This window comes from Trichogramma pretiosum, unplaced genomic scaffold (assembly GCF_000599845.2).
Source record: "Trichogramma pretiosum strain Unisexual culture from Peru unplaced genomic scaffold, Tpre_2.0 scaffold40, whole genome shotgun sequence".
Lineage (NCBI taxonomy): Eukaryota > Metazoa > Arthropoda > Insecta > Hymenoptera > Trichogrammatidae > Trichogramma > Trichogramma pretiosum.
The window spans coordinates 942633-1086811 of record NW_019641657.1 but is presented as its reverse complement, the minus strand read 5'-3'; the positions used below and the strand labels follow the sequence as shown (position 1 = coordinate 1086811).

Here is a 144179-nt window from a genome sequence, read left to right as displayed (position 1 = left end):
TCGTAAGGATTGCCTGATGTGCTGCTCACCAACTCGTAGCTACCAAGTGTCAGCAGTTTACCGTCATTTTTGATAATGGAAGCGCGAGCGACGACTGAAGTCGAGTTCTTTGGATTGGAAGTCTCAATGAGTAGGTATCCAGCCATCGAATTCCCCAACGGTTCCACTATCATTTTGTCGTCCCGTTGGGGCTGGACGAACCAAACCACGGCATTGCCGATACGATCGCCTTCATAGTCGAAACGGATCTTACACCTCGGCACGTTGCGACCCGAGTCTGGCACGGCGCACGGACTATCTGGAGATTCACTGAAGACTACGACGGTAAATTCATTCTCGTGCACGACAAAGCTCACGGGTTGTAATTTCCAGCCGTGATCCATCGGGCTCTCGTGAAACCTGCAGCGCTTCAAGTCCATGACGCCGAGTCGCCAGCTGGTCTTATTGCTGTGCTCAAGCTGCACCTGCCAGCTCAGAATGGCCCTGTAGTCGCCAAAGCGAACCACCTGCATGGAGTCGGGCTGGAGGGGGTAGCGCCCCGTTCTCAGTCTGACGTGGCAAGCATTGGTCAACACGTCGCGTGGTTCCTTTTCGAGAACGAGATTCACCACACACCGGGTACGGTTTTGGTCAGGCAGATGTTCCGTGCATTTGACATCCACCCAACTCAAGTCTTTGTAGGACTGACGCCCAAAGAATAATATCGGTTCCGAGCTACTGGCCGATGCTTCAGCACCGAGGCTCACCACCAGGAGCAACGCAAGGATTTTCCCTGGGTGCGACATTGTCTGTACGACAAACAAAAAAGAAGAGAAAATCTCAGAATATCGAGATGATATACTACTCTGTTTGATGATAATTGAAATTGGTGCTAGGCTTACCTTTGTTTACGTGTGCTGTCAATAGCGTCGTAAGCAGTCGACTGATTCAAGCTAAAGTTAGCGTAACGATCAATATCGTTCCACGATAAACTGCCCATAGGGCTCTACCCCACTTTACTTCACTTTTGATTTTCTGGGTCAAATTGGCGATCAGAAAACTGCTGACAATACATTGGAAAATTGCTAGCTTCCTGATTACTCTAATTTTCATCCATAAATGGCAATTATCTTAAGACATTATCAAATTTCAAAATTATATAAATGATTAAATAAGATACAGTCCAAAAATTAAAAAAAAATACGATATTTCATCTGATGTACGTGTACCTTTAAAAATCGTCGATAAACCCCAAAGTTTTTAGTTTTAAATTACTTTTTTTTCTTACTCACTGAAGAAATATTTCCAAAAATCTCTTAGATCTTGAGAAAATCCGAAATTTCATTAATTTTTTAAAAATAGTTTCTTTTTTCTTGGGGTTTCTCGGGGTAAAATTATCTTTCCGCGTACTTGCCTATATTGTATGACCTTGTCTTATTCTATAAGCATTAATGTATAAAAATGAGAATAATCCTACTGTCTGTTAGGTGGTAGCCTTTTGCTAATGCGTTGGCAACATTTTTGATGTGTAAGGTCTTATGGCTCATTTTTCCTTTTTTTGCTTTTATACATTTTATTGATGTTTTACAACGATTGCGTGCCGATAATTTTTTGCGCGAACGTTTTGCTGTTCTTTGTGCGCGCGTGCCACGGCATACGCCGTACACAGCATCGGACAACAAAATTATTATCCAACTCCCTACACGTATGTGTGCGCGCACGCTTGTATGCGAAAGTCAAAAAATCGATGTCCTCGAGATCGTTACCGGCATCTCTCGCGAGTACCAGTACGAGTACAGTACGAGATATTTCGAATCTCGCAAGGATAATGCGCGCTTCATGCACGTGTGCAGCAGGCAGCACACAAGCTCGTATATTTTTATCTTACACTTTATTTCGATCCAAAGTATACGTACACATAATAAAGTTTTAAGCGCGCATTATAGCAATGCAGCTCAACAACAGCCACACACACACACACACATATGTATACGAAATTTCCCTGAAACCGACGGGCTTTCACTTCTCTCTCTCTCTTTCTCACTCGCGAGCTCTGTGGCTTATAAAGAATGCGAAGGCTATATGCACAGCCGCCGCCGCCGCCACTTGGCTCCGCTGATGCCAGTGCAACCAGTTGCTGCCGCCACCGCGCCGTCGCCACTCGCCTGCAAACTCGTCCCGCTACTTTTATAATACGTATATAAGTACACGCATATAAATACGCACATACACGCGCGCGAGTAGGTAGCACCTTTACGCGTACATATGCCATTTTCGCGTATGTATGTGCTCGCGCGGATTCATGCGCGAATCCTGAAACTTTGACGAACGTCGCGTCGCCGCGAATCAATCCTTAAGGCATCGCGAGCCGTGTATCATAGCTTTTGACGAGTCATACTCCGTATTTTTTTCCTTCCGATTAAACGAGCCGTTCTAATTAAAGTTTCGTACGAATTCGCGCGGTCAAAATGACCGGTGGCAAACGCGACGTATCATACATCATGTGAAACAGCAGACTCCGCGCGTTATTACATATGTATCACTGAATCAATCACACTCGGCCGCCGAGCTTCCGTAATCATTCAATTTTTATCGTTGAATAAATTGTAATTTTTAAACTCGAACTGTCATGTACAAATCGGATAATTATATCGTTGCTCCATGAGTCTGCATTGTCTGGACAAAACATACCTACGTATTTTTTTTTGGTCGTCAGCGAATTCATCGGAGTTTCTTAATTATTAATTTATAATTTATAATCATTTTTATAGAAAAAAAAAGCGACGAAAGCTCGCATTCGTTTTTATATTTTGGATTGAACGACGTAACGAGTGTGTGCACACACGTCGCGTCTCGGGTTGTTTATTGATAGCCCGAAGGAGCTATTTTATGCATACACACATGTACGCGATGATCGTAAAATACCATCATCGCATTTACGCTTGTATTATTATACTCACACGCATAGCGCGCTAGAGTTAAATGTCGTTTTAATGAATTTTTGCGCGCGCGCCATGCAATCGCGTTTTCGGGAGTGTCCGCGTACACACGAGCACGCACGCATACACTTGCGGCGCACGCTGTTTATATACACACGTTTAAAAATTATGAAAGGTTAATTTTAATAAGTGTTCGGTGGATAATTACGCGACGGTTACACATGTACGCTTGCATGATAATTTATCAAAGTTGACGCTCCGTATGTGGAAAAGAAAAACAAAAATTTTCGTAATCGCGGTAATGAAAATATGTATTGATATGTTTTCTCACACGTTTTACTCCTGGTAGATATTCTAAACGTTAATTACGACCCGATAATCAAAACATGTCCTTTTAAAAGGATCTGAAATGACAATTGAATTGTTTCGATAAATTCATATCGACTACTTAGTTTTCAACCACTTTGAAATACTATAAAACCACTCTGAGGTACCACCACTAGATGGCGAGTCTCTTTTGTCAGTAAATCTGCAATTGAAAAAGTAATAATAATTCTTTAAGTACTAACGATTTTACATGAAAGTATTGACTGGATTTGGGTATAGACATAAAACGATAAACTTTTTCCTCGTAATATGTACAATTCTAATGTACAATTACCGAGTGTCCTTTTACAAACGGGGCACGTCACGCATCGAACTCTCTCTCTCTCTCTCTTTCTCTCTCTCACTGCAGCCCGCAATTTTTGGATTGGTTCTAATTGAACAAATTACTCGTCATGTAAACGTCGAGGAGTTCGAAGGAAAACAAGTCAAACAAAAAAGTTGAAAAAAGGGAAGCTTTTCTCCTTTGTATACGAAACGGACAAGGTGTGTGTATCCGAGGTACACTCGAGCATTCAACGCTCGGGATATAATTCGCCTTCTTTCAGGCGTCCCGAAGCACGAGTAATTGCCCACAGATTACGCAAATACTTGGTAAATGCTTGGAAAAAGCTTGTTAAACAGCTGTTTTCTCATTCGTATAATATACATTCGTATACGATATGTTTGTATATATAAATGTATGCAGCTCGAGGTCCGCGCGATGTGCACTTACACACACATCGGCCCCGCGAGCTCATTGCATAATTACTTTTATATAGAAACTCTTCATTAACGTACACGCGTACACATCTGTTGATACGCGTTACGTTATAAAGCTCATAATGCGTCTTATTCTTGCCTATAGGCCCCGCACGCGCATACACGTGCACACTATTACATGTATTCTCGCTCACACACGCGTGTAGAGTACTGTCAATGTACGAGAGAGGATGAAATCGCTCGCAAAATCTTTTACAGGCTTATGGTAAGTGCTAATCCCGGCGTGTGTCGATGGGTATCGACAATCTATCCTTCGTCGTCGAGGGAGCTTAAGCTAATTGTTATTACCAGCGTGTAAAATGTATACGATTTTTACCTTGGCTTAATTCCTACCTGATTTTTTTTTGGCAAATCGGCACGAGGCAGCTCATTAACTTATGTAAATCTATCGAATGAGCCCACGTCAATTTCTATTGTATCGCGAATTATTAGGGGATGAAGTTGCAGTTCGCGTGTAATTGCGTGACTCGACGTCTACACTAAACTGGATTCCTCGGGGCGCCTATAAAATTCCGACGACTTTTTTCTCACGTTTGAAAATTCCGATTCTATTCGACCGCGCGACTAATTTGGCATATAATGAAGCTTTTAAATGAAAAATCGTCCATTACGGTAAAGGTTCAATTAAGCGAAACAATTTGAGGCATTATACCTATAAATAAATACGGCAGGAGGATCGATGACATAAGGTATAAAGCTCAACGCGCGAAAGATAATAAAAAGTCATGGGAATCGAGAGGTGCCATGACGAATAGCAAAAACAAATGAATCCTTTCTCGCTGATCGGTCGATTCGCTTCTTTTTTTTTTAAGTCATGCTTTATAAATACACACAATATTATGGCGCGCGCGCGTCTGGACAGGTCAACGAATGAGAGTCCGAATTATGATTTTGCAATGCCTATCGGCCCCTTTATGTCACTCTTACCCACGCAATATTTGTTATTATATTCCGGCTTTCACTTTTAATCTATCGATACCATTGTGTGACTGTAAGAGCTCGACGCTCGCGCGCGACTTCGCACTCTTACACACGCTTACACACACACAAGCTCACACGGACGCGAAATCAAACGCGCGACAATGAAAGCCGATTAAAAAAAAAAAGAGAAGAAACTAACGGATGGAAATTCTTTGCAATGACTAACGAGACGTAACAACGTCTCTCCGGTGCTATATAGCTGGGTGACAACCCCGCTCGAAGGAAAGTGTATACAACCGTATAACCGTACATGCTATACGCTCGTGCCCTTGCAGAAAGCGCGGCGACACGCAAAAAGAAAAGCAAATCAAATTCTAAACACGAGCTACCGCCGCTGTTCTATACGGCTATAGAGCTACCCATGCCTCATATCCTCGAGTCAGTGTGCGGTCGATGCCCACTTAGTACCAATTAATCATTCTCACGCTTCGGACAAAATAGCTACCGCTGCTGCTGCTGATGTTGCGGCTCGCAGCTCTGTATATACCCATACGAGCACCAGAAAACTTTTCTCACACTATAAAGAGTGTAACGTGCAACAAAAAAATAAAGGAGAAAAAAATTCTCAGCGCCGCTGCGCAAGCTCCACGCGGTTAATTAGATTAAGCAAGGCTCTTCCTCGCTCGCTCGTACGTACTTACGTATGTGTTTGTATATAAAAGGCAAATTAACTCAAAGAAACATTCGACTCGTTTTGTGATTAGGCATCAAGCCTAAACAGACATACTTTACAGTCCTTCCAAAGTTGCATTTAGGATGATTCTTATTACATATGCACGCATGTCCCGTCGTATGTATGATACACGATGCAGCTCGTTTTTACGGCTGGTGGCGATCGAGCACATCCAAACGAGACGTGATTGATTGTTTATAAGTATCGTATGCATGTGCGACGTGTATTTATATAAACATTGAAATACGTTGGCATATGTGAGTTTCAAGTAGTTAGTCGCTGAGGTCCATATATAAACTACACAAAATAAGCGAAACGGCAAATTACACGCACACGTTTGGGCACTTGCGCAAGCTTGAAAAAAATTCAAGCTGGTAATCAAATGCAAAATAGGATATTCACGATGACATGCGCCTAATACTACGTATATTAGGGATGCGTATGAGTTTCAACTTTTGTGATGTCGCATATTTGCATTCGCTGCGTTTCGATCGTGACGAGGAAAAGCGCGACGTTGACGAACGCGTCTGCGAGTATATTGCGCGCGACGCGATGCGACTTTCATCGGTGCGATCATCGGCTTTGTGCGCGCTGCGAATCTCTAGGAAGTAAACCTCTGTATAGGAAGTAATATGTATTTTATAATAATGCCTATAGATACGCAGTGATGCGTTTTCTTTATTACTCTTGATATATAATATTGTACACTCAAGAGCGGGGAAAGTATTTTGATGCTTCGAGAGCTATGCGAATTTTTTTCATAAAACCGATATCATGGATATATGGCTAATACTGAGAAACTTATCTAACGATCGAAATGATACAAAGTGTAATTTTAAATTAACTTAATGTATATATACATTAGAATATTATATACAAACATCTTATCACGCGTGCCACGGACTGATAGAGTTCACGGTAGAGCTAACTAAAAAAGATTAAGACATACAGGCCTCGCCTCGGCGCGTCAGGTTGGATCGTTCACGACGCTTTGGCAGCTTCAGTTTCGTTTTGACGTCTAAATGCGAGACACTTATTACGGGCGTTTGATAGATTACGTTGCGCCAGCGAGATGTACAAGATGCATATTTTGCAGGGAATACCACTCATAATCTTCGTAATGATCAAATTTGTGCAATCGGTGGATGTGTGCAACAAATTCAAAGGTAAATGTGAATATCTGTGTGTATGTAAAACGACGATTTCCAAGTAAACGAATTCCAGTGCGCCACGGGAGCATAAAAATGTGTATCGGAGCTACAGGTAGAAAGTTTTCAATTGCGCGTAAATATTTATTAAGACTTTTCTTTCAAATTGTTCGTAAAAGCTTTGGCGTAAATACGAATTTATTTTCAAATTGAAGCGCGCGCGCGCAGATCGTCGGACTTTCATCTAATCTTGGCGAACGTCGTGTACTTGTGTCGCGCGTGCAATTTTCTGCGTTGAAGTATAAAGCGCAAAATTAGACTAAAATGTCAAATAAATTATTTAAGCATTACAATTTTCCGTGGAAAATGAGTTTCTTTTTTGTCGTTGTAATGACTGCAATTGGATTATAAATTCCACCGCGTCTCTCTGTCTCGGCTAATTTCATACTCTTATGGCTTTGGGAGACTCTTTCAGCATTGATTTATAAGTGTTTCTCAATAACTCGAATAAATCATTTTAATTTATTAATTGCAATATCTCGGCAGAAAGTATACAACTATACGTATAAGTATAAACTGTCTAGCAATCAAAACAACCTGTACGCACAAACGTGAGTGGCTTGCTTAAATCGTTGGCACATTGCAAATTCGATCGTTTACGACGAAAAATATGACAATTAACGCGACTTGCTCATTTCTCTCGATTAATTCGTTTTTTTTTCACGCATTGTTTTTTTCAGTCGAAGGTCGCAACGTCAACATGGAGATGTATTTTACGGCACACGATGTTAATGGTTACGGCGCCGTCTGTCACGTGCGATCCGTCACCGATTACAAATACGAGATCAAGCAAATCGTCACTCTACGCCACCAAGAAATCGGTTTCGATATAATTCACGTTCCTAGCGAAAAGAAGCTGTTTTATGTCACCATGGATAACTCAAGTGGTCCATATATAGGATACCTTTATGAGAAGTCAACGGAGGACGTTAACTCGAAACCCAAAATTGTTTTGTACCTCAATGAATCCGTCGTCCACTTCACAGCCTACGATCACATCAAACATAAGTTTTACATCAATTTGACGCCAAGCGGCCAAAATAATTGTTCTTTGCTTTACTATTTCGACACGGAAAATTCCGAAACTCCGTATAAACTCAACTATTTGCGAAATTTTGTTGAACGTCTGGTCGAAATGGCGGTATTTTTTCCAAAACGAGGCCAACTGTACGCGCGTTACTTGGAATGTGACCAAAAAGGGCGCTGCGATGGTATTCGGCCAAATTTCGGCGTCCTGATGATCGACACACGTGAACCGACGAGATCTAAGGACTTAGTTCGTGCTGGTACCCTCAATACATACTCAATGTCAGCTTTGGCTGTCAACGAACACAACTACAGGATCTACTGGAGTAAGATTAACGACACTCTTTATCAGAATGAGCTGATGAGCTCGACGCTCGACGGATCTGATATAAAGAAAGAGTTCAACATAGATCTCTTCCCGCATCACATGATGATAAGCAACAATAGCCTTTACGCAAATTTGAGGTTCTATGGAACAGATGGGGTTTACGATAAACCATGTGCAATAAACTCTCGCTTGTCGAGAATATGTCTCGAAAAGAAAGATTGTGAAGATACGTATTTTGAATTGAACGCCGGTAATGACGTATGTATCGAACGTATTGATGTCGTAGAGAACGTTGCAATTAAAAACGCTTATGGCTGGTGGAGACTTTTTTACTGTTTCATCGGTTTCGCGTTTCTGGTAGCGTTAGGATTCGTCGCTTACAAAATTCGAAAATATTACAAGCGAAGAAGAAATGGTCACGACGAGGAAGTTGTGCATTTTCATCGTCACTTTCAACCGCCACCACCGATCGTGCACGATAGCCCTGTTATAACTGTAATAACATCAGTTACAACTAGTGTAGTTTCGTAAAAGTGTTTTACATCATTTGATCCGAGAGATCTGATTGATTGAATGAAAAATTTTATTAGGCCATACGGCGAACTCAATCGATCCAGATTATAATAATATAGAAAAATTACGGAGCAAAGATAGATGAAATTAATAAAATTAATAATAATATAAATATAAAATTTTATGCGTCAGTTTTAACAAAATAGTTAAGTATAAATAATAATAAACTAGAAACAAATGGTAATGTTAATGAGATGTACAATGAGTTGCAAGATGTGTGGTATAATGGTGAGCAAAAAGTTTAAGGAATGAAAGATATTGAGTTAGAGAAAGAAATGTTTTAAAAGGGAGAGAGAAATAGAGAGAGAAAGAGAGAGAGAGAGAGAGAGATAATATTAAATTAAGCTTTAATTATACTGAAATGAATATAGTCACTAGTTCAGTATTGATATTATTTTTTACTTTGATTATATGATAAAATTAGAATAAGAACATTAGGATATTGAAACATAATTTCACATTTTTGGTATAATTTTTTTAATCGTAATTAGCATATCTTAAAAAAAGTTGATCACTTTTCCTACAGATCGAAGCCAGAATATATCTTAAAAATTGTACACGTTACTGCCTCGGAAAAAATAAAATAAAATACATTTTTAGTTATAATACAATTGTACTGTATTCGATGAATTTTTTTTCCTTAAAAAATAGTCTGAGAATCTGATTGACTTCTTAGCTACGTTTATTATCCTGGATGATTAATAAAAAAGTGAATAATTCCTAACATCATCGAAACTATCTTAAGCTGTCGATATTTCAAATAACGAAGCAGTTATATGGTTAAAAAAAATGAATTAGCATACAGTGCAAAGAGTCACTTGGTTATTGCTCATTAATCATTGGTTAGAAGAAGATTCTGTTTCTGTTTTATTTTAGATCAATTGATACTTATTTACTGATGTAGAGATCAAATTGCGATAATTGCATCATGAAGAAGCAATGACAACGTGTAATATGCCCTTATAACATAATTTGAAGAAAGTTTAACTAAAATGTCTGCGGTTAAACATATTAATCAGCTCTGCATTATATTTTTTTTTTTTTGAAAAAAATCATCATTTTGCACTTTAAACACGATGATTTATGCACAAATTAAAAACTTGTTAACGTAGCTATAGAGTGACGCGCTATTTACCGTCCTCCCGTCGCACACTCTCGGTATAAACGTGAAAGTTTGTTCACCATGCACGGACTGCAACTTCTTTACAGCAATCCCTTGCGCAATACCCCCCTCGCGTTTTCTCAATCAAAAATTATTATTGAATTTATAGCCGGAATTTTCTGGGTTACGGGTATGAGTACTGTTCAGATATTGTACAGGCAAATGTGTATAATTTTCGTGTGACTCGTGCTTTTCGAAATTTGATTTTCCATACAAAAACACACACGCTCACACGTGTGCTCAAATTTGCGTCTGGAATTTCTACGTGGTATCCACGAAACTACAAATCGCTGCGCCTGCCTATAATCAAAATCAGCCAAGGCCTTGTTCGTCGTAAATTACAATATATAATAACTTTTGCATATACGAGCAATGTAGCGGCGGCGGCGGCCGCGGCAGCAGCCTCCCACATTCGTTTGAACCGGAAGCCAATTTTCTCGCGCGAGAGGTTCTTTCGAGTATAATAATGGTCACTTTTCAGGTGATCTGCGCTCGCGCCTACTACGTAGCTCCAAGTTCGGTCGTACTTATAAGGGAAAATCGACGAACTGCGGCGAACGAGCGATCGATCGGTGCAAGCAAAAAACAGGTTCGTTGCGGCGGCTGCTGCCGCTGTTGCACTTATGTGATATAATGTCGCAAGAATTTTTCGCTGTATGAAATTGCACGAGAAAGTGTATATAATACAAGTACATATACATGCACTCGCATACATTCTTCTCTATTGCTCATACATAAGTGCGTGTGCATGTGTGTCTGTGTGCACCCGTAGAGAAACTGGTTCTCACATTTCTTCCATTATTATTAGCCCGCGCGCGCGCGCGTTGATGCACATACAACTCGGCGGCTGGCATTATTTGCTTATTTTTCTGCCTGGCTTAGTACATTCTAATTTGGCTCATAAGTGTAACGCGTACACACATACATCCATACACACACACCGGCTCAATTTACCCTGACGAATCTCTTCTGCACCAGAACGCGCGCAGGATCTTAATGTGCTCAAAATCGAATGCATTGCTGCTCACTTGCACAACCGAAATTCGAACGAGATTCTCGGATTTTTCGTCTTAATGCCATCTAGGTGAGACGTCGCGAGAAGCAAGAAAAAATGAATTAAGATTTCGTGCGATTTTTCGCCTCGCGACGCGAGACCGCTAATTAATCATTCGCGGCATTTCTGCCCCGCCGTTCCGCCGATCCGCGAGAATCAAGTCGTACGTATAATATAACATTGCGAATCGTTCCCAAGAATGTCACAATTAATACATCAAGTCGCGGAGTTGAAAAGGAGCATGGGGAACGAAATATATATGAGTACAGAGCATTGGTACAGAACGTATAATGTATGTGCTACGCGCAAAACGATAATACATTATAAAGGCTGCGCGTCGAGTTACTTTAATTAATCCTCACCTCTTAACAAGCCAATCTTGTGTGCCCACCTCGAGCGTGTGTATGCGTGTGTGTCTGTATATTTAAAATTTATACAGCGCAAACGGCATAATAGGCTAAATAGGCAGAGAAATCGAATTTTTACCAGTCTCGCGTCGTAGACTACAATAATAAACATCTCGCAGTCACGGATCGTTATCAAAAGCTACATCTGCGAATAAAAAATCTCGTCTCTCTCTCTCTCGCAAGTGGCATGAATCTGTATATGCATAGTCAAAGCCTGCCAAGCCAGAGATATATGTGTATATGCGCCATGCCTAGACACACAGCGAGCTGCACGCTTAACCGAGTAACCCATAGGGCTCGTACGGAATGCGCCGCCGCCGCCGCCACCACCACCGATGCCTGCCTGTCTTTATTATTTCTTTTCGCAGCTCGTGAGCCAGGGTACATAATACGTGTGTATGTGTGTAGCAGTATGTACGTCTTCGCCTTTCTCTTTATTAATCTCCTATTCTTCACTTATCTTTTATTTTTCGCCTCGCACCGCTCAAGGATCTCGAGTTGGCGTTTGATTTTACGTTATAACGATTTACGCGTCGCGCTCCATGCTGCTGCTGATTTGTTAACTTTTGTCCTTCTGTATAAAAAACGACGGAATACAAATCTTGGATCGTCAATGAGAATGAAACTGCAGGTATGTATTATAATAGGTTCGTGAAAGAGCGTGTTTGGGGAGCTCCGTGATTTTTCAGACTTGTCAGCTGTACGACGAAGCGGTGAGGCAAGATCAAAATCATGGATAAAGGCCCTTGATTAGCTTGAGATATATATTATGTAGCTTGTTAGATCGCGTTGCCGAATGTGTAATCTTTGTAAATCAACACTTTTCGCATTTAATTACTTGCCTTGGATCTTTTTTCTGTTCATCCATCATTAGTTTTTTTTTCATTACCATGAAGTGTGTGTGTGTGTGTGTGTATAAGATTAGATATGTCTAGTCGGCACTTATTAAAGCTGTGAATTATGCGAATCACAGGTATAAGGTAGGGGGACTATATCGACGATGGCTTTTTTTTAGCGATTCGGGCAATATCAGTCACGCGCGCGAAAGACGAATATATAATAATGAAAAAAATATTTATATGTATTCTGCTCTCTGCGTGTAACAAACATATCTCTCGGACATTTTCCGTTTCTCTCTCTCTCTCTCTCTCGCTCTCCACAGTGATAAATTACACGTCGGACATTCGCACCGAGAGTAGTATATACGCACGCACAAATAAACGATTTTCATTTCCCACATGTAGGCTCTTGCTCACACACACACGCACGCTTACACAAATACACACGTACACACGTACACCCGCGTGTGCATATAAATGTATGCAAGAAAGAGAAAGAAAGAGAGAGAGACGGAATACAAGCGCATCCCGCTTCATTACAACGGCGTGAAAATTTTTTTCCCTTCTCGCTTCACTCCGTTTCGAGACTCCTCGCGCGCCCGTGCAATGATAAACAAAAATCATGATTCATACCGAGGCATTATAAGTTATATATATCAAAGTTGTAGGTGATGCCTAACGAAAATTAACATATATTTATACGTTATACATAGAGAGAGAGGGAGAGAACGAGTGCATGGCTTATTATCATCGCAGCTTCAGAGCCTTATGTGAATGTCGAAGAGCAAACGAAAGAGAGAGAGAGAGAGATATGTGAGCCGTGCACAACCGCGTGACGTGTGAACATCACCCAATGAGAGATGCAGAGGGAGTTTGCATATGCACAAATACGTATCTGCTGCTACAGCACGTATTATATATAGAGGCGAATCGCCTCGGGGCGGCAATGAAACGCGATGAAAAATGAGCGGCCTGGCGTTGTTAAAAACTTTCTTTTCTTGCTCCGCGTAACATCTATCACTTATTATCGGCAGAAATCGATAACTTTATACATGTGTATTTTCGCTATATTTTAGGCAACGTACGTCGCGCGCCCGATGCAAACGACCAAACGACGTATTTATATTCGTGAAATAAACGTGAATCCTTCATGATATTAAAAGTAAAAGTTTCGCAGCTCTCGTGGCTCCCTCGGCCCAGTCGAGAGAAATATTTTATCCAAAATTGTAGAGAGAAAAAAAAGAATCTTAAAGATGAAGAAAAACAAAACAACTCGACCTCTCCGACTCCCGACAACGATGTGCAAATAAACGTTCATCGACCCTCTTACTGTCTATATACGCGCATGCAATTTCTCTGAAAGGATCCAATTGAAATTGCACCCACGAAATTTCACGTTAAAGCCTTCTCTTTCTCTCTCTCTCTCTGTCTTTAGGCGCGCAAATCAATACTCATCGTCTTAGAAAGACATTTTCATTGTATAGACTTTTATATCACGAACGAAGAAAGAGAGAGAGAAAGAGAGACTGTGCAGTGGCGTCGATCACATGGTGTATAGCGTGCCGCGCATCCTGCATGACGAACGTCGCCGTCGTCGTGTCGTAAATCGCCACCGCACACACGTACACGTAGACCCTGCAGCATCGATGTGTGTTCGAAGCGCATAGCTTTGTTGTATTTATACGCGGGCGCGCGCCTACGAGCGCATGCAAGATTTTATTATTGAGTATATTGTCTTTTTCAGATGACGATCAATAAAAAAATCGAAACTAATTTTTTAAATTCATTTATTTACATAATATGAAAAAATGCATCATTAAAAAATACTGAAAATATGGTTATCACTATCACGAGTTCCAGCCTGCAGCTGCCAAGCAAATATGATAATCTTATGTTTAATTAGCTGCTGGATAATCGATTCACAGCACTCAATCGGCAGTCGTTTGTATTGTGTATATCATCTCCAAAAAATAAAAATCCAGTAGGTACCCAGGCCCGAAAAAATCTTTTCGATAGTTTCTCGCACAGGTGCCCAGCACATGCCTCACTAAGCTTGTAGGGGAGATATCTCAATTTATATGAGCACGCAATATTCGAACATGTAAGTTTCTGCCTTTTCGAGGCGTAACTACTTCGCTGGGTTTACGCTTTACCATCATTACCAAATTAAACGGCGACAACTGAATGCATGTAGTTTTTTCAAGACTCGCATACAAATACATTATGTGTCAAAAGTAAAGTAGCTCCTCAAAAGCTGTCATGTTTTGGTATAATTATATTATAAATTTAGCCGAAAATTCGCTATTTCCTCGATGTGGTTTGATACTTTCGTAAAATACTTTCATTATTATATTTGTCCGCACCCGTGCACGTAAAATATCAAGCTATGCGTGGGTTAATTTTTTTTACATAAGATCTATTATTAGTATGATTCACTCATATTATTCTTTCTTCATCTGACAAAGCTCTCCGTGATGATGTTTTTTTTCATGCTCAAGCTTTTTGACACACTCGAATTTATCAATAATTCTTTTGCATTTTTCCCAAACTCCTCGCCATCGTACCTGTATTTTTGAAGATCCACCATTTCTTGAATAATTCGTATTTACAAAGATTAATTTTTTACACCAGAGTTGACGAGCGAAAAAAAGGAACACACACATGTATGTATATGATATATCTCGAGGATCGATGTAATAATTCACACCCAGGAGTATCCGAAAGAAGGAGAAGAAAATGAGACCAAAAAGAAGAGATGATTAATTGCAAGTAGAAAGCGAAGTTTTTTTCAAAAATAGCGAATATAAATGAAAGACCTTGTTAAATATTCGAAAAATCTTATCTCCGTACATTAATAACTCAGTATTTATAAGGATGCAAGCTGTCCTGAAGCTAAAAATTGAAAAAACTTCAAAACGAGGGAAATAAAAACGCGTGATAATGACAGAAATACGTCTTACGTTGCTTTCCCAAATCCTTCTTTTCGTTCAAAATGTAGTTCATAAAAAAAGATCTCTGTTGCCGTAACTCAGAAATTGAAATTTATAAATGTTCGATGCATTAATCATTTCTTTTTTTGGAAATTAAATGAAAAAAAAGTTTGACGCGAGTTACGCAACAAACGTTTCGTAATGATTTTTTCAAAAAGGTCTAAGATAAATTATAATGAATGGTCTCGCATACAGTTAAAACATTTATTGAACAAGGCAATATACCGCAGCCAATTTAGTTATCATCGCATGCGGTCGGACGTAAGAAATATTTATGATAAACATGAGAATATATTTTCGATACCACCCAAAAATCGCATATTAGCATCGTACAGTCTTTTGCATGTTTAGTTGAAAATTATTGCTACAAATGACGGAGAGAGAGAAAGAGAAAGACAGAGATAGCTAAGTATCTGGTTTAAAAAGGTATATCAATGAGTAAAAAGAAAACACAAGAATACCGTAGAAAGCAAAGCAACAAGTTAACCACCCATTCAAGCCCTTCCCTTCGTGTCGGAATGCGTACTTGGCAGTGATTTAACAGAGACAGCTCAATATAACAAAGACGTTTTTTTTCTTTGCATGTTTCTTCTTTTTTTTCCGCGAATCTTACTTAAGTGCTCCTACATTAAATGAGACAAGATTGTAACCATGAACATAATTGATTGAAAATCGATTATGCTTTTGATCGATAATTCAATTTATACGAGATAGCTAAAAAAAAATTACGCGATCGAAATTTTAAGTTTTCAGAAGCCACTCAACTATTATAAGAAACTCGTTCCTTATGATCCGGTCCGAGATAGATAAGGCGAAAATATTGGAAGGGGCTGACTTGAATCTCGAGTATCGATCTAATTAAATTTTTCAATCGAATCAAAATTTTATCAGCTCATTTTAACGTTATAAGATCAGAAGCCGAGAGAGCGCGGCATCGTCACACAGAAAGAGAGAGAGAGAGAGAATTAATTATATATACGTTTTATTCGCGAGGCTTAAGAGTCGCTCTTATATACACGTAGAGACTGCAGCTGTGGCCCTTTGAGCCGAGACGCAAAAATGCATTAATTACTTTGCAGCGCGAGACATTGATTGAAGTCACAAGGCCCTTTACATACATACATAGGCTGCAGTCCTAGCAAGAGCTCATTAATAGCCGGGGCGACGTTAAGAGCCGCCGGACGAAGCCGCGACGCGCGTCCACTTGCACTCATATCGTCTTCTCTCTCGGTCTCTTGCTCGTTCTGTCTCGGGTGTATAACGCGAGACTAGTGAGCCGCGTGCATGTGTACCGTGGTCACGACCATACGGTATATAAGCTCTCTCCCTCTCTTTCTGTATATATGTGCGATGACTACGAATGTCAAGCTGGAAAAATTCACATTGTCGCAAAAGGCGCCTGATTTATTTCGCTCGTGCTATTACATACGAGAGCCGCCGACGACGCCGCCACGCACGTAACGAGAGAAAGAGAGAGAAAGAGAGACCAGACACAGGGAGAGTGAGAGAGAGGAAAACGTCACCTTGTTGTAGGCGTCTACGCTTAGGTCAATGAAATGTGCAGTGCCAAGCAGCTGGTACGGAAAAATACGATAGCGACTCGTTCATTATAAAGTCGAAAATTTACCACCACCGCCGCCGCCCGACCCGAGGGAATTTCAATGAAATATCTGTGCTAAGTGCAGTAATTTATTTACGGATCTTGGAGGAGATTTCTCACTTCTTTGTAAATGGAGCAGTGCCCATACTCGTGTGCGTGCAGTGCAAGTGTGTGTTTGCTGCTGCTGAGCTACATATGAGTTTAGAAAGTCCAGTTGCATTTAAAAAGGAAAAAAAATCATAATAGCGATGAGATTTTTTTTCAATCTCACGAAATATAATCGCGTAATTCAATTACCAACCCCTCCTCTGCTGTATAATACACATAATTGTATCTTAATCACCCGTAATGAAACGTTGGGCCACAGATTAGATATTTCTCCACAATTATTGCAATATTGTTATTCTTAAAGTCGAACGTGTTATCTCGCTTCTAATATACGTATAATACGCTCTGTCTCTATACGCGAGCGAACGGGGAACGGGTACACATTTTGTGTCGTAATAAAATAGATAAGCGATTCCAAATTTTTTGTTCTCCGTTGCAACCTGTCGATTAACTGCATTACCTCTTTTATACGTGTGCACACTTTAAGCGACTCTTAAAACCTGGATAAATAATGACATTTAGGTTTAACCTATTATGTATCAAGTAAGAAGCGAAGCGGTTACATATGGTCGATTCTCTGTGAAATCGAATGAACCGAATAAAATTTTTCTGCTGACATGAAAAACTTGTTTTTAATGTCACACATACAGACGACAATTTTCAAAAACGTAACAATCATAACAAAAGCGCTTTGACTTATACAATTATATTTCCTTTGACACTTGCAGATTTAAATATGAAGATACTCGCCATCTAGTGATAAAAACTTGAACTGATATTATCGTATTTAAAGTGACTGAAAGCAGGTCTAAATTTAAAAAAAAATCAAAATATTATTTTTAGGTCATTCAAGGTGGCTCATCAGTAAAACGGGTCGACAACAGATGTTTATGAAACTTTGCAGAAATGTCATTTAAAATCCTCAATTTGAAGCTTGTTTTACAGTTTGTTTCAACAACTGTTTTCATCGACAAGATAAATCGAAATTAATGTTAAATTTTTAAAACAAACAATGGACCAAGCATTTATTCCTTATATATTTTTCAGTTTTCTTCGTTGATAGGTTATCACAACAAAAAGTTACCGCAAGTGTTCCTATTTGGCGGATTTGCCCATATAACGAAGCGCATTACTCGTAAAAAGAGCAGACAGACACTTTAAATTGTGCGCGGAGTAGTCTGTACATCGATACTCCCTGTGTCCCGTTGTATATATATATACACACGCGTGTATCGATTGCCAATGTACGAGAGTACTACCTAGAAATAAACTACCGATACCAACTACCGATTTATGTAACCTGTACTTATGTGTGTTATACGATTGGCCGTATACATATACGTTGCTCTTATGTGTTGTACTTACGTATGTATAAGCTACAAACGAACGCATATACACGCCAATAACTGCCAATTTTGCAGACATCTCCTTTATTCTTACGATCTGAATTATTTTCACGCGTGAGCCGAGCTCGTGACCGAAATCGACCACGAAAAAGAGTTCAAAAATCAAATCTCAACGTACTCTATTGAATTGTACATAATTCCATAGTAACAATAACATTACTCTTCAGTCCACAGACTGCCCTTGTGCCTGTTATACTGTAAAAATTGTGCGTTGCATCGCGTAAATATATAATCTGCTATTTCTTTAGCCGGGCGTCAAATCAAATCATCGCTTGTCACGCGAAAGGATGATGCTCGTAACGCGAACCGCACGAAGAAACGAGAAAAAACAAATATTTGCACCTTCGAATTCTCGGCTCACAAGTGCCAATATAAAAATACATATTAAAGAGTACGCGAATGCACTCCGTGCGTAAATGAGTACGTACAATTTAATCGGCTCACGAATGTATGTATATGAGAAGGTCTCGTCCGTAGTATAACGTCTTTGCGCGCGTTTCACTCGATGGCGCGCACGCAACGTTCGCACGCGCGCCACAGCCGCCGCCATGCAGCCGAGCGCGTGCACCTATAATACAGCATATAGTGTATAGTGTTATATACATAAGCAGCCGCTGCGAGAACGGGAAAGTCTGTCTGCAAGTGTGTATATAGCTGGATGAATGCACGCCGGTGCACATATATTCGTACGTGCTGTATACCTATATTTGTACGTCCGAAACCTCGACGTGCCCAGCGTGTATAAACACACACGTACGTACGCGTATATGGCTGTATGGCATACGTGCACGCAGCGCGGGGCTATCATTGTCGGTGCATACACACACAGACACACGCACACATACAAACATTCACGTATGAGACTATAAGGAATCACTTTTCCTCGCCCAAAATATAGATATACGTTGTATACGATGTATGCATGAAAAGGACGCACCTGTTGCAGACGTTTACTTCTTTCTTGCTTTTCTGCAGAAACTCGCCGGCTTGTTTAGCTCTCCTGCTCTCTCGCAGCTTCACACTTTAATATCGCGTGCCTTTTATCTCACGATTCGTTGGGAAAAAAGCTCTGGATGATAACGACGATGACTGCAGTTGTTTAGCTCCTGATGCACTCGATGAGCCGGGAATAGAGACGAAGTAATCTCGATAAACGAGAACAATTAATTTAATCGACGATTGTAATCGAAGTATCGATCGAATATAGTATAGCAATGTACACACAACAACACACGGGGTAACACAGAGATCTTTTCTAGCACTGACGGTCCATGCGGCTCGCCACTATCATCCTATTAGTATATTATTATGTATCGGACGCGCACTGAATAAATCGTCGATAGATGTGCTACATAAGCTTTATCGTACACTGTCATCGATCGAGCACTTTTTTTTTTTATAAATATAATACGTATGCACTCGTAGACTCGATATGGAAAAGGATATCGCACCGATACGATCACAATTACAGAATGTAATATGCACAAATTACCATGGGCAATTATACGCCCCCACGAGCTGTATATTATTGCTGCTGACGAAGCTACTGAAAATTATATTATCGCACTTCGATGCTATTCGTATTATTTCATTGACGTTCTTCGAGGCACCGGGAAAGGGGTTAAGGCGCGCTGTACCCAAAAACAAAATAGCTGCTATACTAGGCGCTAAATGCAGCAGAAGACAAAGTCGATGTAAACACGCAGTCAGGCGGAGGGAAAAAAAGTTCGTTTACGTTCGTGTCCGACGACCTCGGTGTTATAGGGACGATATAGGTCCGTAACTGCCGACGTTAAAAGGCAAACTGAGCTGTTGCTTTTACTGTATATATATAGCTGGTACCTGCGGCTTCGGGGACAGCGGCAACAGGCTGCAGCGTATATACACCATACATACATGCATGCACTCGAGCCTGTGCTGCATAATACACGCGCGCTGCATCGAGTGCAGGAGGGAAAGAGAGAAAGAGAGAGAAAGAGATTTCAACTGGAGGTGGCAGAGAGCTCGAGCTGTGTATAGTACTGCATCGGTTCAGCAGCAGCAGCAGCTTCAAAAGAAAGAGAGAGAAAGAAGAAGTAAGTAGTTGGAGAACGACTTGCAGCCTTGTAACTACTCTCTGGATTCGCGAGCTCGGCGCATGGACTGTATATATACGCCATGATGGTGAACGTGCCGCGATGCGAGCACACGTTGCGAGCGAGACTCCTATATGTAATATCGAGTACATGTGCACCCGAATACGTATACGCTATAGGGCGTTCGATTGTGCAATAGTTCAAAATTTTGAATCAGTAAAATAGGCACCAATAACAAAACGTGGATGCACGTTTTTAGTTGTGGAAGAATTGAACCACCTTCTAGTTAATACAAGAGCAGATCTATAAAAATGTAGTTAAAAATTCGAGGCGAAAATAATGATTGTAATTATTATTGTATTCCTGTTGACCAAAAATCGCATTTTCCCGTATATTGACTGACTCTACTCGCGTTTGACCAATCCGAAATCATTTGAAACTTTTCTCTGACTTTCTTTTTTTAAACATCGAGTAAAAAAATAAAAATCCCTTATAGTTCAAAAAATATATTTTCAAATGGTACAGTTTTTGGTGTGTGCGTTAAACTATAATGAGAAAAATACCGTAGAAAAATTTACTACATTCATAGTAACCATGAGTTATTACAGCCAAATATTCCATTTCATTAAATTGATGTACTGAATAGCTTAAATAATTTTGCAATGATTCAATTCAAATAGAAGAAAGTTATAAAACGGCACTTGCAACATATATCACATTAATATCAACTTCACGTGTTTAACAATTTATAGATTGACAATAAATAGTGTGCTTCATTTTCCGCCAAACATTTATTGATTTTCTTTAAATTTAAACATTGTAGCTACGTAATGAGATAACATTGGAGGAACTCATGATATCAATGAAAAACGTTAAATTTTTCTTTTGAACAATTACGATACAATCGAGCTATGATACAACCCTTAGTGCATCTTACAGGTGTGCATTATATCAATGAGAGTTCTAGAACAAATTTTAGGAGAAAATATGTTTTCATGTATATACTATCCATGATTTCACAATAAACCGAAATGAAGTTTTTCTTGAGATCACTCTTCGGTGAAGATTTTTTTCCAAATGTATTTCATCTATAAGTGGTGTATAAGTGGTGCATCGTATCTGTAAGTATTCAGATTACCTTTGTGTGAAAATGTTTTTCCGCAAATATCACATGCATGTGTGATATCCTTGTGCACCCTAACCACGTGAACCTTGAGATAACAATTCGTTGGAAGTTTCACTCACGTGAGTAATTCCATTATGAACTGATTGAACGTGCCTATTCAGCTGACACTTCCGATTAAAAGTCTTCCCACATTTATCACATGTATGTGTGACACCCATGTGCGCTACATCAATGTGGACCTTGAGATACTGTTTCGTTGAAAATTTCTTTCCGCAAATATCGCACACGTATGTGACACCTCTATGTAACGTATCAATGTGAGTTTTCAAATTAGATTTTTGGGAAAATTTTTTTCCGCAAATATTACATGCATGTGCGACACCCATATGCGCTACATCAATGTGGACCTTGAGATAGTGCTTCGTTGAAAATTTCTTTCCACAAAACTCACACAAGTAAGTGACACCTCTATGTAACGTATTGATGTGGATTTGGAGACTACTTTTATTTGAAAATTTCTTTCCACAAGTATCACATGCATGTGTGACACCCATGTGCGCCACATCAATGTGGGCCTTGAGATTCCTCCTCGTTGAACATTTCTTTTCGCAAATATTACATGTATGAGTGATACCATTATGAACTGATTGAACGTGGCTATTTAGATCATACTTCCGCGTAAACGTCTTTTCACATTTATCACATACAAGTGCGAAACCTCTATGCACTGTATCGATGTGAGTTTTGAGATTACTTCTTTGTGAAAATGTCTTGCCGCATATATCACATGCACGTGTGACACCCTTGTGCCTTGTTTCAATGTGCATTTTAAGACTACTCTTATTTGCGAATATTTTTTCACAAATATTGCATGTATGAGTGATACCCATGTGCACCCCATCAATGTGGGACTTAAAATAAAACTTCGTTGAAAATTTCTTTCCGCAAATATCACATACATGTCTGACACCTCTATGCAATATATCGATGTGGACTTTGAGACTATGCTTTTTTGTGAATTTTTTCCCGCAAATATCACATGCAACAGTGATACCATTATGAACTGATCGAACGTGCGTATTCAAATTACTCTTTTGTTTAAAAGTCTTTGTGCAAATATTGCATGCATGGGTATTAATCCTATTCACTGTATCGATATGTGATTTGAGGTTATGTTCGTTGTTAAACTTTTTTTTACTTCTTTTTTTATTTTTTTCCACAAGTTTACGATCAAAATTCAAATTTGATTTTTCTAAATCGTCACCAAAAACTTCGTTTTTCACTTCACCCATGGGTTCTGTTTTGATTATGTTTTGAGTTTTATAAACATCACTGTCTCTTAGATTTCGCAAAAGATTTGGAGAATCATCTTCAATTTTAATACATGTTAATGAATTAAAGTTTGGCTTGACGTCTTCACATTCAACAACTATTTCCACATCGTCATCAAATTTACTGTTATGATTCAAGTTAAATTTTCGAAGGTTATGTTTCTGTAGAAATATCAAAGCCATGTTAGAAATTTCATAAAAAAACAACTAAAATACGAATCACATTTATCAAAACTTACTGAATTTTCTTGTAAAATTGGTAAAAGTTGGAAGTTTTTAAGATCAGGTATCTCGTCAGCCATATTACAATTATTTTCAATAAGCGACATATCATTGGGTTCCTCTTTTACTCTAAAATAACTCCAATGAGATCAAGTATTTTGTTCCAATATTTTTATCATTTCATTTTCAAAAACTAAAATTTACCTGATATCCTTGTTAAATAAACCACTACATTCCATATTTCTCGTTAACTATTAATCTTTCCACGGTGATTTTACGTATCGAACTAATTTCACTTTGAAAGACTGTCGAAGAGAGCTGTGTTATGCTCGCTATATTTTGAAAAACTGCGTTTATATGAAAAATGCCTGCATGTGTTCGGCGAGCTGCGCACAGTCCCTGTGTAGCGTAGACCTATATGGCATGAGCGGCAAAATACCGTGAGCCAGGCAACACGCGGAGGTCATGCATGAAACGCACGACGTAAACAACCGAACGAATTCAGTTCTATGCTCCATCTTTGCTGGGCTTTCCGTGTTTTGTCAATGTGAACTTTGTAAATTTAAGTCATTATAATTACGTCATTTAAGGAAGCTGTAGCGATGCAAGGTGGATCTGTATTAAAACGCTATGTGCGCAAGGCTATATGCGTTACGCAGCGCACAGCGTCAGCATGGCAGAACATAAAGGAAATGTTTTTGACTATCTTTGTAATATCTTTTTTATTTGCCTGGAAACACCCATTTATAATTATATCATTTGAAAGCTAATGAAATTTCCTATAACATATTTTAATTTCATTAACTTGTAAAGTGATTTGAGCTCACAGTACACTAAAAACTGCCGCTTCCCATTTGATTCAATGTTAAAAAGACAAAACTTTGAATTTCATTATTTCCCAAATTTGCATGGAAACCCCAAATTGTTTTGTACCAAAAATCTTGTAATTTCATAAACTATCGATGGTTAAAATTTCACTTCGATTTAAAGTTTTTTTCATTTTCGCTACAGCCTCCTTAAGGAGGTTCGGGAGTCTCAGAGGGGGACGAAGCGGGACGCGAGGGGCTCCTATACTTCCAATGTTAAATTTTCAGCGCTCCTAACTTCGAAATAACACGAAATTGTAGGTTTTTTCAATGAGCTGGCACACAATTATAGCTATTATTAATAATTCAATCATTTTGATGAGTTTTTTTCGATGTTTTAGGCTTAAAACAATACTCTATTTGTCATTAGAGTCGAATGAGCACATATTTTTGTTGTTCTAGCTCATTTGTTGGTTAGGGTACGCGCAAATGACCCACGAATTTTTACACATAACAATTTATTTCTCGATAACTAAACGGTCGATGAACTTCTTTTTACAGTCAAATTATTCCTTATTAAATTTCCTACATGTACGTATTTTTTTCTATTTAGTTTTTGTTTTTTTACATTATGTTTATGCTCATTGAAAGCGAAAATTCATGATTTCTCGTAAGAAACCATGTTAAATGGTCAAAAAATTTTTTCATCATTTTAACAAAATTTTGCGGTGAAAAGTTGTATTTTGATATTAACATTCATATTATAAAGTTTCAAAGCAATTAAACGTGTTTTAAAAATTTGGCTGCATTTCGCTGAGACTCCCGAACCTCCTTAAGAAATGAAATCATGTATCTCATGTAAGGGACAAATTTTTGAAGTATAATATTCGAGTATATTCCTCAACTACTATGAAAACATTAATTTTTTCCAAGGCACTTTTCTCAGTGATGTACGTTAATTCAATAATAGAATACGTAACAAATAATAGAATTCAATTGTCAACAGTCATCAATTTCATGGAATAATTGTAGGCATGAAACGAGTTTAAAAGCGTTTAAAAAGTAAGTGAAAATTTTATAAAAATGTTTTCAATCATTATGGATTATTGAAAATCTGATGCAATTCTTATTATATATTCGATATCCTAAAATCAAAAAAAAGGGTCACAGAAAAGTTTTGAATTATTTCGGTACGGTCAAACGTAAATAGTAAACGTACGGTGAAATAAGATTGTTTACCCCTTGTCACAGTATTAACGAGCTATACATATATCGTTGAGGGCCGCTTTATTTTATCAGCCAAATAGGCGTGATTATGGTTTTTATACTTGCCACGTCGACGAACATTTGTTACACAATTATACGTTGCACTCGAGCATTCGATATTCGATTTTGCGGACATATCAGGCCGACGCGTTAACGATCCATATGGGATTGACGAGACAACGCGTATCATATGGACGTAATGAAAGTGCGCGGGTGGATATACTCATCTTTCCTCTCGCTATCTCACTCATATATAGCCTATAGCAACTATGCGTATATAGCCGCGGTTCGTATTGCAGCCGTAGGAGCTGTGTTGGCAAAGGCTCGTGTTTTCGGTCGTGTGCAGTCTGCATGACGTCAGAAATAGGACAAGGAGCTCCGTGGCCTTTGAGGCGTGGATGTACACCTAAAAGATGTTAGAGACTATAACGCCAACACGCACGCACACACGTACTGCACGTACCTACACACGAACGTGCATATAGTGGTATGCCACGAGGCTCAGCTCGATACGTCACTGCTTGAGTGCACGCGCGAGCGCGGATGAAAGGGAAAATGCGCGCGAGTGGAAAAAAAATTTCGCGATATGTATGCAAAAATGTATCTGTGAAAACAAGTGAACGATCCTTTTTGTTTTGTTTTTGTTATGTTTTTTTTGCTATTACTTGCACCTCGATGACGATATTTTGGCCTGTATAGCACCGTAAAAGGATTTGGCAAATACTTTTTGTCGAACAGTATACGTAGATCGTTTTGATATTACGGCACAGAGATGAAGACGTTTTTCCCTTCTCTCTCTCTCTCTCTCTTCGAATCCCAGAAATAGGCGCATCGCAACCGAGACATACTCACACGAAGCGCTGACATTTTTATCGCTGCTTGATCGAAAGGAATGGGGAGAGAGAGAAAAAAAAGTGAGAGATAGATGAAGTGGGGATAGGTAAAACGAATCTGCATATTTTCACTATTTGCATTTGCATAGAATGAAAAAGTTAAAGACACTTTTTTTACTTCTTCGTCTTCTTCACTCGCCGGGTTCTGAAATTATTTATAATTGTATGAAAAATCTGCGCTATGCGCTCGCACGTGCCTATCTCTATGCATTTCTCTCTGATTGTCTGCCGCGCGTATGCACGAAGGTATACGAATACCTTTTTTTTTCATTTTACATTACTGCATTTCACTTTTTTCTTCTTTTTTTCGGCGCGAACTTATCGCAAAACCGGTTTACGCGAGTGCGCTCGATAATTAACATCGCGCGTACCGTGATACCTGAAAATTCATTGTTGATAAATCGAAGAAACAGAATCTGTTGTTATTAAATCTGTAAGACATTCACGCACGTGGTTAAGATTTAATTTTAAGCCAAAACTATGTATCAAAACTCGCAAAAAATATTAACATCATTAAGGTAATTTTTATTAAACTGAAGGTACGATAAAAACGTTCGAATTTTATAATAGACATTGAATAAGCACGCGTGAACTCATATTTTACGACATAAGTCGAGTCTCTCATACACGAATGCAATGTGCGGTAATTGGCGGTGAAAAAAAAAAAAAAATAAATAAAAGAGTTGAACACGTAAGCAGAAACAGTAGCAAGAGGCAAAAGGATTAAAGAGGGTGGATGTGTATACCATTCAGTTTACACATAGTAGTATAAGAAGTAGCAGAACCAAGCGAAAAAAAAACGAGCAAGGGTAAAAAAACCTGCGCGCGAGCGATCGAAGATACATACGCTGAAAAGCAAAGATTAAATGGATCTTATAATATGGATACAGGAGCCGAGGGAGAGAACCGAACAAAATTCAACGACAGGAGAATCCTCGCGTATGCGAACTAACCGACAAAAAAAGTCAACTGCGGCCAATGGCACCGTCACATGTTTCATGAATTTTACGCGGCATTAGCTTCTTTTAGTAATATAGAATTTCGATGCAGCTGAAATAATAACAGCACACCTTTTTATTGCAATAAAAATAAGTATAAAAAAATTTGCATCTAAAATAAATAAATTTTTTAAAAGATTAACTGTAAGTTAAATATTTCTGTAACTAGTGTTATACATTTGAAATAATAAAAAATTGTTTGTTAAACTTTATTAGAAAATGATTGGGTACATTCATTCCTAATTGATCAATCGGTAATTATGATGAGAATAATAAAAATCGGCTCAAGATCTCTTACAAACTCTTCAGACCGATCGTAAAATAACGAATATGCACCGAAGGACACACTGGGCAAGCAGTGAAAGTTCAATGTTTTTGAGACTTTTCCAAATCCAAATTGCGTGGAATGAAAAAAAATTTTGTGAATTCTCAGACGCAATCACATACGCATACGATGAGCTGCATTCGCCAACGCATTGCATGGGTATTCGAATAATTTCATGGTCGTCGAGGATTTTTCTTACGCGAATACTCATGATGATAATGGTCATGGTTGTTATGACAAATCAGTCGACGTAATGGATAATTATTGCAAAACGCGATTATGCTCGCCGTTACGTATTCGGCTTGAAAAAAAATTTAAATTAAACTGAAAAATATATTTAAAAAAAAAGATAATTGTATTATACCAAAGTGTGATTGTTAATTGTTGAACCGACGTCAATGTGGCTAAATATTGTGAAGTTTGTTTTCTAGACTTCGTAAACATTTTCCTTTACTTACAATTCATAATTACTGGTAGAGGGATGATAAATTTAGGAAAATGAAGGATAGATGAATTATGATAAATGAATTTTTAGGACCATCGTTCACCCTTGTGAGTAATCCGAGTCCTGTAAGAAGCTTGCTACTGCAGAAATAAACATAAAACCCTAAATTTAATCACGTATATGATCTGAACCTCTATCTATATTTTAAAAGTTTACAGAGCATCATTGGAATGTTAACTACTAATTCCTAAAATTTTAAATTGTTATTTCGTGAGTTTTAATCAATTGCTTTTGTTTATTTACAAATGTGACAATGTGTAATGAATTTCATGTTTTTTATCGAATAATTAAATTATTACCTAAATTGTTTGATTGTCAGACTACGCGAATTGAACTTAAAATTTTTAAACCTGATAAAATAATACTTCGTAAGTTTATAACCATAAATAGCAATCAACAGTATGTGAAACTAGTATATGAGAAGTAATATAATAACCGCGCCTGCGAGTGAGCTATAGAATAGCTCGGCGTGTAAGCATCGTAAAAAGTCGCATCGCACGTAACGCCGCATATAGAAAGGATAAAAGGAAAAGAGAGCCTCCGCGAGTAATCTCAATATCTGACTTTTACTGGTTCAGCTCGCATATACATATATACATGCACACATACCGCACTGCGCTCAGCGATTGCATCCTCGAAATCATAATCGCGTAATAAGCATCCGATTGCCCAAGCGCGCGAATCTGTATGTGCCGCCGAGTTCGCAGTCGCAGAAGCTCCCCCGCGTCAAAATATTTGCGCTTCGTGTATCTGTATCTTATATACATATTGTGTGTACGCCTCTTGTGTCTGTCTGCGAGTGTATTTATATAGGTGCAAGGACGCGCCGCGCTGTACATCGCGGAGCGTCAGCGTGAAAGTGTTAAACATGCGCTGGCGCGGGTGACGCGCGCTCCTGCGATCCCAAAGTGCACGTATAATATGTATGCGCGTTTGTATACGCATACCTATACGTATAACATGCAATTCTGTACAACTATTATGCATTCCTGTGTATTATTGATTTGCAATTGTTTTCGACGAGCGTCGACGATTAATCTGCGCGGAGGTGAACATTTTTCTCAACTTCACATCTATATGAATACACATTTTTGCTAGCTGTAAAAATTATTAGCGTTATTAAAATCATCGCCATCCCATTGTTGCACGTGCTCAGATTTGAGCTGAAAAAAGGCAAATTATTATTCGGTTGCTTTTAATGGTACGACTTTATATTGTGTTCATGGAAAATAAGTTATTATCGTCCCAGACTAGCGTACCTGTGGCATTTCAGTCTCTTTTCTTGCAACGAACGAGTTGCAGAGTTTATCCTGCCTTATGATGTGATTTTTTGATTGAACATGATTGAAGTTTTGAAAGCAGTAACGTGTTTCGATCATGATGCATTTTTATAACGATTCAAGAGTTTTTTTGTGGAAAAAATGAATAAATAACTTTTTATAGTCTTTGTAGAATATTTCAACATTAAAATTTATTCACCTACGATGATGCTAGATTCATTACATACTCCGGGGTTTTGGGATCGAAAAAATTTTCTTACACTCTACTTTACGAAGATACGCTTTCATTTGTATGCGAATTATAAGTTTCACCAAAAATTTTCTTAATGGAAGCCCGTGGGTAAAATTTTTGGAACGATTTTTGAATTTCTGGCTTACCCCATTTTTTCAAAAATCCAAAAATCGTTCCAAAAATTTTGAAGAAATCAGGCGTGTTCTTTGATCAATTCGAAACACTTTTTATTCTACAACTTTTCCTCGTAAAGTTGATGGTTATAGAGTTAAAAATTGTCGAAATCATTGTACGACATACAGGTCTTCGGGAGTCATATTTATGATCGCCATATTGAATCTCATAATTATAACTATTTTACAATAAATTATACATGCCATTGACCAAATCTATATATGCGTGAGATGCGCGAGCGAACCTTCTTTCCGAGTCGAAATTTGAGTTAAACGAGATTTTTTTCTCGAAATTTCATGCTTTTTTTACAAAATTGTTTAGAACTTTTTATTAAATAAATTTTTGAAAATTCTGACCCCAGATTCGAAAAGTACATTAAATTAAATTTTACGCGAGAAATGATGTCTGAAAAGTTTTTTAAACAATTTTTAGTCTGTGTAATTCATCGCTATAAATTTTGTCCAAAAATGGTCATTTCAGGCGATACGCAGTTAATCAGACATGCTACAATATCAAAGTATCAAAATTCACTCTTACTAGTACCCTGATAAGTGGTTTGCCACTTGCAGGAGCTACTTTCTAAGGGTGCGCCATCTGGCGGTCGGTCTTGAAGTTTGAAATGGAGAGGGATAATAGCGAAAATTCGTGGGAATTTGCTTCTGTGTAATGCCGGGAGAAGAATGGTCACTGTGCTATGATAAGAGTTTGGGAGCTGCCAAAATGGCTCACATTTACAGCAATAATTAATTCAGTTATTGCCTTTCAACAAATCTGAAAAAATGGATATTCTACGTAGTAAGTTAAACTTTATCTTTCAAATTTCTCATCAATTTGCTATCTCCTATCTAACAATTCAAGTATCAAGTGCGGACTATTTCTCTTACCTTATATGCTAAGAAAAATTCTGATAAATTCAGTTTGTTAATAGCATGCAATAAATTAGAAATTTTGCTTATCCAATGTCCAAACTTTTTTCGAAATATTCTTGCGGTTTCAAATATCGGGTGAATCACTTATTTATTTTTGTACTTCTGATTTTTTATAAAATTTGTAAAAAATTTTCATTCAAATTTCTTGCCAAACTTCAACAAATCGAGCGAGCGTTAGTGAGCGTTATCTGTTACTCGTTATATAATATAAATTGATTCAATTGACATACATGAACAAAACATAAAACAAAACAAAAAACGAGAAATCTAGTCGAAAAAAAACACCGAAAATGTGCAATCAATTCAGAAACTCTATCTAGAAAATCCATCCGAAAAATCTGAAAGAACTTATATCCTTACTAAAAAGTTCATCTTACAATTTAGAGTGTAATCATTTGATTTTAGACGCAACATCTCGAACGTAACATTCCGTAATAATCAACAGGGCAATCTGCATTAAACAGTCTGCCGAGCGAAAGATCTGCTCGAGAGCGTACATCAGCAAACACCTTTCTGGGAGTCTCACCTTGAACATAATCGAGCTCAAACGATACGTATACCAGCAGTCTCTCTCTCGAGCCCCGAGATCTTCGCCCAAGTTTTTTAGGTCATCGAATTATATGTATACATACGACGTGCACACAGACAAAACACATACATACACGTACGTGCATCGCGAGTATCATCTCGCGCGCGCGTGAATTTTCTACAGCACGTTCACTTCGAGACCCTCGATATGAGCATTGACATCGCTTCCGAGGCATGCGAAAACAAATCGTTTGAATTATGGTCCACGAATTCGCACGCTCGTATCATTCATATACGCATAATAATAACGAGCACCCAAGATAATCTCACCCGTATGTAATAATGCACTGCATAATACTGACTTCATATACATTATACACATGATAAATATTATAACGCGCGACTTTGCCGAGTGCATATAATAATAATAATGCAGACTCGATGAGCAAAGCGAAAAAGATCTTTATTTCCGACGACCTAATTTTCGTTATATTAGTTGCGAAGAAAAGTGAGACAGACTCGACTGCGGCGCGGCGCATCCACCGCGCGTAGTGTACGTTGCGCTCCGCATCGACGCGCGTTGAAGCTCTTGATTTTCGGCCGGGGATTCTTGAGCTTGACACGGTTTGAATATATTTGAACATCGCGAGAGCTAGCTAGAGCTCGTGCGCCGTACTTACCGAGCGACTGCAACCGTACGCGCGCCCGATGATTTTCGAACGATTTATCGTTCGAATTTTTTGCTTATATTCGCGCGGCACGTATAACGTCTGCCCCGACGATTTATGTAATGACGCGCCTGACGACACACACAGCTTCGGGCTTACGGCATAAGTAGACGCGCCGAATATATAAAGAGTACGCGTGTTTAGTTTGCCACACGACTCAGCGCCGATGTCTATGTTTTGTTTGGAATCGGCTGAGATGAGATTCGAAAGTAAAGTCTGCAGCAGAGCTCGCGATGGTGAGAGACAGAGAGAGAGAGAGAGAGAGAGAGACAAGTTCATGAATCAATCTTTATGCCGTCCATTAAGATTCTGGAACTCGAACTAATATGGGTGAATTTTTTCACTCGTGACACGAAAACTTGAAAACCTATAAGGAGGGAATTTTAACGCTCGCCAGGGCAAAAAAAGCATCCCGAATCCGATGCCATGCAAAAAAAACTAACCGAGTTTCCGAGTCGCGCGCGCGATTCGCCGAGTTCTTTAAATTTAACGCAGTGTGGTCGGTATTTATAACAGTACTCAGTACGTAAGATTTAGTGCATGTTCTGTTATTTCGATTATTGCGCCCGAGCTCCTCTCTCGCGCGCGCTCGCCTTTATACCTCTGCGGCCTGCAGCTTCGATATAAATTATTATTTCTGCCCGCGGTGCATATAATTGCACGTATTTCGGGTATTTCACACGTGCGCCTTTTTAATATCAATTTGATTTTTTAATGTACTGTTAAGCGCGTGGATTATCAAACCTTGCGAACGTATACACGGTTTGATATCATTTTTCGTTATGAATAATGATTCTCGAGAGAATTACAACTGCGAACTGCTCGCGTCTCACATATACAAGTGCTCGAGCTCGTGTGAAAAATTAACAGATTCATAAATTTTCACGCGCTTCGTTGTGGCCGTTCCAAAAATACTGAGTACACGTACGTATGCGCGTGTACGTCGTTAACCTTTATGTATAGCTCGTGCTCGTGTACATTACATACGTGCGATCTTGCAGTTGCGCTACATCGCAAGCTCGGATAAACAGACGCTCGTCGACGATTCGTCAAAAAAAGGAAAGAGCTCAGATGGATGTACTCGTGTTCGGGTCAATGATGATAGATAAACATTTCGACAAGTTTTTTTACAATATCGTGCGTAAACGTACTCGTGACACATATAAGCATCTTTCCAAATGACAGTGAAAAAAGCAAAGAAAGAAAGAAAGAAAGAAAGAGAAAATCGTTATTCATAGCAGCGCAGACGCAAATACGCGAGTCCGATGTGTCTGGCCCAGTGCCAATAAGTTCGGGCGCACGCAGGCAATAGAGCGCACGCAGAAAGACTCTCCTCTGGCCGAGGCAGGAACGCCGAAAAACGAGTGAGTGAGCCCGTGTCACGGTAACCGCGAGCCGCCGCCGCGATTCAATCGGAATCCGGCCTGTGCCTGCAAACGCCCGAGAGATCGCCGTGTTATGGTGTATATAGTGCGTTGTGTATAATAACCGGGCGCAAGCACGAGTGATTATAGCTCGGGACAGTGATTGGAATCCGATAGATCAACGTTGATAAGAGGCTGCTGCGGGTTGATTTTTTTCAGTCGCAAGCTCACCTCGTCGCATTGATTCTTGAGAATTTTCGTAAAACAATTTGAAAGTTATAGAAGAAATTTGATCGTAGCGAAGCAGGTGTACAATAGCTCGCAGAAAACAAAAAGGAGAACGAAGCTTGGATAAATTTAATCGAGGGCTAGCCAAGTGCGACGTATTTTATACACTGGCTCTCGCTCTCTTTCGCTTCTCTCTCCTCTCTCTCTCTCTCTCTCTCGCTCTTTGAGCCGTGCGTGTGTGCATATACTTTTGTGTCGATTTACATTTGGGTTAGCGACCGATCGTGGCGTCGCAGCATCAGCCGCATCAGCAAGCACTTGCGCCTCGGCCGACCGCTCAGCGACGAATCAAAATTACGTAAGGCATGCGCTAAAAGCTGCCGACCGATGTCCGAATCGAATTATTTTTTTGTTTCGCCATAAAAGTGTCCACTGCAGTGCGTGGAGTCGAGCGTAATGACTCGAGTGACAAGCGCGTTTTGACGGAAAAGAAAAGTGGTGCGTGTGTGACTGTGCGGGTGGTGGCGGTGGTGGTGCGCGCAACGCAGCGCACGATGATCCATAGTGACACCTGCGATCGCTGCTACTGATACCCCCCTTTGGAACTTCGAGTTTTGGAGTGTGTGTATAGCCATTACGAGAGAGTGAGGAAAGGAGCGGCAAGATGCATCATTTTTATCCGACGTCCACGGGAGATCCATTGTGCCCGTTGGGATTTCATCCGCAAACGAGATGGCCGGTCAGATGCAAAAGATGTTTCAGGTATTTCGGATCGTAGCTTTTTCATCGAGAGCTTTATATTGTTTTTGCGATGCGGCGTCGATATTTGGGTCAGGGATTAGGACAAAATTAAAGTAGATTTTCCACACGTGCGCCGTCCGACGATCGTTTATAGCGTTTGTAACAAAATATTTTTAATTCACGTCGAGCAACTCTAATTTTAACTGCTATCGCGTCATACACATCCCGATGCAAAAAAAGCCCGACGGTATTGTGCCTGTACCTTTCTTAAGTTATGCGAAACTCAGTCTGTGGGCTTTAAGCAGTTCTCACTTTTCAATACATGATTTAATAATATTTACACTTCTCGTGCCAATCATTATGTCAGCATTGTAATCGCGTCGAGCTGTCAAAGTCGAGTATATCGTAATATCGGCTGGGAAGACTGACTCACGATAAAATGACACTGTTGAATAGACGAGATACACTCATACATATAGTTATGTAGCATATAATTGAATTTTCGATCTCGCGATCGGCGCGCGAAACTTGTTGATGCACGGCGATATACACAAAAGACATTGTGTGCGCGTAGACTGCTCGATGCGCGAATGAAAAATGATACACATATACTTTCGAGACGTTCGACTTGATTTATGATCTGAAATCGATTCCGAGCTATTATGAATAAAATTCGTTCTTTCTCGCCCATGAAAGACATTTTTTGTCCAAAATTGATAATTGCACTTTGAGCGTGAATCATCGAATTTAGAGTGCGGATTATTTTAGCTTCGAAAATATTGACTTCCTGCCGGGGAAAATTAGACTCGGCTTCCTTAGAATATATGCAAGTGACGTATAACGGATTTGTGCTTCCGCAATGAATTTATTGTCGCAACAACGCGTGTTAACGTGCCAATTGTTGGTAAATAAACAAAGAAACGTCATATTAGTGATACGTTTTATGGCTGAGTTCGATCAAATTGAAGGAAACTGATTTTAAAAATGTTTAAAAATCAAATCTCGGCATCGTAAAGTCTTCGAATCAAGCGATGAAGTAAATTGTATTATGCGTATAAAAATCAAGTTTCATCGCGTTGAAAGCTCAGCATAAATGTTGTCATTTTATGCATACTATATGTGTGTCCGAAAAACCATGACACTCGTGCGTAACGGTGTGCGTTCATTAAAATTTCAAACGAATCGCGAAAACTAGTTCACGTTGCGATGCGAGAGGACGCAAAAGAGAGACCAAGAACGTAAAAAGCCACCTACACTTCGCTAAATCTATTTTCGCTCATCAAGTTCTGCTTTTATAAATGGAGAAATTGTATGAGCGCATAAGAAGCCTGACCATTTTAATCTGGTGTGGAGCGAAAAAGCGTCGCAAGTTCAAGGTCGCTTATGTGTCGCTCTTTCCGACCAGTGGATGTAAAAGTGAAAGTCATTATGAAAGCTCAACGATATTTCAAGGTTGTTGTGCTATTTTTTTTTCTTTACTCAAGATTTTTTCGTTGCTAAGTTTATTTAAATATTTTTTTAACTTTTTGTGAGTAGGTACGTCATAAAAGCTCAATGATAATTCAGGGCTATTGCTATTTTTTAAGTGGAAAAACATACGACCGTTGGAAAATGAATGAAAAATGTTTTCGTTAAAATGTTGTCGATTTCACGACCATTTTTAAACTTATCTTATGTGTTATTTATAGAAAATTTAATGAAAAAATTACGTTTTATTCTTATTACGTGTCTCAAATACATATCAAATTAAATAATTTACTGGTATAATCAAAGCAGTACCTCATTTATAGCATCAAACTATCCCTTGTTCAGGCTCCAGCTTATTTTTTGGAGAGACAGTATATTACGGTACATAAAAAATATACTCTTTTTCCATTTTTGTATAAAAATGACTTTTTTAGGGATTACAAGGACCATAAGGATCACGGTGGTAAAAAAAGTACAGTAGATACGACATCATCGACCCCAAGTCTTTCAGTATGGGAATCAGCAACAAATCGGTAATTAAATACGAAAATAAAACAACATTTCTAGCACTAAGTTACTGCAATTTGTTATTTTTTTTACTTTTTTCAATTATATATCCTTCCCTTTGTGTTTAACGTTAACATTCATGAGCTACTTACTTATATTCAAATTCCATCGATAACTCGAATTAAAATGTCAAATGATAAGAAATTTGTAATATTTTGCGAACATTAAAACATATACTGTTTGAAAAAACCCCAAATTTAATACAGATTCAAGTAAAATCAAGAAAATGAATGTACTAGTACTGATTCAGTTTTTGCATTAATTGTACAAAAAATGTCTGATAATTCAATTATAATTAAAGTCAGCCTTCACCGCTAGATGGCGAGTACCTTTATCTGTAAATCTGCAAGTGTCAAAGTATAAATAATTATATAAGTAAAAGCACGATTTTGAAAATTTGTAAATTCATTGTATATCTCATGAAATTTTATGTAGTATTCTCTTAATATATGTGTGGTATGTGTTTTCTAATATTATCACGAAAGCACGAATAAGATATTTTCTTCATTTTTTTTAAAATACTTCTTGAAAAATTTTCTCTCAAAAATATTCATCAACAAGCTCTGGCTCATGTGTTTTTAACTTTGCAAAACGTTGCAGCACGAGCAACGGCACAGACAGCAACGGCACGGACAGCAACGGCACCAGCCGCACCCGACGAAGCTGGGCCTCGACGTCGAACCTCGCGAAGGACGAGCCGTCGTCGGGCGGCTTTCCGCGCAGCGACAGCTCGAGCGCCGACTGGGTCTCGGCCAAGGACCTGACGAGCATGAACCTGAGCGAGCTGCGCTCCGCGTCGAGCAAGGAGGCCTCGCCGGCGCCGCGCGCGACCAGCAAAACCAGCAGCAGCGACGTCACCGTGACCGTGAAGCCGCCGCCGAGGCCCAAAACTTACAGCGGCTCGACGTCCGACACCTACTCGTATCGGAGGTTTTCCGTGGACGAGAGGCTCGCCAGCGAGAACGACCCACTCAGCAGTATTGGCGAGCGAGCACCCATGAATAGGCACAAATCCTTGGACGAGCCACCTCAGCACAAGTTGCAAATCAAAAAGGTCATTGATAAGTCCAACGGGACCTCTTCCACCAATGACGCTGAATTCGTGATTCAGGTAAGATTACCAACAAAGCCAATTCTGCCTGGCTGTAATATACTTCCTACATACTTTTTATGTATAAATATATTTGTTCATGTGAAAGTATAATGTGGTGCTTGCGGCTTAATTTGTTTTATATTATACATTTTCATGTTAGAGCGATGATCTCCCGTTTAAAATACTCAAGCAGATCCGGCCGAGCGAAGGGTTTATAATGTCTAATTTACCTTGTACTCTCTTGATTGCGATGTAACTATATGTCACAAACTTTTCTTATCTAATGAACCTTCATAGAGCTGCTGCATGCTTGATTGCACACGTAAGAAGAAGAAAAAAACAAATTGACGTTACATAATGTGCAGTACTATCCGCAAATACGTATGTATCCACCGGTACCCATAGAGGTCAAAGACGCAAAAACCTATCGTTTCGGTCATTATTATGCAATCAAGATTTTGAAATAAAAATTTCGCGTAACGCGCGCACACACACATATATAGAGGCGCGTTCGTACGAGTGCACGCGTGCCATGTGTATGATATGCGGTAACTTCAAAGAACTGCTGAAGTACTGCCGAGTATATACCTACACGCGCTTGTGTACGTAATGCCCAACATCATCGACATTTACGCGCACGGTATATATCATCCTTGTGCCCCGTGTGATACGCGCGCTTAAGCTTCCTAGAGAAAATTTTACAATGTTCGCAATCAGTGTATATGTACACTGCACATTGTACAGTGAGAAAGAAAAAGTTTATATTAAGCGAGACTTTCATACCCGTTTTTTGCTCATTACAAACCCTTTTACGGTTATGCGTACTATTTTTTTTTCCATCATCGTATCCATCACGTTGTACTTATTAATGTCACTCTAGCATTTGGTTACAAAAAATTTATAAAAAATTTTCATAAGGTTTGAAATATGTACGAGTATATTGTCGATCGACTAGTCGAATACAACAACATGTCAACAATTTAACAGGGTCAAGATACAGACACACTTTTAAATTGAGTTCCCAGTTAAAATGCTCAACGTTAGTCCTATCGACAGAAAGTGACCATATAAAATGTTTCAAAATACAATACTATTAATTTGCTTGTTTTTGGAAAAATTTTCTGTTACAATCACGTGAAAAATATTGAGCGTATTTTAAATAACTCGAATATAACAATGTATCTGTTCCATAAGCTTAAGACCAGTTTTGAGCCACTTTAAATAATGTATCGTATATAATATAATTTTCTACCACTAGATGGCGAATATCTTTATTTTCCTATCTGAAAGTGGTAAAGTAAAAATGAAAATATATGTAAGTCAAAGCACTATTTCAATGACCAGCTGTTTCTTTTTTTGGCATTCGAGTATTACATGGCCATACAATTTTGAAATGCCAAAAACTAGCCATAAACTGTTGAGTATTTCTACCAGGGTTTTTGTTAATTATTTTTATATTCCCTAATAAGTCACAAACGCAAACGCACCATTATACTTTTAAACATTATGTTATGTATTATTATAATGATACTTCTTAAAAAATATCTTTTTCTCTTGTTCTGTGAATTAACATAATTAATATTTTTCATTTTGTTTTTTCTCCATTTCACATTGATCGATTCCGAAGGTAAGGAAATCGCGAATCATCGATCGAAACGGAGCAAAATGCGACTCTACCGAGACGATGGGGGGAATGATGACCGAAAAAGTAATTTTGACTTTCTGTCTGTACTTAATCACATGCACTCACACACATATTATATACAAACAAAAATTTCACCAATGAGGTTGTTAAAATTGCTCTGCAGAATTTCCAATCACGTTTACCCGATTCACGAAAGATTTTTCTATGCTTGCGAGAAACTTTTGCAGTACGGAATAAAAATTTATTTCTCAAAGCTTTGATATTGAAACGTGATTGGTCATATTTTTTTGTACAAACATTAAGACACCAAAGACATACATTATGGGCTAGTAATGACATAAACTCGCTTCCTCTTAGAGGAAGCTACAAAAGTTATCAAAATCTCTTTTCTTTTTTTTCTTTTTTTTTCTTTCTTTCTCGTGATTTTAACATCCTCTCACGATTGGTATTATATAACTGCAAGCTCGAACGCGGAGGATGTCATGTTGAATTTTCATATTTCATAGAAAGAAATGGAGAAGCTGAGGACGCAACTGAGCGACTTGAGGGCTAAGTGCGAAAGATTGGAAAAGGAGAAAGCCGAGATTCTGCTGCGTCGGCTTACGTCAATAGACTCGGCCTCTTTGAAGCCGGGCGCCGACGTTTTGAAATTGCAGAAAACCGTAAAAGATCTGCAAGCGAAAAATGATGGTAACTATCTCATGAACCATGAACTATTCTCTCCAGCTGCTGCTGTTGTTACCGCTGACCAGCCATATGCGCGTGCGTGAAGTTATCGTATATCGCAAGACATTTATTTTTCTCTGCACGGCGGTAGGACAGTTATGGGCTCCACCACTAGACATTTCAAACGCCGCTGAGTTATGTGACCCAGCGGAAAAATAGACAGAAAATATAACGAGTAGCGAGAACTTCGGTATTTAATTAAATCGTAATTTATTAAACGGCGTTTCAAATTTTTTGTGAAAATCGAAGAAAATTTGAAGAATAATTCACGGTGAAAAAGGGCTCAAGATTATGAAATTAAGCATTTACCTCTTTAAATAGAAATGATCATAATTAATAATGGACCATAATCGAACAATAATCATTTTCAATGTTTCAAATTAACTTTGCGATTAATTCGATTATTTCTAGCAATTTTTTTATTACTCTCATGTTAAAATTGTTAAACGCATTTTAAAAATCTTGAAACTGACAACTAATTTTTTTTTAAAAATTCATGTCGAATATTCAACCACTTTAAATAAGGTAATACTTTAAGTTTCCACCACTAGATGGCGAGAAACGTTTTCTATAAACCTGCAAGTAGAAAAAAAAATAAATATATATAATATGTCACTTATGACTCAACAATCTACTTGTTCGTTGAGTAAATTTAACAGGATCATTATTGCTTTTTAATCGCTTCATTTTTAATCTCAATGGAAAACAATTTCGTTAATGCGACTACGATAAATAATCTTAACATGCTATGAAAAACGATTTTGATCTTTCGAATTGTCGTTTCAATCGATAGCTATGACAGAGGAACGCTCGAGTTTGACTTCCAAGATCAAGAGCTTAGAGCGCGAGCTGAACTTGAAAACGCACAAAAGCGAACGCGAAAGGATGAATGAGGAGTTGCGAGGAAAACTGAAGGCCGCCGAGACCCTCTGCGAGACTCTCATGGACGAGAACGAGGACATGAAGAAGGAGATTCGCGAGCTCGAGGAGGAGATTTACGAAATGCAGGACAATTTTAGAGAGGAACAGGCCGACGAGTACACAACGATTAGAAAAAATTTAGAGCAGGCCAACAAAAACTGTCGGATATTGTCTTTCAAACTGAGAAAAGTCGAGCGCAAAGCGGAACAGCTCGAGGCAGATAAGGCCGATGTCGAGCAAAAATATGAGCAGGTACGATATGCTTCGATTAAACTTTCACAATTATACCCGCGAGATTTACGTCCGGACGTGATGGATGCATTTTTTTTTTGATTTGTAAACCCGCAGATGAAAAAAATCGAGGACATTTTGAAAAAAGTTGGTACGGAGTACAAAAACCGCACACAAAAAAGGCCCACGGAATTCGCACAAAAGCAACAGCTGAAAAAGCTAGTCGACGGCATGGAAAAAGACATCGGTATGTGAAATCAAAACAATCGAATATGCCTATTGACATTGATCCACGCAGCCATGAATGGCTACATTCCTATGATATCCTTTTAATGTCGTCTATTATAGGCGATGTAATAAACGTGATGGTAAACATGCTCGACGGTCGGGAATTCGGCCTGCCGATATCGAATTATAAGTATGACAAATTGGCCAAGGAGCACGAGACGCTCAAAGAAAAGTACGACAAGACGCTGAGCGAGCTGAACCAGGAAAAAGAGACGAACAAATTGAAATCGACTACTGCTGCCGATAAAACCAAGAGTGAAGATTTAATAAGCCGTAAGTTTCGTGACTCTTTGTTTTGTAGCTACTACTTTGCGAGTTGAAGTCGGGGATGTTTATATTATATTCTCGCGTCGCGCGTGGAAACGTTTCAAATTTTATGCATTTAACTTGTTTGTATGACTTTAAACTACGACTTAATGTACGCTAAGCGAAGGGGCAACTTTTCAATCGGTGGGTAGTTGTTCAAGAAGCGCGTTTACGCACGGCCATTATCTATTTTACTTCATCAGGAAGTTTTATCACATTGCTGTTTCTTTCGTTGAGCAAACATATAATCAGAATAACTTAAAGTGCGCTTCAGTACGCACATACGCACACGTATTCACGATTTATTATATAATGAAATTTTTCAGTTAAAAAAAAATTAGAGGAAAGCCAATCGAGCCGCGAGCAGGATCGCAAGTCCTGGGACGCGGAGAAGGCCAAGCTCCAGGAGGAAAAAGAGAAGCTCAAGTCGAAATTGCTCTCGCTTTCGGCCGATAAACTCAAGGTCTACAACGAAGTTGTCCAGTTGAAAAAGGATCTTGGTAAATTTTTTATGAGCCGCTTACGCGTGCCTCTAATTTTTATACGATCTCTCGTATTCGCCATTCCCTTCCTACCATCTCTTTCTCTCTCTTTTTTTATTGCCATATATACTTGCACCGCGCACTCGAGCGTCGCGTACACATGCGACGCGCGCAAGACTTGATGCTCTTTGCGGCAATGTATGTGTGTGCGTTCGTATACGCATCGTGTCGCGTCGCGAGCTTGCGTCTAGACGCGAGACTGTAATATCGTGCCCGTAATGTACATTATGCGCACATTTACTTCGAACCGTGTAATTTTGCAAAATATTTATAAGCTTGTTTAATGTGCAAAGAGGCGCTCGGGCGGATAAATGAGAAAATAAAATTTACGGAATCGCTATGTTCATAATTTCCAGTTTTTTAGTTTAGATATAGAGAGATAATTCAGATGTATAATAATGTATGGTTCGCGCATACATCGATTGCATCCGCGTTCGAATTCCTACGAACTACCTCGTTGAAAATGATATCGAAGTTTTGTTTATCGCTTTTTTTTTATTTTTTTTCAAAAATAGAGGCAGCGAGTTCATCGAAGAAAGAGTCAGCTAAGATCGAAGGCGCACTGTCAGATATCAAAAAAGAATTGGCGCAAGAGAAGGAACGCAGCAAAAAACTTCAAAGCGATCTAACGTCGCTGGGTGAAAAGGAGACAAAACTTGCCCGGTCGTTGACCACGGTGAGTTTTTTGCTGGATTCTCGCGGTGACATTTTTGTACGTTCCTTTTTTTTCTTCTTCTCTTATCGATGCTAATATCAATGACAGACGGAGACAGCCAAAATTCAACTTGAGAATGATTTGAAACAAACGAAACTGGAATTGGAGAATTCGAAAAATTCATCATTCGACAAAATTAGCGAAATTCAAAATGAATTGGACGTTGTGAAAAAAGACAAGGATAAGTTGAAAAAACAAATGGATAAAGAGAAGATCAGCAAAGACGCTGAAATAGCTTCTTTGAAGAAAAAGAATTTGTTGTTAGAGAAAGCTGGCTTGAATTCGAAGAAATTAGAAGACTTGAAGCAATCGTACGATGACAAAATAGCGAGTAAGTAATTTTTTCCGCGAAGCTTTCGATAATTGTGTCATGCTCTGGCAGATAAAAAAACTCGATTGAAACAATTGTTATGAAAAATATTAATAATTAATCGTTTAGATTTAGAAAATGAGCTGAAACGATCGAATTCGAAACTTGATGATTTGAAGAAAAAATACGATCAACTCAACGAGACTAAAGCTCAGCTGGAAGAGGAAAATCGGCTTTTGAACGGGTATCAATAATTTAAAAAATTTTCCCACGTTATTTATAATTAAAGAAAAATCTATATACAACTGATTCTTGAAAATATTGTAGGCAATTGATTGATCACAAGCAAGATTATCTAACTTTACAAGCCGAAATGCAAGAAATGCGCCAATACTATAAAACCAAAGAGGTCGAGTGGTCAGCACAAAAAAAACGGCTAGAGGTAAATGTAATCAAATCTAAAAATTTGTATTTGTTTGGAGTTTCACACTGTTTGATTGCTATTGTAAGAAAAATTTAGATTCTACTATTAGATTTAGCTTTGTGGATAGATGCATAAAATTGACTTGCTGCTTACGGAAATAAATAATATATATCAATTTTATTGTAGGCTGCTCAGTGCGGAATAAGTTAAAAAAAATTATCATTAACGTGTACATCTTGTTAAAACTTGAATGGGCATAATAAATAACTCTAAAACAAATTTGATAAGTATATCATAACTTCTAGATATTTAGAGTAGTTTTTGCCATCGTCATATGCTTGAAAAAACATGCATACCCTTACTATAGCTCATTATGTATGAAATCCATACAGTGTGAAATTCTCATACACAATGCACGAAATTCTACGATGTTTCCATAGTGGAGACGAGTATTTTTCCCTTTTTTTCCTGTGGCTTTCACAATTATCTTGATCGCAGGAACAATTACACGGGTACGAAAAGAAAGACAAGAGTCTGACACAAAATGATTTGCGAGACGAAAATCTTCGGTTAAAGATGGAAAGCAGTTCGTTGACGCAACAGGTCGAGGATTTAAAGAAAGCCGTAAGTCTCACGTAACTCATATATATACTTGTCGCGAAGAATGCATTCTGATGAAAAAAAAGTCGGTCAGCTACTTTTCCTTTCGTCGCGAGCACTTTTTTTACTTCGTCAAGAAAATACCATTGCTTCAATTTAGCGTTGCCAAATTAGTCGTATAATCGAAATGATCTGTAAATTTGACTGCTGCAAATTTTTTAACCCATTAACGACCAAAATGCTTGATTTTTTTGTTGGTTTTCGCAGCGATTTTTTTTGTAGTTTTAGACCTTAAAAAAATATCGCAGGGACCTACTTCGATGTAAAATTTAATGCCCTTTCAGAAACTGAGCGCAAAATTTTGATTTTTTGCGTTATAAAAAAGTTATAGCTACTTAAACAAAAAAAAACGTAAAAATTTTTGCAAAAAATCAAGTTTTCGATTTTTTTTCGCCATGTTACCGGTAAGGAATCACGATATAAATATGATCAGGGGTGATCACGACTATCAAAGAATCTCAGAGAATTTTTATGGAATTTTTGAACCACTTTTCAAATCTTCGTTTTGTGCACTTTTTCTCTAAATTCAATAGTTTTCGAGTAAAAATGAGTCATGTTTTATATGAATATGAGTTATTTTTTGTTTGAAGTAATGGTTCGAAAATTCCATAAAAATTCTCTGAGATACTTTGATAGTCGTGATCACCCCTGATCATATTTATATCGTGATTCCTTACCGGTAACATGGCGAAAAAAAATCGAAAACTTGATTTTTTGCAAAAATTTTTACGTTTTTTTTTGTTTAAGTAGCTATAACTTTTTTATTACGCAAAAAATCAAAATTTTGCGCTCAGTTTCTGAAAGGACATTAAATTTTACATCGAAATAGGTCCCTGCGAAATTTTTCTAAGGTCTAAAACTACAAAAAAAATCGCTGCGAAAACCAACAAAAAAATCAAGCATTTTGGTCGTTAATGGGTTAACACAATTCTGTGCTATTAGTAAGCGCATTGACAATCATGAAGCTTTTTCGTCGATCATTGCAGAACGACGATTTGAGCAGCAAATTGCAAGATTACACACACGTGGCGAAGATTCAGAGGAATTTCAGTGCCGATACGTCAGCTCTCGAATTCGAGTTGCGCAAAGTCAAGCTTGCCCTGACGAACGCCGAAAAAACCCGCAAATCTGAGCTGGCCCAGTGCAAACTGCGTTACGAACAAAGGGTCTCGGCGATCAGTGACGAGATCAAGCCGATCCAAGCTCAGCTGTCGCGATACAAGCGCGAGCGTGACACCTACAAACAGATGCTGGAGGGAGCGCAGAAGACCATCGGTGAACTGAAGAGATCGTCGAGATCGAGAAGGCCGTCGACTACGTCGACTGGAAAGTCCGATGAAGTGAGTAGCTTTATGTCAAATTGAATATTGTTGCATCAATGTTAACCATAATAAATTTGTATGACATCAGGAGGAAGAGGTGTCGACTGCTCATCGCTCGGTACTGGAGAAACAAATAGTTTCTTTAGAGGATGAGTTGTCCGAGGCCAAGCTTGAATCCAACAAGTTGAGAACTGAAATAATTTCGGAAAAGTCGGCTTGGGAAATCAAACTGTCTGAGATGCAGTCACGCATTAATGAGGTACAGTATAAAACCAATTTAATATTCAAAAACAAAACTTTATATAGTTCTGCTCTTTTGGCTGGATGTTTCTGAAATAACTCTTATGAGCTTTTATTAATTTTTTTTCAATGCGCAAACTTTATTTATTTTATTTATTCCAACATATTTAAATGCAGATAAATTGAGGTCACAGAAATTATTTTTCATAACAACGCCCCGAAAGTGACTAGCTCCATGCCGCCATGTAAAACAAAAAGAGCAATTTTCGGGTCGCTAGGTATGAAATAGAATATTATGTTAACAAGTGCGTGAAGAAGATGACTTCGACGACGGTTTTATAGCGAAGTTGTTTAGGGGGTTGCTTAAGGGGCCACTAAACAACGGTTGTTTATGGGGATTGTTTATGGGTGGTTGTTTGGTTGACATTATAAGCTACCGCTGTCTATATTTTGGCTGAGCAACCCTTATCAAAATTGGTTGTTTGTAGGTTCTATTAACATCGAATGTTGTTTGATAAATACACAAAGAATTAGTTCTTAATTTTGCAATTATAATCAGATATCTCTTGTCCTTGAACAATCCGGCTAATTTTGACGTTTAATATGATGAATAATAACTAGGTTGCTTTAACGTTATAAAATGGGGAAATAATAAAGGTATCGATAAAGTTGATGCAAAAAAAAATCTTCCGCATTCTTTGTTTTGTCATTGTTAAATGTTTACAAATTCATTTATATTATAATAGCACGAAAATCAATTGTAACCATCACAAAAAAATTCCTTGTAGCTTGAAGAGGAACGTCTACTGGCTAGTGGTCGAACAAAAATACCTGGCTTAAAAGTGCGCATGGAATTGGCGTGGCAGAAGGAACGCGAAGATCAGCAGAGACTACTGCAAGAGACGGCCACTCTAGCCCGTGATCTTCGTCAAACGCTGTTCGAGGTTTTGTACAAAATTATATATATTTTGACTCTCGGCCTCATTGATCGTTATTGCATAATTGCACATGCACGTAAAATCTTGATACATAATAAGTTCATCGCATGTAAAACGGGATTTTTCGGATCGATTCTTTTTATCTGGGCTAACTCTGTCGTAAAACGTCGCGACACTCCGTTTTTGGTCCGTTGACTTTGTTCCGGTAAAGTTTTGTGCAATAAATACACATGTTTTTATTTTACGATGCCAGAATTACGTTTAATACCCGTGGTTCTGATTCTCATTGATCAGTTGGTACAGTTAATTGAAAAGAACGTAATATTCGTAATATTGTATAATTTCAGGTCGAACGAGAAAAAGATAAAGAGCGATTGGAAAATAAGAGGAAATTGGAGCAATTGAAGAAAATATTCGACGAGGAAAAGGACGAAAACAAAAAGAAGCTCGTCGAGGTATCTGCGTCGCACGATTTTAACAAGCTATTTGTCGACTTGATTTTAAAATTGGTTCTTTCTCTCTGTGTGTTTTTTTTTTACGACAGCTTCAATGCGATTTGCTCGAGCTGCGGGACGCGCACGCCAAGCTACGCACGAGCAACGAGAAGATGCGTCGCGAGAAGGAGCGTCACGAGCGCGAGCGCGAGGAGCTGCGGGCACAGCTGGCCAGCAAGCGCCGAATCGAGCAGACCGAGGCGCGAAATCTCAATATACTGCTGCAACAAGTCGACGACTTGATGCGTCTATTCCCGTCGGAGACGAGCAACGGCACCAATGGACACGCGAGCGATGGACAGATGCAGCCGGAACAGTACACCCCTACACCACCGAGACGTACCAAGGTATATACGGGCGCCTGACGGAAATACACGATTTGTATATTATTGTTCTGCGTCATTAACTTTCATTACTTTTGGCTTTGCAGGGACCTAGGTCTAGAGAATCTTCACCGTTGTCAGATTCCAGAAACGGCAGCAAAAGTGAGAACTGGATCGATGTCATTTAACTTCTCAGTTTTATAATTCGCTTTATAATTCAAAATAATTCCATTTATTTTAGCTTCGTTGATCATGCCATCGGGTAAAACAGAAAAATTAGAATATACGATAAAGAAACTAATGGAAGTTGCTAAAGACTTGCAAGAATCGAAGAAAGCCGTAGACGAAAACGCTAGTAAAACCAAAAAGATGAGCAAACGGTGAGCATTCGTATCAACTTTAAAGCTAACAAAATCTAATGAGTTAGTTGAGATGAATATTTCTTTACAGATCATCTTCAATCGATAACGACAATGACAAAAATGGTGTTCCTGCTCGAGCAAGGCCGAGGCTAAAGAGGAAGAGTTTGTCACTGGAGCAAACTATTGGAAGAAATGACCAGGTTCGATGAATCATTACATTACTGATATTTTTCACATAAAAATTTTAATTCGAAAATGTTCTATTGTATTTTCATAGTCTATATGGGGTGGCAATAGTAATATATCAAGTATGCAATCGCTCACTGGCTCAGACATTGATTCCCGGCATTTTAGTTTACAACGAGATTCAAGCATTGAGAGGTATTTGATTTAGTTCAACCATATCATTTTATTGCGTAAAAACATAAAAATAATGTTGGAAAAAAAAATGTTTTAAAGCCATTTGTCAACGGAATCTACGCAAAGTGAGATTCTTCGTCACGAGAAAAAACACAGCAAAAATATCATTCGTAAAATAACGACAAAGTTGACAAAATCGGCTAGTGTCGACGATCCAAATACGTCATATGATTCGTCTCTTCAGGTAATATCAATTTTTTATCGATTTTATCGATTCGAAAATAATAAAAATAATAGCTGAAACATTTAATATTTTTGTGCTTCTAGTCTATACGACTGATGCGATTTTTGGAAAAATAAAATGGCTTGCAAGGCTAAGTGAAAACTTTTAATGCATCTAATGCTTGGAGTTATAATTCTTTGATTCAATTGGATTCGTTTTTCAAATTAACATTTTATTAATATTTTTCTAAGCTTATTATTGTACAACTGATAAACGCATGACTATCAACATGCTTTGTCAACAATATTTCCAATTATAATTATTATAATTATAATTATATCTTATAATTATATAAATAATAATTATATTTATAAATTAAATCATAAATGTATTTTAATTAGATTTAAATAGTTCACAATCATAAGGAACGATTTGTTAAAATTACGGAGATTTATTCTAAAATAATAAACTTAATTTTTCTAATTAATTGAGTTATTTTTCAAAAAAAAAAAAAAAAAAAACAATGAACGGGTTAATATTACAATGTTATATTCCATGATCGTAAAATAGATTCAAATATATTAGTAATTGCACCTGCTATCTTCAGTAACGTTATATTAAAAAAATGTTTGTGATGCTGAGAGGTATATGTGAAACTTTTTCTTTAATTAAAAGTTCAATTTATGAAATAACCATGCCATAATCGAACAAAATAAAATTGTTGTAGCATTAACATAATCTAAAAAAAATTCAAACTATCTGGGTTCGTGTTGACTTCATTAAATTAAACTCAAACGCCTATTCCTGTATTGAAAGAATTACATCGCAATATCGAAAAATCAAGCAGCTCGAAACACGATGTGACATTCAGTCGTAATCATTTTCTTACAGACATCAGGCTCGGAAGCCAGCATCTCTGAAGCAACAACGAGAAAAGACAAGAAAAATCTCAAGAAAGCATTGTCGAACATGTTTAGACGATCGGGCTCAAAGAGCAATGGGTATTATTAACATTCATTTCTTTGTTGCTGTCAAAAATACAAAAATGTACTTCTTTTAACCGAAACGCTGTTTTTGCAGACTTGACAGAGACTCAAGGAGTAACAGTAGACCTGTATCGAGAACCTCTTTAGCATCAGGAAGACGTTAATTGTATTAGTTATAAGAAGGATAGTATATCTGTAAGTGCTAAGAATGCCATTTTAACCAGTTGAGCATTTTTATGTACATAAAAGTATACAATCTAAGTTAATAGAGCTGTAAATGTAAATCATAGTAAAATAATTATTTTTAACTCTCAAAAATATTTCATCCATTATTGACATATGTTATCGTTTAATCATTTAAAAATGAATTTTCGCTTTCCTTACTGTTAAATGTAGAAATAATAATGTTTGTTAGTTTGTAGAGTAATTTTTTAAGTATTTTATAAGTTCTCAAATTTTATCAGTTCTAATAATGATACAAACTGATGTAAGCAATAGATTGATAAATACATTGAGTGTCCAAATTCAAACACAACCCCGGTTCTTCTTTTTTTGATAAATTCATACCTATAAATATTGGCTGCGCCTTATGTATCATTGTGCTATTATCCATTCGTAGACTTTAAAATTTGGTGGGAACCATTATGATGGGAACGTCTATAAACATAAGCAAAGTGTTAAGCACACCTTATATAATTATTATTAATATACCACTTGTGGATTTATATACAAAAGTACTCGCCATCTAGTGGTGGAGATTTAAAGTGGTGTTATCGTCTTGAAACTTGAAAGTGGTTGAAACAAGCCGCTAAAGTTAAGCCATTTATTATTTGTATAGTAAGCTAATTGTTTCTGTAAATACAAGTTTTTTAGTTCTCTATTCATACTTCTACAGAACAATAAAAAGTTTTCTTTCGTATGAGATTTTAATGTTTTTTAACAAATTTTTTCAAGATTCTTTTGATGTTTTTTTGATTTTTTTTACTTTTATTATGAATATTCAAAAAAATAAGCTTCAATCATTGCGTTTAAGGAATTATCCGATTTAAATATTTGTAATCGATCGATGATGTTAAATGCCATAGCTTTGCAACGGCAGAAGCTCAGCAATGAATCTTAATTTGTGGTTTTATTACAAAAGAAATTTAATTAAGCAAAAATTGCTTTAGTTCTAGAACTTGGGCTTAAAATCGATAAAGGTAAAAAAAAGAAAACACAAGAACTATTTCAAATGTCCATATGAAAAATGTTTTTATTATAAAATGGTTGTTCATGCTACAACTTTGCTGAGTACCATCGACTTCTAATTAGATGACGTCGAAATAGCAGTTTTACAAAATTGGCTTTTATACAATCTTACGTGACTAAATTATAATTTAATCAGTAACAAGATTTATTTTCAACCTGTAGTTTTTTGAGAAAAAAAAAACATGTTTTCGTTTCTGATACATTGACTTTCGAATTTTTCGATGACTTTTAACCATCCTTTTAACATTCCATCGACCAAGTCATTTTGTAAACAAATATCATTTCTTCACATGATTCGGCCCTCTACTTGTTTAAAAAATCGATCATAGAAGAGACTAAAATTGCCATACGCCCGAAACGTATATTTATCTAAGCGAAAACTAGATTGTAGTTTGACACCCGCAGTTTGTATTAATTTTTACATTAACATTCACAGATACAATGCAGCGATACTATTAATCTTTCTATACATTGTTTTTTTTTTTGTTGAAGAGCAATTGTTCTTATAGAAAAGTCGCAAGCTCGCAGTTCATTTTTCTATGCCATCAACGTGAAAATATATATGCAATATTCGTAGTATAGGACATTTTGGTGGCGCGGAAAATGTGTATTTATTTTTTGTTTTCATCGTATATATGTATACAAAATTCGTAATGTATCCAAAAAATTGTGAGCCAGTTTGATAGATCACGTACCTCATTTAACAGACGAAACACATCCCCTTCATTATTATTAATAACAATAAATACTGCAGCTGAGCTGTCATCAAAAATTATTTTCTCTTCTCATTAATTTATTGTATAGAAATATATAGTATACCATTGCGTTAAATATTCTTTTTTTTCTTATCTTTGTCCGTTTGAAAAAACTACGAATGCAACTACTTGAATCTATGAGAATGCAAATATGCAAATGTTTTCAGTTGTCTTTTACTCGCTGACAAGGTATCCGATTAAGAATATCAGACACTGTAATTATTGTAATCGTGCATTGTATATACTTTTTTTTTATATTTTCATCCGTATGCGTTGTCGTGATTCGTTCAATACATATTATATGCATCAGTCACAAATTGTAAACGTATACACCGGCATAATAAGTACATGAAAAAGACGGAAAACGATCAAAAATCTATAAAAACTCTTCGTTTTCTCTTTTACAAGTCATGAAAAAAAAGTTTAAGAAACTTGTGTTGTATCTATTTATTTGTGATGTGAACAGTAATGGATTATTATGAAAGCGCGATGATTTGGTACATTTCTTTGACTTAACAACAAAAAACATTTTAATTTATTCAGTAACAATTGCATACATACAATAAATGCTCAATAATTTCATTGAAAAAAATGAAAAAATTAGAGAGAAAAAAATTAACATGATCAATCATACTGAATGATCAAATTTTTGTAAACACGCAGGAGAATTTAGAAGCAGTGTTTCACTAATTTTTTTTATTTTTATCTCTTTTGTGTTGTTTTTGTAAAAGCTCACTTTAAGAGCAAATAACGATTCATTGCAAAGTTTTGTTTTATGAACGACTTATGAACTGCGAAAAGTATTGATATTTTGAACAGTTTAGGCCTTTTCCATTAATTGAATTTAGCCGACTGAATTTTGTATTTAGTTAAAATTTCATTATTAGATGATCTCATTTAAAAAAGAAATATCGAAAAATGCTAATCTCTCATTTATTACAAGTCCTTATATTCTCCTAAAATGACATTTTAATGTTGTTTATAGTTAAAATGGTTAATAAAATCTTTTAAAATAAATTAGAAAGTATTGGATTCTAAGAAATCCACAGTAACTAAGCATTCACAATAAAAAATAAGTCCAATACTTTTATGAGCTGATATAAAATTTTGCAATATTTTACGAACTTTCAGAATTATGATTATGTTGACTTATGACAAAATTAATAATGATGTTAATGAGCATTATTTTTTGTATTATTATGAGTAATACAATATTGTGCTCAATGCAACACACGCTTACGCTATTATCGTAATCAGCTACTTAAAATACATGCTTGTTAAATATGAACTTGATATTTGTATTAAATGTAGCAATTGACTAGTTTTCAATCCTCTTTCAGGAAATTTAGTTTTTATTTTTTTTAAGTTTCCGATACTGAGACTCAATGCGTGTTTTTTCTTAAATTGTCTTCGTATTGATTCTCAACAATGTTATTTTTTTTCTAAACTTTATCATGTATACAAAATAATTTTTCACCTGGAAATGATGGTGTGAATTATTTATTTAGAAAAATCGACGATTGAAGTAATTATTCCAGGTGTCCATTTGTTAAAAATATGTTTTGTAAATATTTTCTATTATTAATTCCAACAATGTATCGCTAGAAAATCGAACATTTGAGCTAATGTCGCTAGAAAGAGTGACTAAGAAACAACACGCGTATCGAAGACTGATAGTCATTTGCTTGAGTTCAAATATAAAAAATGCAGTAAAAAAGCACAACATTTAATAAAAATATCGCCTCATCTCTGAATCACAAGATTACTTAGGAAACTACTTTTCCCGTAAAATTTTTACAAATTAATCTGTAAGAGAAAAAGAAAGCTTAGAGAGCCAATGGTACTCTGACACGTTTTATGAAATACGAATAAGTAATTATATGAATTACAGTAATCCATCTATGGGTAAAATAAAAACTTCATCATTTATCGAGATCCAACAACAATCAGAATCATTTTAAAGGAAAAAATCGTTCTGTACCATCATCATCGACATTGAATTTGGGTGTAAAATACAATAATATTGCTATATTGTGACTGTGTGTATAATAAGTTGTAACACAATTAAATTAATGAATCGATGACGGGAACGTCATCAAAAGTTCTCTAGGTAAAATTAATATTCAAGCATCTACCACGCACGTACATATCATGTAATATAATTTCATGTATATAAATACAACTGTGGTTTACTGCGTGTCTGTATATTATCAGTTTCATTTTTAATAGAAAACATTTGTGTCAATCAATAATTAGCATTATATTTTCTGTATTACAATTCAGTTTACGCATAAAAACTATATAAAGTACTTGCGCTAAAAATCGATATACATATTTTTCATTTTACTTCATTTATTAGTGCGCGTCTTGCCACACGCCCCTTACGACTCTTCTTACTAGAGCGATGGAAAACCTTTTTTTTCGTATATTGAAAGGTTAGCAGTTCTGATCTACATTTTTTTCCAAGTGCAGTCTTCCAATTGTTACATTCACGCGTGAACATACGCAATAAACATACCAAGTTTTTCAGCTTGCTTTTTTCAAGCGAACAAGATATGTCGCTGTAATTGCGTTATGAAAAGCTTATATGATTGTGTGTTTCTGAATTTTCGTTAGAATGCGTGAAATTGTCAGTCTTGTCATCGTTTCATATAATAGTAATATGATATTTTAGATTAGATTTTATTTTAGTCTTATAACTAATGTAGGGGTTTTTAACAAAGTTTAAAGGCGCCAGTTATCTTTAAAATTTTTCTTTCATTTTGCCCAATATTTTCACATTTTATTTTTATTTTATTTCATAATCCAAGCGCTGTATGAAAATCGCATTATAAAAAAGTATCAGAGATGTTGAATATGCTTTTGCGTGGATCTAAGACACAGATTTCGATGTGCTTAACATCAGCTTCATAATGGGTAGTGTCAAAAAGTGTATAAATTAGCTCGAACAAGTAACTCTGTCAGATCGCATTAAATTTTGGAAATGTGTTGTTTGCTTAGACTCAATAGAGCGAAATCTGTGCATAGGTACACGAATGCATTAAAGTTGCGACTGTTAAACACCCTACGTTCATGTTACATTGATCATGATTATTTAATTCTTGACGTACACAACATTTATAAATATATATGTATATATATGGATATATATAAATAATAAATGAATATACATTAATATATATACATATATAGTTTACTCGACAAAGCTCCAGTGACGGCTACACAATCACGAGGATATAAACGTGTACATTGCAACCTTTTCTATTTATCATGTACAATACACATAAACTTTAAAGCAGCCGCCAATACGTAATGAATCACAGACCTACACTCGTGCGCTCAGCTTGAGTCGATCGACACAACTTCCAGAGTGGTAAATACGTTACATTTTATTTTCATCTCGGTCTTAATTATCCTATTCCGAGTACTCGTTTCGTTCATTGTCTATACAAACGATTGATAAGTAGCTGCGTGCAACGCAGTTTTAAATGTTTTTCTAATAGTTCACCTTATTTTGATTTCACTAACGATTAACCGTAAAAGCAATTTTTCAATAAAAAATGTTATTCGAGCTATCAACTTAGAAACTAGATCGCGAGTTCGATAAAAAGCATAGACAGTTTTTCTTTGTAATTTTTTCGACAATTACCAGAATTGTGAGTTTTAGTATAAAAAAATACATAAATCAAAAAATAATTATTACGTTTGGTAGAATCACAAAAAAATATCGCACACATTGATTAAAAAGAGAAATAAAAATGATCCACATTTTTGTAACTTTCAAAATTCTTCAGTTCCCGCTTTGGAATATTTTCTAAGCCCTTTCCAGAGATCCTCATTAAACATAAAGAGTCCTTAATACAAATATAATACGAAATATTAATTGGTGTCTTTTCGCGCGCTAAATAGTACCAACATACATACATTGCACTAAGTTCCCCACTCCAGTTGACGTGTTGAGATCACGCGACCGTGTCATAAATAAGTATATATCCATCCACAATGACCACAATTTACATCGTCATTCGTATTCGGGTCACATTGATTCGTGTAGCCCTTATAAGATATTTTATTATAGTCATTGGATTACGAGCGCGTGCAAAATTGATCGAAAAGAGCTGAGCGCGCAAACGAGGTCACAAACTATCCTTCTTCCTCTCAACCCTTGTAGAATGACAAAAAAGACCTTCATACTTCCTCGTCGATTTCTTCCGATATTAAAGAATTTTGGTCAATAGAGCAATGCAGGAATATACATATTATCGTAATATAGTTACAATTAAATTAATTTACATGCCTGGGCATTAAGAAATTCTAAACATTAAAAAAAAGTTGAAAAGATTTTTTGTCGATTCATCAGTCACATTGTACATAAAAATCTCTTTAAAAGAAAGGATAATAATAGTAAAAGAAAAATCGTACAATTACGTTTAAAGAGCATGTGCTGGAGAGCGTAAAATCAGAATAATTCCATTTCCCGAAATGGATAACACAAAAACAATATTGCAAGTATTTAATCGCATGGTTTGCCCTCGTTCACTCGCACTGGTACCCAACATTCATTCACACATACACATCCCACACTCAGATTTAAGAAAAGAGACAATCTATACGGACATCTTAAACTCTCACGAACACAATTCTCCATTCCTATTTCAAACTGAACTTTAAAAATCGTCTAATAATAGGTGTATATATATATAATATATTCGTGTATATAATATATTTTATGAATATTATTACGGATTAAGTAAATACTAAAGGAAAGAATCTATCTTTCTAGTAGCATTTGGCTTGCCAAATTCTGTCAATTCTCATATGAATAGCTTTAAACACGTTTATTAAATATAGCACGTAGGACTCGAGGGATTATTGTCTATATTTTTTGCGATTAGTACTTTTATGCTCTTACATGAGATCCAAAAAATTATTTTTTGTATGTTATATCGAATATATTTTGTTGTGTGGACTTAATTGCCGACGAAGAGACAGACAATCGGCATTGTTTTGACAAAAATTACCCAGGAGTCCTAACGATTGATGAAATTATTTCATCGTAGAAATAAGCACTAAAATCTTAGCGAAATAAGCAAGAGCGAATTTTCTCGTTGTATTTACTTACTGTTCTTTTTTTGTTTTTCATTTTTTTTTAATATAGCCATTCAATATAAAACGAACGAGAAAATTCCTCTTGGACGTTTCTGGGTTTTTCGTTTTGAATAATATAACTTATGCTATATTTTATCTTTTACGGCTTGTGGCTTACATCATTAAGTCTAGAATGTCGTAGCATATAAATCTTTGTTTATGCATATTTTTTTTCATAATCATTTCATTATTTCATTACATATATGACGCCTTGATTTCGCATTCCGTTTAATACCGATTAATGAGAAAAGTGAATTTACTTCATGAATGCAAATTACTTCGAGCGCACAAATGTAATAAAAGTATGTACGAGCGAAATGCAAACATGCATTAATCGATAAAAAGTTTATAGTTCGAGAATAAAAAAGTATCAAAAGAGAAACGTTTCTCATTAATCGATACTCAGTCCTTACTCGTATATATCATTGCAAGTGTAGTACATTTTATTATAAATGTCAAACGGTTTATTAATTTTTCTCGAGTTGATTTACTATAAATATCCTCATTAAAAATTACGGATTATTTTCTACTACACAAAATCTATTATTAAATACATTTGTCACCGGTGATTGACAATTTTACACGAGAATAGATTTATTTGCTGCGCATTGTCGCTATGTCGTCCTAAATAGTAATTCTTCTTCTTGTTCTTCTCCTTTCTTTATGCATACTTTTCGCTGGCGTCGTCAAAAAATTATAAAAATAGCGCTAACCTGCTGCGTAAAATTGTTGTATAAGTCGACTGTGTAAGCAAGCAAGATAGGCAAAAGCTTTTAAAGCTTTAGGCCTCGCCAAATCCACCGATGGCCTGTTCAGTCATGCGCAAGCACAGAGACTCTAAGCGAGAATTTATTTCCGGCTCTGTCGTCTCAATTGCGCTGCTCGTTTGTACGAGGAAGTTGCCTTTTGGTGCGCTGTACGTGCGATGTAAAGATCTCTGCAACTGCTAAAAAAATTGTTTTATTAATAAAAAAGTTCTCAAAATAAAAATATTACTATCAATTCAGACCTCTAAACTAGTCTCTTGGAGACTAGGTCTTTTTTCAGGAGCTTGCATTGGTTGAAGACTTTGATTAGACGATTGAGTAGAGCTTGACTGTAAATATGGTGTTGATATACTATTTCTGTGCGGCGTCACCAGGAAATTATTCACAGACTTTGCTCCTCCTAAATGTGGTAAATTCAAACTTGGCTTTCGACTGTGTTGCTGTGAATTTGAATATCTTCGGTTGAAGTAACCGTGTCCATGTTGCCATCTAAAAAAAGTCAAAAATTAAAATCGATCTAAGTAACGATGTCAGAGTAAAGACATTATGGTTGTGCATAAAAATTACTTTGGTGTTGGTCTTGGATTTCCAAGGCGACTTCTCCACTGCTGAACTTTTTCTTTCTGACTTGCAGTAAAGCAGTCATGCTGCGATACTTTTTCAAGAATGGCTATACATGAACATAAAACTGCGTCATCAACATTCTCCAAAGCTAATCGGCTGCACACTATAATTAAATTAATTCAGTTTTATGAAATAGTAAAGAAAATGAATAAAATGATAAATTCAGTACTATTCTTTCACTCACGTTTGCCGAGAACTTTAGTGAATTGAGTCGGAATGTCTTGAGGATCGTTCTCTTGGCTTGGTTTGAAAGGTGTTGCTAGTATGCCTTTAAGCTCGTCTAGCGCACTGGCAAGCAATGGTTTTTGGGTGAAAGAAGCTGCTTGACTTGTTTCGCGTTGCGGTTGCACTAGATCCTTTTCCAAATTCAGCAACGTTTGATAACGCTGTTGCAGTTTGGCAATTGATAGTGCTAGCTTGTGTCTTGCACCTTTAGTAACACCTTGATCAGCCAAGCGTTCCTCTGTCAAATCGAGCATTTCTTCGTAAGACAAGTTCGTAAATAAATAGCTGTACTTGTGTAAACGTAGCGTCTTCAGCCATGCCAATACATCTGTAAATTATTTAAAAAATTATAACATTAAATGCAGTTTTAATAGAGATTATGAATTTACGCACCTCTCATTCCTGATGATAATGGCCTAGTCGAAGCTTCATCTAAACGGCTCTCGCTACCGCTACTGGCACACGAACTTTGAGGACTTAGAGGACCTAATCCAACAAGAGCTGTAATTCATGTAGTATGATTGGAATATAAAATAAAAAAGGGTTGTTTTTGAATATACAAATATGATTGAACTCACTGGAATGATCTCCAGATACGCTAAAGCTACGTGTCTTGTGTCTCGACGACATATTTGTGCCGCTGGTACGATCAATCGTCTCATGTTGATGCGATGAAGCAACAGGAGGTGTTAAACTGTTTGAACGTCGCTGACGAGCCGAAGTTGGTAATTGAAAGTTGAACTGAAATGGCCCAGTTTGTGCACCATACAGTTGGCTCATTTGATCATTTTGTTTCACATTCTTTTGCCACGTTGAATCCCACCTGAAATTATAAATAAAATAGAGTTTGATATCTTCAAAATGTAAGAAATGTTTTTTGTCAGACTGAATCATTTACCTTGGGTTAGCAGAGCTGTTGTAGTCTTCAGCATTGTAGTTTGGTTGGGAGGTACTTATTCGTTCTTCAAGCTGTTTGAGCCATTGAGTTAGAGTACGTCTATCTTGACTAGTTGTAGCAGGATGAATGAGAGTGTAACTTAGAAGTTGTTGTGTCTGTTCTGTATATTGCCCGGTAGTCACACAATGACTGATGAGTTCAGGTATGACTAACAAGTAACACTGTTTGCATTCAACATTGCCAGGTCGAAGTAAAGGAAGATGAGTTAGTAACTGGTTAATAGCTACTTCTGTTGACTCTCCCAATAATGAATTGATGAAAGCTACAAGAACAATTGCTTAATTAATAAATTTATTCAATCAAATAAAGTCAAGAAAATTAATAAAAAACTTACTGGGATTATTTGCGTTCAGTTCTTGTGAATCCAATTCTGAGACCGAATGCAGTGAATGTTGAATGGCTTGTGCTAAAAATCGAGCTTGGACTGCTGGTATTCTTCTTAGTAAAGCATATAACACAACTGTTTGTTCGCATTCATTCCATTGTGAGAAAACTCTAGTAAGCTCTCCTACTTGTTCGCAGAATAAAGCTCCAGGTGACCACTTCATCTTGAACAGCACACCTGCAATTATAAATAAAAATGTTTAGATGAAATTTTGTTTTTTATTAATAACAGAGAATTTCGTTATTAGATTAAAATTTTGTTTATAGTAATGAGATAAATGGTAAATATCAAAGATTAAAACATATTTTCAGCAATACCGCTTTGGGTTCATTCACCTCAAGAAAAATATCAATTTAGACAAATAAACTGTTCTACTTGCGCATTACTCATACTCCAACTAACTAAAGAAAGCAGTTACACAATTATAAGTTGAAAAGTAAATGCTACAATTTATACGGTAGTCACTGAACTTTTACACATATAACGCGTCGCTTAGAAGCGGATAATCTCGATCGAAGTTATTAAAAAAAAAAATTCTTTTCCAAGCGCACAGAATGAACTTTTTGAAGCTCGCGCAAAAAATTTCTAATATCGAGCGTAAACGTTATCAATAAACGAAGGTGTGAAAACTGCATAGCTTTCGTAATTCATTGTGTAATCGCGCGTACGAGGTACGACTACTAACTTCGTTAGACATGCGTATATACCCCTCTCGCAGTGCGTGCACATAAGAATGCAGAAAAAAAAGTCGAGCGTGTGCGTGTGATACTATAAATATGCACGAGTCACATAAGGTATATACCCACATGCGTATTGTGTATACGTGAGTGTCTATATGTATGCGAGAGCAGCAGCAACAGCAGAGATCGACCTAGCTTACAAAACTGAAGGGGGGTCCACTGCTCCGTACTTTTATTTACGCATGCAGCGTCCCATAATACGTGTTTGAGAGTCGGCACTTTTCGCACGCAAAAAGAGAGTGAGACCATACTGCATGTAACTGGCCGCGTGGGTATTACGAGAGGCTCTTTCTCCTCTATCTCTCACTCTCTTTCTCTTTTCTGCGACTGCACTCTTACTACGCGAGAGAGCGAGCGACCGTTGCCGTCGTCGTCGCAGCCGCTCCGCGTTGCTCTGTGTTGCACGCGATAGAGTCTTATGGTGCACTCACACAGGCATTAGTTGGTGCACGTATGACACGCCTCGCTAGCAGCCGGAAAATCGCGCGCGCATTTGTACATTAATGCAGCAGTGCCTCGAAAGCATGTGTTCGTGAGCCGCGCGGAGTAGCGCGAATGCGGCTCCTCGGGCTCTTATTTTCCGCACTCACCCGATGCAAGCGAGCGAGCCAGCGATCGCGCGGCGTGTGTAACAGCCGCGCTGCAGCGTAGATATTATACCTATGTATGTTGCACACGATACGAGAGAGGCGGTAACGCGCCAATTCTCTTCCTGTATACCTATATGTATCTTCGATTTGAGCATACAAACGTATCGCACAAGCGCGCGTCTACTGAAAAAAAATTACGTTTTTGTAGCTGGTGTTATTTTTGTCGTCGTCCGACTCTTTCTGTATCGCGTGTAACAACGCAGCAAATCGATGATATATGAGCGCCCGTGTGTAATCGATGTGTGCGTGTGTAAAAATTGCACTTGAGATTCCTTATCTGTATGCGCGATGTTTATACATACTGAGAGAGGATAATTTATATGTGATACGTGCATGCATCGCGTGCACACTGCCGATCATCCTGCGCTGACTGCCGCCTGTAATGTATAGCGTGCAATGTATACAGTGTGACGCTTTCGACTTTTCTATTATATCGATCTCTCGCGCCAGAATAGCTTATTTCTCTTTGTTTCGATTGATTCGACTAAAAATAGAGGAGACCGACCGATGCGGCTGGTGCACCGCTGGTATACGTCGCATGCACGTCGCATTTTCACTGTGCCGCTGCTATATAAACCGGTGTACGCAGCTTTCATTATTAAATACGCTCTGCGAAAAGCGAAGATGCGAGAGAGAGAGAAAGAGATGTAAAATATCGTCGACCGAGAAACAAGTCGGAGTTGACAGCGCGAGGCAAATTACAAATATAATCTCGAGATGCGATTAGCCACTTGATGTTTGTTCGCGCGTATAGGGTAACACGAAATACAATGTAGCCGTCTGTCTTTCCGGTCAGGGAGCCGCAAATATTTGACCCGAACGGAAAGCGACGAAAAAAGAGACACAATTGCTTGGCGAAGGATGAAATTTCAAAACGCCGAAATAATTGAATACGGGCTTCGGGATTATCGCCACGCTACAAGAAAGGAGGAACAAAAGTCAAAACAAAGAGGAATATAGCGCAACCTTCCCATGCGCGCTTTCGTCCTTTGCACTTTCTCCTCTTGTGCTGCACACAAATTAAAGCGCGAATTCAGACTCGTATACGTAAGTCGAAAAATTAAGACAGGTCGACACGAATAGGCCCGATGCTCGAAAGAGAAGCAATTTTACGGATAGCGATTTCGTCTATTAGGGAAAGAGAATATACGAATAAAATTTCTTCGAATGTTCGCATCGCGCGCGAGACTAAGAAGGAGCAAGGACGTTGCACGCATATATATACACATGCAACCCGGAGAGAAAGAGAATCCGATCTGCAGGCAGAATAGTATATAAGGAGCGCTTGAAGGAGCGATGCGCGCGAAAAGCTCGGAGCAGCGGCGGAGTCCTGGCCGCTTCTCGGGCATAGCACCACCAGTCCTCATCAAAACAACAGCAGTAGCCAAGCAAACGCTATGTTATGGTGTGCGCTCGCGGTATATAGCTACGTTGTTGGTAGCTGCGCGCGCAGCCAACAACATTCACTCGCACATTGATGCACGGCGCGCGATTTTGCTCGTGTCCCTGTGCCTGTGTGCGTATACCTACTGTCTGTGCAGCGCAGCGGCGGTGGCGGCGAGTCGTATGCATGTGTGCGCGTATACAGGCAAACGCCAACTGCAGATATGCAAGTACGCTCGCGATTGTGTGTACATGTAAGCGCACTCACACATGCACGCAGATATGGGTATATACGTGTATGCGAGCATGTATTCGATGTAGGCTATAGCCATTCTCTTTCTTGACCAGCATCAGCGGCAGCGCAACTCACATCCGGCCAGCAGGGTCAAGTTTGTTTGCGTCGTTTTCTGCTGCTGCTGCCGCTGCCGCCGCCGCTGCTCGGCTCCGTTCTTGTGTATGCTGTATTATGTACAATGCATGCACGACGATACCCCGACTGCACCTAGCTGGTTTCGAAAATCTTTCAAGATTTTTGACTTCGTGCACAAACCCCATGTATATACTGAGCGGCGATCGACCCCACACGCCTCGGTATATTATGAAGCGCAGTGAGATATATAGCTGCTGGTAACCCCTCTTGTATGGCCTGTAATACTAGTGCATGCACACAAACGCACACGGACGCATCGGGAAAATCGGTGATTCGACACCTAAGGGGGAGGATGAGCGTTACGACGACGGGAGTGCGTGTGTCTGTCTGCTGGTTTCCATGTGTGTGTGTGTGTGTGTGTGTGTGTGTGTGTGTGTGTGTGTGTGTGTGTGCAGCACCCATACACGCTCACGGCTCGCGTTGCATATGTGTGTGTATGCGTGTATGTGCGTGTAAATATACAGAAGCTTGCGAAACGCGAAAAGTGAGTTCGCAAGTGTGCGTGTCTGCTGCGCGCGCGCCCGACTCTGTATGTGTGTGTGCGCGTGTACGTGTTCGAAGCTGCGCGACTGCCTGACTTGCATGCAATATGCTGTATATACGCGCGTATCTAACTATGTATATGCACATTGTCTATATATTGTAGCGTCGTAGAGGACGTTTACCCCGAACCGCCGGAGAGCGAGAGAGCAATAGATGTATACATATATGCGCTATACCTATACGTACGCTAGAAAGAGGGGGGAAGCGAGACAGCAAGAGACGCACTTTGTTTACATGCAGGATGTATCCATGGCGCGATTTGCGCATAAGATGATGACGCGATGCTGATTACACGATTATCAAACGAACAATAATCTTTTTGGCCATTATCGTCGACGCAACACCGACTCCTTTTGACAAGTAATCGCGACATTTTTAATCGGACGGGAGATTTCTTTCAATTTTTAACCCGCAGCAGCGGCGCAGCGCAGCCAACGACAGAGATGTGTTTTTAAATTCCTTACCGTTGAGTCGACGTTTTATTTTATTTTCGACTCGGAGATGTCAAGAAAGAGTTGCAATAAACGTATGTATAGGAGCGATCATCGTCGGCATCAGCAGCAGCAGAGGCAGTAACGCCGAGAGAGAGAGAATAAAAAAATATGAGAGAAAGAGACGTATACGACGATTTTACGTAAACAGAAAAAGCACAAAGAGTGCAGGAGCGATATGAAAAAATGGGAGCGCAAACAACAGAACAAATAGTAAACAAACGCGCGTATACGCGCGAGAAATTCGCGGGAAAGTCGGTGGAAATGTACGCGATGTATACGCACGAAGACAAAGAACGCAAGAGAGCGAGAGCAACGTCTACGTAACGGTGGTACGGTATAAAATACGAGCTACGACGAAAACGAGAGGAAAAGAGTACCGCGGCACACAATAACAGCAATAATAACAATAAATACAACAACAACAACAACAACAACAATAACAATAACACGGCTCCATGATGCGGCTTCGTTGGATACGACGCACAAAACATACAACAACGAGAATGACGGACGCGCGCGTGCGAGTGTGTGTTCATTCCCAGGATCCTAGAATATTTCTTTATTTTTTGATTTATTTTTTTGTTTTTAAAGCTAAGGTTTGTACCTGAGCGGTGGTGTTAGTCCCCGCGAGGCCAGCAGCAGTGGCAGCAGGCGAAAATTTTTATTCTTCTGCCGAGTTTATATGTAAAGCAGCGGCAGCACGTCTATTTGTAAACACACGTACACTGACAGAAAGAGAAAATGACAACAGAGCAGGGCAGAGAGTGGTAGAGCACACGCAGTAAAATTTTGCGCGCGTATAGGCGCAGCAGCGTCGGGCAGTCAACTCGAGGCTTGCCGCCGCGACTCGCTCCGAGACCAAGCGAACATATTCGCATACACACATTCGCATTCGGCAGCGCGCACACAGACGCAGCACATGGACGTCTCCTGTGTGCATGTGTGTGTGTCGGCGAGCTCTCGCAGTGACGGCCAGGCGGGGGTTGTCGTTTACGCGCACACAACAACACACGCATGCACCAACACAGAGAGCGAGAGACAGAACCAGCCCGAGCTCTCGTGATAGTAGGGGAGGTTGTGCGCGTCGAGAAGTGGGGTCGAGGGCAATGAAACCGTCGTCGTCGTGGAGGCACGGCCTCTCCTGACGCTGAGCCGCGCCGCCGCCACTGCCGCTGCTCTTCGTCGTTCGTATACTATACGGCGCGCTGCGCTGCTCCGACTCTCGCTCTCTCTCTCTCTCTTTCTCAACGTTGTTTAGTTGGGCTCTGTGTTGTGTGTACGATGATGGGTGTCCTTGTCGCCCGCCGCCGCCTCACCGTCGTCGTCTCCGCTGCTGCTGCTGCACCGTCCAAACACGAAGACAGAAGAAAGAACAGCGCGCGAATGCTGTGTGCAAAGCCCAAGAGCGCAAAAGCCACCAAGAATTTTATGTTATACATATGCCGTATAGATATACTACTCCGGGCGCGCGCGAGCGAGCGATTATCCATGGAGCAAGAGACTCCACGATGCATTTTTTTCTTTGCTTTTTTATCTCATCGTCGTCGTCGTCGTACTTGCGCAGAGATTGTTTTGATGCGCGCGTGAACGAGGCAACGTGCGGTAAATAATATATTTGTCGTACACACTGGCGGTGTCGTTGCTATACGTATTTATACACTGACACATTCGCGCGATTGATTGCATTTAATTGACGCTCGAAGCACGATCCTATCGCAAGTATTGTGCTGCTGGCTTTTGTTTGTCATGTGATATACAGATATCAAGTAATAAGTATCCTAATGCAAATGCTCCGAAATGAAAAAAAAAACGATTCGATATGAAATCAGTTGCGATTTGAAAAGGCTAAAAAAATAAGAAATCAATAACAACCGGCGCAAAACATTCAACGAAACGTCCCAAGAAACAGATAGAGAGAGGCAGAAGAGAATTTGTGTGGCAGGTGGCAGAGGAGGCGGACAGAGCGAGAATATCGATGAGTACGCGAGGGAATGATGGGCCTTGAATTTCAAATCGGAAGATTTTGATATACTTTACTTCTCAAGGCTCGAAAAATCGACCGAGTCACCTTTGAATATAAACCGACTGTATAACACACTATTCATACGCGAATGTATATGCAGAATCCTACGGTCAGGTGCAATTTACAAATCGAATTTATGCCTGCATAGATGCGAGACACATTTTCCAGTGTGTTAATTCCTCTAGTTTAAAAATAGCCTCCGAGCGCGGTGGCACACAAATAAGAAGTGGCACGACAGATCAGCCAACAATCAAAGGAGTATACGAGGCGCATCGTTAAAATACGTTTGACTCGTTAGTTTATCCTCTATCTCCGGTGCAGTTGCTAATATGATATCGAATCCTGTACTCGTACGCGAATTGAAAAGTCAACGACTGCCGTCGTTGCTGCTCCGAAAAAAAGGAAGAAGATACGATAAAGAGCCAAGCACCTTCGTACTGACATGTATAAAATATGTGTTATCGACATCGCGCGGCAAAACTTGGCACAAAAAGCAAAACGTATACACACATTCGCCCGTCTAGTTGCATATAAAATGATAAAATTTCGCTGTAAATAGTATATAGATTTCGAAAAATAAATGCACATTACGACTGCTGCACACGACAATGTGACATGCTGATAAATACCTACGCGTGATACGAGCACATTAATTATACGGCGCGCGAGCAGGAGATAGCTGCAAGGTAAGGCAAAAATGCAAAGAACGGCAAATTATTCATCCGTGCAGTCAAGGCTCGTTGCAACCGCCGCGGTAAGTACACGACCGCCCCGCGTGTATCATCATCCCTCTGCGGGTTGTAAAAAATAAAGTATCCCTGGTGCAGTGCTGTCGTCGACGTCAATGTATACTGTTTCTGCTGCTGCTGCTGCTATACGATGGCAATAAACTGGCGTCTTACATTATAAACGCAGTGGCGTGTTTTTATAGTTATATATATGGAAAAGTTGAATGGACGCGAGCAGCGCCGCGCGAAATAAGGCAGGGAGAGAGTGAGAGAGAGAGGGACGGAGTCAGAAGTGCGCGCGAGCTGCAGTTTTCCCGCATGCCGCTAGGGAAAGCAAAAGCCAAACGTGCCGTGTGCGCTGCTCCGGGCAATAAGACTTCTCGATTTCCGCGCGCAACGTATCGTGTAGCCGTGTTGTTGTTATCCAACGCGGAGGCGCGCGCGCGCGAATGTACTCGCACTTTAGCGCGAGCTCGAAGAAAGAGAAAGAGAGAGAGACAGATACGAGCGAAAGAAACGGAGAAAGAAAGAGGGGTCGCGCTCGCGCTAGGCAACAACACACCGCAGCACGAGTTTATTTTCGTTCAAAGCGCTTTTGTTTGTGTATGTTATAGAGACACACATGTATAGGTGCGTGCGTACCTATGTGTGTATCCAAGACGTACGGCACGCACACCTGTAACGCGAGAGCAGCTCAAGAGATATATAGATTTCTTATAGCTGCGGCTCGCTTCGAGAGCCATAATATAGCGGAGCGAATGCAGCTACGGTGAAAATAAGCCGCAGCAGAAGCCTCTTACCGTGCGTTGTGGGCTGTTGCGTACGATGCGCGTTTAGATTTCGGAGCGCGGCTCGTTTTATGTATGCTAACTAATTCAACACGTACGCCGCACGCCTGATGCGCGCGAGTCTACCTACATAAGTGTTCGTATGTGCGAATACGTTTGTCACACGCCAGTTTGTATTCATTATTCTACGTGTATGTATATCGTACGATCTTTAATGTATCAGCTTTGTCGCGTGATGTTATAAGATTGTCGCGCTTTTCGCGCAACCTAACCCCCTCGAGGATCATCAGAGGGACAAACATACATATCATCGTATACAATATAATACAATGTAGCTCGAGAGACTTACGTGACGATAAATACACGTCCTTGAAGGCGCTACGCCGATGTGACAAGATAAACACACTCGATAATTATTCTCACGGCTTTAATAATCCTCTCGAGGTGCTGTGCTGGTATCAGCGCGGAACTGGTGAATTGGCAGAGTCCACATATATATTATCGCATTCGGGGACACAAGCACCGGGCCCGAATGGTCCAACTCTTTTTCTATCGACTCTTGCGGCAACACATCTTCGACACCGGCTCCAGAAAGCGAGCGTGAGCAGAGCAGCGCCAACAACTGTGACGTTTCCTTTTTGTTGATGTTGTCGTCGTTGTCGTTATGACTTTTTTCCGCTGCATGCACAGAACAGCGGCCGCTCGCAATGACTCCTTTTTTTTTTAAAGCGGCTCGATTCGCCCGCGTCCACGATCAACGACTAACGACATCAGTCACGGCTCGCGCACTCTTGTGTGTACATATATATCGTGCAATATAAAAACAACACACGTACACATAGACGACACACGGCCCGCACGGTTTCGTCGCCGCACACACCACAACACGCAGCGAGAACGAGAGACGACGCACCGATGCACGACGTTGCGTGCGTTATGTAAATGCGTTTTCGAAGGCACGAAACATACACAGAGAGAACAATCAGTTATTTAGCCAACGTCCTGCAGCACGACGAGCCAGGATAACGACTATCAGCAGCACTCATTGGCGGTTCTCTCGCGAAAGCAGCAACAGCAGCAACAACAGCACACACACACGGGCGACGACGCGCGCGCACACACAGGATTCACTGAACTCGATTATAGCACTGACTATAAGTTACTGCCGATTTCAGTGCCTTTTCAGCGATGTTTGTGTTTATAAGTATGGAATACACATGCGTGTCAGTGTAAGTATGCCTGTGTGCGAGATAGCTGCTCCGGCCGTGCGATGATGCGACGGCGAGCGCTACATGAACTGCGGCGCCTTTGGGTAGCTCAGCGGCGGCGGCGGTGCACTGCGAGATAATCGCGCGACTTCGCGGCGCTCCTGCGGGGGTCGTCGTCGTCGTCGTTCATGATGGCTGTGCACGGCGCTTGTTATTATCCTATATAGCACGCGATCTGCGAATGCACCCGGTACGATGCTCTTCAGTAACGTTTCGTACGCATTGCATCGTATAAAACGGGTCACGATATAGTGACCGTCAGATCGTGATAAGAATTTGCCTGAATCACGGAGGGAAGTTTTAAGACACATTTATTGGAAAAAATCATTTCTAATTTTCTATAACAATTTTTTTTATTAACTGGTACGATTACTTGCTTTGTAAGCACGTAATATACAATTGCAAATATTAAAAGTTAGTGCTAGTATCTATTTACAAACGTATAGTGCATATACGTTAATCATAAACATTTCATGTATTGCAAAAATACAAAACTTTATTAACAATATTTAGAATGTCACTTTTGAAGTTGTCAAAATTCTGTCGACGAATCCAATTCGTTTTTCCAACAGCTCCATTTGCTCTGCCGACAGTTTGTCTTTTTTCATGTTTTTCTTCAAGAAAAAGTTTATGAATACCCTTAAGCCTTCTCTGAATTGCAATAATTTACGAGGAATCGCTTCAAAGAGGGCAAGACAGGTTTCTACATTGTTGTGTAAGAGGATATCAAGCATCAATTTTTTGCAGAACTTTACTGTTGCTTTGTCCATTTCACCAAATTTAATAACCTACGATTTTATTAGAATATAATATAATGATTTGCAAATAAGTTATAAATTCATAAGTAAAAAATTTACCTTTAAAACTGTTAATGGTAAGGCGTTGTTAAGAAACAAGTAAGAAACGGTTTTTCCTATGTTAGTGATTTGTAGACTGTTGCAAGTATCTATTGTCTTAATCTTATACCAAAATGTATTTTCTATCATCGTCTAAAAATGAAAATTATTATTAGAATAAATTTCACCTTATAAATCATACTTGAAATTATATATGTATATAAATCCATTCATACTCACATGATACTTTTTATGAAAATCATTGAATTTTTTTAATAGAACTGCATAATATGGGTTAAAATTTTTCTCTTGCATGCAACAGCTCAATATCACATTAATTATCTCTCTTTCTTGGCTATCTTTTAATCCCAAATGGTTAAGCTTTTCAAATGCATCTAAATAATCTTCAGCAGTCATCAAAATACAGAAAATATTTTTTCTTACATCTGTATTCATTCTTTGTGCAGCAGCCAATTTAAGTAATTTTTGACTATACGCTGGTTTTTTAACAGTAGTTTTATCTGCATCTTTTTTTATTTCTTTTCCTGACCATGCAGAACCAACAATCCACCATTTTCCTTTTTCATCAGCTGCAATAGAATAAAGTATGATGTCATAAAAATGTACATATACAATTTATGTATAATTATTATTACCATTCAAAAGGTCTTCAAGTGAAAAGTTTAACTGTGATATGGTATTTCCTTTCCTGAGAAAACTTTTTATGATTTTTTTCAAGTGTTCTGCCCGAGTTGGGTCATACTGTGGGATTTTTCGCATATCATTATTTTTTATTGCCATCAAAACTTCTAACATGAACTGCAGCCTCAAGCTAAAAAATAATATTGTTAATTTTGATACATAACAAAAAAAAAATAAAATTGATTAAAGTTGATAAATTATTTTTTACTTTGTTGATTTTACTGTTCCTGCTTTTTGTTGTAAAGCTATAACCAAATTTTTAAGAGCAAGGGGATCATCTTTTCTCATTCTGAATCCAGAATTTTTTAATACAACTAAAATTATCTCAATTTCTTTTTCAGTAAACTTTTCTATTAATTTATCTATAATTTGATATATTAGTTGTGATCCAAACACCTGAAATTTAATCAATAATATATTAATAGTATAATTAGAATAAAATTATAAAAGCTAATTTTTTATTCTAAATACCTTGAAGTTATACAAATGGCATATCATTAAAACCAAATTATCTAGTTGTTTATCCTCAACATCTTGGTTTTCTTTTATCATTTCACTGAATTGTTTTACCAGAACCATAATAAAATGTGAGCCTACTTGGGTATCAATATTAGCATGTAATATAGCAACACACATCATATGCTCTGACACTAATCGCTCGGCTGTCATCACAGGACTAACAATAGAATCTAGCATAAGTCGAACCAACATTTCATTCATGTCATTTCTACTATTCGACATGTACAGCTCTTCTAACTAAAAATATTTTTTAATTTTATATTAAAGAAGTTACAATTATTTTAATATTTTAAAACTTAAATGACAATACCTGATTAACTATTGTATGCATATTACTTTCAGCTAGCCTATTTAAAAGACCTTTAATTTGTCTCTTGAGTTGAAGTAATTTTTCATTTTTCTTAGGATCCTTATCCAATTCTTTTAATCTTAAGGCAGGAGCAACATATTTCTGCTTAGCAGCAGTAATGACAGCACCATCTTTACTTCTTTTACGACCATAAATGTCCTCCCAAATACCATCATCATCACCATCATCAACATTGTCACCATCGTCATCATTGTCACCATCGTCATTATTGTCAACGTTGTCATTCTTCTCATTTTCTGACTCACTTCCACTTCCAAAATTGTCTTTACTTTCAAGGTCGTCATCATCATTTTGGAAATCATTTCCTTCCAAATCATCATCACTTCCAAAATCATCATCGCTTTCAAGACCAAAATCTTGAAAATCATCTTCAGATTCAGACTCATCTTTCTTTTTTTTCTTTTTTGTGCTATCACTTGCTGCATTTATCTTAGACACAGCTTTTTTAGTATCTTTCTTTTTTAATTTTTTTGGTTCTGGTTCACTTGCATCTGAAAAATTAGAACTGTCAGATTCATCATCTGAATCTCCTATCATTAGTCTTTTCTCATTTTCAGCAGCCAATTTTCTACTGTCTTCATCACAAATTTCCAAAAGATCTGAAAAATATTATTATTAAGAAAAATTTATTACATAAATTAGTATTGTTAATTTTTAATTATTGTAGTGTAAACAAGTATTTGATAAACACAATCTTACAATCTAAACCATCTCGTGCAAATGATTTTGGAATATATTTATCAGCATCCTTTTTCCTCTTCAGTTTTTTTTTAAGTTTCAATTTTTTCTCCATAGACTTGATCATTTTATCATCCAAAAGCGATGCGGTGTCATCCCGGCGACCGCGTTTCTTTCCACGTTTGTTTCCCATGATTAAGTTGTTTAAAAATCAATTCTATATTATGTTTTAACTCACAACTAACAAAGTTTTAACTCGCACGTGCACAAAACTGTAAACACTGTGACAATGTGGCCACGCCGTAACGTCTGCAGTCTGCCCTCTGCGGTCTGAGTCTGCCGCTAGCATGAGTGCTTGGCGCTTGCGCATAGTCTGAAATGGAGTTTCAATTAAAATTTTAGATGTCGCTAGTATCCAATTGATATACTGCATTTTTTATATAAGAATTAATGTATAATTCATTTGAATAAATAACAAATAACTTTATCTACATAAAAAAATCATATGTCAATAATAAAGTTTATTTTATTTACTGTGATTTTGTGAACCATTCAAATAATTGCTTGATGTATTTTCATTTTCATCTGGAAATAAATTTTGGCGCCACATAGTCCCACGCCATCGCCTCATAATTGTGTTCACTGACTGAGATTGCAGAAACCCGTAATAATTATCAGATACGATTATAAGCGAACACATACCATCGGTCATCTTTCTTCCATAACAAACAATACGCTACAGTTGTGTCATGAGATTGAGACGCTTTAACTCTGAAACATAAACATTGAAAGAATCAAGTGAATTCGATTCGGTTACTTTTTGATATTCAACCACACATGCGAGATTAAGATTTAAATTTTTAAACTTTCTTAAGTGTACACTATTAAAAAAGAAATTCACGTTGAGAAGGACTGATAAAAATTGAAAAAGTTAAGGATATTCAAAACTTGAGTGAGTAAACTTTCATTTAGACAACAATGTTAATAGTCATTTAATTGTAATATAATAATACATTGTAAGAATAATTGATTATGCTTAATTTTCATATCAATAGTAACATATAGTTTTTACTCTAAGAGAAATGATTAAATTTTTAGATTATTCATTATGGAAAAAGCTTCAATTGAAGATAATACTCCTGAAAAAACAACCTTACCCCATATTTCTGAAGAAAGCCTCATGAGTCTAGAAAAATTGGATCGAGCATCACCTGATTTATGGCCAGAACAAGGGATATCGAAGTTCATTGTTGAAAATTCTCCTCAAAATGAATTCCCATCTTGGACAAGTAACCTCAATAGCGAAGACATGAATAATTTGTATTTATTAAGTAGCTTATCTGTAAATGAGTTAATTATTGAAGTTAAAAAACTTCATGATTCTGCTTATCAACTTGGTTTGGAAGAAGCTAAAGAAATGACAAGAGGAAAGTATTTAAATATATTCAAAAAGAATTGAACGAACATGAAGTTAATTGAATTAATAGGAATATTTTGATACCATAGTACAAATTAAATTAATTAGTTCTGGTCATTTAACTAAAATTAGTTCTACAATCAAAATAAATTTAAAAACATTAAATTATTATATTAACACTATCAGTATATTATGAATTTTATTAATCAATTTAATTGTTCATGTGGTCAATTGGCATTAACGCTGTCAATTTTATAATTTGTACATTTTTTCTAGAATTGACTTGTTTATGTTAAAAATGTTATCCAGTTCAATTATAGTCGATCGATATTTATATTTTTCAAATAATTTCATATGCTACATAAACAAGTCACTATCAATTGATAGTTAATTCAAGAAAGCGGTGATTAACTTTTTTACAATTTTATTTTATTTACAATGTAAAATCTATATTTAAATTTTAAGTAATTATAAATAAACAATTTATAATGTATATGTATTTATATTGTTTGATAAACCTATGATAATTTCTTATCACAAATAAAAAAATTATTGGAAATTATTCAGAAAAAATTTTTGAATTGAAGTTCATTTAAAGTTTTCTTTCTCATAAAATTAATTTTATTTTCGAAGAAACGAAGCTTTTTAATAATAAATAGTGATATTTGGCACGTGTATTCTGTTTTCACAAGGAAATCTTACATTTTGCGTCACAACCATTAAAAATTATATAGCAAATTATAAAAATTATTATTTTTCATTTTTATGAATGCCAAGAATAGACACACGATGAGTTTTTTATATTTATATGTCTTGCAAATTTTGATTTGCACAAAAATTGTGTTCAATCATTTAGCCAACGATGAAGTACTCAATATTTTCACTTTTTTTGCTATATGAATTTTTAGTAAGTGAAAGCCATGAAGATAAAATACAATCAATTTATGGGTAAGAACAGTTGGAGATTATCAATTAACAAATTAGCAAATGAAAAACATATTCATTCATCAAATTAAAATTGTTAAAGCATGCAGAGTTTTGCTATCAACTGCAACGTTGATGAGTCTCGTTATGAGTACTTGAATGATCTGGCGAACGACCCAAGTTTTGATTTTATAAAAACACCATCGCTTTCTACATGCCAAAGTAATGTAACAATGGATGTTTTGGTACCTGCACAAGTAGTCAAAATGTTTAAAAAGGAGTTGATAAAACGAAACATTTCATTTGACGTCTATTCTGAGGATATAAGTAATGAAATTCACGAAAGAAAAAGGCGGGATATTGATGTCAGTAGAAGAATTCAGCGTCTACCTTCAGCATTTTTCGAAAATTATCGTAGTTATCAAGAGGTGCATTTTTAAAAATTACAACTCTCAACCATAATAATTTTATGATGACGATAGTGTTTGACTCAATTTGTGTAGATGAAAGAATATTGCAAAGTAACAATTCCAAACCTTAATCCAGCGGCCAAGTACGTGAAAATCGGTACGAGTCTCGAACGTCGAACCATTTTCGGAGTAAAATTTACCACCGACGAGAATGCCAGGCGGCCTATGATATTGCTCGATGCAGGGATTCACGCTCGAGAATGGATATCCCACATGACTGCTCTGTACATAATTTCTCAATTAGCAAAATTAGAAAATCGACACATTTACGACGAAATTGATATTGTTATTATACCAAATTTAAATCCCGATGGCTATGAGTACAGTCGACAAAAACCCGAGGTATTTTTTAAAATTATTTTTTAATAACACTCAAATTATAGCCAGCAATTGGATAAAAGAAAATTTTTGCAGAATCGACTGTGGAGAAAAAATCGTTCATCGGCGATTAAAAAATGTAGAGGCGTGGACCTTAATCGTAATTTTGATACCCATTGGACCAGTGCGTGCATTCATTTTCTATTAAATATATTCATTAAATTCCTAATCTTTAACTTTGATTATTATAAAAATGGTATATTTTCAGGTGGGATAGGATCTTCTGACGATCCATGCGCGCAGACCTACAAAGGTAAGAAGGCTTTCTCCGAGCCGGAGTCTCGTGCATTGAGAGACTTCATGAAGGAAAATAAGGATAGGATTAAAATTTACGTTACCCTTCACTCTTACGGAAACGTATGTAAAAGTTAATCTTTAAATTTTGATAAATCGTTGATTAAAAATTATTAATATTTCTAGTACTTTATGTATCCGTGGCTGTACATGTTCGGGGCTCACTGGAATTATAAATTAATGGTAAAAAAAATTGATTTCTGCTTTATTTTAACAGGGATCTTGAAATATCATGATTTATTTTTCTTAGGACTGTATTGCACACGAGGCTCACGATGCACTTCATAAAGTTCGGGGCACCACCTACAAAATTGGACCGTCTGGTAAAACTTTACGTAAGTATAATAAGAAAAGGGTTTAGTGACAATATCTTGAAAAAAATTTTAAAAACAATGAAAACGGAAGCCACGCAATTCAATTTTTTATTTGCAATTTCAGATGTAGTATCAGCTGCAAGTGCCGATTATGCGGCTGAAAAAATGGGAATCGATATAGCATACGTTTTAGAATTACCAGCTGGTCCACCAGAACATAAATTTCATCCTAAAACATCAGAAATTCGTTTGGTTGGCAGAGAAACTTTTGCGGCTTTTAAAACTTTGACTCCCTATGCTCTTAAAAAAGGGCCTTGCGTAGATGGTACATCGAAACATTTCCAAAAGTCTTCTAAATAAAAACATAATCATTAATTCATTGATTTAGTACAGTGCACTGTATTCATTTTGTTAAGTAATATGTTATTTTTAAATAAATTTGAAGTTCTATCAGCAGACGTGAGATTTTGATCTATCGATATGATAAGACTTAATATCTCAAGTACGTCTACCCTTAGTAAATATAATCTCAAATTTATGAAAAATTTATTTGTGCCAGGCAATTTTAGTCAACGTGACGGATTATATGGGACAGACAAAAAAAGATACGATGATAATAGTCCCAAAATAATGTTCAATTTGTTTTCAAACAATTTCAAAGTAGATTTTGAGTATGAGAATGAGACATCAAAATAATACAGGTTTTAACCGTTTTTCTAGTAACTCGGTTATGATAAAATGCGTCATTTTTTCCCCGACGTCATGTATTGTAAGAAATAACATTTTGTTTTAGATAATCATAAATGAGTAATGAACAGATAAGTATCAAAAGTCACATCCAAAATTAACCGTATACGATAGATCACATTATTTCAAAATAATAAGCTACTTGAATAATCATCATTTGTATGTAAGAGCTTATATTTTTTAAAAGAGAAAAATACAATTGTACGGATTATGAGAAAAGTAATTGAACTATATTTTTACATATAATAAAAGTCTAAATGCACCTTCTGCGTCTGAGTTTGTTCTAATCTCATAAAAAATAAAATGGAAAACATTTACAAGGGTTGATACTGGCATATTCCTAATTGTAACCATGCATTTTTCGATCGGAATTATTTTGATTAGTTTTTTGCTTCTTTCCAAAGGACAGGCTAAAAAAGTAGTTTTTGAACTAGATGATGTAGGATAGTTTCGTTTACATAATTTTAAACTAGATTGAATTCCCGGCAGTTGTTTATGTGTGTGCAATAATTCACAAACTAGAAGTTGAATCACATACAAATAGTATTTATTAACAATTTTGATAAGGGTAAATCGTAAAAGACGTTTTTTAATTAAAATAAAACAAAAAATATATTAAAAAAGATTTGAATATTTACGAATAATACGCAACAGCACATGGTGGTTAGCTGATTTTTTTATCTGCCTATCAATAGAATACATCTGTCTGAGCGTGCTATTAATAAGAAATCTTAGTTTAGTAGTGTAATATTTGGAATTTCCAAGCTTTTTTGATTATTAATTGTTTTTTCCTCATTGCCGAATAAAAAAAGGTATGTATTTAAAAAAAAACTAAAATAATCCTCTTCTTGCTTATTACAATTGATATTTGGAACACGATACTTGTAATTTTTTGAAATTAATCATAATAAACATTTCATATAAATTTCTGATCGATATTTTATATTATTGATGCTCCGGTTTAAGGTTGTGTTTATAATTGAGTTAAGTGGCCACCTCTGACGAACTGAAGATGACTGATATAGCGTAATCCCCAGTTAACCCAGATTGCAGCGTTTCATAATGAAAATTATCTCGTTCATTCTGTTCATATATAATGAAAGAGGAGCTAAATGTGAACATATCTTGAATTTGTATTACGGGATCTTTAAATCCTGTACAAAAGTAAATCCGGAGAAAATTTAGTGTTTCTGTCATCACCTATTGGTCGTTGCTTTTTTAGAAGATTTTATGAAAATTTTATTGTTACACACAACATTTTGGCACTAATACGTTCGAATGAATGAAAAATTCTATTTCATATTATGAATGAAATGATTTAAACGTATTTTCAATGAAAATACATTTATGTATCCTCAGATAATAATGTTTTGAATTATTAAGATCTAAAAATATTATTATGATTTGTTGTCCCAACCACTTTGCTTTATTTTATCTCAAAATAGTTGTAAACAATGTGATATATCGAATCCAAAAAACGAAAGTATACTTGACCCTGTGGCGAAATAAAGTTTAAAAAAAAATGCTTATGACATTTTATAAGAATTATTACACCTTCATGCCCCTATAGTTTGATTTAGATAAAAAAATTTATTTGAGGCTGCTTCGTTCCGATTTGATTTATGTTAGGCAAAGTTTATTTTCAATGTAAAATATTTTATTATGATAATTCTCTTGAATATTTATAATTTGATAAATTTCTCTTCAAAACATCAGAATTTTATTAACAAGGCTAAAGTTGACTGTGATTTTGCGAAAAAATCCGAAGTTTCAACATATTTTTTGTCATAACGATTCTTTTCGCTCTTCCTAAATGATATAAAAGAGAAAGAATCCAAAAATTATTAAAACTTATCTAAATTCTATAATTTTATTTCAAGCATATGCGCAAATATTTTGGTATAATATCAGTCGAACGCGACTACATGATAAATACGGAAGTAAGTCAAGCATATGACGATACGAAGTAAACTCAAACGTTAAAAATCAAAATTGTACTCCAGTATTACAGAAGTGGTGTACAGATGAATTTTTTTAAAATGAAAAGTTTAAGTGAATTTATGGTGTTCGCTTTGGTGATCATGATCTATGCTGTGGTAAATCATGCAGAGCATCAAAAGTATGTTAAAATAATTATTGTTATAAAATTATTAAGTGAACATTTGATTATTACATAATCCAATGTTACCAATGCGCAATTGAACATCTTAATGATGCTTTCTTTATGTAAATGTTAAACCTCTCAATCTTTTTATGAGAACTAATTGGCTCAAACATTTCAAATTTTCCATAAAAAATAATTTGTTTAAATGATTCCATTTTCTATTATAAATAATTTTTTTCTTAATTGCAATATATCTATCGCTAAGGTTAAGTACATATAGTCTCTTCAACATTTAATTATAATTTGAACTTCAGAAAAAAGGACAGTAGATAATTTGATGAAATTTTAAAAAAAATTATAGCCATCAATTTGGAATTTCATAATTTTTTTTCATTTTTTAAAGTATGAAAGCCCTGAGAGTATTTTGCGATACCGATAAACAGATGAAAACAGTAGCGAGTTTTGAAGGTCAACTTGGTTTCGATTTTCTGCTAATGCCTCGATCCAAATTGAGGCCAGTTGAGGTACTGGTATCCATGAATAATGTGCAATCATTCATAAATACTTTACAAAAGCACGGGATCAGGTATGAAATTCATGCCGACGACGTGCACGAAATGATTCGAAAAGAGATGAATGCCCAGCAAGTAATAACCATGCGTTTCGGGGATGAAAAAGAACTGCCTCTCACATATTACCCGAGATATAACGAGGTAAGTGTAAATGTTTTTCAGATCAGTTGTAAAAAAATTATAAAATTATAAAATCTCAGGTGAAAGAATACCTGGAGAGTCTCGGTCAACTTTATGAGGGCTACGTCACGACATCCAGCATAGGCAAGAGCTACGAGGGTCGCGAGCTGCTGATTGTAAAATTTTCAACAGGTGGCGGTCGTAAACCCGCCCTACTGATCGACGCCGGTATCCACGCGCGAGAATGGATTGCCCCGACCACGGCCTTGTTCGCTATCAAACAGCTAGCCGAAAATCCCAGCAGTAGATATATCTTTCAGAACGTCGACTTATACATCATACCGATGATCAATCCGGACGGTTACGAGTACACCCATCACAACGAAACGGTGAGTGATAAGTGAACTGTTTCGGTGGATCGAAAAACAATGCCGAGTTTTCATTTCACTTGCAGACGAGATTGTGGAGAAAGACGAGGTCAAAGCTCCCCGGTTCTGATTGTTTTGGAGTCGACGCTAATCGTAATTTTGATTTTAATTGGCTAGGTAAAATGTTTTTTAATTACTTTTTTCAAATTAATATAAAAACTATATCAATGCTCCCCACGAAGAGTAAAACGTCTCCATTTAATTTAACATATAACCGTGCTACTCTTTGTGGGAAACGTCGATGTGTGATATTGAAGATATCACTACTTCTTGACTTAACTTACAGGTGCTGGTACTTCATCAGTTCCATGCAGTAATACATACGCCGGGCCATATGCATTTTCAGAGCCAGAGACGAGAGCATTAAGGGATTTCGTTTTGGCACATAAAAATGATATAAAAGCTTATCTAAGTCTTCACTCATTTGGACAGGTGATTTTTCAATCATTTTAATAGTTTCTCAATTAAAATTTATAATTTTTTTTCAAAAAATTTTAAATTTATAGTATATGTTACATCCGTGGGGATACACATCCGATTTGCCTGTGAACGAACCTACTCTGGTAAAATTTAAACATTTAGTTTTTGAATAATATATTCCTGATTTGCTCACTCAAAAAAAAACCATCCAATTGTAGAAATGTGTAGCGGAAAAAGCCGCCAAAGCTCTCCAGGAGGTCAACGGTACGCCATACCAAATTGGAAGCTCGACAAACTTGCTGTGTAAGTTCACTTGTCAACGCAAATTTGCAAACACAATTACAAGAAACAAATTAACGTTTGCTCTTTACAGATGCCGCAGCTGGAGGCAGCGATGACTACGTCATGGCTGTTGGAAAAGTTCCACTGAGCTATACCATTGAGTTACCGGGAGGATATTTTCAATTCGCGCCACCGCCCAAATACATTAATTTCATAGGTGAAGAGACTTTTGAGGCAATCAAAGTTTTCGCTAATTACATTGATAAACAAATTTGCTGATGCAGATGGGAATGACGTTCGTACCTCGTTATAGAACATAAGAACTGTTAGGCATAAACGTAATGTTAGTGGTCTTTTTTCATAATATTTTAAATCCAGGCTTGATAATGTAAATCAAGTGTACAGTTTAATTATAATTGTGTAATAAAAGATGAATTGCGAAAAGTTTTTATTATTGATTGCCAAGCTCAAATTAACAACAATTTGTCGCAATTAACCAATTTTTCCAAAGCTCCTCGTGCCGCTTCGCTAGAGCCATTTGAACGCTTCCATGTAAATAATAAAAAAATCAACGCAGGTGCAACTGTATAATTATCGTCGATAATTTTTAGAGTTGTAAAAGTGTCGCCGAGTTTGTGCACGTACCGAGTGCAACATTTAAAATTTAGAGCCACGTTTCGTCGCTGTCGTTTATATCTGACCTACTTAATTAGCTACATCTATGTATAATTTATAGTGCAGCACATACGACATTGCAAAAGTAACGAAAAATAAAAAAAAAACAGCAAGCTAAAAACAAAACAAAGGCTGCCTAAAGCGTTTCAAAAAACCTCGAACTAGTCATCGCAGAAGTGTTTTATTGTCAACGCGAGATGATGAAAACAAACACGCGCTCGCGATTCTCAATGATATATACACAAGCAATTAAAAGCGGTAGCTCATCAGGTAATATTATCAATCATGTTATCTCTCTTTCTCTCTCTTTCCCTGTGAAATAAGATAAATGACTGATTGGAATACACGCATTTTTTAATCGGACGCTTGATTAACTATCGTGCAAAAAAAAACTGATATCAATGGCTCTGATCGGAAGGTATAAATATTAGTCGAATAGATCGTATTGTCATCATAATTCGTGCAGCCATGAGGGTGTTAGGATTGGTCTTTATTGTTTTGGCCGCTTGCGGCATCAGCAACGCTAACGATGCCGAATACATACCCTCGGTTTTCGGGTAAGAATATCTGTCTTTACATCATACAAAAAAAAAGAATTTTTTGTTAATCATTGTAAAAATTTAAAAATAAATGTATAATTTTGCTTGCCTCTCGTAGCATGCAAGGGCTCAGACTGTTTGCCGACACCAAAGAAAAAGTCGACTTATTGGTCCGTAGCGAAGGCCAGCAGGGTCTTGACTTCTTGAAAATGCCACGCAACGAAGACGGCACGTTCGAGGTCCTCGTCGCACCCGACCGATTGTCGAGTTTCAAGAGCCTCATGAACTACAACCAAATTAGGTACGAGATTTTCGTCGACGACGTCAGCAAAGTCCTGAGGGCCCAAGACATGCAGCAGAAGATGATGCGCAGCTTCAAAGCTGGCGGCGTAAGCCCAAACAACAGGAGATTCTTGCGATACTCCGAGGTGAGTCATAATAGGGTTTTTTATTTCGAGGTGCTACTTTCCAATATCCGAGATAAACATCTTGATTTGTCACCTCTCAAAATTTTAATCGAAGTAAGCGTGCATCGAACGCTTATCTTTGATCCGGTCACGTAATTATCACCACTGCTTTTGCAATCAATGTGCAAGTTACATTATTAAAATTGTATAATATTTCTCAAGTATTACCAATTCGTAGAATGCGTGATGAAATTTACAATTAAACGATGCACTTCATGCGTCATTGTTTTGCAGATGAAAGCCTACATGGAAACTCTGGCTCAGACCCGCAGCGACATCGTGACGCTGTTTAACATGGGCAAATCCTACGAGGGCCGCGACCTCGTCGGAGTCAAGTTTTCCAAGGGTGGCCAAAACAAGTCGGCCCTCTTCATTGACGCTGGTATTCACGCTCGCGAGTGGATCGCCCCGTCGACTGCCATTTACATCATCAAACAGTTGGCCGAGGATCCAAACAGCGCCGACATTTTCGACAAGGTCGACATTTACGTTCTGCCCTCTCTGAATCCCGATGGCTACGAATTCACGCAGAAGAGCTTTGTGGTACGTCGTGTTTCGTCAATTGAACGATTGCTGCTGGTAATTTTCAAAGGCAAAGTCTGACATTAAAAAATTTTTTTTTTCAGACCCGTATGTGGAGAAAAACTCGCTCACGTTCAGGATCTGCGCGATGCGTTGGAGTAGATGCCAACAGAAACTTTGGAATGATGTGGAACAGTGAGTTTCAGTTAAACAAATTGTATGGTTACAATTGAAAAGTACAATTATTTTAAAAAAAATATATTTCAGCTATTGGAGCTTCCGATGATCCATGCAGTGACATTTATGCCGGACCAGAAGCTTTCTCTGAACCAGAAGCCAAAGCTTTGAGAGATTTTCTTGAATCTGTTCGAGGCACAATTAAAGTTTATCTAAGTTTCCACTCCTATGGACAAGTAAGTAAATTATTTTGAAATTATATTTCGCAATATAAACATAATTTTTATCAAATTAAAATTTTTTTATTGCATTACTCATATAATTATCAACTAAAGTTTAATGTGTTGCATTTAAATTTTGATCATTTACAATTAATTATAATAATTGATAAAATGAATACGTTTTATTTCAGTACTTACTTCATCCATGGGGATTCACAACTGAATTACCTAAAAATGAACCAGCTTTGGTAAGTGCTGTTATCTTTTATTTAAAGAATTTTTAAAAAACTGAATTATAATGACAATTTTTTTACAGCGTTGCGCCGCTGAAAAAGCTGAAGCTGCTTTATCCAAAGTTCGCGGAACTCGTTATACAATTGGAAGCTCGACCAATACTTTGTGTAAGTATAATCGAAACATTTAAAATGGTATCTTTGAAATCAATTACAAAATGAGTAGTAACATTTGACTGCAAAATTAATGATTTATTGATAAAAGATTAGATAATAAGTTCCCTCTTGATTTGTGCCATGTTGTCCCACTCTCGTAAACTCTAATAATTATCGGACAAAAAAAATTGTGCTTTGTTTTTTTTTATATTTTGAATTCTTGTCTAGTATCGTAATCATGATAACGTTTTATTATGATATTACAGATGCTGCTGCTGGCGGTAGCGACGATTGGGCAATGGGCAAAGCTGGTATCGATCTAGCTTACACCGTCGAATTACCTGGTGGTCAATATGGCTTTGCTCCACCACCGAGCGACATCATTCCAGTTGGAAAGGAAACTTTCGAAGCAATCAAAGTCTTCGCCAAATACGTCGAGGGAGAAATTTGTCAATAAGTCTGTTGAGTTAATAAGTAATTTATGTTAGTGTACCTTAAGCGTCATTGTAATTTTTTTATCATGACAATCCTGTGACATTGTAAAAATAATTTTTTATAAAGAAATCGCATCTAATTTATAGTGTGTTTTAAAAAGTTTTATTTTATAAATAAGTTATTTTGCATGAATACTGCATTTTTATAAAACATTCTCATGAATTAGTACTTGACATTAAATTTGTTGCTGATATGTTGAGAGGCTTATTTTGCTCAAAAAACAATAATTCACGCTCGTTTACATCCACAAACTCGTAGATTACACCTTCTCGTTTTTGCTAATTATTTTAAAACCACGCAGTACAACATTTTTTCTTTCTTTCTTCTTCCTTCTTCACTCATAGAGCGTTTTTCTTGCTGACGCGTGCCTAATTGGGGAACAAGAGACTCATTAGTCGACGGAAAGAGTGTTCCAGTGTAGTGTAAGATTTTTGAAAGTCTACAAGGGGAAAATGCATATTCTACACGACGTCATCTACGCACAGATGAAGCACTACAATAGTCACACGATCTCGTAAGTAGTTTTAAAACGAGAGAGGGTTCTTTCAGCCTGAGGATATTTACGGAGGAGGTAGATTGTCGATACATGAAGAATTGAGGGGAAGAATGTTTTAATGTTTAAATGGGTGGAAAAAGTATTAATATTATTGATAAATTTATATTTGTAAATGAAATTTATAAAAAATAATTTTCAGTTAAACCATTGTTATCCATTAACTTAAGGGAAGTCATGCACCAGTTCACTCCTCTTTGTCATTTTTGTAATATAAACCACATTTTAATTTTAATCTACATTTTCAATATGAAATTAACATCTTTGAACCCTAAAAAATGTGAAAAAAATGGCAGAAAAGTCCTTTGCATCTTAAATAGGTTATTGTCGCTATTTTAGCCTTTCGACACTGTGCGCAAGGTTCAGATCAGAGTTATTTAGGTGACCATGCCTAAAACGAATCAAAATCTTCAGAAAAGTATCTCTTATGGGCTGAGTTTTTTGGAATTTTGATTTAGACCTTCATATCAGATCTATTATTCAATATGTGCTCAAAAACATTAATAAATTTTTTTTATTTCTTGATTTTTTCACATCTGTTGGTATACAATCTTTTTTATAACTCTACTCAAAATTCCGATAAACTCAGCCCATAAAGGATACTTTTCTGAAGATTTTGATTCCTATTCGGGATGGTCACCTAAATAACTCTGATCTGAACCTTGCGCACAGTGTCGAAAGGCTAAAATAGTAAAAATAAGCTATTTAAGATGCAAAGGACAATTCTGTAAATTTTTTCAAATTTTTTAGAGATCAAAGTGTCAATTTTGTGTTGAAAATGTAGATTGACATAAAACTGTGGTTTATATTACAAAAATGACAAAGAGGAGTGAATTGGTGTATGACTACCTTTAATTAAAAAGGAAAGTAATCAAAATTCGGTATTATAGTTTCAGTTCACATCAAAATTATCATTAAACTTTTAATTATGACGTTACCAAAATTTTATTATAATTTTTCAACACACGAAAACAGATCGGAAAAAATCATAGCGTTATTAAATATGTGAAAGAAGAGTAGATCGCCTTTAATGCACGTTTCTGCTTTAATCTCACCCCTACATTGTTTCACGGGATTTACTGCAGTAAGTTTGTATCGGCAAATGTGTTGGTATGTGTGTGTGTGTGTGTGTGTGTGTGTGTGTGTGTGGAAAAAGATGAAACTCACGTACATGTAAAAAGAAAGATCAGGGATCAAACGATGACGTTACTCGTTACAAACCAAGGATCACCCGTTGTTACCGTGACTTTCATTAAAGATTATCCGCGCTTGCCGCGTCTCATCGCAGCGTCTTTTTTTTATATTGTCTAGCGTTTGCGTGTGCTTTTATTATTTTTTTCTTTCTTTTTTTCTTGTTTTGCGGACGCGCTACGGTATAAGCGCTATGATGTGTGCTTCATCGCCGTGGACTTTTTTTCAGCTTCGATAATGCTTCGCTTGCGAGTTAATGCTACAAATACACAGGTACGTGGGGCGTACTTCATTTTCTCGAGACGATTGATTATTTGCTTTATTATAACTTACTGTTTTCCTTTCTACGCTGCGTGCGAATATTGGTTTCATTGAACTTATTATTAGCTGGCTGCAGGAAATTTGTCGTAAAGAAAAGAGTTACATCAGTCATATTGATAATAAAGAATGTCGTCTCATATTTGTTGGTTACTTTGTTGATTTTATTCAGCTTTAAATGATTGATTTTCGCACTTGCTTTGAGAAATTAGAAGTCATTAAATTTAAATGAAAAAGTCAATTAAGTAAAAACTGAAATATCAAAGCACCTAGACAACTAAAATAAAAAGTATAAATAAATATTATAAAATAATAATTATAATAAAATATTAAGCGTTTTATGTAATAAAATAGAGCAAACGGTATTCATGCTTTTTTTAAATGTTCTATTTGAATCGCAACTATAAATTTACTTTTTAATAAAAACTAACTAATCGTATAATTTCAAAAGTAATAATTATCTGCAAAAAGTATGGTTAAAAACATTCACCGCTGAAAACGTAAAGCAAAAATGCATTTTAAAAGAAAAGAGAATCTACAGTGTTTTTGGGACTTCTCATCATATAAAAATACAAATTGTGATTTTATGACTATTTATTATGCAACAATTTATGTATCATTTTGAAATTTGAATGTTTATAATTATATTTTCTTCAGTATAATAATGAGTATCATTCACAAAACCATTTAAACTAAAATAATATTAATTTTACATCTTTCTTACTTCGTTATGTTGTGTAGCTCAGAACGTTTATTTCTTCAACAAACTTTGATGAAAGAATAATCAAACTTGAAATTTGAAATAATTTTTGCCATTACAATTTTAAAAATATTTAGTGTGCTATTGGAATACAGTTCTATACGTGGTTTTTCAATCCAGCAGAAATTTTATCTGGTTACATAAGTTTCCACAACGAAGAATCGTCGACAATAATTTTTAAAATACACAAATTTTTATTTTTCGAGTTTTAGTGCATATATACATGTTTCAGCTGTATGATATATAAAAGCTGTTTTGTATAGATTGTTTTTAACGTTTTCATTTAATTATATTTATGTTTTACGTGAGACCAGATTTTTTTTAGATCATTATAATACACAATTAGTTGAAATGTATCTTTATATTAAATTCCTTTCAGAGATTGCACCAGTTTTTTGTTCATTCAAGAATAAACCTATCCATGATGTTTCATAATATATTTATTTTCGATGATCTACATAATTTTTAATCGTAAAAGATTAAATATACTATTATGTGATCAAGTATTACGTTTGACTTGATTCATATTTACAAACACGCATATAGACGAACCAATTGATGAAAAAATCTTTACTACGAAAATGGCGATCTCTGCGACAAAATTATGATCATATTTTTTCCTCGAATTCTATAACTCTATTTTGATTGGCCTGTTTGTGAATTAATATTTAAAATAGTGTGAAAGCTATACAATAATATCCATATGTAATATATACATATTAGATAAATAAATTATGAATCTGATTTAATATCGAAGTAGATGGATTATTAGATAATAATTAAAGATTTATAGAGAGGGTTATCTTGTAACAAATACAAGTACTACTTTAATACAGAGTTGATACGAATAAATAGTATCAGTATAATCTACAAACATGATAAGTAAGGCGAATCGAACTTAAAATATAATTATTTTTAATATTAATTTGCAGTCGTAACGTGGATTTTACTTTTATTAACTTAAAATTATATGAAACATATTCGTACAAACATAGTGGATGTAAACGTGACAATTAATCGAATCGTTTAAATCTAACGCACATATTTAACAACAATTTTAATAACAATATATGGAATTTTTTATTTTTTCAACATAACGCTAACCACTTGAAAAAATAACAAACAAATTATTTATCACTAAGGAAAGGCCAGTTCTCTAAGTTAAAAAAAACTGGAAATTGTGAAGCGCTCTCATTACCGTTAATTCAAATCTTCCTTTTTTGTTCAATTTATCATTTAATTCCTTTTTCATGATCATCGAAGCTATTTACAGATTTATTTTCGAGTTTACTTATACTCCTCGTACATGTTAATTGATATGTTTCAAGTTTAAATAATTGGATGTTGTGATTTGAGAATCTAGTCCTTGGTTGCGATCGCTCCATTGGTCAGTGCCGTGCGCACGGCTTCGGAGTTGCTTAGCACAGTAGTCGGGCTCGCATTTAGCTCTACTGTTGATTCCTGCAAATGGATTCAATGCATTAATATATCATTGCCATTAGTAAACAGAATAAATACACAAATTCGTTTGTGTATTTAATGGTCCCTTTCTGCAAACGTATATTACTAAATAATCGTGATGAAAACATTCCATTGAAAAAAAGATTGCAGAGATACTTCATTCAATCAAATTATTTCAATCATCTAATTTGCTAATTGTTATTATACGAGAGCGAGTTGTAAAAATAAAATTCGAAGTTTTAGTACATTTTTTTATCTTATCCATCCTTCTTCACATTCGAACGAAACTTGCAAAAAAACTTGGTAAGCATATACCGAAAATAGTCCATCACTTTTAAAAGAGGATAATTAACGTTTTGTGCGCACGCGATGATCTCGTTGACGAGGACCTTTGAAAAAATCACGAAAAAAGTTCGAATAAAATCTTCTCGGAGATATTTTCATCAAAAGTAAATCTGTTAATAAATTATTGTTGATACGAGTAAAGCTTTTAAAAAATTTAAAACGAAACCGACGTTTTTTTACGAAGCTCGAAATTACACGGGTATCCATTAACGAAACAATCAGTCATGCGGCTAAATCACACGTGTCATTATTCACAAGCCTGCATACATGCAGAGACTGAAATGAATGACTTTTGTCAAATAATTACTAAAGCGTGATTTACGTAGATGGATATGGAAGATTGCGCTAAGAGATGAGCTGATTTTACATGAAAGAAATGGTATTGCTAGAGCACCGATGCTATGAACATGACCATCTGATTTAGATAGTTACATTCGTTTTTGGAAGTTTTTTAATAATATACATGCCCAAATGAAATTATTTTACTTGATAAGTATTTAAAGAGGTAAAAATTACGGGTTTTTAATTTAATAAAAAAAAAGGAGCTCCAATTTTGAGAACTAAAGCTGTAATGATGTACAGAAGAGCGTTTGCGCTTACATCCATAATACAGTCGAAAGAAACTGTTTTTTAAGAGTAGACGTTTTATATATACTCACAATGGCAATGGGACGGCGGGAAAAGCACGACTCGCTCGTGGAATTTCTATTCTCGACGAGCATGAGCACGTCGCAATCCTCGTGATCCGATCCGCCGTTCGTCTCCGATCTGATTTTAATGGGCGACAATGCGTTCTCGTTGTCGGTCGACTTGCCGCTGTCAGGCGACGGTAGTAACTCATGATGGCCGTTCAATTCGTCCTCTTCCTCGACCTCGTCCGACAGCTTATTTTCCTGTTCAGCCAAAAACACGAAAAAAAATTAGGGTCACAGATGTAAACGGTGTTTTGGTAAAGTCGAACGATTTTGTTTGTATTCTATATCTATATATATAAAGCAGAATCGACGTCTGTTTGTATTTTATGTTCTTAAAAACTACCCGTCCGATCGTTTTGAAATTTTTACCATACATTCATTATACCACTGGAAAGGTTTCTATGATCTTAGAATACGTTTTTACTTTTTGGTTCTTGAGTTTTGAATTTTTTTCGTTTTTTACCACTTCGCACTCACTCACCCGCTCCCCCGCACTCATCGCTCATCGTTCATTGGTGATATTCCACAATTATTAAAAAAGTTAATCTAGAATTCTTCAGTTTAATCGTTTAAATGGCTTTGTTTACGTTTCCCTTTTATACGTTTCGTTGTCGTACGATGAACGTTGCTTACTTCAAATCTTCTGTCATTCCTAATTGTGAATCATACCCTCAAGCACTTTTGTAAATATATTTCTTAATGTCTTTATGCAAAAAAAGTCTTAAATATTATTTCGTTTTTATAAATATTCTCCTACTCCTTACAGATTTAACGTGAGCGAAGCCACGACGGGTATCGCTAGTAGAATTATAAGGCTAATTACTAAAGAAATATTTTTTGTGTAAAAATGAAAGAAATCATAATAATCATAATTTTTAAATCACTGAAGCGTATACGACTTTAATAGAGCATAATGTCCAACTCACCCTGAGAGTTGGCGAATGCGAGGATATTTCTTTGCTATTTTGATTCTGATTTACTGAATGATGAATTTCTGGCTTTGTTCCAAGATCATAAATGTTGATCATGTGTGCCGCTTGGGCATGCACCATCAGTTCCCAAGCCGACGGAAAGGAGTCCTTGCAGAGGGCACACAACAGCGATGCCGCCGAGCTCTCTGCAAATTTGAACGACGCGATGATGATGATGGCGACGGCAATGATGAATCGCGTGATATTAATGCCGTCCGCGTGCTTTGATCGATGTAATTAAATGTATAAGTAAGCTCCTCCACGCCCTCCCTTCCCCCCGCGCATGATAACACAATGGCATTGGACAAATTTCCGAACCCGCTCGCGCGCTCGTGTTATATAATGTTTGTTTTACATTACTAATTAGTCGAATCCATATCCAACGTATGCGCGCGTAACAGGAGGGTGCATACGAATACGCATCGTCGAAATGGAAATACGGGGATTGACTATGGACGCGTATATATAAAAAATAAAAAAAATAAAAACACGTGTATCTCATCATTATATTCACTCTTGCGCAGAATGAAAATGAAAGAGCTCATTTGGGCGAATTTTTTTTATTTTATTACCATCAAATTGAGTTAACAAGTCTCGCATAATGCGCGCACGGGCTCATGCTCATGTGACTCCGGCGAGCTTGTGGACGCACTGCACAAATGAATTGCGTGCGAGAAATTTCAACAACGAGCCCGAGGACGCGAGCCCACGAGCAGAGAGTTTCTTTAGCTATCGCGCGCGAGAGAGCAAAGGGGGGCAAGAGGCTTTTTTATTTCAACTCCGACACAGAGCTTACGTGTACATTTATAGCGGCGCGGGGCCGCCGCGCACATAATTTTTTGTCCCGCGTGCTCCTACATACGTAATAAGTATGTGTATACGGTACATGTGTACACTTACTAGGAGTGGCACCGTTGAACGTGTGGCATTTGCAGGTGAACCGCAGCTTGCAGTAATCCCGCTTGTGCTCGAGCAGCTCTCCGAGATCCGTGAACAATTCTCGGCAGTTGCCGCAAATTAGTATGTCCGGATTGCCTGCGTCGAAAGGAAACAGAGAGGAAGAAAAAAATATGTTGAAATAAAACGACAAGAAAGAGAGAGAGAGAGAGAGAGAGAGAGAAAGGAAGAGTGAGTGAAAAGAATACGCCTGAGCTAGCCGGCGTATACATATAGTTAAAGCCAATGAGAGGAGCTTTTTTCGAGCTCTTGCTAGCATTTTTGACTGGCTTGTTAGCGCGAAAAGCCATGTAAACGCGGACGCTCTTTTGCTTCGTTGCCCTCGCAGTTTCGCACAGACCGTCGAAAAATTACGGGGCTGCCGCACGAGCGTGTGCATAGCGGTGGTATAGCTGCTGCTGCTGCAGAGACGTCGGTGGTCGATTTAGCTTTAGTAGTTCTCCTCGACTTCGTTTTTTTTTATTCTAACCAGCTCATTTGTCTATTCGCGCTTTATAGTTATCTTTTTACTGCGCCTGGGTTATACACGATCGGCACGACGTTAAGCACTACTAATGCGGTCGTCGTTGTCGTCGTTGTCGTCGTCGTCACCAACGCACACCAACACGGTATTAGGAAGCATTTTTTTATACGTTAGATAGATTAAATTTACCTAAGCTACGCAAGCCGAACGAGATGTAACGTATATTACACTCGTTATGTGCAATTCAGGAAATAGAAACAAAGTAGCGCGACTCGCTCTGCAGTCAGACGTGACGACGTATTATATATTATATATATGATATGATAAACTTTGCGCTTGTCACAATTGAAATTAATTAAAACCGGCGCGTAAGCGTCACTCTTATACATCTGAATATAATATATGGCATATTATATACGTATATACCATCAGCCCAATGTACAAAGGTGATAAGGTGTTGCGGCGTACGTTACGACGAAACTCACTATAAACTTTTAATTGGCCGAGATCCTGCACAGCGATATTCGTCACTTTGGCTTGTTTCGTCTGCTGCTGCTGTTGCTGCTGCTGTTGTTGTTGCTGCTGCTGCTGTTGCTGTTGTTGTTGCTGTTGCTGTTGCTGCTGCTGCTGTTGAGATCGAACTGATTGTTGCATGAGTCGTGGTCTTTTCAGGGGTGGTGCCAAACGCGGCGGAAAAGCCATTGATGCACAGTAACTACAAAGAATAATATACGATAAGAGTAGAAAATTATTTAAATAATGTCAGTTCAAATCGAATCATTACTCTGTATTATCAAAAAATTGAAATGAATCTCGAGGAAAAGTACGCACTCATCTTTTTATCATAATTTTCATACATTAATCAACGCTGTTTTTCTTTGTTTTCAATGCTAATTAAAATTTATTTATGTAAATGACAATTTTCACATAACTATGTAATTGTGGTTTTATAATTATTATTGCATTAGCCCATCAAGACATTTTTTAGTAGCGCGACTTCCACTAACTAGTTAAAGTTTAATCAGACACTATAATTTTATTACAACACCTCCAAAATAAAAGTTTTGAATATTGTGGAGTATGCTCGAAAAAAATTGCATTTAAAATTTTTTTATTTTTCAACGGAATTATGCAAGATTAAAATGAGTTTTTCCACCTACAGTATAAAATGACATTATAAAAAAATTGTTTTACATTTTTAAAATGTAAAAGTAGAAACAAATGATAATTATCATCATTTTATGTACGTGAAAAATCCAGCTGTAGAAAAAAACCGTTGTCACACAGCAACGTGAAAAAGCTGCTCCTAAGGATAAAGCAAGACGAGAATAACGTTATATATACACGGCGCACGAGAAAATCACAGAAAAGTCTGAGACGAAGTCAATGTGAAAAAGTCGATTTCACCCTTTTTTGCTCTCTAAGCAAAGGTCGCTCGCGTGCTTACTAGAGGAGTGCTATGCGGCAAGAAGGAAGGAAGGAAAGAACAAAAGCAGAAAAATGTATCGAGGAGGAGAGGGAGCTAGTCGCACTGATTTAAGGGGGCTAAGCACCTGATTCATTGGGGTCATATAATTGTCTTTTACAGTGTGTCAATGACACAAACACACGCTCGAGGTTCAATGGTTCGATCGATTGTTTGATTTATTTTTATAAAGTGGTGCTATATAACATACGTTATTATTATCTTCATGATTATTTTGGCGTTAGGTGTTTAACGTTTTTTGAGTATCGAAATTCATCAACTGTACGTACATGTAATTTTGCAAATAGCGTGAAAGCACTCGCATGAAAAATAGGAAAACTTTGAATTTGCCCTATACGCTTCATAATGGCAATGGCCTGCAATGCGCGATACAGTACGGATGAACACTCCATAAGCGCGCATTTGAACGGACAAGTAAAAAATGCCTGTTCATGGGACGGGCATCTTTCACGATTCACTGAATGCATCTCTCTTTGCGTTACGCACCGATATGTATAGCTTTGCAGCGGCCAATATATATCTGTACACGCACACGTGTGGAAATATACACACACACACGTACCATAAAAGCGTATTAATCTTTGCACGCGCAGTAAAAATCGAGTAAAAAGGGTGTGTGCATGGGATAGAGGAACGCGCGCGCGCGCATGCAACGAACGTGCTTCACTATTCATGCAGGATTAAACTCGGATATATATATACCGTTGGCGAGCTCTTTTTCTTTCCTATCTGGAGTTAGCGAGACTTTTTTTTGTTTTTGTCTCTCCGATCTATGCATATATCGAGCCTTACGCTACGTTTGACGTCGCTTCGCTTAGGGTATTATAAGCTCGCGCGTACGCCTGCGCTTCATTTGCATATTCAGTGCGAGTGATATATATTTAATTAGGTTCCATGCATAAGCAATTTCTTCTGAATCAGATAGTATTCAAAAATTAATGGGAGTATATCTTTTTTTTCAACGAAAAACACGAAAAATCAAGTTAACCGACGAAAAACAAAAAATAACGAAATTCACTTGATCGATCGCGACTGTCATTTTTCATTCTATAATGACGAAACATGCAAACGCGTTCAAAGACAGCAGAGTTCGGCACGCGCGATAGCGTATCGGCGAGAAAAATGAAACAGCAAGAAAATAGAGGGAACGTAAAAAAAGACAGTGAATTTTGAAACGCATATATCATCAGTCAACCTAACTTTGTCAATCGATGTTTGCACGGATTTTACGCATTCACGTATAGACAGATTGAAAGTAAACGTTTTTGTGGAAAACTATGATAACAAAATCGGTGCGTTGTGTGTTTATTTAGCGAATCAAACGACGAGTAAATATGAATAAAATCGTTGACAAAATATCCTAGGCCGAAAAAATGTTTTAAAGAATACGCAAGGAAAAACGACAGTACCGAGGAAAACATGTAATTGTTTGAAAAATATTACAAAAAATAATTGGAAATAAGGCTGCCATGCTGCAAAGGGCTGTAAGGGAAGACTACAAGGGATGTACATAGCAGTCTAATTATTGGTTATCAGTGTGTGCTTGTGCTGTGCATGTATTTGTGCGAGCCTGCCGCGCGCTACAATCAACCGTCAGGATATATTCGTACAAAGTAATTGCCACCGCCGACACCTACGATTATCACGTTTGTTGTTTTGCTACAGCAGAGCCACCGCCGCGTTGTAACACGCACAGTAGTGTAACACGACGCAAATAATGAACACCAAGAACTACAAAGTCGAAACTCTAGAGAACGATCTATTATCTGTCTCGCGACCAAATAATGGATGGTAAAAAAAAGGAAAAGAGTTGTGTCAATAAAAATATCTGAAAATGCTGTATCGTAGAGCAACTTAAAAGGAAACGTCTGGCGTCGATAAACGAATCGATCGATTCATTATGTAAATGTATTTCGGTCGGTCGAGCGAGAAGAAATTCGCAGACAGACAAAAACAAAATGTTTATATATCGAGCAAAAACAGAGTTTCTCTCTAAAAAAAGTCCTTTTTGTGTAAAAAGGACGAACAAACGCATATGGACGCTCGCGCTATATGATATGTACCGAATCGCCAGCGAACCATGCTGTTGCCAAAGGGGAAAAAATCGATTATTTAGCGATTATCCATTGGTGTTTCGCTTTAAATTTGAGATTGAAGAGTACGGGTACGACTCTTAACGTTTCATTTTCTGTATACGCTACCACCCCCTTACGCTAAAAATCGAGAAAAATCAAAACGTAATATATACCGTGCGCGAGCATAAATAAATAATCCTCGAAGGTTTTCAACGCGCGTGGAACTATGAAAAAGCTCGTGTGGCTAATATCAATGTTTTTGAAAAACTTGAGGTAAATTTTTCATCTCGCGATATTGCCACCCGCACGAGAAATTTTTTAATTAAAAAACCGACCGTTATGTGCTTTTCGGTAATTCAATCTCTTGAAGGACATTTTTTGGGTGGGAAATATTTTCGACGCGATTAATTGCATAACAGCCAGCGTAACACAGGTTATATATATTAAAAATGCTAGAACAGAAAAAATGTAACAAGGATGAACGAGTAGCCTCCACTTTTCATGCTTTCGACGAAGATTGCCAGAAAAAGAGAGAGAGAGAGAGAAAGCGCGTCGCGAAAAATATAACGCTTATAGCGCTTACAGGGGCCCTCGTCGACAAAAAAAGGAGATTGCCATAGCGTTGCTCGCTTTCATAAGGCTTATAAAACAATAATACTTTTAGAAAGTGGGGAGAAATGAAAAGTGCAATAGTAGCTACATATTGTGTAACGCTCTCACAACGCACGAGAGTGAGCGAGGTATTTTCTGATTTGTCGACGTCGCCCTGTATGCGCGTGCGTCAACGATTGTCTCGAAATTAAAATTCGTTAAATTTCGCGAGAGATCTGTTGATAAAATGAGAGCAAGTTTACTTATGTGTGGCTTTTGATTGGCGCGCAAGATTCAACTGATTCACGAGTATCAGTAAAAAAATTTTCAAAATAAACGGATTTTTATTGAATATTATTCCAATTTTTAGACATATTTCGGTGTACAAACATTTCTTTCATTTTTATGAGGTTTACACACACTACATAATGAATCCTAATTGAGTACACTTTTTTACACTCATTGCAAATGTACCAAATACGCAATTCTGTCTGCCATTTTAGGTACTTTCCAGCGTGCAAATCTCCGTCTCTTTTCTATGGAACAAAGCTTTATTTCATAGTTACGTATGTAGAGCCTGTATATAACCCGGCTATATTTATATACAATAAACGTAGCGCCAAAGCTTGGCTCGTCGTATATTAAAGGACGTCATATACGCGCATACGAACGTGTGTGTGTTCTATATACGTATATAGTTGTGCAAGCGATCGATCATAAAGCCAATTAAAGTGAGAGAATTACATATTTGCGCACGTGCGCGTTCGGCATAACGTTTTAATCTGCCCCCTTTAAGCGTGCACGCCGGTGAATAAATAAGATCAAAAATAATTAGCAAGAGGTGCGCGTGGTGCAGTTATTGCGATATTAACGCGGCGAATAATGCAACGGGTCTATTTATAGAATGTATTCATAGTCGCGAGAGATGATGCAGCGAGATCGCCCCGAGACTTAGCGCGCGCCAATTCCTATAATGAGTATATTAATCTTGGGTTTGGAACGATCAGCCACGTCGGGGGCTAAGAAATCATGATGCCATTCTCTCAAAAGATTAAAAATCGATAACAATAATCATCTTCGTTTTAAACTCCACCGCGCGGATATATAAACAGGATAATTGTTTGAGTCGTTATCGATGTCCGCACTCTTTGCCATTTAAACTCGGTGAGGCTAATGCCACGCTTTGAGGCATATTAATGCTTGCCAAGCAAGTATATTCTATTGTTGCATAAATGCTCGCAGACGAAGGATTAACCTTCTGCCTTACATCGACGAAAGGAATAATCGTCTGCGATAACCGTCGGTAATATATAAATGACTAAATAATTCCCAGAGGCTCTCCAGGGATAAAGCTTTGTTGTTGAAACATCCTTTGAAGGGCTTACTTGCGCGTCTGGTAATAGCGCGAGTAGCTTTGTGTGAGTAAATGTCCTCATGGATAGCATAATTCATAATGCTTGATTCTTATATTTAAAATATTTCACCTCGTTTAATTTATATAATATTTTTATGTGCAATAGTTTAGTTCAACATAATGTGATTTGTATTAGAATTGGAATAAGAAGTTTTATCCAATAGATGAACATCTTTTTCCTTGTCATATTAGAAATCCTATTAAGAGCTATATGTTAACGTCAGAGATTGTGTTTGTCTAACAAGATTTGCCTTGCATATCTACAGTTGCATGCATTCATACGTGTGTTTCTCGTGAATTAGGTCATATTTTTTAAGTACTCGCTATTATTTGACTTATTAAATTTAAAGTAGATTGAAAATATTTTAAATAATTCGTAAAAAATTAATTCTTTTGAAATATTCAATATTTCTCTTGAATAAGGTTTCATTTGGTTATCGTAATTTAAGATTACATTATTTTCATAATTGAAATTTTTGGTGCAAATATAAATTAAATGTGATTTTCTAATAACAATAACATGTAAAAATAGGAACCAATTGAAAGTTGACACTTTTTTCCATATCAGTCAAAATCGTAATTGCCGAAGTTATCAACAATTTGATACTAGTTTTAGCGAATCACCAATACACGATAATTTTTAGTGCAAATATACAGGGCAAAATTTCCATCATCCTATTGCATCAAAGCCTATAATTCATAGAAGTTTTAATCATTAGCTACACTACTCGAGGTTATATTGTACGTCTGCACAGTCAAAATACATGCATGCGCAACCCGGCCATCTATATACGCGCATTTATAGGCGCAGCTCGAGAGGATCGAGTTTCACAGCACCCACACGTACGCGTACATAGACGGCAGCGCAGATTCCCACGAGAAGACAACCGAGAAGCGTTTTCCAGAGACGACATACACACGCACACACACACAGTGACGTCGACGACGCGTGCACAGACGTCAGTCAAAATTAAAGGGCAACCGGAGAGGCATGAAGTTTGCAGTCCACAGAGACACATTGGCTAAGTGTGACTCTCACCAGCTTTTACTATAGCTTCTCTCTGATTATTTTGCGGCGACGCCTAGATGCACAGGCACATATTCATCTCGGCTTTAAAAGCTCTATAATATAATGCAAAAGTCTTCTGAAAAGTATTCATTCGATTCAACTCGTACGAATTTTCCCGAAATCGCCTCCAGACTGCAGCGCGGCGCAAAAAAAAAGAGCGTGGAAATTTCAAGAGTGTCCGAAACGAAATAAATGTTGGTACAGCTCGGCACGTAAAATTAACTCGAGCACGAGCTAAATTGTACAGAAATATAAAATTAGTGGTTAAATGTGCGCGAGCGCTACTTCTGAGCGTGGCCTCATGGGTTATTAATCAAAAGTGCGTTAGAAAGCTAGCTCGTGTGATGATAATAACTATCCTCTCTCTCATGGCTCGAATGTATATGCATGAATATTAAGCTTTGCATAAAAGTGGGATGAAATTCATGAAAATGGCAGGCAACCTTTTAAATATAGTTTCGAACAATTTTTCATGCCTTTTTGTCGGGGCGAGAGCTATCAGTGACGCGCGAGCGTGAAGCTTGCACCGTGCAGCGTCGCTCGAGCGTTCATCCAACCCTATAACAGGATAAATAAAAATTCAGATTATAATTCAGATTTTTCGCGCTTTGGTAACTGGATGCGAGTCCGATCCGACGACAATAATTCATCGACAGAATAAATTTATCAAAATGTAGGAGGAAACGACCAGCGTGTTACACAAAACAATGTTAAATGTAACGTTTGAACGAGAGTCTTGACGTTTAACTCTATCGATAATTTTGCTGCACGCCGAAGTCTCGTAACTCATGTCCTTACACTGTCACTGCTGCTGCTGCTGCTGCTGCTCCGGGTTATGCTAATCGACGCTCTGATATTGTGTCCGTGTGTGCATGTGTGTAGGAGCCGTGTAGCGTGTTTATATATAGACCAGTGGGATGTCCAGGTCGGATTGATGATGTCTTGGGAAGTGTGACCGACGGATGTCTCTGATTAACGGTCGATATGCTTCGTTATACCCGGCCAGGTATATATGTACAGACGTATAACATGGATCGACGCTTGATTGCATGCTTGCTTGATCCCTTCCCGTAGCGTCAGAGTTACAAGGCTCCTGCATATAGCCCCGTCAGTTGATGTAACGTTGATAAAATAATCACGTGCACGATAATGTGAACGGCACTGAAAATGTTCTTAAATATGCTTTAAATGTTTAATTGCAGCGAATGTTTCGGATGTTATAGTTTGATGTACACGATTCCAATTCGGGTTTGAATAAGATCAGATTTCTGATTGTTGTGGGCTGGTTATGTATAAAATTTCAAAAATGACGAGACACAATGGAGAAAAATGTGACCCAAGCATTGTCAGCTACACTATGTTCATTTGACTAATAGTAGCAGTCATTTTTTTACTTTCACTTTTAGATATGTATGGCTGATTGACTCCGCCCACAACTACGCATCATTTGAAGTGATGATATTTTCTAACGAAACTAGATCACTACTTCTCTATGTATGTTTGCCTGATAAAACGACTTTGAAAAAATCTCGACAATTCTCTTTTTTTTTACTTTTGACTTTCACTTTTAAAATTGATGATTGACTAGGCAAAAAAACCATTTCTTAACCGTCAGTAACCCATAAATTGATCAACTCTTCTCAAATTATGTTTTCCCAATCAATGTCATCTAACAAAATAAACTAAAACGACTCATCTTTATTTTTTGCATTAAATTTTGTTTCAATTTTGGGAAGTCCATTATAAACAACAATGAATGAAATTGAGCGTTTTCGGCTTCATTCTTTCATCAATAAAACAAATTTGCATCTCCCACTCTACGATGTACCTGAAAGAGTTTTAACTTGGCTCCGTTAGTGCTCAAGACTTCGAGTTAATATTTTTCCAAATACCTGCTTCCAAGTTATGTTCACCTAATAAGATGGCCTTGAAGAAACCACAATCAAGTCATTAATTATGTCATCACTATAATAAACTACTTCCAGTTTTGAGGCGAAGAATTTTAATAATCTTTAATTATTTATTTTAACAATGAAGTAATAATCCGGATTAAGCCCCATCAACCATTTTATATAATTATTGACTAATGGGTATAGACATTTTCTACTTTCTCTTTTTCTGGTGACTAATTGACTCCGCCCACAATTGCGACTCTTTTTGAAGAGATGATATTTTTCTAACGAAACTAGTTTACGACTCTCGAGCTGTGTTCAAAATTCATTTTTGAGCGACAATATGAAATTTCTACCAATACATTGGCTAAGAGCTTCGTTTTGAAAATGTGATTATTCCTACTTTAATTTTTAAATATTAGTAAAATAAGACATTGTCTCATTTCAAAGTGCATAAATTAGTCAGCAATTTCTTTATTTCTATCAAAAAAGGGTATTTAGACATTGTAAGGAAGATCCATGAACTTTTCGGGGATAAAAGTCCGGATCAAACTTAATTCAATTTTGAATAATGTTTCCTTTCTATATTTGCAAGCTCTAAAGTTCTCAGATTCTTTTAGAATTTTTTTTTTAAATTTGAACAATTTCTAGTGAAAAAGCACTCAAATACACGAAAAAATTACTTTATCTCTACAAAAAAAATACTTTTCATTGTAAATTAAGGCACAGAGTTGTGTATCTTGTAAGATTGTTTCAGCTGCGTACTTTTTATTTTTATATCATTGAGTCCGAGGAGTTGGCTAAGATTTTCTCGCACGCTTTGATACAACCCTAGTTCAAACTCGTTTTCAATCTTATCACAGATGTTTTTAACGTATAGTTACAAAAATTTAACAAAATTCTCTTCATGTTCAATCTTTATAAAGAAACACAAACTGCAATATTCGCGTTTAAAATATGCGTTAAACATACATGAAGTAGGATACAACATGCAGCCGGGCATTGTACGCGCGTGGAGCGATCCTCGAAAAGTTAATTTAGGACCACTTGAATATTCCGTTTACATACGAGCTCGGTAAAACGGGAGGCCAGTGGTACGAACGAAGAGAGAAACGCGGGTTTTACCTGACGAATTGACTCAGGGGAAGAAGAATGAGAGAGAGAAAATGTATTTTATGCATGCGACATTCGCGTTATACCCCATACACCTGAAATTATGCTTGCATACGTGATGCAATGACACCGTGGAAGTGAATGAAAGTAAACTTTAGCCCGCAGATATTAACTAATAGCTCTGTCAGGTGTAATGTTAATTATTATTTTTGTAAATTTTGGATTCTAGTCTGTAATAAGAGTACATGCGCTCGCTCAATGTCAAGCATGAATTATAAATGATCGCTTAAAATTGCTAATATAATTTTGCTTAAATTCACCTTTTAATTTAGACGATTTACAAGTCAAGCACATCAATTGATCAATTATATTCATCGAAAAATTTAATATATGAATGATAAATTAACTAGAATAGTTAGTTTAGAAAAACATTTCAAGCAAGTTCATGGTGAAACGACTAATTATTTGGCTATTTCAGTCTCGAGTATAAAAGCTTCTGGCCGTGTGTCGCAGAGTGAAAACTCGGCTTGATAAACTTTTCAAATGCATAAAAATTATCTCTTTCATACATCTTCGAGGCACTTGTATTCGCAAAACATTTCCGCGCGAGGCGAATTAAAAACCTTTTGAAACCTTTTCCCAGCCTTTCGTAGCTATGCAAATCGTACAAATAAACCACGCGAAGAAGCAAAAAAAATTTCTTCAGTTTCTTGGACAAGGTAGAGGAGTGTATGCATAACCGAGAAACAAAGAGGTAAATATGATATAAAAAGGAGCAAAGATATACCCATACGTAGCTCATGAATATCAATAAATAAAGAGGATAGCATACAAACATAACACTCACGAGAACAAAAAAGAGACTGAAGAAGTACCGAGGAACATAAGGGCAAAATAATATAATAAATTGAAAAAACCATACAAAAGACAACGAACCGAGAACGTACAAAAAAACAGCACGAGGGAAAGGAGAAGAGTTTGGCGCGGAGAAAAAGTCGTGCGCACACAAATCCGAGGATAATTTAGTATGTACACATACGTACACGCAATACTCCTCCTTTATCTATAGCAGCAGGCGCATTAGTAGTAGCCCGGCGCGAGCTTTATAGTATATGTGCGCTCAGCACAGGGCAGTAATGCCTTCTTTTGCTTTAATTGTCGCAATTCAAGAGAAGACTGCGTGACCAGCCTGGGTAACCTCTTTCTCTCTCTCGCTCCGCGTGACATTGCAGAAGCTATCCACACACGCACACATATACGAGAGAGAAAACGAAATTGGCCTCGACAAATAGAAAGCAAAAAAGGAGCGAATGGGTGAGAAAAAAACTACCGGGATGAAGCAGAGGATAAGTATTTTTCATGAACCTATAGTATCGTTGCATCGACACAAAGTTCGTTGGTTTATATCCGAATCGACACAGTTTTTCTTACTAATATCGAAAAATTACTCGAATAGATAATCCAAGTGGAACTCTATAAATAATACAAAGTGGTGGTACGGCGTGGCAAGATGCTTTATCAAGGTTTATTGAGTGGAATCATGCGGCACCGTCTGTACTCGCTCACTGTGCTCCGTTTCTCTTTTTCATTCTATGCTTTTTCAAGTTTGCTTTAAAGAAAAAATTCTGCTCTCTTCGAACCCTGTCATTAAATTTAATTGAATTTTCAGCGGATGTACTGGTTTCTTGTTTTTTTTTACTTTCTTTTATTTCTTTTTCCTTCGTCTTTCATTCTCCATTTCCAGGGGTGTATTGCCTTTGTCATTACCATTTCCTTCTCCATCGACTCGAAAGGATATGTTTCAGGAACTTCGACGACGAGTGTTTTACAAATTTACGTTGCCCGTTTCGCAACGTCGCCTAGATCGGAAACACGAATTCGAGTATACGTACGCCTCGTGCGCGAGAAAACAGAATTGTACAGCCGCTCGAATATGTATTTCTATCTATACTTCTGTTCTATTATATGTATTCACATATTGTTTCTGTTCCTATGAACCTTTGGTAGATGGAATATTTTTTTCATCTAATTTCGAACTTTGTACATATTTTGAGATTGATTCGATTTGACGCATGAAATCAAAATTAAAAGAGTTTTTTTCAATGTACTCACCTGTCATAGTAGTAGTCCCTGAAACAGAAAAAAATGGTCGTTAGTCATTTTTTTCATGATTATTTTGTCTATTATGCATTATATTTTTTATTCTATTTAATCGATGAAATGATGATCCTCGACTCAAGATCTCTCTAGCATATGTGTAAGATGGTAAAAAAATGATGTATGCACCGAGTGCATAAAAGAACATTCCAACTGTATATGAAAAAAATCACGATCAAAAAGATAAAAAAATTCTCGCGCGTGCAGTAGAGCTGTGAATATACAAAAAAGAAGTAGCAAACGAGTGCATAACGATGATGCAGAGCGTCCATCATCATTCGTCGTCGTTGTCGCAAATTCTTATCCACTTGAAACAGAAGCTCGTACGGCGGCGGCAGCGACAAGTGCTTCTTTCTTTCTTTTCTCCGCGCCACCTCACTCGTTTGCCTGAGCAGCCGCGGATGCTGCCACGAGAGAGGCAGACGCGTACATGTATTCAGTACCAGTGTAGTGCCAGTGTAGTAGTGAAGGATTACGGGCCTCATTTGTGACTTCTCTTTCGCGAGTGAGAGAGAGAGAGAGAGAGAGAGAGAGAGAGAGAGCAAGAGCGCAGCACACAGCGCCTTCGGCTCATCGCTCGCTAGGTGCAGGGTTCGCGCTCGCCTGTCTGCGAGCGAGCTTCAGTCGCTGGAGCTCGAGGCGTGTGCGGGGCTTGTGCGCGCCTAGAGAGAGAGAGAGAGTGAGACACATCACGCGAACGTGATTTTCGCGGTGCCAGCTCGAGTGGAAAGCACTGTCCTATACTCGCGCGCACGTGCCTTTCGGGCTAATCTGGCGTACACGTTAGATCTGTGTGTGTCTGTGTTGATGCACCGAGACTGGAGCGAAAAAAATTGCAATTTCTTTTTCCTATGTACAATGTGTGAAACATTTTTAGTTGTTTTTCAGCGCGACCACTGCAAGTGGTTTCCAAAACTTGCATTTCTTCCCATTCTCTTAATTTCATATATTATACACGTTTTTCTTCTACGACCGGCTAATGAGACGACAATGAACTGTATACAAAAAAAATACAGAGAAAAGAGAAGAAAAATACACGCATCTTAAGCTGTATATTAAGCAGCGTGGGCTCTATACATATAAAGTCGGAAAATTAGACGTTGTAAAACCCAACGATCCTACCGGAGTCTTTTTTATTAAAATGAAAGAAAAATAAAGAGAGTACGAAAATTAGGAAAGTAAATGAGAATCTGAATAAATTTACGCCCGCGCGATACCGAAAAGCCTGAGTAAAAGATAAAAGACGCGCGCGCGCTGGGCTGCAGCCCGCACCGGTACAGCTTGGCTACTCATAATATAAGCATATATATTCGCGCAGAAAAAGAAAAAGGTGGGAAAAAAGAGAAAGGGTGCAAAAGTCAGAGAATAAGAAACTGAGAAAACACAGGGAGGAAGCCGAATGTCCCGAAAAAGATAAACAGTGAGATTACATTTACATTGAAAAGGGGTGTGGAAAGGAAAAAGAATACATATACACATATAAAGCGCATGCCAAGGGAGAGCGAGAAAAGAAATCATATACATTCCAAAAAAAAAGGGAGAGAAAGAATAAAAGGTGCGAGTAAGATAAGTGTATAAGACAGACACGAGGACGCAAGCCTTGGAAGAAAAAATTTTTCCCTTCGCCGGGGATGAAAGTATATACACACGGCAGTTGAACCAAACAGACGAAAAAAAAGAAACTAACAAATAAATATATATAATGCGAGCGCGTGTTTGCGACGCGGCTGATGAGTTGAGAAAATGAAATCGTACGTGTACATTTTTTTTCTCGCTTCCTCTCTCTCTCCTCGGCTTGGTAGGGAAGGGATCTTCATTTAAAGCCATCCAAAATTCAAACGCGTGTTTAATTTTTTGTACAAAACAAAACCGGTTGACTGTCTCTCGCTCGACTACTCGCTCGCGTCGCGCACATTGTTCTTTAATGAAGTTCTTGGGCATAGTCTCGTGCGGCTAGGCGAGAAAGAAGCGCAGAGAAGAGGGAGGAGAAAATTTCGACGCTCTTGGGAGCTGCCTAGCGTACACGGCATAATAAATGCAGCAAAATCCAGACGTGTAATCTACTGCTCAAATCATGAAAAATTGCCGCGCAAAGCCACGCCGCGCGCCCTGCTAGTCTCACACGCGTAATACGTAATATATAATTATATCAGTTCATAATAAAGCCCGAACCAAAATGTTACGGACGAGCGAGCACCGAGAGAGAGAGAGAGAGAGAGAGAGAGAGAGAGAGAGAGAGAGAGAGAAAGAGAGAAAGTCAAATTGTGCGACTAGACATCGATATTACACGGCTCTCTCGTTGTATATCTTCCTCGTATTATAGAATAACGCACGTATTTATGCATGCACGTATTTAAACCTGGAGAGCATTTCCAATTATGACATTATTCGCATCGCGTATTATGTATAAAGTTCATAATTGAGTCGCTCGCGCGTATTATATGTGATCGTATAAATATAAAACTTTTTAATGTATTGCATATCGATGTGTGCGCGACGGAGAGGGAAGGAAGGACGGCGTATTATCGATAGAGGCCGAGAATAAATATTTTAATTGTGGTTCGATGACATTCGACTGGGTCGTTCGATCGAATTATTATATCCTCAGATTTAGTGGCTGAATAAGAGCGAGTGCAGTGCTTCGTGCGCTTTACGATGTATGCATACACGTCGCGGTCGTAAGAAAATGATTGCACGGGTTAAAAGCAAAAATATTTGTAAAACATCGAATGCCGTTTGTTCGTTGACGTCCATTGGTACACGGCGATGTCCGAAAAATGGAAGAAACGCGACACTCTTTTAATCATGTTCCCCGGTCCATGTGTTTAATAATAAAGTGCGCCTCGACAATAGCATTGCAGTTATCACGCGCTCGGACGCAGCGACACCCACCCACACACACACACACACACACAAACACGCGTGTTATATCGCTTGTCGGTACGCGCTTACTCTCGTTCGCGAGCGGCGCCGAAATAACAAAGGGTCAACGAATAAATGCTTCGCCAAAGTCATTAGAGAAGGAGGTTATAACATTTTAATGGTTATTACCGACGAAAACGCATTGCCGTGGGGGGCTTTTTTGCACCCATCCTCTCGCTCTCTCGCTCTTTTTCTCTCTTTTCGCGCCGTGTGAATCCGGCACGCGTGCAGCATCGCGTTCAATTTTCTAGCCGACGCGTCGTTCTTTTTTCCCCTGTTATTTATTATTATTATATATTTTTTTTGTATAATTTTACCCTGTTTTTATGTTTTTAAGCCCGACGCGACGAATTCGTTTGTCTTTGTGTCGGTGGCAGTATTTATGTGGATAATTGAGCCCGGGGATTACGAGAGCTCGCATATGTATACGTCTCGCACACCTACACACACGCGTTGTTTGTACCGGTGTAAATAGCAGCAACGGCGAGCAAGAGACGAAATTTTCAGCACCACCGCGTACATGCGGAGTACGGGTAGCGTATACTCGCTGCCGACCAATGAATAGTTAATAAGTTTATTAAAGTCTGGCGCTTTAACGGAGGGCTAACTTACCGAGCTTATGTACTCATGCACAAACAATATAAACACGCGCGCGTACCAAGTGGATTAAAAACTTTTTATCTATAAATCTGGTGACAACCTTCGACGCTTGCACTGCAGCAACAGCAGCAGCAGTGCAGACGTTATATTAAACGGAATTGTTACGTTTTATGTGCGATGCGTTACGATGTTTGACCTGGCCGACGATTAATTATCATCTGCAGTTAGCGCACGGAAGAGAGCGAGATACATTTCATTGCGCCTTTAATCCAATGAAACATAGCAATAATATTTTTGATTAACAAAGGACGATAAATTCTACTTTCTCGGACGTTGTTTTGAGCTTATTTTTTCCTTGACTCTATCTGGCACGCGACGCGCTCGTGTGAATTACGCGAACGCGTCGAGAGAGTCAACGAAACTTTTTTCTCCACACGGTGCTCTTGAGTTATAATACAATCTGCTCGAGAGCGGCACGAGTGCTCGAAGAAAAATCCCGTGCCATCAATCGCAAATATTATAGATGGGCCCGGCCTCGTTGCACTGAACTAGAAAAAAGTGATTTGCTGCATTAAACATTCATTCAAGAGAGAGAGAGAGGGAAAAAATAGAGTCCGATACTTTATTCTCTTACAGCAATTTGAGGTGAGTGCACGAGCTCCGCTACCTGGTCTATACAGGTATGCGTGGATAATATAAGTGTATATACGGCGCGTATGGATGGAAGGCGAGAGAGAACCCGAGACACCAGAGACGAAGATATCAGCCTCTCGCAAAGTATCGTCACCGAGGGACGAGCCAACGACGACCGACGAGCCTGAAGCTGCTCTACAACGCCGCCGCATACGCGCACACATCTTCGTTCCGAGCTTCGAGAACAAAATTTTATTTTCAAGTATACTGCTCGCTCGCGCGCGCACGCGGCCCCGTCGAGCCAAGCTGCATATAGTGTATGATAAAAAATGAAGGACGAAATTAAATATTTTTTACCTGCGAGTTATGCATATATACATATACACACGTACGTGGGTATATGCGCCGCGCGGCAAGGTAAGAGAGAAATTTACGACGAGGTGTTGTTTATTTTATATATACGGAGCCGCATGCATTCTCTAAGGATGTTTATATGTATATGTGCGGCGTGTGGCTTGCAAAAAAAAACTTATCAGTTTATGCAGTATGCATGGCAAGAAAGCTGTCTCGAAAAAAACAGCTCTCATATTCTCGTACCTCCTCTAACTTTTGTAATCAATAATTTTGTCGCTGTTTTACGAATTACGCAATAACGAAGTCAGGTAATAATAGACCATGCCCAAAAAGTTAATTAAGCATTGTCAAACGTTGATTATTTATCATCGCAGCGATACAAATACAAAAAAATACGACGGCTGATTATATCAACTTTTTACTACTTGAAATTTTCAGATAATTGTCCGACCCAAAGCTTATTACCAGGACATAACTGTCCTGCTGGGTGCTCCAATGTACAAACGGTGGCCGCTTTACACACAATCGAATTCTACTGAGCAAACACAGCAAGTGGGGAATGTGCAAGCTCGAAAGAAGAAACGAGGACAGGGAAAAAAAGCGCCACACATTCAGAGCGCGCGGGGAAGGCTGTGCAACATCGCTTGTTGCAAAACAATGAAACTCGAGCTTGCAACTGTGCCCAGTGCGGCTATATAGTACGCACTAGTACGCGGCTCGTGTACATGTGTGTGTGTGTATATACTAGCGCGACAATGAAGGGGGCGTTCAAGGCAAACAACGATCCTAACCGAAAGAGAGAGAGAGAGAGAGAGAGAGAGAGAGAGCGAGCGAGAGAGTGAAAAGCATATTTGCAGACTGGTCGAGCGAGAGTTCGTGGCGCAACACTTTGGTCGCCATTAGCATTCAATTACCCGATTACAAGCTGCTGCTGTTGTTGCTGCTACTACTGTTGTTAGTCTCCGTGCGCGCTTCTGTGCATGTATACTTATTCGCGCGCGCGTAGAGCTTGCGCACACTCGTATTTACGCACACACCTGCCGCGAGTATTATATATTATTAGCACCTCGATGCGCGTTACGTTATAACGCGTGTTCGTGTACGCCCGGCGATTGACTGCGGCTGGCGACACGTGATATGACTTATTGGCACAGCCGAACTGTAAACTGCCGATTGCAGTCCCACGTCCGTATATTTATAAATTCGCTTCAATCGCGTCGCGTCACCGCAGCCCCCAGATCGTCGGAGCTTATGTAGCTACGGCATACTCGATTCGTGCGTTGACACCCACCCACCCCCCGCCCAGACTTTATTTTTAAGTAACAATGCCTCTGAAATGAATTTGCTGTATTACGTCGAACCTCGCGGTGGAAAATTGATATTGATATTCATATTGAATTTGAATAAATCAATTTTAATCATCTCTCCTGATCCAGGAAAGAAAACGACCGACTGAACGAAAGATCGATTGCTCCTAGCTTTCAGGAGGTGATGGGAAAAAATTTGTCGCCCTTGCCCGTCGTGCTGCGACTACCGGTAACATTGAAAACCTTTTTAATTCGAACAATAAAAAAAAATTGACGCGCACGAGAGAAAGAGGGATCTTCCCCGAGTAACGTTGATTGACGAGTGCAGTCATTCGAGATGAAATCATTATGTACCCCCTCTGGTACGAATTTCGTGATGAAATGACCCAACTTTCGAAAATAATATGATATGATATTTTTAAATTTAAATTATGATTGAGGAACGTCATTCACTTTTTTAAACACCTTTTTAAAAATTAAAATGTTTCGTTCGAAGTGTCAGAGAATTTATACCGATATATCGGTTGCCCCGACGACGCAGCTGTTTTTTAAAAAAAATCGATGATTCACGTCCTGCTTATAAAGTGTATAGTCCAGGCGTATCTTTCTGGAAAATCGTGAAAGAGAAAGAGAGAGAGAGAGAGAGAGAGAGAGAGAGAGAGAAAAAAAAAATAAGGTAATCAAGTGCCCGGGTTCAATCCGTTGCGCCTCGCATATTTGAATCTATGCTAATATCAAAGCAACTCGTGCACGCCATACGATATGGACATATTACGCAAAAGTCGTTATAAACGTACACGTGCTTGAGATCAATGCGAGAAAGTTTATGTATTCATTTATGCAAACGTTTTTTTTTATTGCTCTCGTATCAGCTGAGAGTGAGTGAAAGAAGAAGGGGGTGGAGAGGGGCTTATCTCGAGTAAATCTTCACGACTATACTCGCCGCAAGCCTCGATAGGCGTGAAATCAACAAGCTCATGAATATTTATAATTTCCTCTGACCAACCCTCTTTTACAAGAGAATCTATTGTATGATTTTTAATGAAAAGCTCTAACAGCTTGACGTTCGCTTATATAACTTATAGTAATTCTTAACGATTTTCACTCAGCTGTATAATGATGTGTACAATGTTGAAGAGTCGAGGACGGAAGTATTTTCGGAAAATAATGTGAGAAAAGTACAGGATATACTAGAATAGGTAAGAGAAACAAAAGATTTAATGAATTTTTAAATGTATAAAAGCTTGCAATAATTATTTTTCTAACTGAGAGATTTTGCAGTTATGAATTATAATATAGCTTTATTGTTAAGTTCTACTTTAAAATAAGTTTGATTATTTCAATTGCATGTATCTTTTTAAAGATTCGCAATGATATACGAAACGGAAATCATGATAGAAGTGTGATGCTAGCTAAAAACATCCAATTTATGGTATTTAAGCTGAGAGGCAAAAATAATTCAATTCGTTCATTTATAATTCCAAAACCCGAACTATTTTTGTATGCATGGCCATTTGTTAAAACAACAATTCTTTTGTTACACGTCGTTCATACACAATAAACACTTTGGGCTTAATAATGATTACACTGACGCTATTGTGCGTACATAAACCGTAATAAATCTCATTATATGCTCGCCAGTGGATCAGGCCGAATCTATATAGATCGGACAAAAGAGGTTTTTCACCGTAATTGACTTTTTATCAAACGCGAATTACCGCAGTGCGCGCAATTATTCGAAGCACAAAAGCTCTCCCGCGTGACACACACTCTCGCACTGCAGCGCGTACCATCGCGCGTTGCACGCGCGCCTATATACTGGTTTAACACCTGGGATTAATGTCATACGTGGCCCAGCGTGTAGCCGCATAAAATTGATAAATAACATGCGCAAAAATTCACGGGACGCGTTATAATTATGCGAGGGGAATCGCCCTTGTATTTTTCATCTTCGAGCTATGCATGTATATTATTTCGATCCCGTACGATCTTTGTGGAGCGCGGCTGATGTTCGAAAGCACGGTATTGTAGGCGAAAATTACATTGCCACGAGACAAAGGTTACGCTTACAAGCACATTGACACGTATTGACGGATGATGTACTTTAGGGCCGTTGATAGTTCGAGTGTCGAAGCTTAATTTCACGTTGATGGAGATTGGTTTATTTTGTATACTCTTAACCAATTTACCAGCGAAAATTCTGACTAAAAATTGTAACGAGCCATAAAGTAGTTATGTCGTAATTTATTTTATACTAAGACTCTAACAATTGTATTGCGATGTTTAATTTATGTATTATAATTCAACTTCATTTCTAATATCACATGTTATAATACTTTTATGTACTATATTGGCGTGGGTTCAAAAATATATTTTCCTTTTTGCATGGATAATTCTCCACGAATATCGCACTACATGAGTATAAGCTAATTTTGCGCCTGAATGAATGACATTTTCATTACAATTTTGGTTTGTTTTCAACGACATGCCACGGTCTATATATGAATGTATACAGCAAATCGAACTGGAGGGGAAAAGTATCGCTAAGAAGCTACGGCGTCACCTCGCTTATACACGGTTAGTGCATTCAGTCGCTAGAGAAGAGCTAAATTCCTGAGCAAGTGTTTACAAATTGTTAAACTCGAGGCATATAACCTCGAATATTTTCTTAGAGTGCATAGTGAAAATTTACAGTGAACACGTATAACAAAGCAAGTGATGGATACCAAAGAAGATACAGTCAGGTACAACATTTTTTGTACATACCATTATTTATTCAAATTTGATCGTTATCAAACTTAACTATTATTCAGCGTGAAGGACGAGCCAAACGATACTTGTACAGAAGCAGGTGATGCTTTTAATTTCAACTTGGGGGGCTTTTGCAAAGCAGAAAACTTTGAAACATTCTCGTTTCATAAATCATCAGTAAGTTCAATATTTTGAATTATATTTTGTTTCTCCACAATCAAAACAATTACAAAAATTTTATTTTAGGCAAAATACACGAATAAGGTTATGACATCGCAGAGCAAGTTAGATGAAAAGATATCCATTGATATAGAGTGTAAAAATGTTAAACCAGAACAAGAGTCTTTATCGACAACAATTTGCAAGACTAAGTATTAAAGTTATCCACCTATAGTGAAAACAGAAAACGAAAATAAGACCAGTAACATAAATGAAAATGTATTCATTGATTTTGAGTGCAAAAATGTTAAACTTGAACTTAAAACTCAATCGATAACTATCGGAAAAACTGAGCATCCAAACTATCGATCTGTTGAGAAGATGGAAAATCAAATTCCGGTCAATTACTTGTACGATGAAAATAGTCAATTGCAAGAAGATTCCCGATTGAAGCTTGATGGATCAGAGAAAGTGCGGATAATTGAAAAAATAACTCAAACCGAGCTATATCAAAAGTCCAATTTGTGTCGACAAATTTATGAAGGAAAAGTTAATCTAAAAATAGATATCCATGCGACATACAAGGGCATTAGACCATATAAATGTGATATTTGTTCAAAATCATTCGCCCGCAAGGATACCCTTGAAACTCAAATAAACGTAATCCATAATCGTAACAAACCGTTTAACTGTAATATTTGTCACAAATCATTTGGATACCAGAATGTACTAAAAAATCACATTACGGTAGTGCATGATCAGACAAAACCCTTTGAATGTGATATTTGTAACAAAACATTTGGGAAAAAATATGAAGTTAAAGTTCACATCAATGCAGTACATAATCAGAGCAAATCCTTTGAATGTGAAATTTGTCACAAATTATTTGGATACCAGAATTTACTAAAAAATCACATTACGGTAGTGCATGATCAGACAAAACCCTTTGAATGTGATATTTGTAACAAATCATTTGGGAAAAAATATGAAGTTAAAGTTCATATCAATGCAGTACATAATCAGAGCAAACCCTTTGAATGTGAAATTTGTCACAAATTATTTGGATATAAAACTAACCTCCAAATTCGCATGAGTGCACTACATCATCGTAGCAAACCTTTTGAATGTGAGATTTGTTTCAAATCATTTGGACAAAAAATTCACCTTAACCCATTAAGTCCCAAGATGACGTTTTTTCAACCCTTTATTCGGCCACTGTATTTTTGGTGTAAATGGGGTCAAAAAAATATGCGAGTAACTAATTTTAATGTAAAATTTAATGCCCTTTCAGAATCTGATCTCAGATGTTTGAAAAAGTAATCAGGTCAAAAGTTACACTTGATTTTACCCAAAAAAACATGATTTTTAAAAAAAAATTTTTTTTTATTTTTCGAATTTCCAAATGAAAACCATTAGAAATCTTAGGGGTTTCGTGCAAATGTCGCGTCCTCGATACCTAAACTAAAAGTTAGTGGGGTTTAGATTGAAGAAAATAAAGTTAAAAAATACACTTTTTTCTCAAGTCCTTCGTTTTTGAGTAAAAATTCTATAAGTTTTCATTCAATTTTGCGAGTTTCGACCGCCATTTTTTGTGTTTAAACATTAATTTTTTCAATCGGTACCCCGCAAACTTTCAGTTTAGATATCGAGGACGCGATATTTGCACGAAACTCTTGAGATTTCAAATGGTTTCCATTTGGAAATTCGAAAAATAAAAAAATTTTTTTTTTCAAAATCACGTTTTTTTTTATAAAATCAAGTTTAACTTTTGACCTGATCATTTTTCCAAAATCTGAGATCAGATTTTAAAAGGGCATTAAATTTTACATTAGAATTAGTTACTCGCATATTTTTTTGACCCTATTTACACCAAAAATACAGTGGCCGAATATAGTGTTGAAAAAACGTCCTCTTGGGACTTAATGGGTTAAACGTCACAGAATAGCAATACATAATCTTACACTATCTCAAACAATTAATTGTTTTAAACAATAGAGCGTGAGATTAGTCCAAAGAAATTTGGATGTAATAAAGATTTTTACAATCACTTGAGTAAGCACCGTATTTTAGAAATTATTTCATGTAAAAATTCTGTAATCTTGTGAAAATTAATAAAATATTTCAAGCTGTTATTTATTTTGTAGTTACTTTGAACACTCATTAATTCACCTTTTATACATAAATTAAAATATTAACAATTTTTTTGTTTTCAATTCGTTGATTATTTATTAACATTGCCGGACAACCTTTACGACTGATTCCCGTACATACAAAAGATTGATAAACTGTACAATGCAAAGTATATCGAGTATCTATCGAGTAGATTCTCGCGCCGTAATAAGTAAGTATTAGTATAGTCGCTATTTTCTAAACTGCTAGCTTCCTCACTCTTACTTTTCAATAAGTTAGTTTACATTGAAAAAATGTTTATAGGTAGAATCAGTAAAACGGGAGAGCTGGATCTACCCCATATACAATTCCCAATAGTCCCTGCCCCTAATTTTTACACGTTATCAAAAAGGGTATTTTCATAATTTACCGTTTAAAAAATAAAAACTACCCTGTCATTTCGCATTTACGAATGCGAATTTGCTTCTTTGTCGTGCACGATGAGCCGGAAAGAAAATTTGTATGTAACCAAAAATTTAACTACCAGTCACAACACATCTATACCGATGACACGATCAGGCCATTACTGTTTTAAGAGAGTATTTTGCACAAACAAGAACGCGAAAAAAGTACAAGCAAGAGGATGCACTACATATTGTATTGTGCAGTAATAATCGCTGGAAACCCATTTATTTCTGGCGTCGTATCGAGCCCAATTTTAATTCGTTTTGTAATTGAGTATCACGCGTACGAGAATGTACAGCTATTGTTGTCATCAATAAGTGGGCCAAAAATTCGCGACCTTGTCGCAAGCAAATTGTGAGGCTAATAACATTTTTATTACGATCGATTTTCCATATTCGCTTCAGCGTATTTTTTAAAATTACGTAAACCGCAAGGACTCGTATTAAAACATTGCAGTACAATTTTATATTTGTCATTTACCAAATCAAATAAGTTTATAGCTTTCGAATGAAGTCTTGAACACCCGTAGAGGTTTAATTATTTACATCAGATAAATTCTTAGGGATCCCGAAGTTGCAGCTGTGTAATATCACAATTGATCTAGCGCTCAACCTCTTTAAATGCGTGACACTATTCAAATGAGACGTACATCCCCCTATTTTTTTTTCTCTTCTCGCGATACTTTTTATCGAATCTCAGGAAACGCTATTAGTTAAGCATTGTCATTCTTGAATCGGCGATACACATGCGCACATTCACACGGAGACAATCTATTTGGACGGGATGGAAAAAGCAAGTGAAAGAGAGCTTTTGCACATGCATGGAATAGATATGTGCACGCACACACGTATAGACGCGGAGGTAGGTGTATATGTATATAAGCGCGCAGCAGACTTGATTCATGTACACTCGAGAGAGCAGTGCCGCGGCGCGCGCGTGACATTTGTAATTTATTGTCGCCGCTTGATACTCGCTATAGAGCAGCTCGCATATACACAAGCTTTGTTTTTCGATGTGAACTATATCGACGACGCCGCCGACGACGACGACTATAGTCGTCTTCATTAGCCGACCGTGTGAGAAGCTTGTTAATGTGTTGCCATTTGAGAAACACACGTACACGCATACTCGCGTCTCCTCTGCTGCAGTAGCACAGAGAGAGACTGACAAACGTGTAATATACGTTAGCGAATATGTGCAAGAACAAAGAGAAAGAGATAGTAGAAAGCAAATGGAAGAGGTCTGATGATGCTATTAATTTTCAAACGAGCTATTTGCAAGAGTTACGGGTGTATTTCACGCAAGCCATACGTACATATTGCGCTCTCCGGCCACTACTAACCAAATGGAATGCAATCGCGCCACAGTTGCATAACACGAGACGCGCTGCGAGCGCGGGGTAAAATTATTGATATAACTTTTGATTCGACTGCTCGAAAATCCGCCTTAAATTATCATACGGACATACGAGCCGAGCTATTGTTTTCCAACGGCCGATTCGACATTCTGCTTCGCGCAACGAATTGGGGTTAGATTATTTCGATTTATATATCTACGTAGAGTGTCGCGCGAGCAGGGTGGCAGCCGCTAATTTATCTTTTGTTTTAAGCCGTGACGCAAAAGTAGGTTGGCGTAAATATATATTGTTAAAATCGGTTCGCGCAAGCTCACCTAATTCTCAATGTCTCTTGGGTTGCCCGCGAAAAGTCACGTTGCAAAAGCGCATAAAAGAAGTATAATATCAATGAGCCGATCATTCGCGGTTAATAACCAACGCAGTGAAACAAATTATTGTTCTCGCCATTCAATGCCGCACATATAACACGCGGCGCTCATTCGAAATTGTCCATTAACATAGAGATATATAAGCTGCGTCTGAGCGCGCGTGTCAACATAACGGATTCGGATACATAAAATAGCGGGCGCGCGCGCGTGATATTTCCATATAAATATCCACCGTGTATAGCGATGCGCGTTGACGCTAATACAGCCTGCGAATTCCGAGTTACGGCCCGTAATACACATATAGTAGTATGGCACATAGCATCTGTATAAAGTCGCGCAGCTATAAATACGCCAAAAAGTTAATGCGCGAACGGCAGTCATCGCTAAGCTCGAACGACACACTTGTTAGCTGCTGCCACGGTGTGTGCAATGCACACCTATAGCTCGCATACGTATATACCTATATAGATTCCTATGTGTGTATGTGCCTATATAGCACACTAGAGAGTGAGAGTGGTTAGCAGCGACAATGTGGCGCGCATGTCACGATTAGCATAAATGCCCGTGGAGCGATAAAAGCACGATATAGCCTCGACTTGCGCGCGCGCTCGACTGCACAAACGATATAGCAATTCAAGCCATTTCAAGCCCGTGTTAAAAAACAATTTTAGCCGCCTACACCTAATCTCTCTCGCCTTACCGAGTGACGATTGCTGCTGCCCGATGCCGAGGCGCGAGGGGCCGTATATTTAAAGCAAAAACTATAAATGCAAATGACGCAGTTAATATTGAGTAAAAAAATGCTGGCTTCATTAAAAAGAATAAGTAGAGCCAGGGAGAGGAAAAAAATGAATTTTAAAGTGGAGCTTTCGTTTAAAGCGTTGTACAGCAGCGACGCGTCGAAGCATTTCCACCGGAGTACAAAACATCGAACCAATGTTGCATGTACGCGCGCGCGAGCGTGGAAAAAAAGGGATGAGGAGTCGGGAGCAACGAGAGAAGAAGAGAGAAGAAGAAGAAAAAGAAGAAAAGATCTTGATTTTCGAGAAAAGAAAGAGGAGCAAAGCCTCTGCACTGACGCGGATGGAGAGAGCTCAGCATCCTGTATCTCGGGGACTCGAGACTGATGTACGATCTGCACGAATGAGGCTTGTCTCTCTGCTCTAAGAAGCCTGACAGAGAAGTGTGAAAAAGAAACATCGATAGACTCTTTCTTTTACATAATAAACACATGATGTATAATGGACAAATATTAAAAAAAACTAACGCATTGAGTTTCTCAGAAAAATTATTTTATTTGTTATTTTTCATCAGCAAACCATTCTTTTATCGAGAGTCTTCATCAATAATTTCACGAAATGATAAAAAAATAATTTACGGTTAATTGTAATAGCAAATGAGCTCGATGATTGCGGCGATGCACCCAAGCTCGCACTTAATTGTACACCGCCACACATTCTACTATACAGCTGCAGCGTACTCGACACATCCATCCGAGCGTGGCGCAAGCTCCGAGAGTGTTACATACATTTTCTTAGGTGGCTAGTGTGGTAGTCTAGTGTTCATCGTCTCAACTGCACACGTTTACCTAGTGTGCGTGGGTTGGTATATACGTATATATCGTACGAGTTCGCGCTCGGCTTGTACGGAGCATCCCGTGTGTAACCCGAACGTTACACGCTTAAGCACGAAAGTTAACGTTAATGGCACGAAGTAATTAACCCCGCGCGCGCACTCGGCAAAAGCTAGATGAGAGAGAGAGAGAGAGAAAGAGAAAGAGAAAGACAGAGAGCAGAGAAAGCGCAGTAGAGCTGGAAGTAGCAGCAGCAAACACCATAATCGAGCTAGCTCTAGAGCTGCTCGTGTGCTAAAGTATAAAGAGGCCGAGGCCGAGTAAGATTGATTGATTGATTTATTTATTATGGGACCGGGGGGTAGAACCCCATGTGGCCCCGAAGTAAATTACAGATAGTAAGTGAAAAGAATTATAAACAAAATACATATATACAATGAGCAATTAGCGCAGATGGGTAATACATTACATAAAGATAGACAATTGACGACAGCAAAAAGAAAGAAAATAAAAATAGAGTACAGCACAGTTATTTACATATTTACATATATACAAAGCTCAATGACACCCAATGAGCACTGACCCGAAGTGGGACAAGCCAGAATGCGGGAGCCGCCCGCCAGCTCCATCGCCAGGCCAGGGCAGACGGAGGAAAGGCCCCAGGCCCACCAACAATTGCCCAGGGACTGCAGTCATGCGGGGTGAATTTTAGTGATAATTGATTGTACTATTAGTTGTAGTTGGGAAGTGAAAGTAGGCCAATGAGAGGAAGAGGTACGGGTGAGAGATTCTCAGTCGCACAGCGCTGCAGCCACTCTGACTTCTCAAGGGAGAGGAAGTGGTTGCGGAGGAACGTGCGAGGGTGGGGAGACGTGGCCAGAAGGGAGAATGATGCAGGTAGGGAGTTGATCAATTTGGTGGTCGTATGAGTGAATGAATTATGGAGTGTTGATGTACGAGCAGATGGGTAGTCAAGACGTGGAGGAAGTTGTCGCGTCACTCTACGGTTTGGATCACGGCTCTCAAGGAGTGTGAATCGCGCTGCCAGGCAGGATGGTGTGCCACTGATCACGATTTTCTTTGCCAGGAGAATCATTAGTTGGTCGCGCCTACGTGCAACAGAGAGCCAACCAAGTGCTAAACGATAGGGCGTGACATGTGCCATTCGTGGAATGTTGCCGTAGATAAATCGAATGCAGGCATTTTGTAGGCGCTGTAATCGGAGCTTCTGCTCAGCCGTGAGGCTAGTCAGCGCCGCCGCTGCGTAGTCGAGGTGTGGAACAATCAGCGCCTGAACGAGACGCTGGCGCAGATGACGTGACAGGGAGTTGCGATGGTGACGTAGGGAGTATAGGGCATAATGGATTTTAGATGAGGCGGATGAAATTTGTGGATCCCAGTTCAGCTTCGAGTCGAGCACCAGACCAAGGATCTTTACGGTGGGTGAGTACTCGAGTGCTGTGCCAGCCAGTACAATTTTAGGGGGGTTTGCTCTGCCAAGAGCATTGATAAAAACGCGACTCCCCAGCAATAAAACGCGGGTTTTTTGGGCATTTAAGCTAAGGCCATTATCCATGGCCCATTGATGAACAGCGTTGGCATCAGCAGTCATGCGAGACACCAAATCTCTGAACTGGGACGGTGGGGCGTGAGAAATGATTTGCGTATCGTCTGCAAAGATGATGGCATGTGAATGGGAGAGGATGGAGGGGAGGGAGTTTATGTAGATGAGAAAGAGGAGTGGGCCGAGTACACTTCCTTGTGGGACGCCAGATGTGGTGCGGTAGAGATGAGAATGCGAACCATCAGCCTTCCGCACTGCTAGGCTGCGTAGGCTTAAATAGTCCGCAAACCAACGGATTGTCAAGTCATCACAGCCGATCTCACGTAGCCGCACGAGCAGCCGACGGTGTGGGATCGTGTCAAAGGCCTTCGAAAAATCGAAGGACACTAAGACCGAGACCATCCGCTCGTCGATGGCGGATCTGACGCGCTCGGTGATGTCCAGGATGGCTGTTTGGGTGGAATGACTCGGCCGGAATCCGTGCTGATGAGGAGAGAGCAGGTCATGATCAATGAGGTAAGTGATGAGTTGGGTGTGGATGACGCGTTCGAGTATTTTGGATAATTCAGATAAAAGAGCTATGGGGCGAGTGTCATTGGGGGAGGAGGGTGATGAGGTTTTTGATAGGGGAATAATGGAAGCGAGCTTCCATGTATGAGGAAAGGTTGCTGTAGTTATTGAGTTATTGTAATAAGAGAGAGAGAGAGAGAGAGAGAGAGCACGAGGGGCGGAGTAATACGAAGTCGTGAATGCCTCTGCGTATGCCAACGTATTTGTTTACGTATAATAACGCAATTTACTCGGGAGAAATTGTAATAAGTTTTGTTGCTGGAATTTCGTTAGTCGCCTCCAACCCGCGCGTACCACCACGGTCCCCATCTCATGCTTCTCTTTCTCTCTCAAATATACATACGTATGTTGCTCTGCTGCAGCAACGACTACACACACTTACAAACGGATAGATATACGTATACTTATATAGCACACACGCAATGCAACAGTAGGTAGGACAATTTGTTCCTTACGCTTTAAAGGATTAAGAGCTTTTCAATTTGTTTCGCTCGTACATAAATGGATTAGCCGCGAGCACGAGGAGAAATTTTCCTCGCTTGCACCACGCCACGCCGCGCAGAGAGAGAGAGAGAGGCGAAATTTTCGAGACAGAGCAGCAGCAGCATCGCCGCACGCTCGCGACTCGATGTTATTAATTTCGTTTATAATATTGTTCATACAAATGCGACGGTTAATTCAATTTAAATCAACCTCGGCGTCTCGCGCGGGCGCGCGAGTTTGCTGTTCGCTGGTGGCGTCTCAATTTTTGAGAGATCTGTTTGATGATTTAAATTATCAAAATAATATTGTGCATTGTGGCGATCCCAAACTTGTGCATCAACAAATTATTAAACGCCAGTATCGAGTTGCAACGAGACAAGAACTTCCATAAATTTATTTTACAAAGCTCGAACTATATAAAGTCGATAAAAGACCAGTTTCAAGCTGGCGAGACGTTGCCGAAAACGTGTCCGCAACTATCGGCGTATGATCAGCCTGTGTACAAACGGGTGTTGTACGCGAAGATATAATCAGATAACTATATGCAAGTACACGTATAAATGCAACAGTACACGCACGCATTTATATACAGGCTATACACGCACGTAGTCCTAGGTACATTTCTTGAAGTTATGTTTCAGCACGCTCTCGGCATTAGGCTCGGGCCGACTACATTCGAGCCGAGGCGTGGAGAGAGATTAAAACGTCCAACAATGCGCACCGCGACGACGATGAGCGTCTCGTATTATACACTAGTCGCCACGCTCGCTATATCCGAATGTGTATTATGCACGAGTGTGTGTTTCCTTTCTCTCAACTCTGGAGCAATACGCCGTAACGATGCTTGAGACCTGTTTTTATATGTATTACGCATAATATGTACAGCTGTGAGACGATCAATGCAATTGTTTAGATGAGTTCTGACGTAAGGGCATAATCGTGTTCATACAAAGCTGTCGGAGATGATTTTTTGTTTTTTATATTGTATAATGCAACATTTTTCACGATAAAATTTAAGTGTAATTATTCAATGCAGCTGTATTGGTTCACGTCGCGACAAGAGGCGCAAATCTCATGGTTTTTATTTTAAATTTCCTTTGTTGCTTTTAAGTCTTTTTACACGAAATCTTTAACAGCGCAGTATTGTGCAGCTTTCGAGAAAAAAAAAACATACAAAAAGTCGGTTTTAAGGGTTGCGGTTAATTAAAACCCGACTGCCTTGGCTTCGTCAAAACGTATAATATAATAAATATATGATATAAGAGCGTTGAACGTTCAGGTCGTCGAGCTTTAACTTTCGTGCGTCGTGCATCCCATGCTCCTCTCCTTCGTTCACGTCACGCTCTCGGCGCAGTGGTAAATCCCACTAGAGAAAGAGAGAGAGACAAGCGAGACCTCGACGTTTTTTAAGTTTTGACTTTTTAATTTGCTCTTTTCTCCCCTCATGAGAGAAAAATTGATTTGTGCATCGGCATCGCTCATTGTAAAAAAAAATGGTATAAATTAATCGACGAGCGTTTGAATAATGATACAACGATCAGCGCATCGTATGTATAATGGCGCTTTTACTTTGATCTTGAATCTTGAACATTGACTCGGCGCATTGCGAGACTTAATTACGCAAACCGCCAGATTTATAAGTCAATTTTATGGATTATAGCGGGATATTAATTAAAATTACATGCGCTGCTTATGATGCATAATTATCGATTCCACTTGGTTATGAGGCATCAACTTTGATCTATACGATGAAAATTTTCCTATATAATCTTACAGAAAGTTAAAAGTGTTGTAGTCTTGCAGTTTTGCAGGAATTATTTAGTCTCGATCGTTTCGATTCGTCATCAAAAATTAATTAATCAATCGAGTCCGCAAAGACAGGATAAAATCACTTGCGCAGCCTGCATTTCCTCTAACTCGGTCTATCAGTCTCCTTCGGGCGATTATGCATTTATAAAATTTTCAATTTAACTAAAATCTGCGCGCCGAACAGATTGAATCCATCGTCGCTGCGTATCTATAACACATCGCGCATCGCGCTTTCGAAAATAAAAGCCTGTATTCCTCTCCTCCTGCTCCGATGCTGCAGCATCGATAACTCGCGCAGTTCGATTCTCTTTTTTCCCATGTATCTCACTTTCGGAATGGCAAAAACATCACGTAGGTATATCCATGGCGCGCGTGCGAATAGAATCCTCTCGCGCTGTCGTTGTTGTTTCCCCCTATCCATGACTGCAGCAGCTTGATATGTACAGATGTGCGTGCACGTGTATGTGTGTGTAAGTAAAGGCGCGCGTGAGGTAAGGAGTACACGGTGTATAGGGAGCGGGAGAGTGAAGCAGTTGGCAGTTGAAGGGAACAGGAGGGAGGGAGGGCGGACAACCTCGTAAATCCGATTTGAATTTGTAATGCCGCGCGCGCGACGCTTGTGTTTTGTTGTACATTCCTACGGTATACTATAGTCGCTGCGCGGGGGTAAGCTCACGGACTCGCGCACACACGTTCGTCGCATAAAGCACAATTTCTCGGCCGTGTGACTGTGATAGTGTAGCCATGTATACAGTACGCGATGCATCACATTCAAACTGTAGCGAGTGCATGCGAAAGGGCAAAGCTTGAAATATACTGTATAAGCTCTCGAAGAAAAGGAGAAAGTATTAGCTCGGCCCAGATGAGTGAGTAGGATAAAGTCGAGAGCAGAAAGAAAAGCTAAGGAGTCTCGCTCTAGTGTTTGTGTAGGCGCGCACAGGCTGGAACAGGCGATGCGTAAGCGACTTGATTTGATCAACGCGTGTGTCGAGGGGCTCTGTGCGAAGAAAAGAGAGGACGACACGATAAAGAGGAGACGCGAGTACATTTCGCGAGCTAATGGTGTTGTCGTTAAGGTAGTATAGTATAGCATTCCCCCTGAGCAGCAGCGGCAGCAGGGAAATCGTCGTCAGCTCGACACTCTGGCAGCTTCTCTAACTCCTGAAGTTTTTGGGTTTAAAGACTCCGCGTCGAAGATAACTCCCCAGCGACTGGAAGCCATGAGGTGTATACCTGTGCTGCACCAGAACTCGCGAGTGCATTCGCAAGTTTTTAAGTGCAGGCACAAAATGTATCAGGTGTAAACGCGAGGACGAGCGAGAACAAGTGTATTAATTCGCATTGTTGAAATTAAGCACTTTTGTAAGTCTCCGAATCGGGAGTCTCTTTTTTGAAGCAGAATTTTTTTGAGCGCGTTGGATCTGGCCAGTTCACCCGTGAAACTCGAACGTTTACGATCGATAATCGTTTGTGTAACACGAGAGCCTCAAAGTAGCGTGAGAGTATTTTATACATACATTTTTCAAAAAACTATAAGTGTTTTTGTTATTGAAATTTTGTTGAAGTTTTACTTGTCACAGCTGTTTTTCACACTGCTGCTTATTGATTTGAAAAACGAACTATATTATTGTATTTCAATGTAAGGATTAATATTCCAGAATCTGTTTTGTATTGTAACAAGATTAATCGTAATCAAGTGTCAAATTTGATTGAGCTTTTTGATTTCATCAATAGATTGAGTATGGTGAATTCGCAAGTGGCAAAATTTTTTTCGCGGAGTATATTATTAGGGTCATGCATACCGGATGTACAATTATACTGATATGTTTTGTTCTGAAATGCAGACGTTTAGCGTTTGATAGTAATTAAAATTATCAATTAACGGACAAAATATCTAATTAAATAAAGTTATATCCAACATACCAATCATTTCCTGTCTTTGACATATTTTGTCTCTTTCTGCCAGTTTGATGAGGTTTTGGTTCTGCTACCATGTTAACATCTGTAATAAAAAGCGCCTCGTTAAAAATGCATAATCAAAAATATTTAAGATAACACTCATGAATAATGCTCTATTTCGCGCGAATGTAGTCTCAGATGTAAAAGGTAAGGAACCACAGAAGGGGCATGAATGCTCGAAAAACCTTTCCAACACTGTACTTCTTTAATATTTTTTTTTCTTCGTCGCTTAATTTATCTCTGAAAAAGTTCGGCGAGCAAAGAAAAGTTTTTCAAACGACCAAAGCTATCATCGAGGCTAGCTAAATATCCTTTAGCTTATTCTCTATTTTTGCTTATCCAGGAACTTCCCCTCTTGACGCCCTGCATTTCTTCGGCCAGCCAATCCGTAATGTAAGTCCTTTCGCTTTCGCACGCTTTTCTCTGTGTATACACACACTGATTATCGCGCGTTCGCGCCTTTGTACTTGATATCTCCTTTCGTCAGGCTTTCTATACACTTACGTTCACATACGACCATAATTCATCAAGTCCCTCTCGCGTTTGATGTGATGAGCAGTTTTCTTTCAAAGCCAAAGCAAATAAGTCCCCCCCGTTCCCCGAAGAATACCAGCAGAGTTTTAATGTTTTTATCTTTATCGTCGCACGATTACGCGGGAAAGCGTGAAAATAGCCATTTTCTAAAAATTGAGAAAAGTTTCGAATGCGCGGAGATTTTTCTTCACAAATCTCTGAAACTTTGTTTGGACTTTATATCATCACATATACCAGCTCGGCTGCTCGCGCGCACCCGGACAGTGTGTATAAGAAAAGAAAATTCGAGCTTGTTCGCTCCCTGCTGCTGCTTTTCCAGGGCGACAAATTCTCCGATTATGTATATAGATATAAGCACGACCGAGGGTAGGATGAAATTTGCATACCTACGTTAATGGTCCACTGAGAATTACGAAAGCATGACCGAGCATTCAAACTTATCTGTTTTATAATCATAAGTCTTATCACAGCTTTATATACTAACGCCTTTTTCCTCTACTTATATATACACACTCGTATATAGCTTCCGAAGACTTAATTCGGATAATCTCTTCGCGGGCAACGGGTATTTTGATTTTACTCGAGAACTTGGTCCGTCGTATATACGTATATACGTCACAGAGACAGAAGTTCCAAAAACTTTATTTTTGTGGCTTCGAAGACTGTATAATTATATGCTTCGAATGCTTGCTAATTAATTATGCCTCAAGTGTTATTGCATATTTTCACTGGGTGACGTCGAGCCACACAAGAATTATTAAGAATGGTTGTATTTCTAGCAAGCGAGCTGCAAGACATTCGATCCGTCAGTCCAACTTCGAGTAACTTGAAAAGTATTGAGAATTAATAATTCAATGGTTTTCTTACTCTACAAGAAAAAACACTTCCAATACATTGGCAGAGAGGTTCTATCTGAAACAATGATTATTCTTATTTCTATATATAAAAATCCTTGACAAAAGTTTACAAAAATATTTTTCACTGTAAGGTTTGTATCCAAAAAATATCAATCGTCTTTTTCTGCTATACGAGGGTTACTTGGATTACTACGGAAATCGACATTTTGTATAGCTTGAGAAAAATGCCATGTTAGAGACTTATTGATAAATCAATTAATATGAAATAATTTGATAACGTACGTTTTTTAAGCAGAGAAATTCGGTATTTTTTGTGATAATTATTTACGCGTTGTATCAAGACTAGCAAACGATTTAAATTAAAAAATAAGTTTATGAATAATTGTTGCTTCTACGCCAAGATTTTCGAATGATATATCTATAGCGATAAAGTACTTAAGAAATGTTTCATAATAACAAAATAATTGTAATGTTACAACATAGTTGAATCATTGACAGTTAGAGATATTTTATTGTTCTTCACTAAAATAAAGAACATTAATTTGAATATTTTTTCAAAAGTAGTGTTTAATTAAACTAGAAAGTTCTGTTACAAATATGTACTGTATTTATAAGAGAATTAAAGTTTCCTTTTTCTCCAAATAATTTCTTACGAATGTCTCATTCACAGGGTTTGCTCCGATCATGTACTGCATTTATGTTTTTTGAGATTACTCTTGATTTCAGATGATTTGTGGCAAATCTCACATTCAAATGGTTTCGTATGATCGTGTACTGCATTGATGTGAGATTTAAGGTGCTGTTTCAGTCCAAATGATTTGTGACGAATTTCACACTCGAAGGGTTTGTTAGGATCGTGAACTGAATTTAAGTGTCTCTGGAGGTCACTCTTGAATCCAAACGATTGGCCTCAAATCTCGCTTTTGAAGGGTTTGATACGATCGTGAACTGTCTTTATGTGTTTAATGACGTATCTTTTTTCTCCAAACGATTTATGACAAATCTCACATTCGAAAGGTTTGTTGCGGTTGTGTACTGTATTTATGTGAGTATTGAGGTGACTCTTGTATCCAAATGATTTGTGACAAATATCACATTCAAAGGGTTTGCTCTGATTATGTACTGTATTGGTGTGAATTTTAAGGTTAACCATGCGATGAAATGATTTGTGACAAATGTCACATTCGAAGCGTTTCTTATCATTTTGTACTGTACTCATGTGAGTTTTGAGGCTAGTTTTGTGTATAAATGACTTGTGACAAATCTCACATTCATAAGATAATTTGTTCAGAGTATTTTTTCTGCATATTAACTTCTGCATTTTAACTTCCTCAGACTTTGAAATCATTAGAACTTTTTCATCCAAGTAATTTTTCTTAATTTGGTTTTCTACTTTCACAATAGTTGAATGGCTTTGATACTCAGTTTTGCAGATGGTTGTAGATAAAGATTCAGTTCGGGTTTAACATCGTTGCACTCAAATTCTATCAAGAGTTTTTCATCTAACTTTTTGGATTACGCATAAACCTCACTTTGATTTGCCTAAAATTGAGATGTTGTTATAGTTTTTGATAGTGGAAAAACAAGATTTAATTCAAATTATTGAGCTCACTTATGTTTCGTAAAACTTAAAAGTTGCAAAGTTTTTGTTTTCACGAGAGTTCACCAAATCGAAATTTTTACCGTTGCTTGTATCGTTTGGCTCTTCCTTCACCCTGAAAAATAGTTTAGTTTGATTTTGATGTGGATTTTCATTAAATATAATGACATGCACAAAAAAATTACTAAATACCTAACTGTGTCCCCAGTGCTTTCCATCACTCGCTTGATTTTATATGAAATTTCACGATATGCACTGAGAAAATATTGGAGGTTATGTGCTTCGAGTAGCCAACACTGTAACTTGAATTCATCAGTTTTTAAACACTGTCTCTGGAGTTCAGCTCTTGACTGCGACTTTACTTATTGCTCGTATATTAAAAAGGTTTATTCACAATTTTGATAGCTTTTTTGGTGGCACTTTTCCACTGTTGAATTGCTATAGCAGCAATTTACGGCGATGTACATTAGGCGCTAACTTGGTCTTAAAATCACACCGAAATTGCAATGAAAATGTCATTCATCCAGGCGCACAATTTGCTAACGCATACGTACGATTTAAGAGGAGAAACATTCACACAACAAAGAAATATATCTCGAAACCCATACCAATACAATACATAATGGTAAGTGATATGCCACGTTGATACATTTACAAAGTAAATTTTTGCATTTACTCTTAAAAAAGAGATGAATTGATTGTGCTTTTGAAATAGACTTGTTAGATTTGGGCAGTAAAAAAATCACAATATCTGTATATATTTAGACATTAGTTGAGAATTCAAACTAGTTTACAAAAATGTTACCAAATTGTCTTACGATGCCTGCTTTAAAAACTCGTTTTCTATGGAGAAAGCAATTATAAAAAGTCAAAATAGGGCAAAAACGCAGTATTCCTAATCATTAGTAAAAAAAACTTGCAAACTCTTAGTCCACGTTCGTGATCGGTATACGATCCGATGTAAATCCCTTCTCCGCTGCCCCCTGAAAGCTCCTCGACCCTACAATGCCCACACACAGACGCACACATGCATACACCATATAGCTCTAACAAGAGACAAATAAGACAGCATCGAATTATGCGCGTACTATAAACGTGTCCTTACATGCAGCGCACGAAAAAGCTTTAGCCCGGAACGCGCATACTCGTACATCCGCACGAAGCCGCATATCGTCCTTGTCCTCGTCGTTGGTGTATCTCAACGAGATTTGCTATGTACACCAAAGAGAAAGAGAGAGAGAGAGAGAGAGAGAGAGAGAGATACCGCACGACTTTCGCAAGTCGACCTAAACGCTAAATCTTCGGCTGCGTGTTGCGCCTGTGCCACGCGCGCTGCACATACCAAATTTATTTTAGCCTATACATGTATACACACACCCACTCGCGTAGCCCAACTGTGCTCTGTGTACCGAGACGTTGACGTACGTTAGCCTAGACGAGATTTTACGGACAAAAGATTTTTCACCTCTGCAAACTCGGGAGGTACATATTTGAGTAGGATCCCCGGCCGTGCTCGTTATACGAACTCTTTACGAGCGATAACGTGGATATTTATTTTGTTGGGGTGCAGCTGCACATCGTAACCTCTTGATTGACTGGACTGGCGCGTATTTTTCACATACCGAATTAGAGCCGAGTTGACGCGCATTTTCGACGTTCGCGATACATCACTGCGCGAGTCATGACCGCAGTGCACGTGTTTCGACTGAAACAAAAAAATACAACGAAACTTTTTCCGTCGAGTCATCGAATCCATTTCAATTCGTCATGATTTAATTAGCAAAAGCTTCGCGTATACTTTCTTCGCTTCTCTGCGCCTCTAATTTGTATGAGTTCCCTCTCGGTTGGGTATAGGTATAGCCGCGACGTGCGCAGAACCCCTAGTGCTTTTTAAACACTTGCGAAACGTTCATTACCTACAGCGAGGTAGGAGAGAAAAAAATGCTAGTCAACTCCTAAGACACTTCTCAGAAACGCGGGGGAAAGGTTGTATTTCGTCAGTTTCTAAGCCCGACGTAGAGTCTTGTGCTTAACGTAAAGAATGTACTCGGCACACAGCAGCAAAACTACGTTTCGTTTAACGGCTTCAAAAGTCTATACTAGTTGGCTTTTTCGGTTAAAATTTTCTCTAGCTCTATACAAAAAAAGTTACACGAGTTCTGGTCAAGATGGAAGGGATTTAAAACAACGCTAGTACGTGTTACACCGAGAGCAAGCTGAATTTTCGAAAATTCTCTGCTCTCATGTATTTTATCGGGAAATATTTTCAAAAAATTAAGAATAGCAAACAAGTGCGCACGCATGTTAATTCACGCATCTCGCTCGCTGGCTTGCATAGGTATTTTCCTGTGAAGTGCGCGCAAAATGAGCCATATATCGCGTCTTTTAGAGCTTTAGTTTTATTTCGAGTGGCCGGCTGCGCTGTAACGCGGAATTTCGTACGCATGATACGGCAAGCTTGTATAGAGCACGTGATGAGTTAATCGTTAATTTCAGTAAAAGCCGGAGCCGCACCGCCATAGATTTATATATACGTGTATATATAGAAAGGCGCACCCCCTTTTATGCGGTGTATATCTCTTTTTCGAGTCTTTCACAAATTGACTCTTGCTTCGCGGATGAAAGAAAACTGTTGCTCTCGAGAGCTCGTCTCTCTCTCTCTCTCTCTCTCTCTCTCTCTCTCTCCAAGCTCCCATTGGGCATTGAAACCGCAGACTGCCACGAGTGCCGCTGATATATATCCCGTTGACCTCGATGCACTGCGCGCGAGCTATGGTGTGCCGGTATATATTATACACGTTTGACTTGAATGTGAGCAGATGCAGAAAGAAATTCTCTTTGTGTCTTATTCTTGAAAAATATCGCAGAAGCTTTAATTAAGAACGTTCAGTCGAGAGACAGGGAGCGATAAGGATAGAGAGACAGATAGAGAGAGAGGGAGCTTCGCTGCTGCTCTACGTGCTTGATTCAATTAGACTGCAGTTTTAATATTTTAAATGATTGGTCTGAAAGTGTGTATCGTCTGGGCGCCCGCCCCGTTCAAAGCTCATGTTGAATGTTCCACCGAGGCTTAATTAGCGAAAAATTATGTAACCAAGGATTAAGACGGGAGAGACGATTTTTTCTTTATTCGTTATATCAAAAGCTCACCACTGCGCGCCAGCAGCAGAAGCACCGAGCGGGTTCGATCGTAATCCCTTGCGTGTACCTTTTTTTCATGCGGCCCCCGTGCGCGCGCGCGTACAAGCACGCAACCGAACGTCTAGACATTAAACTGCACATTGAATGTGCTGTCGTTTTTCGACGTCGAAACTTCAAAGCTTCGAGAATCTTGCAAGGCATTTCACCCGGCCGTTCGTCGGATGGCCGGAAAATACAATCAACGGAGAGCAAATTTCTCATTTGATTTTTTTCAAAGATTTGCTGCACAAGTGCTTCGAGCTGCACTTGTCGTGCGCTCACGCGTAATGATTCTTTTTCTCTTTCTCTCCCTCCCTCGACTCGAGATGTATGTGCCTTTATTAGCAGCGCGTAACGATGCTCGATCTTCGTGAATACACCTGTGGCAATTTAACGAGCATAATCTTACGCGAGCTTATCTTTTACAGCAATGCGGTTTCTCCATGAATACTCGTAGCGCATACGCCCGCAGAAAGACAGAGAGAAGTAGTAAAAAACTAAGCTTATTTTCAATGCATGCCCGAGAATCCCTCTGAAACGCGTATATATTTTCAATGTATCCTTGTCTTTTATACATCTCACCTAATTTTACGAGTTCGTTTTGTATATACCATGTATCCGTACACTTCGCTGCGAGCGCGAAGTGTACGTCTGTACACAATTATATATATCTACGCGAAGCTTGAGCATCTATGGGACTATGGAATACAGCCAGAGGAATGCTGAGTAGATAGGAGCTTGCAGGAATCAGTTTGCTCATTAAATTTGCTCAGAAGCTGCTGCGGGAGAGAGAGAGAGAGAGAGAAGTTGGATCCGCTGTTGCTACTACCGCTGCTGCTACTGCTGTTGCCAGTGTCTATAGGTGCATGAATGTAGGTAGGTAGGTATGTGCGTGCGTGTCACGATTATTGCGGAACTTAATTGACAACAAATAATGAGCTTGCAGCTATAAGGATGATCGTTATGGCTTTGCCCACCGTGACGTACCGCAGGCAACGCGAGCAGAGCAGAGCCCCGTTGAAACAAGCCTGCAAGTTGTCTAATGGCTCGAAGCTAGCTACTTTTAACTTTTATTTCTGCCAGCCGCACGTTCTACGCTATATCGTCGACGCTGTCTCGCCTCGATTGTTCGATAATGACAATTACACGTCTTTGTGATGAAGCGCAATATGAAATTTAACGATGTAAATCTACGAAGCAACGGTATGGATTATTAAAAGCAAACATCGAGCGGGCACCAGCAGACGATGCCCGCGCACTGATTTTACATTCGTAATAATTCGCGCGATCGGACGATGAAAAAATAAAACAAAAAATACAGTCTCGCAGAGAAAAAGAAAACAAAGCACTGCGGGCATCGCGCGGGCATAGACACACACTCTCACACACGCACACACATACACCGCACCCGTCGCAGCAAAGGCAATATTTACATTGTCGAGTTACCGGCCGTGCTCTAGCCGCGACCACAAATCGGCAAATGAAGCGTCAGTGCGCCCCGACCCTCCCCCTCTGCACCCTTCGCTTTATCTCGCTCGCTCACTCTCTTTCTGGGCATCGACCGATGAGTATATTCACAGTGTAGCCACACGAAGTACAATAACGAGAAAACGAACAATGGGACGCGCGCGCATGGAGCTTTACATACGATGACTATATGGACTTTCGCTTTAATTCCAATGCCGCCGCTGGGCCGCGTGGACTTTTGCGACGTATACCCTGCATGACAGCTGCCTCGTGTGTGTACGTTAGTTCTCTCTCTCTCTCTCTCTCTCTCACTCTTGCCCACTCATTGAAAATATTCATGCGTTCGAGAGTTGGTGTAGTCTCGCCGCGACGTTATACGTGTATGTTTATAGCGTATACGTGCGCGCTGAAAAGCTCAAATGAACTCAATGCAATGACAGATATTAGAAAACAAACGCGGAATTCGACCTCTCGGCAAACTTCAATATTTTCCGAGGGTGCCGCAGCGCGAACAAAAATAGACAACAGTGACTGATTTTTTCCCCAGCTCCGCAGCGACAGCTATAGCCGCACGCGTCGAAGCATCGCGCCAGCAGCCACCTGTCTGCGAATTAGATCGGACACAGCGAGCGTGTATGAGAAAAGAATCGATTCGAAACATACACACAGCCAGACCAGATGTCATTGTTTTATAACGGCACGCGATCACGCTGCTGATTTTCGAAAAACTTGATGCTATTTTTGGCAGCTTGATAAATGCCAATTCACAAATTTCTGTGTTCACGATATAAGCACCACGGCGTTTGTGTACCCGCGGTTAGCCAGAAAAATACGTACGTACACAGAGCTTGCGTGGAGCTTTTTTTTTTATTTACTATACGTGCGAGTTTGCGCTTGTTTTTCGCGCGGCTATGTGCGGTTACGCTCGACGTGCGCAACGCGGGCACGCGTGTTTTTTGGACTGACAGGGGTATTATACATATATAGAAAGAGAACGAGAAAAAGGCACTCGCCGAAGCATAAGATACAAATTCTCGTAGAGCTTTTATAGCCAAGGAGAATTTCAATTTGTTTGTACGATACAATTGGTTCGCCGACGGCGGTCTTTGTAGTTTTACTTATATTTCTTTTATGCATAATACGAGTGCAGCATTGTTTCCCCAAAAGCACCGCATTCGTTTCCTTTGGTCTTTCAATTTGATAGATGTTTCGTACGTGAGATTTTCTATGTGTATTAACACGAGCTACACACTAGATTGACCGATACCAATTTATCGCAATTCGTATCAAAGTCATCCTTATATAATTTCGTTTGTGAATTTGACTTTTTGTTTTGTATCTGAGAAAACTTTCCAGTGAACAAACTGCACGTACGAACATCAATCTGTTTGAAATTCGCCTGACGTAACTTGGGATGTTTTTAATTTTTCTTCGACTGCTGGAGGAAGGATACATCTCGAGATCTCGGCATACAGCCACGTAGAGAATTCGTTTCTCAGCTCCAAAAGCTTACATACGTGAAGCTCGTTTCACGCATCTTTTGACTCACTTACAAGTTCCGCGCGCACAAGTACATTAAACACGTTCAGGTGTCTTTTTTTCTTATTCCTCTCGCTCTCTCTCTCTCTCTCTCTCTCTCTATTTCCTTTTACATTCGTCTTTCCACGTTCCACACAGAGATTCGGTATGGAAAAAAGACGAACGAGCTATGTAACTGAGAGGCCCAGATAGCAGTTGCACAGGCGTATCATCAACATCTCAATCTCTCGATCCTCTCGAGCGTGTGCACTTGGTAACAGGCTATAGGTTTATAATATACATCGGTGTGCAAAAACAAGTTGTGTTTCTGACGAAGCAAAGCGAAGCGAGTTATAAACGCTGTACGTATATACAGCTGGGAACGAACTGAAAATCGTAGACGTTATAACATGCACACGAGCCGAGCTCGATGCTGAATATACATATAGACGCGAGCGCTCTCGGTGGCTAGGTAAGCACGTAAATGTCAACAGGTTATATGCATGCGGAGCGCACAAGCCGCACACAGTTCTGATGGACGCGCGGTATATATAATATATAGGTATAGACGCGCGAGCTAGCTAAAGAACAATTGGTGGCCGTCAGGCGCAATAGTTTGTTTTGCCGCAAAGTTCCTGCTCGTTGAATCCTCCCTCTCTCTCTCTCTCGCCGTCTCTCTCTTTTCCTACATTTAAACGTGTAGGAGTGTATGGCCAGATCGCTACCAGACAACTCTAAAGCTCGTGGAACATTCGAACGCTGCCAAGAGTAGCGTGAGGCGAGAGCCACGCCAATCGATTGTTTTCCAGATAAAATTTACAGTATATTATATGCGCGTCGTACAAAGCAGTACCAATAGATGAAAATCGGACCCACGTCTCCTTTTACGTGCACTTCATGATTCACAACCCTATACTTGCGTAACAATTTACCTGTCGATGCGTCGTAATTTTTTTTATTTACAAGTGCGAGTGAAGTAAATTTTTTTTTCTCATTTGCAGCAAAAAATTTCATATTGGTACGGGATACGATTGTACGAGACTCGGCTTGTTCGCGAATTGATTGTAAGGCCTCGTGGATACGTATCAAGAGGTGCATCCCCACATGTGCCTGAAACGTTGCATAACCAGTTTGATCCTTCTTGTGCACCAACAGATTGTGCATTTAGGATGTACGGAATATGTGTAGGATGTCATTGGCGCGCGTCAGCTTGTGTCGTGCGGCTTCTGTTGCTGACATCGATACTAGCTCAGTATAACGTTGTTATGATTCGTGAACTTTCAATGATTGTTTTCCAGTTAGATCTACCCCGCAGTCGAATCGGTAATTTTTTCAAATTAAATCGATTTCACGACGAAGATCGAATCCATCAATTTGAATGAAAAATAAAGAGAAGAAAAAAAATCAGAAAAATGACCAGATTATAAGGGGGTAAGCTTTGTATTCAAGGCATCGGGACGGATAAATAAACCGAGAGTGCTCGGCAATTGTCGTCCCAGCCGCAGCTCTCTTGGCTCTTTCACTCTTTATCTCGGGCTTAAAGGACATGCACGTAGAGAGAGAGTATAGTGCGACTACGACGACGACGACGACGACGGTGGCAGTGATGGTGGCATCGAATCGGTCTTCTGTCGGAAGACGAATGACAAGCCCCCTGCGGAGCGTATGTCACTACTATATACCCCGCAGTGCGCGCCGCGAAAGCAGCAGCAGCAGCAGCAGCAACCTCCACTTCTCTTGTCATCGCAAAGTCAGCCAACTCAGGCTGCCTGTGCGAGCCGTTTCTTCTTCGAGCCTGCTGCTGCGTCTGCTGCTGCGACGGCAAAGAAAAATTGACGCTCGACGCTCATCATAAGGGAGATGCTAAGGGAAATTCTTCCACTCGCATCCGAGTCGCGAGTCGCGTAGATATAAACGATTGACGTTGATCGACCAAGGATTATTTTCCGCCCTCTGTATATAACAATATCGACGTGTTCGTAACTGCAGCTATACAGTTCCGAGCGTACTTGAATATTATTATAGTCACGCGGGCCACATATAAGTATAACCGAGAGTGCGTTCAAATTTCCTGAACAATTCCGCGACTGATCTAACAAAAAAGTATACGAATTAACCGAGTACATGCTTGCGAAAAATGACTGAAAAAAAGAAGCAGAAGAAGAAAAAAAAGTAAAAAAGAATACTTCGCATGCATTTCAAGTCGCGCACGCAGTAGTAGCGAAGCAGCTTTATAATAGAGAAAGTCCCGCAGATGAGAGTTAAGATTCAGGCGAACGTGAATTTGAAAAGTTGATATCTAGCTCCCCCGAAAGTTTTATACGATGTTCTCTCGCTCTCTTTTTGGATATACACAGGGCCCTTACAACCACGCGTCACGAAAGGAAGCCTCGATACAAAGTTTCGGCTATAAATAATGAGGCGTAATTAAAGTGTTCCCTTCGTAGTCTACCTGCGAGCGCTGCCGCTGCTACAGCCGCTGCTGTGTATGTACAGGCCTGTCTCGCTGGAAAAGGAGCCGGACGCGCGTTCGTTACACGTTCCATGCGCTAGGCAATGTGTGTAAGTGTGTGCGCGAGTGTTATATGCATACAGGTATACGCCTTGGGTATGTGCGAAATGGAAAGGAGTTTCGGTTGCACAAGAGAGGAGGCGATCGAAGACTTTTCAGGAGAGATTAGGGCGCGCAGTGCTGCGTGATGCCCACGCGAATTCATGCCCCCTCGGCGGACGCCAAAGTTTTAAATTGTTACTTAAAAAACGAATGCACGGCCCGTGTAAATAATAATTACTTTTTTTCTTCTTTGTAACTTACGTGCATTACAATTTTCTCGCGCGAAAAAAAACAAACAAAGTTAAATTGATATACGAAGAGAAAATTTAATATTCAAAATGATCGAATAAGAGCAACCCAAGTTTAATATGAATACATTATCTAATGGCATTATCATCGACGAGTTCGTGTCGATGTCGAAAGTTCGTATTGACAAGTTCAAGCGATCGCGCATTGTTATAAAATACGCGATGTCTGTCGAAACTCGAGCCGTGCGCGCACTAGTTACGGTATAGAAAGCTTCACTCGCGTGTATAACACAATTGCGCGCGCGGCAAAAAGCATTCGATGTTTGATTATGAATTGCCGAATTATGAGAGTATAATATATCGCTCTTCGCAAAACGCAGCAACCTAGCGTATACGTAGGTACATAATACATACACACACGAAAGTGGCAGTGGTGGCGGCGGCCGCTTGTTCGATTATCTTTTGGCGTTTTTCGCGTTACCATAGGTGCGCACACACACATCGCGTGATGCGTATAATATGTGCTGCTTTTGTATATATGCACGGTATGGCAAGCTGAGGTTTTAATAATCAATTATACGGCTGTTAGCTTGTCAGAGGGGAGGCTTGACGAAACGAAAGAGAGTAGGAAGAGAAAAAAAGAAAAGAGTAAAACCGTTACGTGCGTGACGTGATTTTTTTTTGTTGCCTGCATATATAAAAGGCGCATAATGTTAAGGGAAAAGCAGTTATGAGAGAAGTTGATTTTTATGAGCGTCGACTTGCGCGTTTAACTCACTTCTGGACGTTCGCGCGTATTTCAATGATGGCCTTGTGTGTATGCTGTACACAGCTGATCCTTCATTGATAAATAATAGAGTCGTTTAAAGCGCAACTATGAATCGCGGTTTCTTTAAACGGCGTCAAAATTTAGATTGATCGATTGGACGATAAGAAACAAAATGAGAAAAATCGAGCGCGTCTACCGTAATAGAAATATTCAACGTGATAAATTCATTCGGACCGTACTTTGACTTCCGATCGATCGGCATTATCGTTAACAAACACAGGGAGAGAGAGAGAGAGAGAGAGGGAGAGAAAATTACGACATTTCTCGCAACGGTAGCCTCCATACTGCAGTTGTATATTTAGCGTGCGCACAAGCCACTTGAATGGATTAAAACGATGCGCATAGGTCATTACACGTGTATATACAAATTATTGCCGGAAAACAGAGGGAGGCGGGGCACGGGTCGGCGGCAGAGGGAAAGGTAGACACGTGAGTACATGTCTGTAGCCGCTTATTATCCATACTTGGCCCGATAAATAGGCTTGGCTCGGCCGTGCCACGCGAAGAGACGAGTACAGGGCTTTAAATCAAAGGCATGTTGCAATCGGACCAAAGGGAGCTTTCGCGTAAATGACGATAAATCTAACGATGGCAGCGAGGAAAGGGGTAGAGAGAGAGAAGGAGGGAGGCAGAGCTGGAGGGATGCCCAAGCGACACTATTAATTAGGCCAGGCGTATTAATTAGAGCCGGATTCTCTCGTATATACAAGCGCCTGTAGAGAGAGAGAGAGAGAGAGAGAGAGAGCGTAAGCACCAACACGCAGTACTACCAACGCGCGCACATTTACACAGTCAAGCATGGTGGCAGAAGCAGCACAGCAGCCTTTGTATACGCATGCATCCGCGTGCCCGCGCGCGCGCGCGAGGAATATAACGCGCTCGAGGCTGTCAATTGTTATACGTTGCCGTGTGCGTCCAAAGAGAGAGCGAGAGAGAGGAAGAGAGAAATGCGATATATGCTGGCTGTGCACTTACACACACGCGCACGCATGTATTTACGGTAGCTGCGGTACACGTATGATGATGATCATGCGCCCGTCGTAATACGTGTATCGTACCCAGCGGATGATTGTGCGATCTAGGCAATTTCGATTTTTCCTCTTCCCGTATGCTTGTGCCTAAATGTATATACCTATGTAGAGAGTGCGCGCGCGATATTGCATGATTGCTTGTAATGAATATATTCGTGTATGTGAGCACGATGATTTGTTGCCCGACGCGAGCAAGAGACACTCGACGCGTATACGGGACACTATTGTTTGGACTTTACTCGTATTGCGCGCGTCTGCGATATATACTGCATGGACGGTCGTTATATTGGCTTTGCGAGCTGGTCATCTTCGAGAAGATTTCGACACACACTCGTGAGGATCACGCGTGTGCATGGATTAAATGATGTTGGTGGGAAAAAAAGCAGATAAAAAGGAAATGGAACATGGAAATGTCATTTATCCAAGGTCCGATCTCCTGAGAATTTGGATCCACTCGCGCGTATCGTCTTTCGAGTCGTGAAGTGCATGTAAATCCTCGCTACAGTGATGTCCTCTTTCTCAAGATATCGTATCTTACTTTTTAATATATTAGATACGCTCACTTTGCTTATAGTACGTCGTGTTGCAGGTTTTACAGGTCTGTATTTTCGAAAACTTTTCGAAAAAAATTAATGCCATAAAAAACGTTTTCCTAAAACAAAGTATCTTAAATAACTTTCAATGTATTTTAATTACGACAAAATAACTTTCTACTAAAAAACATTGAAGATTCACGAAAAAGAGAAAAAACCCATGCTTCTCTCGCTTTTTGGCTTGCAATATTGAGTTTGAACTTGAGAAAAATCTACAACGAATCGAAAAAATGACTTTTAACAATTAGTGCCGGATCTTAAATTCAAAAAATTTAATACGATAGTTTACTGCATTTATATGTGAAATTTAAGGTGATATTTTTTTTTGCCCATATGATTTGTGACAAATGTCGCACTCAAAAGGTTTGCTGCGATTATATACTAAATTTGTTTTTATTGAGGTCATTCTTGTATTCAAATAATTTGTGATAAACATCACGTTCGAAGGGTTTGGTACGATAGTGACAAAAAAACTTCGCTGACAAAAAGAAAAAACTTAGCGAAAAAAAATGTCCAGTTTAAAAATCTTCGGAGAAAATCACTTCCCCTTTTCCGCGCACATTCGCGCACGATCAAGAAATATAAAAATTTTTATGTATAAAAAGTATTTTAAGAAAACTAAAAATAAAATTGAAACGAACAAAAAATTTTGTGACAGAGACATCAAATACAAGTTACATTTTGATGTAAAAGTACGCGAAGGCTACAGGTGTCGCTACTAGATGGCACATAACGAATAATTGTAGTTCCGATAGAGAAAATAGAAGAAGGAACCGTTTATATATATTTATTGGGGTAGTATTGTATCATAGTTAAAATCATTTCTGATTGATTGCGTTTATCATGTAAGAAGTATAGCTCTAATACTTCTAGAGACAGTATGCGCTGGAAAAGCGGGCGATGGAAAATACCATCGTTCCATCGCCGCAACCATCGCCGCAGCCATCATCTTCATAATCGCCATTATCATCTCCGATAAAAAAACGCTGCCGACCTATCCAGTACTCCGATTCAGAGGACGAGGGGAGAAAGGAGGAGAAGGAGGAGAATGAGGAGTATTTTGAAGAGGAGGAGGAGGAGGAGGAGGAGCAGGACGATGATGAGGAGAAGATAGATGAGGTGCAGGTACAAGGTGGGACAAGTATACAATAATTTTTCTATTGCTAGTCACAGACAAGCGCCATCACATATATAATCTCCTTGTATTGCGCTTCTATAATGTATATTATCCTCCTCTCAGTTAATGATATTTTACCCGGTGCCATGGCCTGGACTGCCATTATACTGCATGGCTTGAGGAAGGGGCGAAAATCGGCAAGGAGGAGAATGCAGTGGACCGGTATCGCCAAATACTACCGCGTTGACGAAAGCAAGTTGGCCCGGAAGGTCCGTGCTGTAGTGAGGAAGTGGACCGCGCACGATCTGGCCGAAATTTATCGTCTCACTCTAGGTGACGCGCAGAGGATGAGGCATACCTTTGAATTAAGGCCGATGAAAACAAAGAGAGCCTTTTAAACAAACAAAATGACCGAGTGTAGTGTTTAAGTGGTTCGTATTTTGTGTTTTTTTTTCAAGACTGCTAAGAACAGTGAGAGTGGATTAGGCCCAGATTTGGGTGATACCACTTAAAAAAAAAACGGTCACAAAGGGTCCAGATCATGTGATACATGACATGATCGCGGCCCAAGCGCCCATCACCGGTGTCCTCGATCACGTGACCGGGCAACTTTGCATTAACGAAATGCAAAGGCTAATGGTGAGGGCTATCGTTAGTGTCGAGTGTTCAGTGTCAAGTGTCCAGAGCTTATGAAGAGTTCCAGCAGCACCAGCAGCACCAGCAGCGAGGACGACGACGACGACGACGACGACGACGACGACGACGACGACGACGACAACAGCAGCAGCAGCAGCAGCAGCAGCAGCAACAGCAACAACAGCAACAACGTTAACAGTGACGACGATGTCCGGCGATTGTCGGGTTCATGGGGAAAAAAGTCTTGTGTTTAGGGGTCTTGTTGCAAACTATCGAGCATACAAGAGCAGCGATAGTGCGCAACTTGACAAGTGATCGTGTGAAAGAAGAAACTTGACCTCGTGTCTTGACAATCGCCGGGGTAAAGTACCTCCCTCGTTGGAGTATACACTTTTTTCGCTATTAACCCCTAGCTTAGAATGGCTAAATAATCAGGTCGGCACATTATGCTCTGATAAAAAATAGAATCTGCCGTAGGTAGGATGCAATATACTAAACAATACACACCAATTTCAATGTCCATTCCCGACCAATTTGCACTCAACCACGTGTCTTTTTTGTTTTGTAATGTTTCAGATAATTGATTAATCACCAAGCGACAACAACAGCGACAACAACTTTTTTGTGCGTGCTTCGAGTGCTTAAAAAAAAAACTAAAAAACAAAAAACAAAAAAAACTGATAAAGACAGTGATTGATAAAGTGAAGTGATAAAAGTGTATTTCTTCTGTGTTACTTGGGACATTGTAACATCTTCACGATGGCAGAAGACCACAGGGTACGGCAAAATATTTTTTTTTCTCAATAGTACTTTGATTTTTATATAAAAAAAATTAAAATTTGTTGCAGACTCTCCTCCAGGCGGTGAGAGCAGGCAATTACCGTCACTGGTTGACATACGATGACATAGAAGCGTTGCTTGCTCTTCGCTATGACATCCGGGAGTTACGTCTGGCTCTCGATGAGGGGATGTTACTTGCGATTGTCGACGTATTCAAGCTGGACCAGGAACTAACCCTACTGCCCGTCATCATCAATAAGAACGGGATACATTGGACCTGTCTAGTACTTGAAAAGTGCGGGACGAGACTTTTCGTTTACCACCAGGATAGCAAATCCACGCCACTTTCGCAATTCTTGAAGAGGTCATTGCAATTGAAAGGCTACACACTTTTCGATGCTTGCAAAATGCAGCAGCCGGAAGAGGATAGCGATAACTGCGGGATATGGGTGATTCTCAACATCGCCAGCATACTCCGCTTGCTGCAGAAGCAACCACCGGAAAACCGCATGACCGCTGAGAGTTGGGCGAAAAGGGCCTACGACGAGTTACGTAAATCTCTGCGTGAATTAAATCGCCTTTCGCTGAACAGCTATAGGGACGAGTTTGCAGACATCCTCGAGCAATCTCCAGCGTACGACCAAGTGAAAGGACGAGTCGACCTCAACCTGTAAGGATGTTCTCTGATTACGATCGATGAAAATTTTCAATATTTCACAATAGTCTGTTCTCGTTTTATTTAGCATCGCTCGCAGCTCAACAGCACCACCACCACGGGCACAATCAAAGCAAGTGGCGTCTATGCTGGCAAAAATTAGGTCAAAGAACCCCGTAGACGTCGAAATTATCGACCTCGAACAGGAATCGCCTTCAACTCCTACCACGAAGGAGTTGGAGCCGATTCCCAGACGTTCTCTTCCCTCCACGATTCGCCCGATCGACGGACCAACCGCGACGCACGGGAAGCGACCATCGGCCTGTAAGCAGCAGGAGAAGGTCGTTGTACCGAAGCAGCGCAGGTCCGATTTCGAAATAATGTACGAACCGGAGGATGATTTGCCCCCGAGGTAAAGAGTATACGTGTGACTAGATTGACATGAACTAATAATTTTTTTACGCCCCCAGAATTAGACAGCACAACCGAGCTGTTATTGCGTCATCGGANAGTAACCCAAGTAACCCAAGTAACCCAAGTAACCCAAGTAACCCAAGTAACCCAAGTAACCCAAGTAACCCAAGTAACCCAAGTAACCCAAGTAACCCAATTTTGTCAATAAATAATTTGTTATTTTTTTCTTCTAATTAGCTCCACTTTGCGTAAAGTCACGTGTCCCCGAGATCTGTTGCATGGGAAGATTGACGTTGACTCGGTGATTGCAGTCAGCCAGGATTTGCTAGACCTTGCGACGCACGAGGAGTTAACGCTTAAACAGGAGTTCAATTATACTACTCCTGAAAATAAAAAAATGACGGCAGAGCTGAGCAAGTAAGTACCAATGGGGGGGGGGGGTTATTTCATGTCTCATCTCATTTATCAACTAACTGATTGATTGATTAATTAATCCGTACTCGTTTTCTGTAAAGGATTTTTGGCGAAGTGTGCGTTTGGGTCGAGTTTCCCATCTGCGGCAACGGCAAGAGAATAACAATTTATACAGTCCTGGGAATTGATCAGGATTTCCGAGGCTTGAAATTAGCGGGGATGTACAGAAGTGTCTTTCGGGAAGCTGTTATGCTGCTGGATGAGCAGAGGCTTAGCTTCAAAAAATCCAGCAACCATAAGGTGCTTGTGAGTCTTCTTGGGTTACTTGGGTTACTTAGGTTACTTGGGTTACTGATCCTTTTTTTAACTCTAGGTTTTTGAAGAAGATTATGAGGATTTCCGCAGCAACCTCAGTGTTTTAACGAAAAAACTGTTGTCGGAATATCCAGCCATCCTCAGAGTCCTGTATTATCGTGCCGCTCATGGAATTAAAACCGGAATGAAACGAGGAATCCGAAAGCTGACTGGCTTCTGCATAGAGAATCCTCGAGCTATCGTCTCTTTGCAGATCCATTTTGCTTGCTGCATCAATGCACATAAAGGTATGCATATTTGCTTTGACTACGATGGTGTAACCAAGGTGCTAGGATACCAGTACCACAAGCAAGATAATTACTTCCTGAAGAAGGCAGGATTCTTCCATGGGTGTAATTATCCGAAGGCGTACCCGAGAGCTGCGTACGTTCATGCCTACAGCAATATCGACACCGGTAAGTCGGTATTTTTGAAATCTACTTCATTACCTTCTCAAGTTTGCTTTCTAACTCTATTTCGTTGCAGGCATCAAAAACAATGATCGTTCCCGATCATTGCTTGGTTATTTAATGACGGGAAAATTGGCGCACTGCGAGAATCGAGAATTACGAGCCCAATTTTCCAATCATATAACCGATATCAAGTCGTGGTTGGCGAAATCTTCGACCAGCATGGACGCGCGAGTGGAGGTCGTGGAAGTCTTCCACAGTTTCAAAGACATCTCCAAGCCATCGGCCATTCCGAGGAAATGGTCGGCCGCGCAGTCGAAGGAATCCCGACCACGCACGAGTCTGTCCAGCAAGACTCCGGGTGCGTCTCTACGATGCATCCTAAATGCATTGGTGCAGGAGAATGCGTTCGTGCTGCTCCAAGGGTGGGAGAGTCACGTGAACGCCAATATGCGGCCACTCGTGGAGATGCTGGACAACGTCCACCGGAATGATCGGCTTACTCTTCCTCGAGAGTACTTTCCATTGGCGTACTCGTGCGAGATGCTGGTGGCGGCGTTCATCTCCGGGTCGACGGGCAGATACGACGAAAAGTTTGTGGCTGAGCTTAAATTCGAGGCAGACGAGTACAGTCGACGATATAGGCCGACCACCGAGTTCCCCAAAAACTTCTTCGCAGAGCGTAGAAGTAGATTTATATTTATTGGCAACACTGGGCCAGAAATGCTCCAATTTATTTTCTACGCTCTGCAGAAATTAAAACCGGTCAAGAACGGAACCATGTAAGAACATTGTACCAACATATACATCAATTATAATTATAAGTTGTACCTAATAACTTTTCTCTCTATTTTTTAGTATTGCGGGATGGGTTCCGGAAGACCGCGGGTACACCGGAAATATCGTCCGAGACACGGGCGTCAAATACGATACGGAGTACCGGGTTCACGAGCTCATGCGGAGG

General features: G+C 38.6%; 10 protein-coding genes across 14 annotated transcripts in view; 5 read left to right on the top strand and 5 right to left on the bottom strand.

Moving 5' to 3' along the window:
- LOC106657501 overlaps positions 1-949 on the bottom strand; it is a 2827-nt gene extending 1878 nt beyond the window's left edge. The window contains exons 1-2 of the mRNA XM_014379051.2: positions 882-949; positions 1-788 (exon numbers count right to left, since the gene is read on the bottom strand). The exon at positions 1-788 is cut by the window's left edge and continues 1878 nt beyond it. Of these exons, the coding sequence (XP_014234537.2) occupies positions 1-785 (785 nt within the window). The 5' untranslated portion in view covers positions 786-788; positions 882-949. The remainder of the gene's footprint in view (positions 789-881) is intronic.
- A 16546-nt stretch (positions 950-17495) lies between these two features.
- LOC106657434 (zinc finger and BTB domain-containing protein 49-like) lies at positions 17496-23488 on the bottom strand. Its single transcript, XM_023460160.1, has 4 exons — positions 23378-23488; positions 23191-23302; positions 22580-23113; positions 17496-17513 (listed from the first exon to the last, which is right to left on the bottom strand). Exons 1-4 carry the CDS (start codon positions 23410-23412, stop codon positions 17496-17498), a joined length of 699 nt encoding a protein of 232 aa, XP_023315928.1. The 5' UTR covers positions 23413-23488.
- Positions 23489-33253: 9765 nt separating this feature from the next.
- LOC106657452 (putative uncharacterized protein MYH16) lies at positions 33254-49623 on the top strand. 3 transcript variants are annotated; one of them, XM_014378985.2, is made up of 26 exons: positions 33256-34191; positions 36072-36170; positions 36805-37315; positions 38925-39005; positions 39449-39632; positions 40462-40841; positions 40938-41067; positions 41169-41381; positions 41741-41914; positions 42472-42632; positions 42720-43002; positions 43111-43225; positions 43309-43423; positions 43904-44029; positions 45052-45405; positions 45476-45646; positions 46416-46571; positions 46913-47020; positions 47110-47406; positions 47490-47544; positions 47624-47762; positions 47833-47944; positions 48022-48125; positions 48204-48348; positions 49219-49328; positions 49408-49623. In XM_014378985.2, the coding sequence occupies exons 1-26, from the start codon at positions 34094-34096 to the stop codon at positions 49475-49477; spliced, it is 4491 nt and encodes a 1496-aa protein (XP_014234471.1). In that variant the 5' UTR covers positions 33256-34093; the 3' UTR covers positions 49478-49623. The 3 variants fall into 3 exon arrangements, with proteins under 3 accessions (XP_023315946.1, XP_014234471.1, XP_023315945.1); XM_023460178.1 differs by lacking the exon at positions 46416-46571 and having other exon boundaries at positions 33254-34191; XM_023460177.1 differs by lacking the exon at positions 38925-39005.
- A 4430-nt stretch (positions 49624-54053) lies between these two features.
- Positions 54054-68417, bottom strand: LOC106657514 (protein Smaug homolog 1). 3 transcript variants are annotated; one of them, XM_014379086.2, is made up of 9 exons: positions 67552-68417; positions 59373-59600; positions 58979-59300; positions 58659-58903; positions 58474-58581; positions 58040-58408; positions 57799-57958; positions 57474-57720; positions 54054-57410 (listed from the first exon to the last, which is right to left on the bottom strand). In XM_014379086.2, the coding sequence occupies exons 2-9, from the start codon at positions 59584-59586 to the stop codon at positions 57246-57248; spliced, it is 1830 nt and encodes a 609-aa protein (XP_014234572.1). In that variant the 5' UTR covers positions 59587-59600; positions 67552-68417; the 3' UTR covers positions 54054-57245. The 3 variants fall into 3 exon arrangements, with proteins under 3 accessions (XP_014234572.1, XP_023315914.1, XP_014234573.1); XM_023460146.1 differs by having other exon boundaries at positions 54054-57407; XM_014379087.2 differs by having other exon boundaries at positions 58474-58566.
- A 414-nt stretch (positions 68418-68831) lies between these two features.
- LOC106657459 (nucleolar MIF4G domain-containing protein 1 homolog) lies at positions 68832-71891 on the bottom strand. Its single transcript, XM_014378994.2, has 8 exons — positions 71597-71891; positions 70838-71496; positions 70480-70764; positions 70217-70404; positions 69963-70138; positions 69547-69896; positions 69328-69459; positions 68832-69258 (listed from the first exon to the last, which is right to left on the bottom strand). Exons 1-8 carry the CDS (start codon positions 71766-71768, stop codon positions 68980-68982), a joined length of 2241 nt encoding a protein of 746 aa, XP_014234480.1. The 5' UTR covers positions 71769-71891; the 3' UTR covers positions 68832-68979.
- A 371-nt stretch (positions 71892-72262) lies between these two features.
- On the top strand, positions 72263-73393 carry LOC106657473 (protein lin-52 homolog). Its single transcript, XM_014379009.2, has 2 exons — positions 72263-72527; positions 72674-73393. Exon 2 carries the CDS (start codon positions 72684-72686, stop codon positions 73032-73034), a length of 351 nt encoding a protein of 116 aa, XP_014234495.1. The 5' UTR covers positions 72263-72527; positions 72674-72683; the 3' UTR covers positions 73035-73393.
- Positions 73394-73854: 461 nt separating this feature from the next.
- LOC106657433 (carboxypeptidase B-like) lies at positions 73855-75926 on the top strand. Its single transcript, XM_023460164.1, has 8 exons — positions 73855-73940; positions 74020-74344; positions 74420-74728; positions 74801-74888; positions 74973-75121; positions 75185-75241; positions 75309-75393; positions 75497-75926. The coding sequence occupies exons 1-8, from the start codon at positions 73855-73857 to the stop codon at positions 75730-75732; spliced, it is 1335 nt and encodes a 444-aa protein (XP_023315932.1). The 3' UTR covers positions 75733-75926.
- A 2122-nt stretch (positions 75927-78048) lies between these two features.
- On the top strand, positions 78049-80489 carry LOC111693931 (carboxypeptidase B-like). The gene is made up of 8 exons (XM_023460145.1): positions 78049-78238; positions 78627-78936; positions 78996-79304; positions 79370-79460; positions 79630-79775; positions 79850-79906; positions 79982-80066; positions 80137-80489. The coding sequence occupies exons 1-8, from the start codon at positions 78144-78146 to the stop codon at positions 80322-80324; spliced, it is 1281 nt and encodes a 426-aa protein (XP_023315913.1). The 5' UTR covers positions 78049-78143; the 3' UTR covers positions 80325-80489.
- Positions 80490-81188: 699 nt separating this feature from the next.
- Positions 81189-83609, top strand: LOC106657432 (carboxypeptidase B-like). The gene is made up of 8 exons (XM_023460152.1): positions 81189-81277; positions 81378-81687; positions 81961-82269; positions 82353-82443; positions 82516-82661; positions 82838-82894; positions 82963-83047; positions 83302-83609. Exons 1-8 carry the CDS (start codon positions 81189-81191, stop codon positions 83490-83492), a joined length of 1278 nt encoding a protein of 425 aa, XP_023315920.1. The 3' UTR covers positions 83493-83609.
- A 2579-nt stretch (positions 83610-86188) lies between these two features.
- Positions 86189-124544, bottom strand: LOC106657505 (probable basic-leucine zipper transcription factor O). Its single transcript, XM_023460159.1, has 8 exons — positions 124529-124544; positions 123989-124067; positions 102997-103014; positions 91730-91959; positions 90725-90859; positions 89780-89970; positions 88818-89051; positions 86189-87813 (listed from the first exon to the last, which is right to left on the bottom strand). Exons 1-8 carry the CDS (start codon positions 124542-124544, stop codon positions 87712-87714), a joined length of 1005 nt encoding a protein of 334 aa, XP_023315927.1. The 3' UTR covers positions 86189-87711.
- Positions 124545-144179: the final 19635 nt, after the last annotated feature.

Excerpts from the sequence above, each read along its gene's own strand:
- LOC106657434 (XM_023460160.1), bottom strand. The coding sequence starts at position 23,412 with ATGGAATGTAGTGGTTTATTTAACAAGGATATCAG. Across the intron at positions 23,303-23,377 it reads TTATTTAACAAGGATATCAG|AGTAAAAGAGGAACCCAATG; the intron begins GTAAATTTTAGT and ends GAGTTATTTTAG. Across the intron at positions 23,114-23,190 it reads CAATTTTACAAGAAAATTCA|AAACATAACCTTCGAAAATT; the intron begins GTAAGTTTTGAT and ends ATATTTCTACAG.
- LOC106657452 (XM_014378985.2), top strand. The coding sequence starts at position 34,094 with ATGCATCATTTTTATCCGACGTCCACGGGAGATCCATTGTGCCCGTTG. Across the intron at positions 40,842-40,937 it reads TCGAGCAAAAATATGAGCAG|ATGAAAAAAATCGAGGACAT; the intron begins GTACGATATGCT and ends GTAAACCCGCAG. Across the intron at positions 49,329-49,407 it reads TCGGGCTCAAAGAGCAATGG|ACTTGACAGAGACTCAAGGA; the intron begins GTATTATTAACA and ends CTGTTTTTGCAG.
- LOC106657514 (XM_014379086.2), bottom strand. The coding sequence starts at position 59,586 with ATGAAGTGGTCACCTGGAGCTTTATTCTGCGAACAAGTAGGAGAGCTT. Across the intron at positions 58,582-58,658 it reads CGTATCTGGAGATCATTCCA|CTCTTGTTGGATTAGGTCCT; the intron begins GTGAGTTCAATC and ends CATGAATTACAG. Across the intron at positions 57,959-58,039 it reads CACTAAAGTTCTCGGCAAAC|TGTGCAGCCGATTAGCTTTG; the intron begins GTGAGTGAAAGA and ends ATTTAATTATAG.
- LOC106657459 (XM_014378994.2), bottom strand. The coding sequence starts at position 71,768 with ATGGGAAACAAACGTGGAAAGAAACGCGGTCGCCGGGATGACACCGCA. Across the intron at positions 70,765-70,837 it reads TGCATACAATAGTTAATCAG|TTAGAAGAGCTGTACATGTC; the intron begins GTATTGTCATTT and ends AAATATTTTTAG. Across the intron at positions 70,405-70,479 it reads GCCATTTGTATAACTTCAAG|GTGTTTGGATCACAACTAAT; the intron begins GTATTTAGAATA and ends ATTAAATTTCAG.
- LOC106657473 (XM_014379009.2), top strand. The coding sequence starts at position 72,684 with ATGGAAAAAGCTTCAATTGAAGATAATACTCCTGAAAAAACAACCTTA.
- LOC106657433 (XM_023460164.1), top strand. The coding sequence starts at position 73,855 with ATGAAGTACTCAATATTTTCACTTTTTTTGCTATATGAATTTTTAGTA. Across the intron at positions 74,345-74,419 it reads ATTATCGTAGTTATCAAGAG|ATGAAAGAATATTGCAAAGT; the intron begins GTGCATTTTTAA and ends CAATTTGTGTAG. Across the intron at positions 74,889-74,972 it reads TTTTGATACCCATTGGACCA|GTGGGATAGGATCTTCTGAC; the intron begins GTGCGTGCATTC and ends GTATATTTTCAG.
- LOC111693931 (XM_023460145.1), top strand. The coding sequence starts at position 78,144 with ATGAATTTTTTTAAAATGAAAAGTTTAAGTGAATTTATGGTGTTCGCT. Across the intron at positions 78,937-78,995 it reads ATTACCCGAGATATAACGAG|GTGAAAGAATACCTGGAGAG; the intron begins GTAAGTGTAAAT and ends ATAAAATCTCAG. Across the intron at positions 79,907-79,981 it reads CTGTGAACGAACCTACTCTG|AAATGTGTAGCGGAAAAAGC; the intron begins GTAAAATTTAAA and ends ATCCAATTGTAG.
- LOC106657432 (XM_023460152.1), top strand. The coding sequence starts at position 81,189 with ATGAGGGTGTTAGGATTGGTCTTTATTGTTTTGGCCGCTTGCGGCATC. Across the intron at positions 81,278-81,377 it reads TACATACCCTCGGTTTTCGG|CATGCAAGGGCTCAGACTGT; the intron begins GTAAGAATATCT and ends TGCCTCTCGTAG. Across the intron at positions 82,444-82,515 it reads CTTTGGAATGATGTGGAACA|CTATTGGAGCTTCCGATGAT; the intron begins GTGAGTTTCAGT and ends AATATATTTCAG.
- LOC106657505 (XM_023460159.1), bottom strand. Across the intron at positions 89,971-90,724 it reads GTTCAACGGTGCCACTCCTA|AGAGCTCGGCGGCATCGCTG; the intron begins GTAAGTGTACAC and ends TCAAATTTGCAG. Across the intron at positions 89,052-89,779 it reads CGCATTCGCCAACTCTCAGG|GAAAATAAGCTGTCGGACGA; the intron begins GTGAGTTGGACA and ends TTGGCTGAACAG.